General features: G+C 36.9%; 12 protein-coding genes and 1 long non-coding RNA gene across 16 annotated transcripts; 9 read left to right on the top strand and 4 right to left on the bottom strand.

Moving 5' to 3' along the window:
- Positions 1–8,553: 8,553 nt before the first annotated feature.
- LOC147519374 (uncharacterized) lies at positions 8,554–10,072 on the top strand. The gene has a single exon (XM_086590977.1). The coding sequence runs from the start codon at positions 9,089–9,091 to the stop codon at positions 9,863–9,865; it is 777 nt and encodes a 258-aa protein (XP_086447103.1). The 5' UTR covers positions 8,554–9,088; the 3' UTR covers positions 9,866–10,072.
- Positions 10,073–21,708: 11,636 nt separating this feature from the next.
- On the top strand, positions 21,709–22,872 carry LOC147519373 (agamous-like MADS-box protein AGL29). Its single transcript, XM_086594858.1, has one exon. It carries the CDS (start codon positions 21,972–21,974, stop codon positions 22,734–22,736), a length of 765 nt encoding a protein of 254 aa, XP_086450984.1. The 5' UTR covers positions 21,709–21,971; the 3' UTR covers positions 22,737–22,872.
- Positions 22,873–29,476: 6,604 nt separating this feature from the next.
- Positions 29,477–31,818, top strand: LOC147519372 (small ribosomal subunit protein uS17y-like). The gene is made up of 5 exons (XM_086590976.1): positions 29,477–29,617; positions 29,700–29,841; positions 31,106–31,250; positions 31,332–31,421; positions 31,511–31,818. Exons 1-5 carry the CDS (start codon positions 29,606–29,608, stop codon positions 31,602–31,604), a joined length of 483 nt encoding a protein of 160 aa, XP_086447102.1. The 5' UTR covers positions 29,477–29,605; the 3' UTR covers positions 31,605–31,818.
- A 13,843-nt stretch (positions 31,819–45,661) lies between these two features.
- Positions 45,662–47,698, top strand: LOC147519371 (formin-like protein (DUF1005)). The gene is made up of 2 exons (XM_086590975.1): positions 45,662–46,628; positions 46,712–47,698. Exons 1-2 carry the CDS (start codon positions 45,982–45,984, stop codon positions 47,442–47,444), a joined length of 1,380 nt encoding a protein of 459 aa, XP_086447101.1. The 5' UTR covers positions 45,662–45,981; the 3' UTR covers positions 47,445–47,698.
- A 2,345-nt stretch (positions 47,699–50,043) lies between these two features.
- Positions 50,044–52,242, top strand: ERG28 (ergosterol biosynthesis protein). The gene is made up of 3 exons (XM_086590972.1): positions 50,044–50,340; positions 50,682–50,888; positions 52,047–52,242. The coding sequence occupies exons 1-3, from the start codon at positions 50,226–50,228 to the stop codon at positions 52,115–52,117; spliced, it is 393 nt and encodes a 130-aa protein (XP_086447098.1). The 5' UTR covers positions 50,044–50,225; the 3' UTR covers positions 52,118–52,242.
- Positions 52,243–52,409: 167 nt separating this feature from the next.
- On the top strand, positions 52,410–53,521 carry LOC147519369 (cytochrome c oxidase-like protein). The gene is made up of 4 exons (XM_086590973.1): positions 52,410–52,570; positions 52,650–52,756; positions 52,828–52,870; positions 53,320–53,521. Exons 1-4 carry the CDS (start codon positions 52,453–52,455, stop codon positions 53,358–53,360), a joined length of 309 nt encoding a protein of 102 aa, XP_086447099.1. The 5' UTR covers positions 52,410–52,452; the 3' UTR covers positions 53,361–53,521.
- Positions 53,522–55,061: 1,540 nt separating this feature from the next.
- LOC147519368 (uncharacterized) lies at positions 55,062–58,482 on the bottom strand. 2 transcript variants are annotated; one of them, XM_086590970.1, is made up of 3 exons: positions 58,284–58,482; positions 55,594–57,681; positions 55,062–55,456 (listed from the first exon to the last, which is right to left on the bottom strand). In XM_086590970.1, the coding sequence occupies exon 2, from the start codon at positions 57,646–57,648 to the stop codon at positions 55,609–55,611; it is 2,040 nt and encodes a 679-aa protein (XP_086447096.1). In that variant the 5' UTR covers positions 57,649–57,681; positions 58,284–58,482; the 3' UTR covers positions 55,062–55,456; positions 55,594–55,608. The 2 variants fall into 2 exon arrangements, with proteins under 2 accessions (XP_086447096.1, XP_086447097.1); XM_086590971.1 differs by having other exon boundaries at positions 58,214–58,346.
- A 3,251-nt stretch (positions 58,483–61,733) lies between these two features.
- Positions 61,734–63,376, top strand: LOC147519367 (uncharacterized). Its single transcript, XR_015214219.1, has 3 exons — positions 61,734–62,091; positions 63,030–63,225; positions 63,295–63,376. It is a non-coding gene; the product is annotated as an uncharacterized LOC147519367 (long non-coding RNA).
- A 12,151-nt stretch (positions 63,377–75,527) lies between these two features.
- Positions 75,528–77,514, bottom strand: LOC147519366 (EPIDERMAL PATTERNING FACTOR-like protein). 2 transcript variants are annotated; one of them, XM_086594856.1, is made up of 4 exons: positions 77,224–77,514; positions 76,288–77,130; positions 76,148–76,191; positions 75,528–76,052 (listed from the first exon to the last, which is right to left on the bottom strand). In XM_086594856.1, exons 2-4 carry the CDS (start codon positions 76,394–76,396, stop codon positions 75,819–75,821), a joined length of 387 nt encoding a protein of 128 aa, XP_086450982.1. In that variant the 5' UTR covers positions 76,397–77,130; positions 77,224–77,514; the 3' UTR covers positions 75,528–75,818. The 2 variants fall into 2 exon arrangements, with proteins under 2 accessions (XP_086450982.1, XP_086450981.1); XM_086594855.1 differs by having other exon boundaries at positions 76,288–77,514.
- Positions 77,515–78,839: 1,325 nt separating this feature from the next.
- On the bottom strand, positions 78,840–90,493 carry LOC147519365 (alpha/beta-Hydrolases superfamily protein). The gene is made up of 10 exons (XM_086590969.1): positions 90,009–90,493; positions 89,869–89,936; positions 89,716–89,786; positions 89,398–89,643; positions 82,975–83,135; positions 82,823–82,878; positions 82,584–82,636; positions 82,385–82,514; positions 80,585–80,682; positions 78,840–79,112 (listed from the first exon to the last, which is right to left on the bottom strand). Exons 1-10 carry the CDS (start codon positions 90,221–90,223, stop codon positions 79,041–79,043), a joined length of 1,170 nt encoding a protein of 389 aa, XP_086447095.1. The 5' UTR covers positions 90,224–90,493; the 3' UTR covers positions 78,840–79,040.
- A 126-nt stretch (positions 90,494–90,619) lies between these two features.
- LOC147519364 (RNA polymerase I specific transcription initiation factor RRN3 protein) lies at positions 90,620–101,608 on the bottom strand. The gene is made up of 16 exons (XM_086590968.1): positions 101,472–101,608; positions 101,229–101,397; positions 101,060–101,143; positions 100,896–100,967; positions 100,743–100,814; positions 100,427–100,648; positions 99,055–99,165; positions 98,817–98,924; positions 98,553–98,663; positions 98,205–98,273; positions 97,913–98,016; positions 94,668–94,751; positions 93,757–93,853; positions 92,265–92,384; positions 91,800–91,984; positions 90,620–91,179 (listed from the first exon to the last, which is right to left on the bottom strand). The coding sequence occupies exons 2-16, from the start codon at positions 101,373–101,375 to the stop codon at positions 90,903–90,905; spliced, it is 1,863 nt and encodes a 620-aa protein (XP_086447094.1). The 5' UTR covers positions 101,376–101,397; positions 101,472–101,608; the 3' UTR covers positions 90,620–90,902.
- Positions 101,609–107,055: 5,447 nt separating this feature from the next.
- Positions 107,056–110,840, top strand: LOC147519363 (uncharacterized). Of its 2 annotated transcripts, none has more exons than XM_086590966.1 (5): positions 107,056–107,761; positions 107,840–108,102; positions 109,088–109,225; positions 109,949–110,197; positions 110,445–110,840. In XM_086590966.1, the coding sequence occupies exons 1-5, from the start codon at positions 107,176–107,178 to the stop codon at positions 110,556–110,558; spliced, it is 1,350 nt and encodes a 449-aa protein (XP_086447092.1). In that variant the 5' UTR covers positions 107,056–107,175; the 3' UTR covers positions 110,559–110,840. The 2 variants fall into 2 exon arrangements, with proteins under 2 accessions (XP_086447092.1, XP_086447093.1); XM_086590967.1 differs by having other exon boundaries at positions 107,068–107,761; positions 109,958–110,197.
- A 1,007-nt stretch (positions 110,841–111,847) lies between these two features.
- Positions 111,848–112,681, top strand: LOC147519362 (uncharacterized). Its single transcript, XM_086594122.1, has one exon. It carries the CDS (start codon positions 111,848–111,850, stop codon positions 112,679–112,681), a length of 834 nt encoding a protein of 277 aa, XP_086450248.1.
- The last annotated feature ends 25,978 nt before the right edge of the window (positions 112,682–138,659 follow it).

The following is a 138,659-nucleotide window of genomic DNA, read 5'->3' as shown; positions in this document are numbered from 1 at the left end:
CACCAGTGGGGGCATGGATACGAGCCTTTATCTTCAAATTTGAATGACCAATCCAAAAAACAACCCTCCAACGCAGCTCCTAAACAATCATCCAATTTTACCATCCTGAATATCTATCTTCATTTATACAAATGCTTTTAGAGGAGTCGGAGCCGCCCAAGCCCAAGCCTACTTGCCTGTGAATGGTAAAACAAATTGGAACATAAATAAAAAATTTGTTTGTTGAGATTCAAACTGGCAACCTGCCTAACTCCCATGTTTATACAAACCTAAACATTGTCACTAGTCTAATGTCAGTTTAATTTAGGAGTTGTTTGTTTTTTTTATTTTTAAGCAGTTAGCACTCGCTGAAAACTAGTTTTCAACATTCAGCGAAAAGTAAGTTGTTTGTTTTTATTAGAGTCTTCAACATTCAAAGGTACCAAACCAACTTCAGCATTCCGCGTTTCTTTTCTCACTGAATGCTAAAGAAAGAGTCGCTCAAGTGAGGTTTCCACCTGTACCTTTCCATAACTTGATAACTCCAACTCATCTTCTCCCACTTTTGGTTGTTGGCGTTATAATAACTAAGTACGAAAAAGTTGTGTTTTATTATTTTTTTTCAGCAAATTTTGATTTATCTACTATATTTATCTTTGATCCATTCTTAATATGTGTTGTGTGTCGTACCATTTATATATATGTTTGTTTTTGTGTTTTTGTTGTTATTTTGATTGGCAAAGATGTTTGAATGCGTTGGAAACAATTCCTTCATTGTAATATGCATGTATTGATTAATCAACATGTTTTGAATGATGCATATAGCTAGTATTGATTAATATGTGTTATTTATATAAGACTACCTAGTTAGTTAATCATAGATCATAAAGTACACAACTTTATGTACTAAATGGGCAAATTCTTGTATAAGACGACCTTCTGTTTTTGTTTATGGTTTAGAAGATGATCACATCCTGTTATTGCTTGGAGATACTAGGATGGTGGTCTTAAAAGTTCAGAGGCATTGTGTTTACAAGGCAATGGTAGGCACACGATGTTCTAGTCGAATATAGGATGTGGAGAATATCATTTTGTTATAGGTTAAGAACCTTTAGAAAGTAACCATGAACAAGAACTGTCAGATCACTTCCTTCATAGTGGCGACCCCTCCGGTGGAGCAATTGATTTCGCGAGTGTCTGACAAACGTTAAAGTGAGAGGTGTGTAGAGACCAGTGTTAGAGTGGGTACCCTTAGCTGTCTGACAAACATAGCAGCCACGAATAAAAGCATTAATCTCCTTACACATAGTAGGCCAATAGAAAAGTGAAGACATGGTTTTAGATATGCCAAATTGTCCACTCAATGCTCCCGAATGTACTTCTGAAATAATGGTCTGTCTCAAAGGAGAACATGGAACACACAAGTACACAACTGGGGCCCCATGGAATAAGAAACCATCCTAGAGAATGAACATACCCATTGCCCCCTGGTGAGAAGCGCAATCAGCATAAATAGAAGCAAAGTCTGGGCCATCGGCATATAAGGCATGAAAGGAATCAAAATCAGGCACATGAGAACGCAGCATGACCAAGGCATGAACACAATGACTAAAGGCATATGCAGCCTGATTGTCTTTACTAGGCTTGTGCTTAAGATGATAAACATAATCCTGTATAATGTTAGAAAATTGAGCCTGTCTATCTGAAACATTATGTTGGGTACCCAAAAACCTCAGAGCATCACGGTCAGAATTAATAATAAATTCACATTGGATGAGATAGTGTCGCCAATGAATAAGAGCACGAACATGCTCTTTTTGAATCTATGAATGACTTGTAACATTCATTATGGGTATCATTAGAAAAAGAAGCAACATTGAATATCAAATTATGCAAATCGCACCTATGTTGTTTTAAAAGACGTACACTTTATGGAATAATTGACATTCTTCTATCTGTGTAAATGCCTAGTGCACACAACTGATCGTACATTAAGCTGTGTACTCAAATTTACTTGGGATTATTCTCAAGATCTTGTATCTTGAGGTGAGAGAGTGCAAGTATACATGAATGGATGGGGTTTAAGCTATAATATAGGAAGGATGCACAACAAATTTCGATACCGTGGCAAACAAAAACTTCTTCCCCTTCCCCTCTCTCGTGATTACCACTTTTTGAGATGGCAGTCAGCAAATACTCAACAACTAGTTTAATAGCCACAAGTAGTACTAAAGAAGACAACCACCTTGTTGCTAGTGGCTAGGACGATGATGAGCTTGTTAGTGGTGGTATCTGTGATGAAGGTGGTGAGTGTACCTATCAATCACAAAGAAATAGAGCGTACATATACATATTCTAGAGGGGCAGTGGGCATAGACTCGTACGACAGAAAAATGACTCCAGCTGATTTGGCAACAATGAAAGTCATAGTTTATAACTGGGTGACTATATTAAAGTACTAGGCAAGCATCCATATGTACACAATATAACATTAATTTGCTTCCCGTCAATTTGTTTAACTTCAATTCGTTTTGTAAATTAGTTTGCTGAACAATAGTCACAGGTAACAAGGCTCTCTTCAGTCTATACGAAAGTTTTTAGGATACTTATTACAAGCTTCATGCATTGTCGGTTTAATATGAGGTTTTTTTAGCAGGGGTCCCATAAGTAGATCCAACATATCTTGATAGGATCCCCCATTCTGCTAGAACCCTAGATGAAGTCTTCACTTGCGGAGTTTTCCTGCAAGTAAACTGGATGAACAACCCATTGTAGAGAGTTCAACAATGTGAGATTAGAAATCTGTATCTGTTTAGAGTACAAAATTTCAATCAATGTCGGCGGGTGTATTTCAACTTTTCCTGGTGGTACTTGTCCCACCATGTTTGACCTTGGCCATCAATTGTTCCATTAGCACCTAAGAAACAGTGGCAGTCTCATTTAGTTTTGTTGCATTTTGAAGCAAAGTATTTTCCTATAGGAGTTATAGGCAAGTATTACTTAGATTCATAACCTATGGTGTATTTTGAAATGGTGCATGTTAGTATAACATCAGTGAGATTGTTCCCATGGATGAAACTACTGTATCTTAAATTGTCACCTTTATATGCAAACACTCGAGTGCGTAGTGTGTTTGAAACACGGATCATTCATGGTCAGAGATTGAGTCCATCCAAGTTATGCATCATCCATTTCTAACCATTGCATGAATTAGTCTTTTCTATGTCTTTTTTTTATTTTATTAGTGCATTACTTTAAATTCATTTAAATGGTTAATGAGTGACATTAGGCATGGGTCCTCAGAAGGAAAAATTAACTACAAGAGTTAAGAAAGAGAAAAAAGCAACTCAGGAAGTGGTTGAGAAATCTGCTCCAAATCTTAGGTTAAAGACTGGTGATACGTGGAAAAAATGTTTCATCGAAATGTGTTTGGACGAGGTTAATAATAAAGGCTTTAGTGGAACTTCATTAAAATCAGAGTCATGGACTAAGATTAATGAAAAAATGAACGAGAATTACAATGTCCAATACACACAAAGGCAACTCAATAACCAATATTGAGATTACCTTCGAAAGCAATATGCGGCATGGAGGTTACTATCAAAACGGACAGGACATGGAGTCGATTTTGTTTGAGGTGTCTTTGAATTCTCGAATGAAATTTGGGACGACTTAATTGAGGTAGAAACCCACATTTTTTTGTTCATACAAGTTATATAAGCGTATACATATTATTTTATTTGTTTAATTTGATTTTATTTTTACTATAAACAGAAATATCCGTTGACAGGTCAATTCAGGCATACTCCGTTGATGAATAGGGAGTTGTTAGAATCCTTGTTTGAGCCCACCCTAGCTTCTGGCGATGAAATGTTTAATCACAAGCATCCAATTCCAATAATGAATCCCCCCAATGATGATGTTTCAAAGGTTTAGAATATTGAAAGTGATGGAGATGAGGATAACCAGATTCATGGAGTTGATTACTTCCCTAATGTCACAATTTGTGGAAACTATGATCCTTACACATCACAGGATGTACCCATGGATGACACACAATATAATCTTTCTCATGGTATCCCATATGATAGTGAAGAATCTCCTACATATGTACAGAATACTCCATCAGATGGACCACCTTACCAAAGATAGGTTCTGACTATGTCACAAGCAAAGAGTGATGCAAGTAGCTCGCAGCAAAAACATAAGAGAGATTCAATTGAGCCAGCAGATCCTCTTGTTAAGAGTATTGGGGAGATTGTGGAGATGGTAAAGACTGAAACTTAACCATGGGAGACAAGAATCTTGTGGATGAAGGTGATGCGCAGGTGCAAGAGTTATATGTTTTGGGTTTGCTGGATGATTCTCTTTATCTTAACTCCTTGGAAGCTCTTTCCCTCCATGCTTCTCATAACAAGAAACTTCTGAATCTTCAAGAAAATAGGCTTAAGATCCAATTCCCGAAGAATATTACTTCTAGGATGTCATAATCTTTACAAATAATGTGCGTTAATTACTTGGATGACTATCGTATTTACATTTTGTTGACTTGGATTACTGTCATATTATGGTTATTATGACTCAACATTTATGAGTATTTTTGTTGACTTGATTGCTTATGGTTGCTTTAAACTTGTTACTTTGAGGTTAACATTTGATTTGATTTATTTATTAATGATACAATACAACATTTGATGACATAATATAACATTTGATGACAACCTGCTAACGTCAGGTTGTCATCGTTAGCAGAATTGGCATGATGTGTGCATTTGGTTTTCTTTCATAAAAATCTGTCACTCAAGTATTGGTGACAAAAACAAACTATATATTAGAAATCAATGATACAATACTATCATTGCAACTAATAACAAAATCTCATATAATTGCAATTATAGTTTGTAACCATTATCAAACAATTTCAAACAGTCGAAGTCAAGACTCTTGGGAAAGCAAATATCAAGTGATTGCTTAAGCATTATGGTATATCAATGTACATAGTCATATGCATGTGCTAGCTTCAAGTACTAACATGCCTAACACTATACATTCAAAGGTCCTTAAGCAAAGACAATGATGAGTAATAAAAATCTAAAATAATATCTTATGTCAAAATCATTAAAATCGGAAGTTCAAAATCATAGATCATCAAAGATTTACCAAAACAAAAGGGAACATACTGAATTTTATAGTTGTGCATATTGCTTGCCTACAATAATTTGAATTTGAGTAGATCGATTTATGCAAATACCAAAATCAGTAGGAACGAAGAAGAAAATTTTACTTGAAATACCAAAATAAGTAGGAAGAATAACATATAAGTGCCTAGCAATAATTCTCTAAAACATTTCTCTAGAAATGATACATATTAAGTAGATAAAAGATAGTGGTAATACTCATGATGACATGGTACTTGCCGAATTTGAAAGCTGACCTTTTGTTATTGTAGTTTTTGTTTGAGTTAAATGTTCGTGTTAGGCAGGCTAATACTTGGAGGAATATGTCACATTCACCTAGCTGATTTTTCAATATAGTATATATGGGACTTCTAGAAAACTAATCCAACCAATTCAATAATCAACAGATTTATTAGAAAAGTAAAATACTAATAAAATTATGTCAACTGTACCTCCAATTTGTTTTTTCGACTTTTGTAAAATTAAATATATAGAGACATAGAGTTATACTGTAACTAGACTGGCCATAAAGTTACATGATAAAATGGGTAGTAGAAATTTCAATGCATTCACTCTAGAACACTAATACAGATAAATTTAGATAATTGAACATAGTGTCACAACACTCTAGCTAAAATTGATATTCAACTATGTGCTCTTCTCAATTTCAGTGTGGCTGAGTTCCTTTCCTCTCTCAATCCTTACTCGCTTTTTAAAAAATAATAATAATGTTAGAATCTAGTATGCAACTGAGACAATTCCCAAAACAGTAAACTACAATTTTTTCAATTACACAGGATTAAACAAAGAGAATTGAAAAAAAAAAATATTTTGAAGATCAAAGAACCACAAAAAGAGTACCCGTTATCTCCACCATTTGAAGAAGGTTATTGAAGAAGTATTGAAATAGTTGATTTTGGAGTGTTTTTTTATGAGTGTTTTTTTTTTTGGCGTGAAGAAAAGGAAATATAGGATATATATTATTTTTTTTTGACCTTAAACTAATGATTGCATTTGAAGATCCTTGTGCTCGAACATGAGAAGGCGAGAAGAAGGAGTGTGCCACCAAGGTGCTAGCTTATTGGTTAGGAAGAAGAAAGGGTTGGCGAACTCGTGAGGAAGAGGAAAAAGTGAAAGAAATAAAGGGTTTTCCACTTTTCATTTTGGCAATTTTTTTCTTTTTTATTTACAATTTTTCTTTTGGGAATTTTTAATAAGTGGGACTCTAATTAAAAGTAAAGTGGTTCATGGCCGTAGGATCTCCCAAAACTATTTTCTCCCTGACCACTTGATATAAACACATAAAAAACCATGGGCGTAGGATCTCCCAAAACTATTTTCTTCCTGACCACTTGATATAAACACATAAAAAACCAAGCTGTTTTATTATATAGATGAGTCTTTTAGGAGTCAAAATGTTGAATAAACAAAAGAAATTCAGTCAAATCCATTTTTAACTATTTTGTTTTACAAGTAATCAAGTTAGTGTTCAAAATACACTGCAAGGGTAAAAATGTCTAAATGATTTATATTCAACATTCAGAGTCGGGTCATTCTGACAAAAAACAAACATGTTTTTTTGAGTTCAGCATTCAGAATTCAACATTCAGAAGGTGGGCCATTTAGCATTCAGAATTCAGAGGCTCAAAAAAACAAACGATCCCTTAGTCTCTCTGAATTTTAATCTTGCTTTTACACGTCGCGCTGTAGAACCTCTCATTTAGAGGTCTTTCTTATCATTTTTCTCCTTCAATCAAACCTTTAAACTACTAGTATGACCCTCTATTTTGAGGGCTTACATTTAGGGTTGGAAATGGTACGGGATACGAACCGGATCCAACCATATCCGAATCCATTTTAACGGATATGGTTTCTATGTTTGTGACTAGAATCTGACCTGAATATCCGAAAACCCGAATCATTTTAACAAGATTTATATTTTGATGCCTAAAAATTAAATTATATCTTACATTTATATATGAAAATAATTAAAATAATATATTTTTTGGTGTTTTTTAATAGATATGGATATCCGAAATTCGACCCGAATTCGGATGGATCTAAATATGATAAAGAATTTTGAGTGAAAATCCCCCGCTCAATTTCCAGCCCTACTTACATTGGCGATGCCCTAAAAATAGTAAATATTGACGCTAGTTCTCTTACTCTCCTAGATGATTCAAGGCTCATTTGTTTTGGGTTTTCGCTTGATCTGACTCATAGATGTTCCAAACCCAAGTAAAAATAACTCAAGCCAAAGCCCAATCAAAACTTAAGTTCGGCCTGGTATCCATTTCAATTTTTAGATTGCAATTTACCTTCGCTCAGAATCTGAAATCTTGTTGTCACTTGTCAGTAACTGTTTTTGGACAACCCACATGGAACTCTTTTAGTGCAATGGCGTTTACGTTTTGGCCAACTAGTCCATCTATCCTTCACGTCCACTACAAAGGGTTCAGCTTTTAACGCCTTAAGGAGAACCATGGAGCTATAAATACCAGAATAAAACATATCCAAATATGCTCACCCGCACATGCTGATTTTAAGCAAATGATATTGACTGGCCTTGGTGGCGTTATTTCGTGCGTGTTTCGTACTTGAAAATGAAAAATGTCATGTAGGCACTCGGAAAGTGCCAACCATCGACCATGGGTGGCCCAATTGACTTCAAGTCTTCTAGATTCTTGTCTGGACCCATGAAGGTATTAGCTCATTGTGACCGGCACCATGGTTCATGCGGACCAAACAACATGCATTTGGGTTGAAAATTATGCATTTGGGCATTTGAAGTCATTCCTGTCTTATTGAAAGCCCGTTTACTATCAAGGAAAGGATAAGATGCTTAGTGAAGAAACTGATTAAAAAGTTGCTCAATTAGTCAAAATTGCCATTTGGCCATCAATATCACAAACTAATGCACAAAAAACTTGTTGGGCAAAAATTAATGTGATATTCCGGCTTCCAGCACGGTTTGACATAGAAAGCGTCTCGCAATTGCTTTTGTTCGTTTTGTTTGCAAATAACGGACTATACCGACAGAGTCTTGCACGTAACAACCTTGGGTTAACTATAATTGATAGCTCCTAATTTTCCATCTAGTTAGAGAAAATTCTAATTGATTCATCTAGTGAGAGGATAATACTAGTTAACCCATTTTCACCCCAAGAACCTTTCAAACCAATTAACAAGGATTGAAGTTGATGCATGCATGCAGCACAATGCGGTCAACTTGCTCACAAAATCTCGCCTTAATTAGCGATTTTTATTTACATTAATATATTTCTAGATTCATTTTGATAGGCCTAAATATGGGAAAGTCCAAGATAAAACCTCCATTGAAATCCCCTAAAAATGGATTTTTCAGCAAACACCATACCAAAACCCCACGTGTAGGCCCAGCAAAGAAAATTTTCAAATCATTAAAAGAGAAGATTCTATGGACCCCACAACAAAATGCCATCTAAGAGACGGCAAAAGATAAATAAAAAAAATAATTGCGTACAAGGAAATAAAAAGCAAGCAACAAAAAAAAACTCTGGTTCTACCCGATAATACAATCCCGAGTTTTCATCAAAACAAACTTGTTCATTATTTAGCTCTTCTTCCAAACAAAAATGCTTCTTCTGCGTTAAACCAGTGAAACAAATCTCTATCTCTAATTATTTCCATCTTTTAATGGCTTCAACAACAAACAACAACAACAACAAAAAGCAATCTCTCCAAGAAAAGTATGTTTCTCCTTCGCAGCATATGCGAAAACCGTGATTGATCATTTGAAATCATGCAAAGTAGCAGTAGCAGAAGGATTAACAAACGAAGAATTCTCATCAATAGAATCCTCGTTTCACTTTACATTCCCACCAGACTTACGTTCAATTTTAACAGAAGGATTACCAGTTGGGCCCGGTTTTATAAACTGGCGATCGTCGTCCATGCAACAGCTTGAAATATTAGTCAATCTTCCGATATTAGGAATATCGAAAGACGTATCGAAGGGGAACTTCTGGTGTGAGTCTTGGGGTCATGAACCCGATGATCGTAACGAGGCGGTAATGTTAGCGAAACGTTTGTTAAGTAATGCGCCGGTTCTTGTTCCTATATATAAATATTGTTACATTTGTTCTGTTCCGAATTTAGCTGGCAATCCGGTTTTTTATATTCATAATGGTGATTTAAGATATTTGGGATTTGATGTTGCTGGATTTTTTCAACAAATCGAGTTTCGAGCGAAGAATGTTGTTATACGTCCTGTACGCGTTAAAAGTTCGGGGAATAGTTCGGTGAAAGCGCCAGCTTGGGCTGCGAAGACAGCGAGGAAGATTGAGTTTTGGTCGGATTTAGTAGAGAATCACACGTGTGGGAAGAGAGATGGTGCTCGTGGGAAATGGAGGTCAGTTTTGGGAGAATATTTTGATGAGATTAGTTGGAAATTAAAAGATGGAGGATGGAGTGATGAAGAAGTGAGGGAAATGACCGAAGAGACCAATGAGACCAAAAGGAGAGTGGTTTGTTTGAAGGACAAAGACAGTGTTGCTTGGCACGTGAAGTTTTTGTCATTGAGTTTGTTACGTGCTGGGTGGAGCAAGGAGGATGTTGTGTATTCGTTTGGGTTTGAAGATGGTGTTGTTCCTGATGTTAATTCTTCTTTAGATGTTCAAGATTCCAACAGCAACTCTTTGCAGGCTCATTTGATGCTCTTGCCACCATAACAAGGTTTTTTTTGGCCCATGATTAATTTTGCAAAACCAGTAGGGTGAACTAATTAGTTCAATTCAACAATTTTTTGCCACGGTCAATGATTTTTTTTTTTTTTTTTTTTGTAGTTGGTTCACTTGGTTGTTCATTATAGACTATTTTTGTTTTTACAATTGAATTTGTATACACCATTTTTTTTTATAACAAATGTCGATATTGATGAAGCCGTTTTGCGTGTGCGTTAGCTTAGCTATACTTATATACAGAGCATATATGTACGTTGAACATATCTCGTAATGTTTTTTGTTCTCATTGCTGAAGTGTGTAGAAACCATAGTACAAAATATCTCGATATATCGCAATATTTGGGAATATCCCAAATTTAAGAGAAAGATATATAAATATCGATATATCGCATATATTTGGGAATATTTGCTATTTTGAAATTTTTGTGTAATAACAATTTAATATTTACTATATAAAATAAATATAAATAATATATCATGATATATTGAGGATATTTATGATATTTTAGATATTTTAGATATATATCTACGAAATATGAAACAATGTCAAATATTTTGTCAATTTTTAAAGATATTTTGTTTATATAACCAATTTTATTTAATATTTACTTATTATATTTTAAATAAATATAAAAAAAATAAATTATTATTCATTATATATTCAACTAAATATCTATAATATTTATGATATTTATCGATATTTTAGATATATTCTACGATATTTGGTTTATGAAACAAAGAGAGAAGTTTTCGGATCAAATATCCCCATAACTATGTCAATTTCCATTATACAAGAGGCAGTAATCGTCAAAATTTATGTTTGGGACTTTACATGCAAATGCCATCCAATAAACTTTGGGCCTTGGCAAAACTTCAATGATTCTCATAAGCAGTCACTGGCATCTTTGTTTGTTGGCTCAGTCACTTATTGAGTTGTGCACAATTTACTCAGAGCACTCCGTGAGAGATTTGTAAGAATACCGAAGGTTGGCACGAAATTTTGTTTGTTAAGTCCACAAACTTGTAAATCATTCTTTCTAGAAACTAAATTAGGAAGAGGGGTTGAGGCTTTGAGCGAAGGATGGTGGTAGATTGGTAGGTATTTCGAGCACTGAAAATCCACATTGAGACCTTTTGTTACAACTGAAGACTGAACTGTAAACAAGCGCGGCTTAAGTGCAATTCGAGCATTTTGTCAAGGACTACCGATATTGATTCTAGTGAATCTCATTGACCTTTCGAACATAACAAATGTGTTGAACTGTTGACCAAAATGATATCATCCTTATGCAACTCAGCTTGTATGTTAATGTATGTCTTTCAGTGTTTGTTGAAAGAATGGCCGTCTAAACTATGAGACGGTTCCAACTATTTTCATTCCAAGATATTTTATTGGTTGGAACAAGAACTTGGAACAACCAAATGGAAAAATTAAGGTTCACGCTAAAATCCAAAAAATACATCATACTACTTGGAATAAACAAATTACAACAAGAGATTAAGGATAATGATGTTTTTAGAAATAACTGAAAATATGAATAAACATTGTTATTCTGCCTTCCAAACTCACTAGTGTCCTTATCTATTTCGACACATGTTACAGACACAAGTATAAAGTATCTAATTGTTTGGGGTTTGGACTGCTGTCTACGTATACCACCCAACGATTTATCTAACCCTTTATCTAATGGTAGTTTATGTGATGGTGTCCACATCACCACATGCCAGCCAATGATTGGGAAAACAAGTTGAGGGAAGCTCGATTGTTCTATTTGTTGGGGATTATACCAATACCAATCGATTCCCCCACTACACAGATAACTTGTATTTGAACACAATTCACTCCCGGACAAAATCTAAATATCAACTACAACCTATACTTAACATGCCCAACTCATTAAACAACTATTAACAATGATAATAATGTAAAAAAGAAAAGCAAACAACACAAAGATTTACCGTGGTTCGCCATGATGCCCTACTTCCACAAAGCCCGGTTCTTAATAAAGTGGGAAGGAAGATTACAATCTCTCCTTTCGATCTCTCACCTTACTAGATCACTTTTATCTCTTTACTGGGGTTGTATATCCGTAAAGGTTCTCTCTTTTGTTTTAGTGCGGATTCCAATCCTTGACTTATTAGGCTAGGTTTTTCCAAAACCTTGATTTTGGTTTTATCTCCAAAACCAAATTAGGGTAATCTTGTAGCAAAGGCCCACGAAATTAGACTGGAAATAAGGCCTTTTGAGCGCTGGCGGCCGATATCTTGGAGTTCGAGCGCAGTCGCCCCTCTATGGCCTGGTCGCCTCTATTCTATCGAACTCGAAAGCGAGTTAATATTCTATCCGTGGTAAAAATCCGGCCGAATTAAACTCGTTTCTCTCGGCTTTCAAATTTCTCTCTCCTCATGTGAGGGATAACTCCATCAATCCCCCCCTCCCCGAACGGTGGGGGGTTACCTCCATGCAATTGCCAAATCAATAGGAGGAGTGTCGCCATTCCCAATAGCACAACAACATCAAACTTACCTTTCGGTAAGACTTTGGTCATCATATCCCACCCGTTCTTTGTCGGTATGGATCTTCTCGATACACAAATGCTTGTCTTCGAAAGTACTTCTCTAATCCAATGATAACGCGACGTGTATGTGCTTGGATCTAGAATGAAAACTTCGGATTTTTGCTCGAAGTGGATGGCGCCTCGACCGTCACGTAGAACTACAAACCGCTTTACCTTTTAGCCCTAGTTCGTCGAAGAACCTCTTCATCCATAGCAAACTCTTTGCAACACTTCGGTAGAGCTGCAATGTACTTGGCTTCAGAAGTGGAGAGGGCAACACACTTTTGCAACTTAGATTGCCAAAAAACTCCCCCCCAAAAGTAACTGGATAACCCGAGTGGACTTCATCGAAGTCAACATCACCCGCCATGTTCCGTGATCGATTGTAGCCTTCAAGTAAGGGCTTACTTCCACCAAACCACAAACACGATTTTGAAGTGCCTTTGAGATATCTCAATATCCACTAACACCTTCCCAATGCTCTTTTACCCGGTTTGACAGAAATCGCTTTTACCACCCCAACGGCGAAAAGCAATATCCGGCCTAGTACACACCATGACATACATCAAATCAGCACCCATGGATGCATAAGGAATCTTTTCCATCGACTCTGCTCATGCTCACCCTTAGGACACATCTCTTTTGTCATCTTGGCCACCGCAAATTAACCGACCGGGTTTCGCGATCCATGTTGAATCTCTTCAACACCTTCTCAATGTAGCTTTCTTGAGAAAGCCACAACTTTCCACTCTTTCGTCACGAGTGATCCGGGTGATCCCAAGTATCCGCTTTGCTTGACCCAAATCCTTCATCTCAAAGGACTTACTTCAAGTCTTTCTTCAGGCTTGATATCTTGTTGATGTTTGGGCCAACTATCAACATATCATCCACATACAAAGAATAAAGACAATGAAATCCCTATCCGGAAATCTCAACAAACGCGACAATGATCTAAGCGGACTTCTTGTATCCTTGCTTTCGCCATAAAGGAGTCAAACTTTATGTACCAATCGTCTCGGTGCTTGCTTTCAACCCATACAAGCTCTTTATCAGCTTGCATACTAGGTGCTCCTTGCCTTTGACCTCAAACCCTCCGGGTGGTCCATGTAGACATCTTCTTCAAGGTCTCCATGAAGAAAAGCCGCTTTTAACATCTAGTCGCTCAACCTCTAGGTTCATACTTGCGGCCATACCCAATACCACCCGGATAGAAGTCATCTTCACTACAGGAGAGAAAATCTCATCAAAGTCAATTCCTTTCCTTTGACCGAATCCCTTCACAACAAGGCGAAGCTTTGTGCCTTGGGTGAGGATTGTTCTCCTCATGCTTGACTTTGTATATCCACTTATTCTTGAGAACTTTTCTCCCGTGGGTTTCAACTAACTTCATAAGTGTGATTCTTATGCAAAGAATCCATCTCGTCATGCATGGCCTTCAACCACTTTTCTTTGTATGTACGCTCAAGTGCCTCTTGATAGTATATAGGTTCTCCACCATCCGATAAGAAGACGCGTCGATGTGGTGGATACCGATTGACAAGCTAGTCTCTCTCACCGTCGGACCTCGCTTGCCTCTATCTGGCCGGTGCCTCGGGAGGATGCACTTCTGCTTGCTCGGTGGTGGTTCATGCATCTCATCTCGCATCTTCTATACCAATAGGTTCTATCCCATCATGAGCAATAGATTCTCATCATGAGCTTCAAACTCATGGTTCTCTGCATTCTCAATGCCTTCTGCACGTTCCACAGTAGGAACTTCTGGTTCTGAATCAACAAGATCATTGGTGAAAGTTTGTAGCTTCTCACCCTCCTCAAAGTCTGCTATGGTTTGGTCTTCTAAGAACACAACATCTAGACTTCGGATTACCTTCTTGTTAATCGGATCATAGATCGAGTTTGTAACCAAACTTTTCATCTCCATAACCCAGAAAAATGCACTGCTTGGCTTTGTCATCAAGCTTGGATCTCATCCTCCTTCTAATATGCACAAATGCCCTGCACCCAAATACCCTCAAGTATCCATAATCAACATCTCTCTGCCGACCATACTCTCTCGGATAATCACTATTCGGAGGCTTTGCGGCACGACGGGTTGATCACATGCACGCGGACGATTGCTTCTACCCAAGAGCTTCTAGGTAGCTTAGAGTGAGATAGCATGCATCTCATCCCTCTCAATGGTGGTGCGGTTCATTCTCTCCGCTATTCCATTCTTGCGGTGTCTTGGGAACGATGCGCTCATGACGAATCCCATGACTCGGCAATACTCTTCAAATGGCCCAATGTACTCACCCCCATTATCCGGCTTTAATACACTTCAACAACTTCCTTCCAGTCTCTCTTTCCACCATGCGTGGAATTTCTCAAACACGCCAAGTACTTCATCCTTGGTCTTCGACTATAGGCCCATATCTTTCTTGGACGATCATCAATGAATGTCAAGAAGTGAAAAGCTCCCCGGTGGGACTTTACTCATATAGACCACATAAGTCCGTATTGCACTAGTTCAAGGGACGTCCTTTCGTGGAGACGGAATCTTTGGAAAGACACCTCGTTGCTTTCCTACCAAACAATGAGTACATGTATTTAAATGTGTACCTTTAATGTCCGCGTACCTTTTGCTTAGCAAGAACTTCCATCCCTTTTATGCCCATGTGACCACGCCTCTTGTGCCACGCCGGATGAAAGCTTCTTCTTCGCGCAAGATTCGCGCTGCTTTTACACAAACTAGCCCGTTTTTGTAAAGAGAGCAAGTTTTCTTTCCTCCGTCGCTACAATGGAACCTCTTTCGGTTTCCATACCCCGCTACTAAAACGAAGTTTACAAAGCCATCGCCATCTAATTTCCCCAAAAATTAGGCTTAACCGTATGTCGGGGACATGTCTTACATCCTTGAGTGTCAAGGTGTAGCCGACATTGGTTTCTATATGAACATCTCCAATGCCTATAATCTTCGGGCGTACATCGTTACCCATCCTCACTTCACCATATTCACCACAAACCGTAGGTAGTGAAGAATCCCCAGGTGTGGCGTGATAGGATGCTTCACGTATCTATCACCCACTCAGTATCCCCGACATGAGGTACTAAGACAAAGACACACCAATCCGACCTGATTCCCCCACTAGGTCGCCGACTAGTCGCGTGAGTATCTCCGTCGTGTTTCCGTTCCTTCCTCGCACCATGTCTTCATGTACACGGTTATTCTTCTCATCCCTCTTCGCCGCGCACTCATATCCGGAAGTGGCCTTTTGTGGCACAATAGTAACATTGCCTCTGCGCCTTAGGAGTTCTAGCTTCACCCCCTAGATTTACTTACGCCATCACCTCAGAACGAGATGGTTTTCGTTTTGACCTCTCCCCATTTCTCTGCGTGAAGAGGATCTCCGAGTGAGAAGAGTCAACTTCTTTGCACTCCTTCTAGTCTCCTCATTCAACAAAGGCGTGGTAGCCATCTCCATGGTAACAATTCCATCCTTGGGCGCCCATGTAGAAAACCGCTAATGTCTCCCCAACTTTCGTTAGAGAGCCTAATAGAAACAAAGCCTCAACTTCGTCTCCCAAATTGATCTTCATCAAATGCATCGATTGATGATATTCTCGTACTTCATTAAGATGCTTCGGACATTGAAGAACCTTCTTGGTACTTCGTGGTTCGCAAACTTCTTAACGACTAGCACTTTGTTTCCACCGGACTTCCTCTCATAAAGGTCTTCGAAGTTTCTTCCATGACCGGGCGTCAGTCTCTTAGGCCACATGGTGAAAGACACCGCGTCAATCCACCGTCGAATGTATCCAATCGCTTTTTACGTCAAGCTTTTTCCACTCAAATTTCGTGATTTTTACGGTTTTACTCCTCATTCTCAATGGGAAGTGCCAAGTCCTTGCGGTATAGCAAGTCTTCCATCTTGGCTTTCCGGATAGTGTAGTTCTTCCTATTCGGACTCATCATACGAAGTGTTCACGGAATGGTCCATCTCTACAAGTTATTTAACCTCAAATCTTCTCTCGAATTTCACAAACACCTTCCGACCAAGATTCGGATAACACCCTGAAGCTATTCTAACCAAGGCTCGATACCACTTGTTGGGGATTATACCAATACCAATTGATTCCCCACTACACGATAACTTGTATTTGAACACAATTCAACTCCTGGGACAAAATCTAAATATCAACTACAACCTATACTAACATGCCCAACTCGCTAAACAACTATTAACAAATGATAATAATGTAAAGCGGCAAACCACAACACAAAGATTTACCGTGGGTTCGCCAATGATGCCTACTTCCACAAGAGCGCGCTTAATAAAGTGGGAAGGAAGATTACAATCTCTCCTTTCGGGTCTCTCACCTTACTAGATCACTCTTATCTCTTTACGGGGTTGTATATCCGTAAAAGGTTCTCTCTTTTGTTTTAGTGCGGATTCCAATCCTTTCCGACTTGTTAGGCTAGGTTTTTCCAAAACCTTGATTTTGGTTTTATCTCCAAAAACCAAATTCATGCGAATCTTGAGCAAAGGCCCACGAAATTAGACTGAAAGGCCGCTGCCTTTTTAGGCCACGGCCAATGTATCTTAGTTCGAGGTCGCCCCTCTATGAGCTGGTCGCCCCTATTCTATTTGGAACTTTGAGCGGGGCGCTCGACAAATCGGAAGCGAATTGGCTCCGTTTCTCTCATTCGGTTTTCTCTCCTCATGTGAGGGATAACTCCAACACTATTCGCAGCAGTGAGACTAACATTTTATCATCTAGGATGAAGACGTACATGTCATTTTGGAGCAAATATGAGATGTATCATTGGTGGAAGTTTTCTCCAGCCAACGACATCAGAGGTTCATCTCGTTATTAGATGAAGAGCTTTATTGATTCAGCTGAAATACGAAAAAATGTGGACCTTATACATTTTCTCGTTCCCAACTTCTTTTTCTCAACCCCCTTTTGGCATGGACAAGATATTGTTAAATTCAGTAAAATTCTGATAAAGTTTAAATGAAATTTGAGTTACATCTACCTTTCATTGACGACCAAGAATGCAAGGAGCTCTGTTCGGTTAAAAGGTGAAACATGGGGCTGAGTTAGGCTGTTCTGAGCACATTTTAAAAAAACTTTTTTTACTCCGGAAACGTATCATTTTTGTGCACTATAAAGTAAATTGCCAACAAGAGTCCAAGTATCTGTGGTTTGCTTGCCAGTAGACGGGTCCATGAAAAAAATATACACTGATCGGATATCGGGCTTCAGGGCTTGGCTAATGGAAAAGTTCGACAAATTATAACCTATGTGTTATGTGCTTTCTGGTTAGACACTAGTAATACAACTATACTAGCGACTTAGCGATCGAGTTTGAGATATTTGGAATTTGGATGAACTAAGAGGCATATGCCCATGCCCATCTATCTAATAAGATAGGGATTTTTTAAGCACTAAAAGACAAAACTATAATAAAGGACGGTCAGGATCATTTCTAGCAAAATCCCACGGCGTGGGTTCGAGCCCAAAAAAACATTAGTTTCGGTTTTTTTTACCAAAACACATCTTCTCACCATTTCTCTCGCTGGGGTTTTACTCACCAGTCCTCCAATTACCAGGTACGCCTTATTATTAACCACTGTTTTACTTATGTTTATATTTAGTTATTGCTGTTCTATGATTCACTTTAAATTACCAAATGTCATTTGGTTTAAACCAAGTGAATGATTTGATCTGTACATTTTACAGTCATGTATAGTATGGTTCACATAAAGTGAGGTAAATGTCGAATGAAAGAGATGTGTATTTCAACAACCACCACCTACTCCCACTCCTTTTTTCCCCTCTGAACTGTTCCAAACTTTTTTGGTATTTCAATTTTGATTACACGTTCCCACTGGGTTATCGAGCTAGGAGCTGTTCTCATGGTGACTCTGAGTTTGGTAATCAGTCATAGGTAATCAGTCATAGGTTGGTAATCAGTCATAGGTAAGCGTGCGGAGGAGTTGCAGCCACGAACTGCTACCTTCATGCTTCACACATGCAAGTGATACAACTGCGTAATTAAGTGCTTGAATATAGCATATATGAAACTTCTTGATTTCAGGTGTTATCATTTAACGGTCACCGAATATACATGTTTGCAGTACTCTTTCATAAGGTCCTATATTCTAGCATTGAGGTATGTTCTTCTTTTGGTCTTAATTGGTAAGACCTAGGGATGCGAGTATTACATTTTAATCTTATCACGTGACTATGATTGTGTGCATCATATCTAAAATACTTTAAAGATTACCCCTCTTATCTACAGTGGGGCAATAGTATTTTATTATTTTTTTAATGTATCTCTTGGTTACTTGGTCATTTGTTATTTGCCCATCTATTTTTTGATATTTACCTAATTTATCCTATTTAAAAGAGAGAGAGAACAGTTGTTAGACATAAAAGAGAGAAAGATATGGTTGGATGAAGAGAGGAAAAAAAAAACGTACATAGCACGTACACCATTCTAGTGTTTTTAAAAGATATATAGGACCTGGTTAGGGCACCTGACACTCTTTCAGATACATGCAACTTCCGTGCTGTTACTTTTGGAGTTCATCACTTTTCAATAAGCACTGTCTGGAGAAAATCACAGCAAAATCGTATTGTGAAGTTTTAGCCAAACAATATGTGCCGAAGTTTTAGCCAAACAATATGTGCTTCACAGAAATTATTTGTTATTGTTAATATTAAGAGGATATTGTCAGATAAATAATTCCCTCTAGCCCTCTAGGATGCATTATTTAGTTGGGTCTATCTAAATAGGATACGAATGATTGATATGAGTTTATGGTTATAGATATCTGAACTTTTCCAACTAAAAGAATTTTTAGGAGCAATTCTATCTTGAACACCTAAATATAGGGTTATAGCATAAATTATAAACTGGTGTGTGCAACCTCCTGGCCACCCTTCCTATTAATGTGCTCTGTTGAAAGTGTACTCTTATGATATTTGGTATTCACTATTTTAATTTGTTCACTTTCTCAAGCCATATTCGAGAGATTTGACAAAGACCGCAGTGGAAAAACAATATGTGCCGAAGTTTTAGCCAAACAATATGTGCTTCACAGAAATTATTTGTTATTGTTAATATTAAGAGGATATTGTTAATGAATTCATTTTTTGCTTTGATTCATTTAGATTGGTTCGAATCCCAAAGAATGCGTACAATTGCCGAATGGAATACGCAAGTGTACCAATATCCAAGAACTCATTTTCTCCCTATCCCCAAATGGATGTTATGGACACACACGCCTCCAAATTTCTTAACCGATCGCACTATTCTTGCTGCCTGTAATGATGATGTGAGTGCAATTAATGAGGTTGCACTGAATTTGTTTCCTGGTGAAGCGCTTGAGTATTTGGCTGCAGATAAAATTATTGAAGATGATATTGATAATCCAAGTGGGGCTCACTATCCCACCGAGTTTCTGAACTCCCTCGACCCTTCTAGCTTACCACCTTTCAATCTCAAGTTAAAACCCGGATGCCCTATAATGTTGCTTTCGTGAACATAGCACCTAAAGATGGGCTTTGCAATGGGACACGACTTATGGTGCTTCAATGTGCGAAAAGTAAAGTCCTTCAAGCCAAAATTTTGATCGGATAGAAAGTCGGAAATCCGGTACTCATCCCAAGAATATCTCCGCGGCTCCCTCAAATGCAGAGTTGCCTTTCAAACTATCAAGACGACAATTCCCCTGCTCGACTAGCTTATGCCATGACAATTAATAAGTCGCAAGGCCGATCGATGAAATATGTTGGCATTGATTTAAGGACACCGGTGGTTTTCAACATGGGCAACTCTATGTGGCCATGTCCGGATGTACTTCTTCAAAAGAATATCCGTTTTTCTTCCACCTAATGCAAGAAATTGTACTACAAATGTCGTATACCCATAAGTTCTTCTCTAAGGACATCGATACCAATGAGAAAAGGCAAGTGAGAAATTAAAGAATGTTACTTTTATTGATTTAGAAAATAAAGAATATATTGTATCCATATATATGCTATGTAAGTTTTTATAATAGTTTTTTTTTGTTGATGATAGCGTGGATACTTAAAAATAAGAATAGAGATTATTTTATTTTGAAAACCATCTCTTTTGTAAACAATATGCTAAATGTATCAAGTCTAAAAAATCATGTGTATGTGGTTTGTTTTTGTAGGTACCAAGTTAAATTGCCATAATTTTTCAAATGACATGATTGTAGTCTTTGCTCCATGGCGGATTTATCCATATGGTAGCAGAATGGTGTGAACAAAGATGCATAGAGAGGAGAATGAGAAATGAGGAACTTCGATAAGTGGGCGGAGTATTTATTTTATTTTATTTTTCCCTTTCGCTACTAGAATTAGCCCCAGTGAAAAATTATGCAAAGTCTTATTTAATGTTTAATGAGTTGTCTTTTAGTTTTAGAAGTAATTTGTGTTATGTATAAATATGAAGTTATATATTTTGGTATGGTTGATCTATGAGAATTGTATTGTTTGATTTTCGTTATATGACAGATTTAGGTTTTGAAATGTTGAAAATACAAAGGAGACTCTGCTGGATTTTTTTATTTAAAAAAAAAAAAAATGATGATGCTCTTAATTGAAGACTCTCTCCCTTTATTTTCATCATTCTCATTCTGATATGTATTAAATTAATGAACGTATAAGAGTATGTGTAATGAGTTGGTTTGTGAGAAATGAAATGCATAGAATTGCAATAATTAAACTCACTTGAGTATGCGTATGAAATGATTATGAAGTATAAAACTGTTGGAAATGGTTATATCATCGATACAATGCTACTATAGAGATGGTTTCTCTTGGGGTGTTGTTCAAAAGCAATGTGTCTAGAGTGCCGACTGGCACGGGCATTCACTAGTACCATACAAGGTAAGGTACTGATTTGATTATAGTCCAGTTTTAGGTGTCACAAGTGAATTCAACCTCATGGCCATGGTGCAAAACACCAAATGACAGACAGCTAATATTTCACACGATATTAATTAAGTACATCAACCAAATCGCCCAAGCTATACGTTGATTACGTTCGCGTCAGTCCCATTTCACCGTTGTTGTTCAAAAATATGAGGCAAATAACAAGCAAGTCTGTGTTCACGTGACTTTCAAAATAACAAGCAAGTCTGTGTTCAAAATAAAAGTCGAGAGGCGTGTGTGCACTAGAATTTTCGTTCAAACATCTACGATAAGTTACACATATATCAAAATTCGCCAAATTCCTATTACGGCTTACGAGTTACGAAAACCTAGTGCTTATCCGGTAAGGTATATCGATAGCTTAATGCGTGTTTATTATGCCAATCTAGCAAAAAAATATTTTCAAATTTCATGTACAACGAGGATATAATTTTACGACATTCCAAATAGGCAATTTAAGCATATATTAAGTAATAGGCAATTTAGCATGTATTAGGAAATAAAATATAATTAAGAACTACAAATTTTAATTTAGACAACCTTGACATAGTTGTTATGTCTAGGCCATTAGCCTTTAAATATCCATGTTTCTTCCCTTCTCAATCCAAACCAAAAATAACATAGTAATCCATTTATGTTCTCTTTGTGTTTTCTTTACGATTATGGTGAGGAAACCAAGTATGGGTCGTCAAAAGATCGAAATCAAGAGAATAGAGCAAGAAGACTCTCGACAGGTAACTTTCTCAAAACGTAGAGCTGGTCTTTTTAAAAAGGCTAGTGAGCTTTGCATCCTTTGTGGAGCCGAGACATCTATAATAGTGTTCTCACCTGCAGGGAAGGCCTTTTCTTTTGGTCATCCAAGTGTTGAAACTGTTATTGATCGTTTCCTTACAAGAAGTCCTCCTTCAGATGTTATTGGTGGTTCTGTTTCGCTTGTTGACGCTCATCGTGGTGTCAATGTGCGCGAACTCAATCGGCAATACACTGAAGCACTGAACCAATTCGAAGTCGAGAAAAAGAAAAGCGAAAAATTTCAACAACAAAAGAAAGCTAGTCAGAACCAAGCCTGGTGGGAAGGACCGATTGAGAATCTTGGCTTGCATGAGCTAGTACAATTGCAAGCCTCATTGGAAGACCTTAAGAAAAAAGTAGCAAACCGTGCTGATGAACTATTGGTCAATGCTTCTATGCCTTCAATTCCATCATTCTTGCCTCAAATGAATGCGTATAACCCGACGGGAATTAGTGATCATCACTTTGAAACTAAACCAATTCCAAATACAAGTAACGCTACCATGCTTCCTCATGGATATAGTTATGACTTTGGTTTTGGACGTGGTTTTTACTGAAGGCTTCTACAGTAAACTGTGTGCTGGTTTAGATCTACTATTTACATGATATAATTTTATTATTGTTTCTTATTTCCTTTCACTGGCAAATAATTAAGTCAATAACATTTTCTTATTGTTGCAACAATTAAGCACTTTTTACTGCAACTATCAGTATCTCCAGTTCTACACTCTTGATATGGTCATGCATGATGGTATTGATATTTGTTCTTTGCATTATCAAGAGGAAGTGCGGGTGCAACATGAATCCATGATTAGTGATGGCTGATGCTGAAACTGAAACTGAAACGAACTCTTTTAATCTCATCTAAACTGGTGATCAATGAACCATTGGCCTAACAGTACTAATGCTTTGAATACAACTGTGTTACGTTTGAAATAATATACATAAAAGTTCATTTCTGTTCAACTTATTTTAGGACAGTTTGAGGAAGCCAAATTTAGTATGATTAGTACAATAGATATGGTAAACTCAATTCAATTATAGAAGTATGGATCTCACATTTTCAGCATTGCAAGAATGATGCATATAGCCAGCTATATAGTGTTTAACATGCCAACGAAGATACAATTAATTAACACATTTACACCATAATAAAGGGTTTATAATTAAGCTTCCTAGAGTGGAAACATCATATATCTGAGTGAACGAAAATTATGAGCATTGAAACCAACGCACTGCACTATACTTGAGAAAAGATGTTGTCACATAAGCTCTGCTTTATGCAATTATGCTTATCCGATGAAGAAATAACAATAATGAAAAACTGGCTTAGTTGATGAATTATAGATCAGGGCTTCATTCTTTCCCCTATGCTGGAGGCGAATCCGACTCGATCCTCTAACGCCAAAAAGCGCACAATGATTATGATTATGGCTTTGATTTGATCATTTGTAGGTCGATCAAGTACTAAATACAATCCAAAAAAGAACATCTCAATGGATGTACAACTGTGTTTCCTTAAACCATTAAGATCCAATAATAATTTTGTTGAAGAAAATGATGCACGTGGATATAGAATGCTATTTATCAGAGAATTTTGAGATAGAAAAAATAAAATAAATGCATGTGTAGGACTGATCTGTTTCTGCTAATAAGGTAGTAAAATTATAAGCAGCAGAGAAAGTAAGAATTAAGAAACGCATTTTTTTATTAGCACAAACTTACTATATGAACTTTATAAGGAAAAAGAAATTAACAACAGGAGTTAACATGTATGGGTTGGATTTCAGCTGTATAAGGAAAAAGAAATTAACAACAGAAGTTAACATATATGGGTTGGATTTCAGCGGTATTTTACAATGTTCCACCTTTCCCCTCATATCTACTATCTATATACTAAAGCAGAGACCTCTAATTGAGTATTTTCTCTTTCCTATGTGGCACTCTAATATGAGAGAGTTAGTTTTTTCTCTCTCCTATGTGACACTCTAATATGAAAGATAGTCTTTTCTAATAAAATTACAATCTCACATACATAGAACCTCTTAGGAGAGTTTGAGTGTATTTCTAATTATTATATTTGGAGAGTTTGAGTGTATTTCCAATTCTTACATATTTGATCAAATAAAAAAAATTGCTAAAAAATAGGTGATTTGTAAAAAGTAATTTCCTATTATGAATCAAACACTTTTAGTGTTCCAATTCTTATATATTTGATCAAATAAAAAAAAATGTAATTTGTAGAATTCCTTATTACAAATCATACAATTTTAGTATCTATGATAAAACACCGACTTATTTCGAATATATTCTTAACACAGCCTCAAAACATAGTTAAAAACAATTATACAAAAAATAACATCACAAAATATATAATAGAAAATGAAAAAAAAAAAAATAACGGCAAAACAATAATGACAAATATTTTTAAAAATTGCTAAAAAATAGGTGATTTGTAAAAAGTAATTTTCTATTACGAATCAAACACTTTTAGTGTTCCAATTCTTATATATTTGATCAAATAAAAAAAATTGCTAAAAAATATGTAATTTGTATAAACTAATTCCTTACTACAAATCATACAATTTTAGTGTCTATGATAAAACACCGACTTATTTCGAATATATCCTTAACATGGCCTCAAAACATAGTTAAAAAACAATTATACAAAAAATAACATCACAAAATATATAATATAAAATTAAAAAAAAAAAAAAAAAAAAAAAAAAAAAAAGGCAAAGCAATAATGACAAATATTTTAAAATATATATAATATTGAATGAAACTAACGTAAAAAACAATTAATGGGAACCAAAACTGGATGCAAATGTATCGAACTAACTCAAATAATATTTAACGGAAAATCGTAAACCTGGATGCAAATGCAAACATTAAACTAATCTTAAAAGTAATTAATAGAAAATTAGAATATATATGGATACAACCGTATTAAACTAACCTCAAAAGAATAATTAACGGAAAATCAAAACTTGGATGCAAATACATTAAACTAACATAAAAAATAATTGTCGGCAAATCGAAACCGGATGCAAATGCATTGAAGCTAACCCTCAAAGATTAAATTAATAGAAAATCAAAACGGATGCAATTGCATTGAATTAACGCCAAAGAAAAAAATTAATTATTAATTGGAAACATGATGCAAAATGCGTGGAACTAATATTAAAAAATAATTAATGGAAATCGAAACCGGATGGAACCGCACCAACTAATCTCAAAAATAAACCTGATGCAAAATGCATTGAACTAACCTCAAGAAATAATTAATGGTAAATAGGAAACTGTATGCAAATTCATTGAACTAATCTCAAACAATAATTAATGAGAAATCGAAACTAGATGCAAATGTAACTTTATCAAATAATAAACGATAAATCGAAACTGGATGCAAATGCATTAAACTAATCTCACGAATAATTAATGGGAAATCGAACCTGATGCAAAATGTATTGAACCGACCTCAAAGAATAATTAATGGGAATTGGAAATTAGATGCAAATGTATTGAACTAATTAAAAGAATAATTAACGAAATCGAAACCGGATGCAAATCGCATTGAACCGATCTCAAAAAATAAATAACATGAATTGAAAATTGGATGCAATCAGTATTGAACTAACCTCAAAATATAAATAACGGAAAATCATAAACCGGATGCAAATACATTAAACTAACCTCAAAACATAGTTGGGTTATATGTTGTGGGAATGTCCTTGGTAAGTATAGTTTTGCATTTAAAATGATGTTTATCTTATCTCTTTCCGTATGATTGGGAACTCTTTGCTATTCAAGTAGCTACAATATATATGAACTTCACCTTATTAGGCAATCTCACAAAACTTCAATCAAACTTCTATTATTAAACAACAAAATGAAGTTGAAGGATTTTATTAAAGGTACATGAGTTATTTTTTTAATGGAGAATAAGGTTTTCACGTTATAAGAAATTTGGTTGAGTGATTAATATAATATTAATATATAAAAGTTTTGCATATTTACAAATATTTTCAAAATAATTAATATAACAACACCCGCTCAGTAGATAATCTTTGAAGATTCTACATAGTAAGTCATGCATAATTTAAAGAATAATTAATGGGAAATCGAACCGATAATCTTCAATGATCCCACATAATAAATCAAACATAATTTACTTTTTATGTCATGTTTGTAAGAACACTACGATGGATCGATTAGAAGTTGGTATTATACACCACATTGGATAATTAAAAGGAAATTGGAAATTGATTCAAATGCATAACCGAGCTCAAAGAATAATTAACGGAAAATTGGAAACTTTATGCAAATGCAATAAACTAAACTAAAAAGTAATTAACTAGAAATTGAAAACCGAGTGCAATTGCATTAAACTAATGTCGATAATAACTAAAGGGAAATTAGAAATTGTATACAAATCCTTGAAAAATATTTAATGGGAAATCGAAACGGTATGCAAATACATCAAACAAACCTCGATAATAATTAATAGGCCGAGAAATCGAAACCTGGATGCAAATACATTGAACTAAACTCAAAAAATAATTAACATAAAATAAAAAACCGAATACAACTGCATTAAACTAACCTCATAGAATAATTGGTGGGAAATCGGAAACTAAATTCAAATGCATTGAAATAATCTCAAAAAATAATTAACGGAAAATCAGAAACCAGATATAATTGCATCGAACTAACCTTAAAGCATAAATAATCAGAGACTAGATGCAGATGTATTGAACTAATCTTAAAGAGTTATTAACGGGAAATTGAAAACTAGATCCAAATGCAATGAACTAATCTCAAAGACTAATTAATGAAACATTGAAAAAATGGATGAAACTACACTGAACTAACCTAAATGAATAATTATCGGAAATTATAAATGTGATGTAACCGCATTGAACTAACCTCAAAAAAATAATTAACGGAAATCGAAAACTTGAGGCAAATACATTGAACTAACCTCAAAGAACAATTAACATAAATTCAAAATTGGATGCAACCGCATTGAACTAACCTCAAAAAATAATTAACAAAAATCCAAAAACTAGATGCAACCGCATTAAACTAAAATAAGATATTAACTAACAGAAATCGAAATTGGATGCAAATGCATTGAAATATCCTCAAAAAATAGTTAACTCAAAAATCGAAGTCGAATGTAATCGCATCGCGACCTCAAAAAGCATAAATGTCGGTTTTTTAGCCTTCACATGAGTAATTACGAGTAATTAGGAACCCAAAATGAAAGTGAGTTTAAAAAAAACAGACTCTTACATATATGCAAACCGTATAGAAATTGTAAACTATCGAACTAACCTAGAAAAACAATTAACAGAAATCAAATTGGATGCGGATGTATTGAACTAACCTCAAAGAGTAATTAACGAGATTAGAACCTGGATGCAAATTCAATAAACTAATCTCAAATACTAATTAACTAAACATAAAAACTGGATGCAACTGTCTCAATTAACCTTAATGAATAAGTAACGGGATATCATAAAATGGATGCAATTGCAACCAACTAACCTTAAATAATAATTGATGGAAATCGGAACTTGATGCAACCGCATTGAACTAACCTCAAAGAATAATTAATGAGAATTTGGAAACCTGGATGCAACGTCTTACATTAAAATAACCTCAAAGAATAATTAATGAAAAATTATAAACTTGATGCAAATGTATTCAACTAATAACCCTAAAATATATTTGTATTATATGTAGGGGGAATAAATGTCTCGACAAATATAGTTTTGCATTTTAAGTAATGTTTATCATACTTCTTTTATTGTGATTGGGAATGCCTTGCTATTCAAGTAGCTTCAATATTATCTTCACCAAATTGGACATTCTCAAAAAACTTCAATCAAACTTCTATTGTTAAAACTAACAATGAAAAGAAGTCGATGAGTTTTATCAAAGTTTGATGCTTCCTTTTTATAGAGAGTGGTGCAAGAAATTTAATTGAGTAATTAATATAATTTTCATATCTCATAGCTATGCATAGTTGCTAATATTTTTTAGAATAATTTAATATAATAGTACCCGTTCGTAGGACACGTTCATGTGATAAATCTTTTCAAGTGGGAGTAGTATATTCTTTGAGGATATGGAAACAATCAATCTATTTTAGTGATTTGTACACATTAGTACGTAAGCTGAGCGGTGATGATTTACCGTTAAATCACCATAAATCTAATAAAACTATTATATATACAAGCTAGATCGAGTTTAAGATAATTCTATTTGAAAATTACGGATTAATATCCTAAACCACAAAGTGAAGAGGCTATCTCAATTTGATCCCTTAGTTTCCAAGTACTTATACACCATAATCGTTGCTCGGCTATCTCAATTTGATCCCTTAGTTTCCAAGTACTTATGCACCATAATCGCTGCTCATTAACATATTTCGGTTTATTTTCAATAAAAATATTTTTTGATTCGAAAATTTGTTTGCTAAATCACCATAAATCTAAAAACTATTATACAAGCTAGATCGAGTTTAAGATAATTTTATTTGAAAATTATGGATTAATATCCTAAACCATAAAGTGAAGATACTATCTCAATTTGATCTCTTAATTTCTAAGTACTTATGCACTATAATCGCTGCTCATTAACATATTTCGATTTATTTTCAATAAAAATATATTCTGATTCGAAAATTTGTGTGAGACATTTTATAAAGCCTTTTCAGCACACAAGATATTTAATAGATCCCGGGCGTATGCCCGGGTCCAAAATCTAGTCTACACTATATGATAGTCGGGTCTTCCGAATACCCTTCCCAATATTGAATAGGCAATTTAAGATCTCTTTATTTACTTAATTTAGAAACACATCCCTCACTAAATTTCGAATGAGTCTCACTTTTATTAATATAATTTGAACAAGGTATTTTTTTTTATTAATAATTTATAAACACCTCTCTAATGTCACTTAAATTAAATAATTACTCCAATTTTCCACATTAAAATTAAAACAAGTTCTATTTTATTATTGATAATTTAAAAGAACTTCTTTAATATCACTTACATAACATAATTATATCTCATTTTGTTTAAAAAAATAAATAGATGAGTCTCTCCTATATAATTACAATTACCATTTACAATTAGAATCCAAATAAACCATACTAATTATGGACTTTAAAAAACCGATGCATAGCACGGTTTGCATTTAAGTATAAAATTATATAGTTGTGGGCCAAGCTCAGTTTTGTACAAAGTCCAACATGGGTCCATAGGCTTTGTAAGACAGGAAGCCCATGTCAATTGATACTCTGAGTATAAAATAGATCATTCTAAGAATTAGGGTTTACAAAGGCATTTGAGAGAGCAGCTGAGCGAGTAACAACACTCTTTTCAGTCATAACTTGTAAATCCAAAACACAACTATGGCTGAACAGGTCCGTTTCGATGAACTGTTTATACTATTTATTTTATTTTAAAGATTAAATATTAATTTGTTGTTTATTTTGTTGAGTTTAGACGGAGAAGGCGTTTTTGAAGCAGCCGAAGGTGTTTCTTTCTTCAAAGAAATCAGGGAAAGGAAAGAGGCCAGGGAAAGGTGGAAATAGATTCTATAAAAGCATTGGTTTGAATTTCAAGACTCCCAGAGAAGCTATTGAGGGTAAAATCTTAATTTCATTATTCAGTATTTATTTATGAAATGCATTTGCTAGATAATTGATAAGTAAGATTGTAGTACAAGATTCTAAGACTATCAGATGGTCTAAATAAATCATAAGGATAGGAAGAAAATCTATGTTTAGTTTTGTTTATACGTGATGGAGGGTTAGGAGAGGGAGAGAATAAGAGGAAGGAAAATATAGGACGGATGAATTGTTACTGGCATCCTGGCCTTAAATACACACGTTCACTCTTTTTTTTTTTTTTTTATTTATTTATTATTGGTAAGCCTGTTTTAAATGAGATCAGTAACTATTTGATGCTGGCGTGGTTCGAGCCCCAGACCTCTGGTATCATCACCCAAAGGTTTTACCGACTTTGGTTGCTAGTCGGCACCTGCACATTATACGTGTAAGTTGACATCTGTGTAAGTTGCACATTATACGTGTAGAACAGGTTAGCATTTGGAACAAGTGTTTCTACAAGTTATCCCAGTTGTCTAGATGTGTGTCATTAATGTATACATGTCTTATGTTTACTTAAGATCTATTATATATCCATTAATAGAGCACAAAAGAATTTAAATCATTGGCGGATGGGTATGGTGGCATGGGAGGGATTTAGTTTTTTATGCAACTTTATGCGTAAGGTTGCTCCGATTTTTTTTGTTTTGTTTTGTTTGTTATTTTGTTTTGCTTTTAATTTATGGGTGTTATGTGATCTAATATGTTTTATATAGCCAAAGAATATTGATGATGTAGGTACTAACTATTATTCGTCACTGTATGGGGGTTTTTCACGGAAGGGCTGAATTATATAAGAAATTTTCTACTGTATGGGGAAGGAATGAATTTATGAAAATTACTGTGCAGTTATTAATTGACTGTGGAGTTCTATACATGTATTACCTATTGAAGAGTATGTTGTCTTTGGAATTGCACTGTCATTTGAATTTGCCTAATCTTAGCTGGTTTAGAGAAATTTACGAACTAGTTGCGTTATCATTTAATTAAAATGTGCTGCATTTAGTGTAGTGGTTGTTCTTGTTTGAAGCACTATTTTTGTAATTAATTATTAGTGGGATTATCTCTGAAGTTTCTTTGGCTTAAATCTTTTTTAGTCTTGAAAGAATATCGTTTTAGTAATTTTAGGTTGTTACTTGATAAAATGATAAGCAATTATAGAGTTCAAGACATTCTTTGACTATGCTTTTGTTGATCACACTATTATAAAGCTTCATTTTTGTTATTATGTTATGTTTGCAGGAACATATATTGATAAAAAATGTCCCTTCGTTGGTGATGTTTCGATCAGGGGCCGCATCATCTCTGGCATCTGCCATAGTGCAAAGATGGTGAGAACAATCATTGTCCGCCGGGACTATCTTCATTTTGTCAAAAAATATCAGAGGTCGATTCCTAATTTTCTTAGTTTTTGCTTTCCACCATCACAAGGCCATTGTGGATTCTAAACAGTTGTTTATACTTTTAGGTATGAGAAAAGGCATTCCAATATCCCAGCTCATGTATCCCCATGCTTCCGTGTGAAAGAGGGTGACCGTGTGACTATTGGGCAATGCAGGTAAATCCCGTCTGACGGACTTTCTTATAGCTCTTCCAATTTCCTTTTAATTTTTCCTCCTTTCGATCTCTTAACTTTACTTTTTTCAGGCCTTTGTCAAAGACAGTCCGGTTCAATGTTTTGAAGGTTGTCCCTGCTGGGTCTTCTGGTGGTGGTGGGAAGAAGGCTTTCATCGCAGTCTAATGTCAAACCTGGTGACTTACTCCTTTACAGTGTCTGAAGGATGTTTGATCTTTAATTCTACTTATAGACGGTCAATTACCATTAGTTGTACTCGCACCATTATCATGGCTTTTTTGGTTTCGTTGCACATTTGGAAAATTCGCTTTATTGGGTTTAAATTGACTAGATGATATGGACTAGAAATTTTTGTTAAAGTTATATTCTCCTGCCTCAACTCTGGACCCCATGATGCTTAATCGTGTTTGCTGAAAAGCTTAAGCATGGTTGAAAATTTGATAATATCCCGAAAATATACTTTTAACACAGGCTTGTCAGGCTTGTTGGTAATTGGTCTACTTGATATTGATTGTTATATTAGGTGTCTGCAATTTGTACGAGGCTTGATGCTTTGACTGTGACTCTGCATGTGTAGTATTTGTCACACAGCGGTTGGAGTTGTTTATGTCGACCTTCTTGAGATATGACTGCAACCTTAAGTGCTAATTTATGTTAAAGCCATTATTTACTAATCTGTGAAATTATAGTGATTCTTGGTAATGCAGATTTTTAGATTCTGTTATTATCGGCTTGGAAAAAGCCAAGCCATTTGCCTGAGTGATAAGAGTTCTAGCCTTGCCTTTTAGGTATGCCACTGCTAATTTGCAGTTATGAGAATAGCTTCCCGTCAAAGTCATAACATAAACTCTTGAAGCATATCCTGATTTATTATTGCGTGTGTTGGCTTTTGGACTGCCTGATAGCCATTTTTATATTTGTGCCTGTAGAAGGCTAAGCATTGCGTCTTGTTTCGTTACGACTCTTGCTTGTGTACTATTTGCATAATTGCCAATTAGTAGAGTGGATGGACCTATCTTCGTGTCGACATTGAGATTTGATTGCATCCTAAAGCTTTATTTACATGATCAACGGTTGATATGCTGCAATGACATCTTCACTCATCAAACAATTACACAAATAAGCAGCTCCACAACCCCTCATTTGCAAGCTGGTCTTGAAGGGTAAGGAGTATATTTGTTTCATTGCAAATATTTCTGACGATGATGGGAAGAAAAATTGTCCTTTTCATGGTCAATTTATTCACATTTGGTGTTCCTTGGCCCCATAGTAGTTTCAGAAATCGAATGTGACGGTTGTTGTTTGCACCTGAAATAACCTCATAGCAGTAGCTTGGAGTTGGGACTAGGGCTGTCAATGGATCGGTTTGGGTCGGGTTTTGGAAAATCTAAACCCAAACTGATAAGAAAATTGGAAACCGAAACCAAACCGAACCGATAAAATATATTACAAACCGAATCCGAACTGATCCGAATTGAAAACTATCAAATCAATTAAATTTTAAATTAAGTTAATTAATTTTAACCACACAATTGATAGAGACATATATAAAATTAATCATAAATATTATTAAAATATTATCTTATCGGTTCGGATTCTTATCGATTCGGTGGAGTGCAAACCCAAATCAAACTAATATTTTATCGGTTCAGTTCGGTTTCGGATTAGTAGAGATCAAACTAAATTATCAAACCGAAACCGTTTTTTATTGATTTGGTTCAGATCGGTTATCTGGTTATCGAAACCCATTACCAGCATTAGTTGGGACACTTACGGACTTCAGGGTCTCATCAACAACTTTGCTAGTTCCCTATATGAAAGTATTTATATGCAAAAGCCTAAATTCATTTGCAACTGGTTATCACGAACTAATTATCAGCATCCTCATCATTGGACCTGCTCCAGTTTTTCGTTCTGTGTCTAATGAAATCATGCCAGGAATTTCTCTTTTCGAAATCTATTTGGTGTGGGAAGGCCTACAATTTATTTATTTGTTGGCCGTGTAAGTGCAATCAGAACAACTCTGATTATCTCAATTTTCAAAGATGCAAATAGCTAACAAGATGTCCGTTATACCATTGTAGGACTTGTTGAACGTTTACTTTTGGAGTTTTGGCGTCCAAGTTTCACTGAAAGGGGGAAAAATGACGTGAAGCGGTGCTTGTAAACTGGTCTTGCGATCAAAGTCATCAAACCGAATACGGCAACATTATTTTTCTTTCCTTTTTACTTTTTACGTAACGAAATAAAAGTTTTGCAATTGTTGTATAGGACGTATACATGACCTAGGAGGTTAGTGGTGATAAAGGGACGGATGCGGTATAGCGTTAGAAGACAGGGTGCATAGGATCGATCCAGCGGTATCCCAACCGCTCTGGAACCGCCGCTAAACGTGGAGAGTGGGAGAGCGGCACCGTGAACCCGCCAGGTAACCGGCTGATGCGTGGAAAGAAAGAGGATATAAGAGAGAGTGAGGAAGAAAAAGAGGAGAGAAAAAGAAAGATCGAGGTAGTAATCAAGGAGGTCGATCGTGTAAGATTGGAGGTTGTAATCACGGTCTATACATTTTGGCCCGTCCGTAGGGACCAAATAAATAAAATGGCCACCATAACAAAAAGGGGTAGGAAGACTGGAAAGAAGTTGTTCGAGAGGTAGTAGAGGAAGAAGTGGGGAAGAAAGAGAGGTGAGTAGAGAGGAAGACATATCCGATGTGGCGGCAGACGCCACCGGACTTATCAAAGAAGAAATAGTCGTTTAAGAAACGAGACGGCGAATTGAGAAAGGAAAGAGACACCGCGACAAGATGACATGGAAGATAGGGGATCGCGGGCGTGAGATGGAAGGGGAGAATGAGGTATACCGGGTCTAGGGAGGCAGATCACGGTAGGGGCATCACCGGAAGTGGTACGAGCCATGATCGAGAAAGATAGAGAAGCTAACCGTACGGTAGAAAAAATGAACCAAAGTGCCGCTCAAAAGGAGGTTGCTAACCTCAACAAGAATCCACTGGCGGATTCGGTCTGGAATTCAGAGGTACCTAAGAGATTCAGTCAGCCAAGGTTCGAAAGGTATGATGGGAAAGGTGACCCAACTGATCATTTGCATCATTTTAGACAACAGATGCCACTGTGGCAGGAAAATAAGTATGACGGGCTGCGCTGCATGATGTTCCCTGCAAGCCTTAAGGGGGGCGCTTCGGATTGGTATTACCGCCTATCTTCGCGGAGCATCAGTAGATTTGAAGAACTAGAGCGAGCTTTCGTGGACCATTTCATCCACCAGAAACGGAGAGTAGTGGATATCGGCGCTCTGTTTAACATCAAACAGAGGTCAGCGGAGTCGTTAAGGGAGTTTCTGTGCAGGTTCAAAGAAGAGACCCTGAGGGTAGAGAATCTGGAAGAGCATACCGCGGTCATTGCATTTCAGCACGGCTTGAAACAAGGGACTAGGGTGCACGAATCAGTGTCCAAAATCGAAATTACCACTCTGCATGCTCTGTACCCAAAGGTAGAAAAGTATATTCGGTCACGAAGATATAATGCAAAAGAAATCGCGAGGGAACGAAAAGATCGGGGAAAGCAAAGGCGGCGGTGGATAGAGACAGCGAAGGGATAGGGATAGGGAGAGAAGAGAGAAGGGGGATCTAACGAGGGGAGAGACGGGGACCGGCGGATCCGGAGATCAAAACAGGGGATATTCGTGAAAGAAAGCCGCACCGCGAGATAGAACAAACACCTCGAATAGGCCATTGAGGAAATCTTGCCCCTCATCAAGGGGCCGCAAAGATTATGAAGGACCGCTGAACACACCCGAGAGATTGAGGGGAAAACCATTTTGTGCCTATCATCAGATTAGGAACCACGCCACTAACGAATGTTATGCTTTGAAATGGTTGGTGGAAAGAATGATTGAGAAGGGGATGCTTAGAGAATATGTCGCGGAGGTTCGTCATGCCGAGAGAGGACAGGCTCCCGCTAGGATTTTAGGTACAATAAATGTCATTTACAGTGGAGAGACACTCGGGAGGAATGCCCACCGACAAGATGAGAAGGACAAATGAGCTTACAAAGAAAGTTAATGAAGTAACAAGCATGACGCGGCTAGTTTCGGGAACCGCGATTGCGATTGGGAAACATAACTTTCACTCAAAAAGATTTGGAATCGATGATTTCGCCAAGATGAAGATCGTTGGTGATTACCATAGCAATGGGTAATTACCTAGTGAAGCGAAAGTGTTGATAGGCTACATGGAAGTTCAAGACATGTTTGTTCATAGGGGCAATGGAAGAGATGAATATAGATAGGGATCGGTTGAGGGTTTCTCGGACTAATTTATACGGCTTCAATGGAAGTATGACAAAGCCTATAGGGGAAATAACGCTTGCCGTAACTGCAAGGCCGGCAGCGGTATTCACCGATTTATGGTGGTAGATCTGGGGGTCCCAAAGATAATGCCATTCTGGGAAGAAGATGGATTCACGAAATGAAAGCTATTCCGTCGACCTATTATCAGGTCATCCGCTTCCCCGCGAAAGGGGGGGTGTACGAAATAAAGGGGGACCAGGTCGCGGCTCAGAATATACATCAAGTAACGGTAAAAGGCATGGTCCGGTGGAATAGAAAGTGACAAGCGTAAGAATGACAAAGGGAGAAAGCGTAGCAATTACAGGAAGCCGTTCTCATCGAAGGATGCGAATCTCATCGAGGCCAAAACTCGGGCGAGATTGAGATCGCGTGAACACAGGGGGGGGAGGAAGAAAAATTTACTTCATTAAAATTCGGACTTGCGGAAGAGTGGAAATTCAAACCCACACAATTATTAGCAGAGAACGTTGACATATTTGCTTGGCGATTGAAGATATAACAGGAATAGATCCAGAGTTCGCTTGCCATCACTTGCACATGAAGGAGGGTGCGAAGCCTATAAGACAGAAAATGAGAAGCGTAAGACCCAAATACGCGGAAGGGATTCGTGAAGAAGTTATACGCATTAGGGATCGCGGGTATAATCGGGGCGTAGGATGTACAGAGTGGTCGCATCCAACGCGTGGTCGCTGGTTCCAAAAAGAACGGCAAGGTTCGAATGTGTGTGGACTTTACAGACGTAAATAAAGAGTGTCCTAAAGACTGTTATCCTATGCCGCGGGTGGATGAGTTAGTAGATAGAACAGCTGGTTTCAAGTTATTCTCTTTCATGGATGCTTCCATGGGATATAACCAGGTCGCGATGTTTGGCCCCGATCAAGAAAAGACTACCTTCGTGGTAGAAGGAGGTACGTATTGTTATACAAGAATGCCTTTTGGTTTGAAGAATGCGGGGGCTACATTTCAGCGGTTGGGGGAAAAAATGTTCGAGGACAAGATTCGAAAAGGTATGGAAATATACATTGATGATATGGTTGAGAAAAGCATGTCGGAAGAAGAGCATTTGAAGGGTCTCCAGGAAACTTTTCACATACTGCGGAAGCATAGTCCGTCGAACCCGGAGAAATGCACATTCGGTATCATCGGGGAAGTTCTTGGGTTATATAGTCACATATCGTGGAATTGAGGCCAATCCTGAGCAGATTAGATCCCTAGTGGAGATGCCGTCCCCTCAGAATGTAAAGGAAGTGCAACGGTTAGCAGGTAGAGTCGCGGCATTGAACAGATTTATATCCAAATCCTCGGACAAGTGCAGACCGTTGTATCGCTTGCTGAGAAAAAAGCCGGATTTTCGATGGACCACCGAGTGTGAGGAAGCCTTCCAAGAATTAAAGATTTATTTAGGGAAAGCCCCTTTACTATCACGGCCAGAGGAAGGAGAGATATTGTATCTATATTTGGGGGTATCAGAGTACGCGATAAGTTCAGTTCTGGTTCGTCTTGTAGACAAAACAGAGAAACCGGTTTATTTTCAGAGTAAAACCATGCTAGCCGCCGAGTCGCGATACAGTAGAATTGAGAAGTATGCTTTAGCGTTGATGTTCTCCGCATTGAAACTGAAACCCTATTTCGATGCACACTCAGTGGTAGTGATAACAAATTTGCCTCTCAAGCAAAGCGTTGAAAGCGAAAAGTCGGGGAGAATCTTTGAAATGGGCGGTGATGCTTAGTTGTTCTGAAATCAAATATCAAGTTAGAACAAATGAAAAAGCGCCAAAGCCATGGCGGAGTTCCTAAGCGGAATTTCCGGTAGAGGATCCCACTTAGAAGAAATGGTTATGGATCGGGAAGAAGAATCCGGTCGCGATCCCTTGGACCCATGGGATACACGCAATGGTTGGAGATTATTCGCGACGGATCAGCCTACGAATAATCGGAAATGGGATTGGCGTGGTGTTGGTGACTCCAGACAACACAAAGTTGGAGTTATCAATGAAACTAGGGTTTGCGGCTTCTAATAATGAGTCCGAATATGAAGCAGTGATAGCAGGTTTGAATATGGCACGGATCCGGGAGTAAGCGAGTTATCCGTGTTCTCGGACTCAATTTGGTTATTTGTCGATGAATGGGGATTTGTGGCCAGTTGTCCAAGGATGGCACGATATTTAGAGGTTCTCCGACAAAAAAGCCGCGAAGTTCAAAAGATTCAATTTGCTCATTTCAGTGGGTGAGAACGGACATCTTGACGCTTTAGCATTTGTGGGTCAGCGGTACTACCGAACGAGGGGTCGTTCTATTGAAATAAGAGTATTAAACAAACCAAGTACATCTGAAACTGAGAGTGGGTGTTTCACCGTTGAAAAAGAGGTAGGATGGATGACGCCCATTAAAACTTTTCTTATGGGGGCAGAGATAGAAAATGCGAAGGAAAGACGTCAGATGGAACAGGTTAGCCAAAGATATGTTTTGTTAGATGGGGAGTTGTACAAAAAGAGTTTCAGCGGCCCCCTACTGAGATGCATAGGGCCACCGCAGGTGCAAGAAGTTTTGGCCGAAGTACATGAAGGTGATTGCGGAAGTCACTCAGCGGGTCGAACCACGACCCATAGATTGATATCGCAGGGATATTTTTGGCCTCATATGAAAAAGGATGCGACAGAGTATGCAACAACTTGTGATAAATGCCAGAGATTTGCCCAACTAATCCATTCCCCGGCAGAGCCACTCCATAATGTGTTTAGTCCGTGGCCGTTCGCCATGTGGGCACTCGATATAGTGGGGCCGTTGCCCGCGGCCAGCGGCAAGAGAAGATTTATGTTGGCCGCCACTGATTATTTCACCAAGTGGGTAGAGGGAGTGGCGCTCCAGCAAGTCAAAGAGGAAAATGTGAAGAAGTTCCTCTGGGAGAACATTATATGCGGTCGGTTTTACCCCATACAATCATTGCAGATAATGGAACACAATTCTTGGGAGGAAAAGTACGTCAATTTCTACAGGCCTACAAGGTGAAACAGAAGTTCTCGACGCCATATAATCCGGAAGGGAACGGCCAAGCCGAGGCATCAAACAAAATCATCATGGACAATTTAAAGAGAAAATTGGAAGACCGAAAGGGAGCGTGGGCGGATGAATTGAATCATGTGTTATGGGCTTATCGTACTACACCGCGGACTTCGACAAAGGAATCACCATTCGCAATGGCATATGGCATAGAGGCTGTCATACCGGTGGAAATGATAGAGAAAACGACAAGAACCAGGGCCGTGGAAAGGGGTCTTAATGAAAATATATTGGCTACTGAGTTGGATATAATGGAGGAAAAAAGAGATACAGCTCGAATACGACTGGAGGAGTATCATAGAAGGTTACAGCGACAGTATGACAAACGAGTGAAGCCGCGAGAATTCACGGTTGGGGAAATGGTGCTGCGAAGGGTTACACCAGCCACAAAAAGGAGAATGACGGCAACCGGGGCCCAACCGGAAGGACCGTATGTCGTGGATGTGAGCCAAGGGAAATTCGGGTACTTACAAATTAGAGACCCCGGCAGGGGTAACTGTGGAAAAACAATGGAATATAAGAATGCTAAAAAAATTCCATGAGAGGAGCAGTGTGTAACTTTCATTGAAACAAGCATCTTTTCTGTAATGTATATATGTTATGTGAGGAATTCTAAGTCAAGGAAACAATTTGGATTCCTGGCTCAATAACTTGCATAGAAATTGATCAGATACAACGTAAATCGTGATCCCTTCGCGGACAACATTCGAATCCATCCGGGCACCGCCTTCGAAATGCCCCCGTTTAGCTCCACCACGTTCGCTTAAAGACAAATGGGGATGAGCCCCGTCATGGGACTACACCTCCGAACCTAATCGGGGCAACCGAGCCGCCTTATCGGGCTCCAAGGCATTGGAAGAGAGCGGGGGGGATGAGCCACTTCGCGACCGATGTGAGTCCGAATCAAACTGGGGGCAAAATGAGCTGCCCCTATCAGCTTCACAGCCGCTCAAAGACAAATGGGGACGAGCCTTCATGGACTGTGGAGTCCGAATCAAACCCCGGGGCAAACCGAAGCCGCCCCTATCAGGCTTCACATCCATTCAAAGATAGCGGGGGGGAGCCCTTCGTGGATGGAGTCCGAATCAAATCAAGGGGAGACTGAAGCCTTTATCAGCTTCTCCCATTCAAAGACAGCGGGGGACGAGGCCGCCGCTGGGTGTGAGTCCGAATCAAACCCCAGGGGCAAACCGAAGCCCCTATCAGCTTCACAGCCCATTCAAAGACAGCCGGGGACGAGCCGCCCTTCGGATCGGTGTGAGTCCGAATCGAATCCAACCGGGGGCAACCGAGCCGCCCTATCGGGCTCCACAGCCGTTGGATGAGAGCGGGAGGATAAGCCTGCTTGTGACCGTGAGTCCGAATCAAATCTGGGGCAACCACGCCCAACTTCACAAATGTCCCAAGCAACGCTGGGGCGACCCTTTAGCGGACTATGAGTCCGAATCAAACAAAGGGGCAACCCCGACCCGGCTTCCACAAATTGTCCAAAGCGAAAAGTCTGATGGGGGCAAACCTAACTTGGGAAAAAAAAATTATGCAAATGTTAAAGGCAGGAGGAAGAGAGCTCTTCACCTACAGTACATACGCCTGACAAAAGACCATCATATCTAATGTCCAGCTAACGGAGATTAGGAATCCAAACGAAAAAGGGTTGTCAATGGAATATATTGATCAATAGTTATATGCATAAAGAAGTTAATATACGTTGTAATCAAACACAACGAAAAGCGATTTACTTTGCAAAAGGAGCACAAAAGTACTAGTTACAAACAACTTGGTTCCTGACAAAGGCAACGATACTTGTTTAATTATTACAAAACCAAGGCCATCTACAAAGAAAGTAAGCCAGGTGGGCTACTACTGAGGCGCGGTAGTCGGTTCTCCAGGGGAAGCATTTTCATCTTCACTGATTGGGATGCTGACATCTTCATTCGCCGGTATTGGTGAAGGGACCGTGCTGGGGATTGGTGTGACGTCCGTGGCAGGCGTCTCCACGGCTTCAGATGGTTCTCCAAGAGATGATGTCCCTGCAACAAGAGGAGGAGGTGGGAGGCGGTCGGCAAATAGCTAAAGGCGATCAAGTTCTTTATTGCGATTAAAAGTCGCGATCTTTTTAAATGTGGCCTTCGAAATCGATCCAGCGGCCTCTTGGGCGACCTTTTATCCACAAAGAAGCTTTATGCGTAGCAACCTCTCCGCCTCTCGGAGGTCATCCATTTTTGAATTGACACCCGCTACATAATCGCGGTGTCCGGCCCTCGCCTACCGGAGCTCCTTATAAAGCTTGATCGCCTTGAGCGGTTTGCTTCCCCTCCTTTTCCAGCCTTAGCGTACCTTGCTTTCCGGCCGTCGGGCCGTGTATCTCGTGCTTCGCCAAGATCCGAGATTCTCCACAAGTCTTTGGTCGCCACGCAAAGACATAGCCGATGTCTAGACTTCGGTACGCAGAGACACAAGGGGTATAAGAGGGCACAAAGAATAGAGAAATAAAATTAACACCAGTAGACACAACCCACTAGCCCAAGACATACCTTTTCCCATCCGGTGTAAATGGAAGCCCCGTGGGAAGCAACGGTTCCAAAGATCTCCATAAAGCTTGATCCCGGCGGTGAGAGCTGAAAAATATAGAGGCGGCGGCCGGTTTTCCAAAGCCGAAGTCTCTTGTCGTCACATCGCGGTCCCTAGCCTTAAACTTGGGGTGCCACACCTCGGCAGGCCCAGAGGTTACCGGACCAGCTGAAGACGAATCCTGTCTAGGGCGGCGGGCAGATATAACAGACCTCGGAGGTTCAGTACGGCCTGTAGTTTGGGAAGGAACGGCGGCGGAAGTTTTAGCCCTTTTGGCGGGAGGGCTCTTATTTGACAAGTCAACAGGAGCGTCCCCATCAGAGTCGCTGTCCCAAAGCTTGTATTTGTTCACATCCATGGCGGGGGCAGCAAGGGGAGCGGTATTAGCAGCAAAATCGTCCTCCCACTCAGCCACACGAGAGTAGGAAGGAGGAAGGTTTTCTCTGATGCGGTAATCGCCTTGTTTTTAGTAGTCATGTCCGTTGAAATGCATGCTTCGTGAATGGGAGATTTTTGGTATAGTGGAAGGACTTGTAAGACTAACGTTGTCTTTTTGAGGTGGGGATGGTTTGGGCTTCCTTTCTTTGGGGCGGCAGCGATAGAGGGGCCTTGGTATTTGCCAATGTTTTTAGAGAAGCGGTCAAATGCAGCGAGGGTGGCTTTTTCCGGATCAATGCCAAGGACTTCACAATTTGGAACTACCGAAGTTCATGGAGGGATTGGAAAATTTCTCGAGTAAACACCGTTGTATATTTGGGATCGCTGAATCGGTCTCCAACCTACATCACCAAGAGCAAAACAAATTAGTGATAGGGGAGAGAGAAATACCGCGACTCCTAACGGCTTACTTACCACTTGTTAGGAAATGGAGATGCCTCAGAGAAACTTCCGGAGGGAGGTCCGCGGACAAAAATTTACCGCATTACATACAACGGTAATCGATGCCACACTTTGTCGAAGTGGTAATGTGAAGAAGGAAAGACTTCTTTTGAGGGCGGTGCAAAGGACTGGTATCCCACACCCCCTAGCTTAGTGCTTTTCTTTATGTAGAAGTGGGCAAGGATATCACGGAGTTGTATTTTGGGGGAGTGAGTCTCATTGTAGTGGTTGGCGGCATACATAACACGCCAGAAGTTACCTATGCCCTGACACGGAGGAATGTTGAAATGGTTACAGACCTCGACGTCAAGGGGAGTCAAAGGGAAACGTAGGCCGGCTGCTATCTGTCCTACAGTAGCTACTAAATAACCAGGGCGCGGCGATACTAAGTGAGGGAAGTGGGTGACGCCGCATTACATGTTCGAGATTAACGTCACCGAATGCCGTAAAGCGGCCTTAACGGCATCTAGATTGGGTCCTGCGGTAATGAGGGCCGGATGACAGAGAAAGGTGTCCCACCGAAGTAGGGAACAACGGGTGGGATCGGTAGAGTTTGAAGCCGGGGATTCAGATCTGTCCGCGGATTGATTGCTAGACCTAGGGGTCGAGGATTCAGATGGGCCTGAGGTGGTGGCGGAGGATTGGGTGGAGGAGATGACCTCACATTCCGATGAAGGCATAATGGAAACAGTGCAAGGAGGGAAATTAAGAAAAAGATGGATGCGCAATCTAGGAAAAGAAGATAATGAGGAAGCACTTCCAAAATAAACAGTGAATGCACAAATTACGAGAGGAAAGGAAATGAAGCTAAAAGACAAACCTGTAACAAGAGGGCCAAAGCAAGGGGAGTGTAACCAAGACGTGCCGGAGGTTGCGCGAAGAAAGTGACGACTGGAAAGGGGGAAGAGGTTGAAGAAGATGAAGTGAAGGTTGAAGAGAGAAATGGCGAGGGTTTACTGTTGAGGGTTTTTGAGATTTGTGAGAGGAGAGAGAGATTTAAGCGGGATTTGAGGGGGCAAGGGCAAAAGCGTAACTGACCGACAGGGAACCAAAGGAATAGGGACGCGTGTCACCTCGGTTTTCGGCGGGCAGACCCTCACGAGGCGTCGGCGCCAGATTTCCGCCGTATTTCCGGTTAGCAATCTGAGGAAAACCACGCGGAACACGTCTTTGGGAAAAAGAGAGATTATGTCGGGAAGTGGGAGGATCAAACAAGAAGAATTCAGCAGAGGTGTACCGGAAGAGAAAAAGGAGTTCTCGGCACCATTGCCGCCGCTGACCAACAATGGGACCGAGAGGGGCATCCAGTATAGGGCGATACATGACTGGGAGGTTAGTGGTGATAAAGGGACGGATGCGGTATAGCGTTAGAAGACAGGGTGCATAGGATCAGATCCGCGGTATCCCAACCGCTCTGGAACCGCTGCGAAACGTGGAGAGTGGGAGAGCGGCACCAGGAACTGCCAGGTAACCGCTGCGGTACGTGGAAAGAAAGAGGATATAAGAGAGAGTGAGGAAGAAAAAAGAGGAGAGAAAAAAAAGATCAGAGGTAGTAATCAAGGAGGTCGATACGTTTAAGATTGGAGGTTGTAATCACAGTCTATACAATTGTCATTATCATTATTTGTCTCAACATCAGGACGAAACAGTTTGGCAATCGTCGAATGCGTAAGCATAGAGCCATAAACAATCAAACGAAATGCATGTGCATCTTGTGTATGTGTGCGCAACGCAATTAGTTTTTCGAAAAATACCTAATCCGCTGGAGTGACTATTTATTCGCAACAATGACAAAAACTCAAAAAGGTGTCAATGGACAAATTAAAGGTTAGTTATTAACAAAAAGACCATTGTTGCAAGACCTAGAATGAATGAATATGGCCTCTTCCTTGTTATTGTTATGGTTTCAAGCTTCAACCATCACCTAAGTCTAAGCCCTAAGGAGCATATTGAATTAAATGAGACATTTTATTTCATACTACAAATGCTGCGATAAACTCATAAAAATGTAACACTAAACTCTAAAGTTAATTGAGAATTTAAAAAATTTCCAGAACGTTTTTTGATCATTAAAAACCAAGTGTTAAAAGAAAAAAAATCTAAAGAGATATCGATACCATCCGAAATTTCTATTGGTAAAAAAAACAAAACAAAACTTGTTTTATATTTCTGTGTGCGGCCAGATTTGAGAATCTAACCAACCATCAATCAAGCCCATAAGCTGTGGGTCAGATGCATTCGTGCACAAGCTGGCGGTTAGCCCACTGATTCATCGGTTAGGATCAAATTGAAACACAGTGAACACCCAAAATAATAATAAAAAAGGACCATGAGCTGATGAGCATATCCGTCTACACAAAACATGTATGGGCAATTCTGTCCAAATAAAGTAGAAACAGATAATATATCCACGTACGTGTGGAAGAGGATTCAGTTTTAGTTGTCAACTTGTTTTGTATTCCCAGTATACGGTATTTTTCACCAACTAATACAATATATAGCATCACAGCCATCACTGCTGGAAACAAACCATCTGAATATGACAGCCAATCAACATCACTTCACTTCCCTACATACATCTGTTGGAAAAGTTGGTTACACCAGATTTTTATTCCACAATTTGATGGCTGAGATATCCTGATAATTTGATAAATCTACAGTGGATTTTCGAGTGAAGTTGGGCCTAAAAAATCTAAAATTGGATAGTTTTCCAAACTAGGTAAATTTTTCAAAAAATGGATGAACATTCCTCCTTAATAAAGGGATCACAATTTTTCACACTCCACAAATTTAACAGAGTTACTCTTGCTCAATATTTTGTAACTTTTAAAACTGTCTAACTTGAAAGAAATGGTGCACATTCTCTCTTGATTCCTCCAAAATTGAATGTTTTTGCAATGAATTCCACAAGTATTTTGGAATGTCTTGGCGGATGCTACGAGTTATGTTGTTTTGGAATTTTTATAAATTGGATATACACTAAAATTTCACAATATTAGGGCGGGTGATCAAGTCGAGCTACTCAAGCTCGATTCAATCTCATCTCATAGACTCATACCAATAGGAGCTTAACCGATATATATATTCAGCCACTTTGTATGTAAGAATTTCATCAAAATTGAATATTTTTAGAAAGACCGAAATCTTTGGAAACATGGAGTAGGAAAAGTGGTAGTTAATAAGCTTATGTAACATGTTGGTGTAGGGTAGAGTATAAGACTATTCAGCCAGAGGACACATCACCAGCTTCAGATCTTGGAGTTGGACTGACGAAAGGCAGACAGCCTGTATACAGCTGTAGTCCAACAAGTGAACAATCAATGCCTGCTTCTCTTCCATCTCACGGAGAGAGAAAAACAAATATATATAAATAAAAAAGAGCATAATATCGCCTAACAAGATTACAAACCACAGACAGAGGAAAAAAAAAAAATCCGAGTACCGTACGTGCGCCATTGCACACACACCAGCTCATTCAACCCTTCTAGCTTCGCAGCACGCTTCCCAATGTTGCATTATTCTCTCTCTTCACTTGTCCAGCCTGGTTTCCCTTAGCACTCTCTTTCTTTCTTATTATATTACATCATCTCTCATTCTTTCACTTTCCACTCCTGCCTTGCTCTCATTCTTATTAATCTTCTTCTCCCCAAAAAGAAGATTAAGCAAAATGGATCCATGTCCATTTGTTAGAATACTAGTTGGAAACTTAGCACTAAAAATCCCAGTAGCATCAAAACCGGCACGTTCCGGTGTACACCCATCGAGTTCCCCATGCTTTTGCAAAATAAAACTCAAACACTTCCCACAACAAACTTCAATAATCCCATTAATACCACCGGAAACCCAAACCACCGAGGCCCAAACCTTGTCAGCTACTTTCCACTTGAGTAAAACCGATCTTGAAAAACTGGCAACCAAAAAAACATTATTTGGTAAAAAGCCATGTCTTAAAATTGCGATATATACCGGAAGAAGGGGGACTACTTGTGGGGTTAATTCGGGTAGATTGTTGGGGAGAGTTTCTGTAACGTTAGATCTAACGGGTACTGAAATTAAGTCTACTTTGTTTCATAATGGTTGGGTTTCTGTTGGGAAAGAAGATGTGAAAAAAGGTACTGGCTCTGGGTCTAGTACTCAGTTACATTTAAATGTACGAGCTGAACCTGACCCAAGATTTGTTTTCCAATTTGATGGGGAGCCTGAATGTAGTCCACAAGTTTTTCAGATTCAAGGAAATATTCGTCAGCCTGTTTTCACTTGCAAATTCAGTTTCAGAAGCTCTGGTTGTGCTGACCGAAACCATCAAAGATCAAGGTCAGTTTCTTTATATTTCAATTAGAAACACCATTAAAGTTTAATAGTGGCCTGATTATGCCTTTATATTATTATTACAACAGAACATCATCGCAAGAAGCAAGTTGTTCTAGAAGTTGGCTACATTCATTAGGGAGTGAAAGAGAAAGACCGGGGAAAGAGCGTAAAGGATGGTCAGTTACAGTTCATGATTTATCCGGTTCACCTGTTGCGGCTGCGTCAATGATTACACCATTTGTTGCGTCACCGGGTTCGGATCGTGTTAGTAGGTCTAACCCTGGGGCCTGGCTCATTTTACGACCCGGTGATGGAACATGGAAGCCCTGGGGACGGTTGGAAGCGTGGAGAGAAAGGGGGAGTAGTGATGGACTTGGGTATAAGTTTGAGCTTGTGCTAGATACTAATGGTGGTGGAATGAGTTCATCTGGAATTGTACTTGCTGAGTCTACTTTGAGTACTAATAAAGGCGGTAAATTCGTTATTGATCGGAGTGCAATTGGGAATAATGGAAATGGGAAAACCACTCCAATTAATGCGAACTCACCTGGTTGTAGTCCGAGGGGGAGTGGTGATTATGGGTATGGATTATGGCCACATTGTTTATACAGAGGGTTTGTGATGTCGTCAACGGTTGAAGGTGAAGGGAAATGCAGTAAACCTGGTGTGGAAGTTAGTGTTCAGCATGTAAGCTGCACCGAAGATGCAGCTGCTTTTGTGGCTCTTGCTGCTGCTATTGATCTAAGTATGGATGCATGCAGATTATTTTCCAATAAGCTTAGGAAGGAGCTTTGTCAACAGCAAGATATGTGTGGGTGATTTTGGAGATTAATTGTATTTGTTTCTTTTTTCCATTTGGTTTGTGAGTTGGTTTGGACAACGGGATTTGCTTTTTCAGTCTTGAGTTTGAGTTTGTTTCCGAGTTGTTCTAATTTGTGATGCTTTTAGCTACTAGTAACTAACCTGGTTTTTAGAGGGTTGTTTCTTTGTAATCTGTACAGTCAATGAATGAAAAATTAGTACGAAAGCCACACTTATTTTGTGTGTGACTCGAGTATATTTCTTTGATAATATATGTTGGTTCTGATTCTAAAGTTAAGCTTGTACATTGATGTTTTGATTATGTTATGAGTTTGTATAGCTGGAACGAAGTGCTGCTTCTTTTCCTGGTTACCTTAGGGCTGCAAGCAAGTCTTTTTGTGTGAAAAAGTAACAATTAACTAGTAGTGTGCAAGTAGGGATCGTAAGGAAAACTTTCGAACAAGACGAACACGCTTATTTTTTGTGGCTTGATTAGATTATGGTATCTTAATCTAGTTTCGATTCTAAACAGGAGCATCTTAATTCTGACTTATTCATTGTGCCCGAGTATTTTATGAGATCGTATTAGCTGGAATTATGTGTGGCTTGATTAGATTATGGTATCTTAATCTAGTTTCGATTCTAAACAGGAGCATCTTAATTCTGACTTATTCATTGTGCCCGAGTATTTTATGAGATCGTATTAGCTGGAACCTGGAATTATGGGATTGAATATATAGCAGGTGTATACATTGGTTGGTGACTTACTGACTTGGTGGAATGGATGGGATCCAGTAAACGTACTTTTTGTGTGTATGGCGTGAGTATTCAGTCAAATATTAAAATGTTCGTTGGGGTTTGGTATCTAGTGTGGATGCACGCATTGCTTGGTTAGATATAATTATCTTGTGGATTTGAATGTTATTAATGTTAATATTGCTTGATAGCTGTAAAGCTGTTTTCTTAATTTTTGGAACTCTACTAATTGGTCCCTATTTCACGTGTGGATGATTTGCCTCTTCTTGCGTATGAGTCTGATACTCTGATAGGTTGTTAACTTCTCGTACAATTATAACTAAGCATGATTTTAGGTGTAAGCAAGATCCGAAATCTGGCAATTTTTGGATTACCTGCAATTTTGGAAATTTCACCTAATCCTAATTAGTTTTGAGTATTGGTGTGTGTTGCTGATTTGCATCTTGAAATAATTATCCTAAGGCAAACGATCGAGAAACTCACCGGTCACTATACCTGAACAACTCAGAAGTCGGGGGTCCTTCTTCATAGACTCACTCAAACAGGATATACCGAAATACAACATATAGCTGTTGAATAAGAGGGGAATAGTCATATGAAATAGCAGTCATTGTCATTTTGATATCACGTTCTATGTTTTAAATTAATACCGTTGGTGAAAATTTCCAAATTCCAATCTGTGGTCATTGTACAGCATTGTTGTTGAATTGGACAATGCCCGCTAGCTACATAAACGATTTTGGAGTAATTTAATCCAAATTTTTAACAGATTGTGGTAAGCATGTGTTGGAAACTTGGAATATACGCTTTGTACCGTGCCAAATAATCTCAAAATTTGAATCAATATTGAATAATTGGATCATGGCAAAGTTGCAAGGTCGGGTGACAGCATGCGCAGGGAACAAAGGACCCACTAGGGTAATAGTCCTGCACGGCTGCACCTATTAACTGACCCACAAAACGACCTAAATTAAGTCACCTAATAGGCTAATACAGGGAGTGAAAGCTGAGAAGAGGGGTCCTATACCTAAGTCACGGGGTTCTTCACCTTTAGGGACCATTACCTACCAATAAAGAGATTAAGAGAAATAAAGGGACTCCTCAACGACCTTAGATTTTTTCTTGTATTTAAAAAAAAGGTTTTTTCTTTTTGGCAAAAGCAAAGACAAAAACTCAACAGTATAATATTTTGGGAATGGATGCTATGTTGAGTTGTTGACAAAGGCAACACAGACTTCAGATTCTTCTCTCACGGAGAAAACTACAGATCGCCCCCGTCTTTACTCTTTAATTAGTAAATGCATTTGGCATTGACATTGTGGACGGAATGAAGGACTACTTTGAAGAGGACATACACTCATATCACATTGCCACTTCAACTAACGTGGGAACTGGGAACAATGTACCTCCCTATTCCACAAAATGCCAGAGTCATCACTCATCACCTTGACGAATCTGGATGTCTTACACTCTTACATAGAGTTACATATCAACAGGGGCAGATAAAATTTTGGCGTGGAGCACTGAAGCTAGTGTTGTTTAGGGTGTTACTTTGTTTAATTTTATTTTTATTTGGTGAAACTATAGTTGTAATTACTAATTAGGCATCAGTTTTTAGGGTGAAGCATTTCCGTATTCGCCTAGGGAATCTGGTGATGACTACATAAGGTGGCCATGTGCAAGTCTGAAATTAAAGGAACACACATGCATATTCACGAGGACTATTTGTTAACTGTAGAGGATCCAATGTTGCATCTCTCTCTTATTTTATAGCTGACAAACAGTAAACGCAAATAGGTCAGATCATCAAGATCATTCCCATTCCCTGACCAGTTTGACTATTTGTAAAACAGTTAAACACTTGAACCTCTTCCAACTTCCAATGCCGCCTTTTGAGGAGAATCCTAGGTAGCCATTTCGGGTTGTGTCTGGACTTCTGAATCAACTAAAAGCCCAATCCCTACAGTTCTAACCCAAGCCCAATCCGGCTTGACTATGGAGTTGAATGCTCTGATCCCCTGAATTAGATAGAAGAGAAGGAGAATGAAAGCGTTAGGATGGTGGTTGATGTTAGTTGGTTCGCTTCGTCTGGCATCAGTTTGGTTCGGTTTCTTCCAAATGTGGGCTCTCAGACTTGCTGTCTTCTCTAACACCACCAGTAAGAAGACCTCTGTTAATTTCCAATCTGTAATTCATTTGTACAGAAGTAGCTCAATGAATTTACAAATTAATTCGATCACATCTGTCTTGATATGCCTGGAATATTAGGAGCTCCATCAAATACATAGAATTTTTCTTATATTGGAATAACTGCAGGACCTTTATATATGCTGTCGATCATTTTTTAATCCATTTACACATTTCATTCCACTGTCCAAGTCCCATTTCCTTAATTTTTCCCCAAGTGATCGTTTCCACCTCATTTCATCTTTGTTGTTGTTTTATATATTTCTGTTGATGACATTGATTCTCTTAAAAGGATATGCTTTTATATTGTAGTGACTGACGTTCATGGAAGAACATTTGGAGTGTGGACACTTCTGACTTGCACCCTTTGCTTTCTTTGCGCATTCAACCTTGAGAACAAGCCGCTGTATGCCGCGACCTTCCTATCATTCATCTACGCCTTGGGCCACTTCTTGAGTGAATTTCTAATCTATCATACGATGGCCATTGCTAATCTAACAACAGTTGGCTTCTTTGCAGGTATGAAAATTCCTACTATAACCTGAGGCCATTTTCTTATAACTTGGCTATTCGAATTATTTCTTTCTGCAATCTCTTCTGAAGACATATTTTTCATGATTTTGTCTAATGTTTCTCTCCACCAGTACCCTATTTATGTCATGCTGCACAACCTATTAGTTTGATTGTGGTTTTATGATATTGATATAGCATGCTGGGACAAAATTATGAGTTCTGAAGAGGCTATGTTGATTAACTTAATTTCGTATTTGATGCTGTACTAACTTTTAAAGTGTATGCTCCTTTGGCCTATACTTAATCTTGACATCACTCTTGTTGTAGAAGTGCTAAGGATTCAGGATTAAAGAGTGATTTTTTATGTTCAAAAGTTCTTTTTTGTTGATAGCATATCTTTAAAGCATATGATCTTAAGATTGCATTAGACAGCACTATTCAATCAGAAAGTGATAATAGAATGGGTAAATTGAAGCTTTTTGGTTGGCCAGATAGGCCATATAAAAGCTAAAATGAATGCTTTTATTCTCAATTGGATACTAATTCTAATTCTAGTTTGTTGAAGTTTCTTCTTTCAGTTATGCATACTGACATACTCCAGAAAGTAAGAGAGAAGTGTAGGCGTTATTATGTCATGTTTGTTAGACCTAATCCTCGTTGTTGTCATTTGTACACAATATTATATTCTAGCTGCATCAGGGTTAATAATATGTTTACTTTCAGGTTTATATGCCATTGATGCTTTTGTTCTTTCCTGATAACTTATTTTGGGTTTTTAAGTGTCCTTAAATCTGAGAACAAAACAAATCTCATGTGATGGAATTCCTCGCTTGAACGAATAATAAACCTTTTTGTTCACGAGTATTTATGTTTACTGACGCCTGATTATAGGAACCCTTCCTATCATGGCATGGATTGAAATTCTGGCAAATTGTAGTTTCAGCAAAAGTCGATATGTAGTTTTCGCACCTTTGTTTTTGTTGTTCAGTGGTAGTATTCTGTTGTTCATTAGTGACTCTCATTCCCATTGGATGACATCTTGGGATAATCTCATTTGTTTACCTCAGAGTCATGGCCATGGACCCATGGTTATTTGGTTTCGTGTTTGCTTGTTATTTCCTTATTTTCTGTAGCTCATAAACTTTTGTGTCTTGTTTTGAACAGGCACGTCGATAGTTTGGATGTTGTTACAATGGAATTCACATCAGCCTCAGGGTGCCTTGAAAGTGGAATGAATTGAGATTTTGTATTTATGTCCCTTTCGTCCTAATATTACCTCATTGTTCTTGTTGCTCAGAGTTTTACAATTGAGTTTCTAATTTTGTTGACTTATGTTTTAAGTAAGCTTTGCACGACACCATCTTCTGATCTGTCCATTTTCTCTCATTCATTCAACAGTTAACATGATAAAAACACGTTCAAGGCTAAAAAGGCCAATGTCAACTTTTATGTTGGGCTCAAATATCAGCCCAAAGCCCAGTCCGTCTTTTATTTTCCAAATTCCAACACTGCCCCTTGAGCCCAATAAAAACGAAGAGAAAAATTTGCTGACGCAGAAGAAAGAAAAGAAATGGCGATGGCAATGATGAGATCTGGTTTCCAAACTGCCATTCGACGAAGCGGACGTAACATCAACACTCCATCAAAAAGAGGCTTCTCTTCTTCTTCATCTCAACACGATGACGCATGTAAGCAATACATCATTCAGGGTTTATTTATTTTTTTCAATTGATTCAATTTAATTAATTGATTTAATGTATTAATTAGATGAGACTGCGAAATGGGAAAAGATTACATATTTAGGAATTGCAAGTTGCACTGCTTTAGCTGTTTACTGTTTATCCAAACCTCATCCTCACCATGAAGACCCTCCTGTAAGTTTCATTTCAATGATTGATTTAATCAGAGTGTTATTTGTCAAGTGTTTATGTTTCTTTATTTGCAGGCCTACCCGTATTTGCACATTCGCAATAAGGAATTCCCATGGGGTATGTCTTTTTTTTCTTAATCTGTAATCAATAGCTTTACTGAATGTGTTTGATTACTAGATATAGATTAAGACCCGAAACATATATAAGATGGGATAAAGAACTAATAGTTTTATTCTAGAGTCTATGTGGGATAAATTTCAGAGGATTAGGAGTTGCTTAGGTTGGCACCCGCCATTGGACACTTGGCAACTACTTACTGCGAAACACATTTTCACTAACATTATGACATGTATAATTCTTTGATGCTATTAAATTAATTTAGTAGGTGGTGTTTGATGTATTTATCCAAATTATTCCATGAAGTGAGTTTCATATATTTAGCACAAGAGGAACTTCCACTGAATCAGAACTTTGTTACTTGCTTGTCTTTCCGCAGTTACATTTGTTGAATAGTGTAGTGATGATTTGCCAATGATGCACTTATTTTTTATTGGATTTCTTTCCAGGTCCAGATGGTCTTTTCGAAGTGAAGCACACTGATCATTAAGTTCCAAATCGTAGAAGCTTTTTATGAGTGTTATGTTTTTTTTTGTCTACATCTCTTTGTGGCTGGCTGTGCTAGACATAATAACACCTTTGTGGCGAAGTAATTGTTTTTATCTTCGTATAACTCTGTTTGCAGCCAATAAAATTAAATGATTTTCTGAATGGTCCTTGAATTTTCATATTATCATACATTTGTGGGTTTTGCTGTATATATCATTAGTGCTTCATTGTCGTTCATTTTGTTGGAGGGCACTAACCCAATATGAGGTGTGAGCTGGTGACAGAATCGGTTGGAGTGATATTACCCTGTCTTACTGAATTTAAATGACTTCGGCCTTTATGTTTTCGAGGATACTGTAATGCATGCCCAAGGTTAATCGAATTCTGGTTCCCTTGCGGTGTCCAAAGTTTTCTAGATGTGTGTCATGGATACTAAATTTTTTGTCAGTGTTTATTTTTTCTCGCATCAGCTTGTTGTATGAAGCAGAAGCCTTCCACAGTTATATATTTGATGTCATCGTCATGACATCGTTGTAAGAATGAGCTGGTGTGATTCATATTTAATAGCGATAGTCATCAAATGTCATTAACGTCAGTGTCAATTCTTACCTTTGAGAGGTTTGTAATCTGCCGACCCAGTTGTGGATAAATTATGTCATTGGTTGGAAATTTATATCAAGATTTTGAACTAACCTGTTGCACTTATGCTTGCTTGGTTGACCTGAAAAGAGACTTATAGAAGTTAATTTGCGGCCTTTAGTTCCATGTCAATTAGAAGGGAAAAGCAATTGTTTTCGTATTAACCTCTATACGTGCTGCGCAGATGCCTTTAGGCTTGCTTATTATGTGCTAAGCAAAACTCTTAAACTTCGTTGTCAAATGTGTAACTGTTATAGTTATAGTTCTGAAGAAACTTAGATGCATGCCAAACGACAGAAATTAGTATAGATATATTAGTGTGTTTTGTGTTTTCTTATTGTAGAACTGGCCCTGGACTAAACATCTGAAATATCTTGGGCAATTGAATTTCTCAAGTATATATAGAAATGTAAAAAAGATTACGAGCTTGTTTTATGCTTCACCCAGCTTCAACGTTTGGCCCTGCGTATTATGAAAGAATAGTTGTGACCTGTGCCATCCTGCCATTGCTTGGGAAGAATTCATTTCTATTCGACTTTTCCACCAAGATCATGCCTTCGGCACGTTAGATGAAGTTTTTAGTAGATGGATTATGGATACCTGAAACCGATTCTCAGCACTATCAGCTAGTTATTTAGATTGTAGATTCTAAGTTAGGTTGTAAGCTCAAATTCTAACTTCATAACCACCAGAGTGAATTCTTGGTAAGTTGACGGTGATGCTCCATATGATATGGATCGTAGAATACGAATGCTTTAGGGCTTACGCATTGAGATGTAAGTATTATTTTACATTGTCTTTCGCTTCCTCCTTTCAGTTCAGGACGAACAAAATAACCTCCTGCTTTCTACGTTATTTACATACTTTCATGTACAGACAGCAACTACTGTGACAGAAAGGATACTTTATATTGTAATCAAGCGGGGTGGATATATCAATTGTTTCAGATGAATCTTTTAAAGTTGCAGAATCCCCCTGATGCCATCTCGAAAAAACATAAATCAAATAAAATATCCACCTATTGGAGCCAGGGTACATAACAGACTCAGTCGCCGCTTGCAACTTCGGAAGAATCCTATAGAATTAAATATAACTTCTTCAAATGTACCAACAAATTAACAAAATACAGTCGAACATGATTTGTCAAGACACTGCGCACAGCAAGCTACAAAAAACAAATGAAATTTTCCATCATGCACGTTTGTCTGCATTATTTCGTCGACAGATCTATTTTTACCATGACGCCTAACGAAGTTTGGGTTGTCCCACCTTTGGTTGATATATAATCATACAAGTAAAGGATTTATTCTGAAGAGAGACGGATGAGCTAAGCTAACGCTTTCTCTGTTTGAAAACTCTACAGAAAGGCCACCTTGGAGTGTTTTGTAACTAAGACCTGATGAAGTTTCAAGTCAAATTGAACTTAACTTCACCTTTTAGGACTTCGTCCATCCAGTCCTGTAACAAAGGTAGGAGGAACATCAGTTTCCTTCTATGACGATGTTAAGAGTGATTTCATAGAATATTAACAGGCAAGAACATGTTATGTAGAAGTCAGATGCTATCAGACCACTAAAACAAATTGGAAAGCTTACAATTTTCTTATTAGGTCATTCTGCTGCTATTTCTTCAATGCTCTTCCCATTAGATTCAGCCTCTGGCAAGGTCCCCAGATCAGTACGGGCCTCCTTCACTTCTTCAGGTAAAGAAGAATTATCAGATCCATTCTGAGTTGTGCCCGCATTCTCTTCTTTTCCGGTAGAAGAAGCTGGAGTCTCCTCTGCTTCATCTTTTTCAGTAGTTACATTAGACTCAGTGCTCTGAGCTGAATCCCCTCTGTCAGTTGTAACTGACGACACAGAGCTATCCTGTACTTCAGAAGTTGAAGTACTGGATTTCACAATCTGGTCTCCTGGTACAACAGCCTCAGTATTAGCTAAAGATTCTGCAGTACTAGTAGAGTTTAACTCTGAATGCTCCTCTGCAGTAGTACTGCTAGACTTCTCAGGCTGCTCCAGTGAAACAGCTTCTGGGTTTGACTCACCTCCTTTAGAAGTTTCCATCTCCACTGTTGTGTTAGAAGTTGTGGGAGAATTCTCCGTCTGCTCTGATACGACTATTTGTGATTCGGAGGATTCACTTCCGTTTGAGACTGAGTTACTATCCAATTCACTATGAAGAGACAAGTGACTATTTTCTGTGCTCATTGCCGATGAGTCCTTTATTTCTTGCTGCTTACCAGTCTCTGTCATTGCCCCAGAATCACTATTGGCCCCTTTCTCCGGTTCAGACAGAGGGTTCTCAGCACCATTTTGTTCTGCAGTTGTCACATTTGCCAATGGGTCCCTTTCAATGCTTTTAGTACCATCGCTCTTTGATCCAGTATCATTTTGACCAGTTGCGACGTCTTCGCCATTAGTTTTATTTTCCTGATTTAATTCTTCCTTTTGTGTTTTTTCAACTGGCTTTTCCTCACCTGCCTTTAGGCCAGAATCAATCTGATTACTAGTTACTTCCTTGTTGATTGAGTTTTCCGGCTGTAGCTCAGGGTTTTCTGTTCTTTCTCCAAGTTCTTCGCTACCTGTCTTTGGGCCGGAATCATTTTGATCACTTGTGGCTTCCTCCCCCACGTTATTGTTTTCCTGCTCTAGCTCATTCTTTGCAATTTTTTCCAACATTTCTTCCTTATCTATCTTTGGGTCGGAATCATTTTGATCCTTCTCGCCATTGGTTATGTTATCTTGCTCTAGCTCATCTGTTTGTGCTCTTTCCACCGCTTCGTCTTTACCTGTCTTTGGGTCAGAATCATTTAGAGCATTAGTGCCTTCCCCACCATCGAGCCTATTTTCCAGCTCTTCCTTATCTGTTCTCTCCACCGACTCTTCCTCATTTGTCTTAGGGCCAGAATCATTTGGATCATTGGTGACTTCCCCACCATTGACTTTGTTTTCCTGCTCCAGCTCATTCTTTTCTGTCCTTTCAGTCGGTTCTTCCTCACTTGAATTAACAGAAACTTCGTGTTCACCTTCATGGTTAACGATGTGGGTATCACGAACAACAGCACTGGAAGCATCATCCCCCTTGTAATGCTCCTCTCTTGCCTCTTGAATATCCTTGTTTCTTTCATCCTGATCTTGATCTTCAGAATGCATGTTGTTGACCTTCTCGTCCTGCTCTTCACTCTCCTTTCCATCATCCTCATTCTGCTTGCTCTCAGTGTCTCCAGTATCATTTTCACTTTCCTTTGCTCCATCAACAAAATCTTGTCTCCTCTCATCTTCCCCTTTTGTTTCCTCATTGTGTTCATCATCTCCGCCTCCCGTACTTTTGTCTTCACTTTCTTCAGGCTTTATTTCCTCCTCTTCATGCTTGTTTTCTTCTTCTTCCTCTTCAACATTTCCTTCTTTACCCTGTTCATTATTTGTTGTTTCCTCAACTCGGGGATGGAGTCCTTTCCTACCAAAACTTAAGCTCTCACTCTGTAGCTTATCTGACAAATTGACAGTTCTCTCATTCAACACCTTCTTATCATGGGAGTGCTTCACTTGGTAAAGCAACCAGATAGATACGGCAAGCAAAACACTTATCTGTAGAACATGCTTTACCTTGAACCCTTTGGATCTCTGATTCCTCGGTGAATGCCTAAACATGGTCCCTCTTCCTAATCACCAAGCAAAATGAATCTACAAACATCCAAGAAAGCATATTGTCAACCAAAGCTGGAAATGAAACATGCATAGAAAACTTAAATTTAGAACATGAAACAACAATCATTTGAAATAATGATCAGAAAAAAAAAAATATATATATATTAACCTAAATATCGACAAGCAAAGTTGGACCGTGCTTTGACTAAATGAAGTAGTAGTGTAGTACCACAGATTCATTCACACGGATACCCTTCTTAAATCTGAATAAGACTAATGCGTTCACCGATGCAGGAGTCAGCAAAGATGATACCAGAGGTCTGGGGCTCGAACATCAAAGAGTTACTGATCTCATTTAAAAACAGGCTTGCCAATCAAACAAAAAAATAATGCTTTCACCGATTGTTTTTAACAAAAGTATAATTGGTTGACAATATAAAAATGTTGCTTATTCCAAATTCCAGAATGTAGAATGCATACCATCTAACACTTGTTACATGAATATTATATCAACAATGGGCAAGCAGAAAGCATAGAAAAAGACAAAAATGTATATAGATCTCCTTACCCTCTTTCACAACAAGAAGCATAAAGATGGAGAGATCAAATGAGAAATCTAGTCAAGACAGAAAGCTTACTTGAGAGAAAGTGAAGGCCACTACGACTAGTGCACAGATCCTTATGACTCAAAGCTGACTTTTTTTTTAGTTTGCTATCAAAGGAAAGTGGTGTCGGTAATTAACAGCAACAACTACTACTACTTCTTGGATTCATAAATGTGGATCTGATTACGAGGCAAAGGAAAGTGGACTTGTTTCTTTTTTTAATTCCCCACGTTGCCCAAGATCTTTTACGTCCCATTCGGCCCACTTTATCCAGACCCATGTGTTTGCACAATGACTTTTCTGGGCCTCCAGCCCATGCATATACTTGCATTTAAGATCATATATTTAGATATATATTATAGCTATACCCTCTTGGCTCTATTTTTCAAGACTTCATAGAGTCTCTAACTTTTTGTAAACACTAATACTAATTACAAAAAAAATAGAAATTCCAAATCCTTAGATATATATCCCAGTTTTCCAGAGTCTCCAATTTTTCCTAAACAATATAGCTAATTACGAAAAAAAAAATAAAAAAATATAAACTAAATTGTAAAAAATAATATTTTCAACCAAAAACGATTTTCTTAAAACTCTTACGCTGCAAATAATAGCTTCCATACTAATTTCAGATGAAGTTTAATATAACAAAGTTTCTTTCTAGAAAATGATAATGAAATTATGAAAGAACAAATGAAAAAATGAATTGAGTTGCTTGAACATTTACTTTATGTATTTGTTAACCACACATGTGACTGGGAAAAAAAAAAAAAAATTAAACTAATCATAAAATAAAATAGTGTACACCAAAAACAAATAAAATTGTATTGTATGCAATATATATATGGGCCTAACAAATAAAGTTGGATCAATTTGAGGTGTCATCCACTGTAGGATTTATACATTTAGTGATAGTTAATTAAGGATTTCAAAAACCACATGTCACAATAATTATGACATATTCTAATTAAATTTATGAATTTGAGATTCAGTTAAAGCAGACGTTGGCTTAAATAAATTATATAACAATTGATTTAGTTAAAGTGGACGTTGGCCTTAAATTAATTATATACCAAACCAAAACAAAATTATATGTGAAAAATTAAATTATACAAAAAATAACATCACAAAATATATAATATCAAATTTAAAAAAAAAACAATAATAACAAATATTTTCAAATATATATATATATTGCATGAAACTAACGTCAAAGAACAATTAACGAGAAACATAAAACTAGATACAAATGCATCGAACTAATCTCAAATAATATTTAACGGAAAATCAGAAATTGGATGCACATGCAAACATTAAACTAATCTTAAAATTAATTAATAGACAATCAGAATATTGATACAACTGCATTAAACTAACCTTAAAGAATAATTAACGGGAAATCAAAACTTGGATACAAATACATTGAACTAACACCAAAAAATAATTATCGAAAAATCGGGAACTGGATGCAAATACATTGAACTAACTCTCAGAGATTAAAATAACGGGAAATCAGAAATTGGATGCAACTGTATTGAACTAACCTAAAAAAAAAACTATAAATTGGAAACAAGATGCAAATGCTTGAAACTAATATTTAAAAATAATCAACGGGAAATCGGAAACCAGATTCAACTACACTAAACTAATTTCAAAAAATAAATTGGATGCAAATGCATTAAACTAACCTCAAGGAATAATTAACGGAAAATCAGAAACTGGATGCAAATTTATTGAACTAACCTCAAATAATAATTAACGGAAAATCAGAAACTAGATGCAAATGCAACCTCATCGAATAATAAACGAGAAATCGGAAACTTGATGCAAATGCATTAAACTGAGCTTGAAGAATAATTAGTAGGAAATTGGAAATTAGATGCAAATGCATTAAACTAACTGCAAAGAATAATTAACAAGAAATCAGAAACTAGATGCAACTGTATTGAACTAACCTCAAAAAATAAATAACATAAAATTAGAAATTAGATGCAAATGCATTGAACTAACCTCAAAATATAATTATGTTATATGTTGTGGGAATGTCTCGATAAGTATAGTTTTGTATTTAAAACTGTGTTTATCTTATCTTTTTTTCGTATAATTGGGAACACCTTGCTATTCAAGTAACTTCAATATAAACTTCGTCTTATTAGACAATCTCACAAAATTTCAATCAAACTTCTATTATTAAACAACAAATGAAGTTGAAGGGTTTTTATTAATGGCGAGTTATTTTTTTTTAATAGAGAGTACATGGGGTTTTCATGTTATAAGAAATTTGGATGAGTGAGCAGTATATAATATTTGTATATAATAGTTATGCATATATTTTTTAGAATAATTAATATGACAGGACCCGTTTGTAGATAATTTTTGAAGATCCCACATAGTGAGTCAGGTATATAATCAAAGACCATTAATAATAAGTAGTTGAGAATGCTCCCAGTGACCCACATCAGCCCCTTTTTTTTCTCTCAGACTGACACATCATATTTTACCTAAAAAAATGAATTCTATGCCTTTTTTTTGGGATTTCAATTATTTGTAGCCCAAAATACATAAAAACCCAAAATGGATAAGTAGATAAAAACCTCATTCTTAAATCTTATTTCCATTCTTAAACACACGAAGTAAAGTGCCCAAATATGGGCTTCTTCTTCACCTCTCTCAATTGCTTCTACTTGGTACCTTCAAAATTCCGGAACAGTAACTGTACCAAATAATTTCGATAAGGCAAGTTTAAGTTTTTTTTTTTTTGAATTTCGGTTAAGTCATTTTTCTATTGATATATAAGAGAAAATAGTTGTATTAGCGACTTTTGCTGATTTACCTGGACCTCAATTAGAATGGGAGAAGATGGCATCGGCACTGTCTGCAGCGTCTTGATGGGGCAGCTATACAGATTGATAATCTTTGATTTGTGTTTGCTGGATATGGTACCATTGATTATGTGAGATTCTTTTATCAGAATTTTATTTGTTATGTTTTTAATGTTTGAATGTTTGAATGTGCTATTGCTTATATATATTGTTGGTGGACACTATGGTGGTCAGAGGTGCCTGGTTTGGTAAGGTAGACGTGAGTGAGCAAATATCTTATAAGGGCAGGTGAGTTCCATTGTTTTACTTATACCCACCCACTAACCATGTGTTGCTATAGGTTGCGCCAAGTAATGTTCATGTGATGTGATACGAAATGTGGGTATGTAGTCTTTGATATATATTTAGTAATGAAAATAAGCTTGGTTAGTATACAGTCCCAAAGCAATTGATCTAATGCAATGTGTTTAATCACTATGTTTAGTTTGACATGTATTTCGTACATCTAATCTAAAGGTGATCGAGGATATTAACATTTTATTTTTAGCAGGAGAACACCTCATAGCTCTTATGAAAAAGTTAGTTATGCGGATATGTTTGAAAGTCAATAGACTGAAGAAGGCTAATTGAATTTATGTTAGTAACTAAATCATTTGATCTGTGTTGTAGATGAACGATGTCGCAACTCGCAACTGAGGCTGATCAAGATAAAATTTGTAGTTTATAGGCTCATTTTTATATGTTTTCAGAATATAGGATTTTATGCAAGGACGTTTGAAGAATGATCTAAGTGGAGAATAATCTAATAAAGTGGATGGTGGTCTAATTCAAAAGGGCGAACACCACTAAGTGTGATAGTAAACTTTTCTTTTTGCCTATTTTTTGATGCGTAGACCAATTAGATTAAAATTTTAATATTTTTTATCATTACTATACAAATTTTGGAGAGCAATGATTTTCCAATTAAGAGCCGGAGAGGAAAACTGAACATAAACTGAACATGCAAGCCCAATAGAAAGGTTTTTTTTTTAAGTTTTTATTTGGAATCAACAGTTAATATCAACCTCAAAACAAATTGGAAACTAGAGGAAATTTGGGGAATGGTAGTTTGGTCAAAAAGTTTGATTATTTCACTAAACCAACCTTCTAATTCAATTAAGGCTGTTTATGTTTACCTGGATATCTTTCCATGTAAACTTGAACTATAACAGAGGATGTTTAAGTTGTTGATTGGTGGTTCCCCCACTAAAACACAACAAAAAACTCTTATTGCCACTTCGCAACGGATGATGCGACACTTCTACTGCTATTTGCTTCTTTTGGGAGGGATATGCCTACCAATTCCTTGGCAAAATCCCTATTCCAGTTAAACATCATCCCCTATTATAGCTAAATTTAGCTGGAAATACTTACAAACAAACAAGCACATTCTAAACCTGTTCTTTAGGGCACACCATAAGCTGATGACTTCAGTTAGCATAACTTATCATTGCTATGCCAATATTTCTTTATATAATAATAAATTAATAATACTACAAACCACATTCACAATTAATTAAAATCATCAAGCACCTACGAAGGAGTTCTAATAGCGATTTTGCTATGTTCACATTAAAAAGAAACATTTGCAAAAATTGATATTCTAATATATTTGAACCAAGATAACTGAAACTAGGGTAAACTTTGATTACTTAGTGAGCCTAAATTTTCAGCCATCTATCACTTTAGTTATGTTCTCTTATTGAACGTGATTTACTACAATTGCGTTCAATTTGCACATAGGAAGCATGTCAAACTTATCCTCCAAATGAGGATGAACCATAGTTTATCATCTGGTAAGAAATGTAGTTCAAAAACTAAGAAACTATATTTTCAATTAAGTTGAGGCACACTACTGCAAATATTTCACCCTAGGGCTGAATTTTATTCTCCAGTTATGACTTTTAATCTTTTGCAGGAATCACTTTGTGCTAAGCAATATAGCCCCAAAGACATAAGTTTTCCAGACTGAATTACGATTCCCTTGTGGTAGCGTACCATCAAATGAGAGGACCAAAGAAACAGGAGAAGGGCCTTATTTCAATTATTTGTTCAAAGGTGGGATGTGAAAATTCAGTGGGTATGTTGGTCAGACTGAGAAGGAACAAAAAAAGGTTAGACCAAATTACTAAGATTATTGGTTTGGTTTCTAACTCGATTCTAAGCAATGATGTTGAGTGAAGGTGTGGCTATACAAACCAGACATTGAAATGTTAAGTATTGGAGGGAACCGCTTTAATATTAAGAGACGGTGTGTTGTAAACAGTACACGTGGCAAGTCCATGCGAAAGATGTTTTTTTCTTTCAAGTTTCTAATTAGAATAGTGTTCTTTGACATAGAATAGTCTCATTGCTATTCGGCTCTTATTGACCTTCGTTGCCATGGCAGCCCTAGGGAAGAAGGATGCTTTGCGCCATATTTAACCTTTTAATCTATCGGGGAACAAAGTAAGAGCCGCCGAGTCGGAATTATTGTGCCATTGATGAGGCCCGCTTTTACGATGCTTCTTTGGTGGAATGGTAGATGAGGCACTTGCAATACTCGCAATCCTTGCAAGCCATCAAGAAGGTAGGGTGGCAATTGGTCAAGCCGAGCCCACCCCGCTTTTGTGGAGATAATGAGGATCGGATCACCACACAACCGCGAGAGAACGCTATTGCGGCGTGTTGTGTGGTCACCGTGTATAGTTGATGGGAAGCATCTTAAGACTTCAAAAGAATGTGGGGTGGAAGAAGCTCAAAGGATTTGTCATAGAATGGCACCGACCGTGCTAAGAGGAAAGCCGCAAAATCTTCGAGCTCCTACATCGGACGGTGGAAGAGGTTGTTAGCCCCTAAATTGATCTTTGGTACTAATATTCCCAAAGAGAAAATACAGGTGGTCTTTGTTGCTTTGATGTAGGATAAGAAAAAATCAATCTGTTGTTTTTATGAGATCCGTTGGTGTATAAAGTGATAAGACGAGTTGGTCTTTATTTACGTTCAAAATGGATAGTGTGATTGGAGTTCTGTTTCTCATAAAGTTAACTACCGTGAGTTCTATAGCATGAGAATCTTTTGATTAATTTAGTTTCTAATATGGGTGGATAATTTGGTAGAGAAGGCAGCTGAAAACGCCATGCATGACTAGGGATTCATATCCGCTTGCTAAAAGAAATAGTTTGGTTGCAGAAGGCTTTGTTTTAGGATACAGTGTCATTTAGTGTTGTTGGAAACAGTAAAAGGGAAGGTGAAAAAAAAATTCTACTTGGGCATGCTCGGCATGAGCCGACTCTAGCGTGAAGCACCCCATAAGTAGTCTTCACGCCAGCTCCTAATTCCTAACCTTGCCTCCCTCTATTACCTTGCGAGTGACCTCCTCGAATTGGTTGCAAGCTACTGGGATGATGCCCCCGCATGCCCCTTCAAAAAGAAGTTTTTTAGTTTGGGCAAATGCCATCCTGACTTCAGTTTAGATTAAACCATTTATTTGAACTTCCTAAGAAACAGAGAACAATGTAGTACAAAACATTATATATAAAGCAAGATGATTGTCACATGCATGGCCATCATTCGTAATTTTTCTCGGATTTACTGACAAGGCCAGCTGTCACTAGAAACTCCATTGCAAGTTTATACATGAACAAAAAGTTATTAATAAATAATACTCTGACCAAACATGACTATGGGCCAAAGTTTGGGTTTTTGTAAAATACATACCTAATTAGAAGACTTTGGCCTTTTAACATTCTTTGTTCTTTAGCATGCAATTTCCTTATTTCTTGACCACACAAGCAATACAAATGTCACTGAAACGCATGCTTTTGGAGTGTGTGAACAAAAACGAGGGTGATATTCATTACCTGATCTCCACTTATCACTATGGCTTATGCAGTGATCTCGGTGTGTTGAGCAATTGGAGTGCGATCCTCCAAACAGAGGTGAATCTATTGGAGGGTGTACGTAAAGAAACCGAAAAACTCGATAATACACTATCTCTTTGATGCTGACGATGTATTGGACGAATGGAAAACCGAAATTCTCTGCTCACAGATCCAACAACTTGATGACAATGATGCTCATGTCAGTGACAAGGTTTGGTCCTACTGAGCATCTAGCATCAACTATGACATTTTTATGGGCTTACCCTTGCAAAGATGCAATCATATTTTTTCTTCATACTTTACAACTTCAATTTGATACACCTAATTAGAAAACTTTGGGCTTTTAACGTTCTTTCTACATTTTTTTAACTGGATACACCGTTCATTTTCACTATAAACTACACATGCGTTGATAAATAGTAGTAGATAAATAATAGTTCAATTAATACCAAATTTTTCGTTCTAATTCGTTGATTCTTCTTCCATCACAATTTAACGTTTCAGTATGTAAGTACAAATTTACACACGAACTAAAAGTTCTTAATGGCTTTCATAAAATACTTACATATTTATAAAATTTATTCAACCATATATTGGACTATCAAGGTAGCAGGCCCGATCATAGGTCGGGCTTAATGGCTAGTTTAAAGAATAATTAATGAGAAATTAGGAATTGGATAATCTTTGATGATCCCATATAGTAAATCAAGCATAATTTATTTTTATGTCATGCTTGCAAGGACACTACAGATGAATAAGTATAAAGTTGGTATTACACACCACATTGGATAATTAAAAGAAAATCGAAAAGTGGATTCAAATACATTGAACTGAGCTCAAAGAGTAATAAACGGGAAATCGGAAACTTCATGCAAATGCAATAAACTAAACTCAAGAAGTAATTAACTAGAAATCGGAAACTGGATGCAATTGCATTAAACTAACGCCATAAAATAACTAAAGGAAAATTAGAAATTGGATGCAAATCCTTGAAAAATATTTAACGAGAAATTGAAAACGGTATGCAAAAATGCTACAAATAAACCTCAAATAATAATTAACGGTGAATCAGAAACTGGATACAAGTTAAGTACAAGAACAAGACTCCTATTCTCTGTAAGTGGAAACTGCCACCCTCGGGGTTCATTAAACTCAATACGGATGGATCGGTAGAGAACAACTATGGTGGCTTAACGATTGATCAAGAAGGAAATGTGATTTTCACATACTGGGGGAGGATATCGAAAAATAGAGGTTGGTCTCACCATGTGTAAGGAAATGGACCTAAATAAAATACAAGTCCGCCAGATTCCCTACGTGCAATTAATGGCAAAGAGAGCCCCATGGTAATGAACATTGTAAAAGCTTGTATCACAAGGTCAAATTTTTGTCATGTCTATAGGGAAGTGAAAACTAAGCTAGCCTATCTTCTTCCACTAATGAGCAATGTACATGTAATATCCCCTCTAGATTCTACACTAGCAGAGATTGTTGACAATCGATGTAAGAGGAAAGGTTTATCTCAGATTCTAATGCAGGTCCAAGGGTCAGCCGAACCCGATTAATTCTTCAAAAAAAAGAAACTGGATACAAATAATGCATTGAACTAACCTTAAAATATAATTAACATAAAATAAAAAACCAAATGCAACTGCATTAAACTAACCTCATAGAATAATTGACGGGAAATCAGAAACTGGATGCAAATGCATTGAAATATAAATAACCTCAAAGAATAGTTAACGGGAAATCAGATACCGGATGAAATTGCATCAAACTAACCTCAAAGCATAAATAATCAAAAATCATAAACTAGATGCAGATGTATTGAACTAACATCAAAGAGTTATTAATGAGAAATCAGAAACTGGATGCAAATGCAATAAATTAATTTAAAGACTAATTAACGAATATATAAATATCAAAAAATGGATGCAAATGCACTGAACTAACCTCAATGAATAATTAACGGGAAATCATAAATTTGATGCAACTGCATTGAACAAACCTCAAAAAATAATTAACGGGAAATCAAAAACTTGCTGCAAATGCATTAAACTCACCTCAAAAAATAATTAACGGAAATCGGAAATTGGATGCAACTGTATTGAACTAACCTCAAAGAATAATTAACGAAAAATCGAAAACTGGATGCAACTACATTAAACTAAAATCATATATTAACTAACATGATGGAAAATCAGAAATTGGATGTAATATCCTTGATGAATATTTAACGGAAAATCATAAACTAGATGCAAATGCATTGAAATAACCTCAAAGAATAATTAACTGGAAATCGGAAACCGGATGTAATTACATCGAACTACCCTCAAAGCATAAATAACCAGAAATTGGAAGCTAGATGCGAACTAACTTTGAAAAATAATTAACGGAAAATCAGAAACTGAATGCAGATGTATTAAACTAACCTCAAAGAGCAATTAACGAGAAATTATAACATTGATGCAAATGCAATTAACTAATCTCAAAGAGTAATTAATGAAACATTGAAAACTATATGGAACTGCACTGAATTAACCTTAATTAATGAATAACTAACGGGAAATCGTAAACTTGGTGCAACTGCACTGAACTAACCTCAAAGAATAATTAACGGAAAATCAGAAACTTGATACAACTACATTGAATTAACCTCAAAGAATAATTAATAAAAAATCGGAAACTAAATCCAACTACATTGAACTAGCCTCAAAGAATAATTAACGTAAAATCGGAAACTTAATGCAAATACATTGAACTAACCTCGAAACATAGTTATATTATATATAGGGAGAATATAATATCTGAACAACTATAGTTTTGCATTTTAAGTAATGTTTAATATAATTATTTTATTATAATTGTGAATGACTTGTTATTTAAGTAGCTTCAATATCATCTTCGCCACATTGGACATTCTCACAAAATTTCAATCAAACTTCTATTATTAAACATAACAACAAAAATAAATCGATGGATTTTACTAAAGTTTGGTGCTGAGTGGTGTAAGAAATTTGAACAAGTGATTAATATAATTTACATATCTTATAGCTATAAATAGTTGCTAATATTTTTTAGAATAATTTAATATAACGACACCCGTTTGTAGAACGGGTTCGAAAGCTAGTATGTCTAATTTATGTATGCAACTGTGATGTATTTGCTATTGTCCTAATTCGTATGCGGTTTATTTTTTTTTTCTTAATTAGAGGTGACGACTTTGAAGATTTTATGTTAGGCGGTGTTAGAAGATCGAAATAATGTCAGGCGCACCTCTTAGCATCTGTCTACCTGTAATATTGCATTTTAGTATGCAATGTCAATGTTTGGTCATTGGTGGGTCTTTCTTAAAAAGTTGCATTGGAAGATTGAATGTGAAAATACTCAAATCTCAACTGTTTTGTTTCGCAAATTTACTCTGAGCTTAATTGACTCCAGTTTCCGGAGTTAAGTTTTGGGACCATTTGATAAGAAGAATTTGACTAAGGATATCAAGACAAAATCATAGATTAATTGTTGACTTCTGTTTAGAAAAATTATCCAATTTAGAAGACATCTGCTTGGTAGCTATATTTAGATTTTAGTCTGAAAAATATATAATTAGCTTACTTCACATAAGGTGTTGCAGTCTGGGAGATCGAAGGTGTAGCACTCACACATGAGCAACACAAGAAGTTGCTCGTTTATGGACTATGGACTATGGTGTGGTAGTAATGTAGTATGGTCCAGGGGCCCTTTTATCTGAATACTAGAGCAACATTGTCTATTCTCCGAAGAAGCATTAATGACTTGGCCTTCAACTCCAGCCAACAGCACCCCTCAACTTCCTTCCCACGATGAGCCTCAGAAAGTTTTATTTGTTTGAATTCATGCGAATAGCGGAACAGGACATTCGGTGCTGAGGGAGCAAATATTTCATTGACTGATTTTATGGCAGAAAACCAATTGCCCAAGGGTTTTAGCGGTCAAATTAATTCATACATAAACAGTTAGTAAAGAATGGCATTCCTTACATTTGCAAACCATTGGAAATTGGAGGGTAAATCATTGGGAAACCAACAATCAATTTGAAATATTCTGCCACCTTTTGAAGACAAACATTCTCGTTAATAGATTGCAACCATTTATCTAAGACTAGCATTCAGATTACTATACAAAGCCCAACTGATTCTCGAGGACACCAATGTGCTAAGAAAGTATGAATAAGAAGTAATATAACCTCTCAATTGAAATGACTGGGCTTAATTTTTAATTTTGTCCAGTCCAGTTTTGGTACCAAGCCAGCGCTGCAATCCAAACGAACACCTTACCGTCCAGTGTACCAAACCTGTCTTGTCTGATCAGATCAGAGATCTGCAGATATAATTACAAAAAGGACATTGATAGGTCCACCAAAGTTTCTTTCCGTACACGAATCGTTACTAAGGATGCTTCATTCATTCAAGAAGATCATAGTATGATCCTGTGTGATGTGTTTGATTGATTGATTAATTGCCTATGCGGCTACGCCCATATCATTTCATATATTCACATCAGAGAATATCATATGTTCACCAACTTAGCTATGAACAAGAGATCCTTTCGTTTACACAGTTGTAACCTGACTTTACACACTTGACTTTCATATATTCACATTGTTGTACACTGTGTAGCACAAGATACTTAAATATGTATATCTCTAGTCTCTACTATCTTAAAAATCCCGGCCCAATCTACAGTTTTATAACAGTATTTTAATATTAATTTATTGGTAATCAGGTTTTGTGTTTAATTTCTCAAGTTTATGAATAGACTACATAAAAATCCCCTCATTACCGACTAATCTATAAAAACCCTTTCTTTTTCTAAAACATCCGAAACTGACTAAAATACCCCCACACATAATTTATCCGTTAAACATAAATCTCAAATTTCTCTTTTCTCTCTTTCTTCTCGCCGTCCCCTTTCTTCCAAGATAAAACCTACTAACTCTACTAAGGTGTTCCGTTCTACTGCTTTGCCTATGTTATTATTTTTGCAAGAGTCCAAAAGAATAATTAGAGATGTTCATATCGCCAAGACGAAAAAAAACTCTTTTTTGACATATTTTTTATGGTTTTTGTTGAAGAATGTTTGAGAGACTTAGTTGAATGGAGATGAATAGGACAATAGAGTGTGAAAGCCTAATTCAATGTACAATTTAAAAAAAATGAAGAAGATACATAAAACATATGATATCTATGTGGTGGGAAAGCCTAATTCGATGTACAACATTCTAAAGAATTGAAAGAAGATCATGAAATGATGTGTTGTGTTTTATTGGTGGTATGGTGGATCACTTTGGAATACTAATTTTGTTTGAATTATTGACGTAAAATCTTTGATATTTTATGTAATGTTGAGCCTGATGCGCTTGTCAATTTGTCAGATTTCTATAGCCATGTCAGAAAAAAGTTCATGAGAATTCATATTTGCATATGTAAATTCTGATTTGCATAGACTGTGTCACCTATTAGATGACAAAAAAAAAAAAAACGTTTGTGAAAATTCATGTTAATCTTGAACAAAAAGAACTTCTAGATCTTATTCGGGTTAAAGTTTTCATAGGTTAATCTTTTGTGTAATTAAGATTTTTATAGTATACGTCCGATATTAGAATTGTTTTATTTTAGTAATCTACTACGAAAATCTAAATTTTCATTTGTAAATACAAATTTTCATAAGTTAAACAACTATGAAAATATAAAGTTTATGTACATTTTTTCACTAGGTTTGTTTTGTTTCACAAATCTACTATGTAAACTAAAAACTTAAATTTTCATATGTAAAATCCAATTTGCTTATATCAAATTACTCCCTCTATAAACTTAAAATTTCATATGTAAATTCAAATTTGCATATGTCCAATTTGTAATTGCATGTAAATTAATTAAATAAACTATGTGAATATCTATTTGCATATGTGAATTTACATTTACATATGTCAAGTTACTATGTAAATATATATTTACAAATATTTTGTTAAGGCATCAGACAATTTCAACTCTCTAATTTTGTCTCTACATTTGCTTTGGTTTCTCCTTACCTATTACTTCTGACTTTTGAGTAGATTAAATCGATCGTTCTCTCTCATGCAAGATCTCCTACTTCACTAACCTCTTCAGATCAAATAAACACCAACTTATTTCATACAAACATTTTATCAAATATATTCCACTCAATCTACTGATCTCTCACCAATAATAGAGTGCTAATAACGCCCTGGTTCAAAGTCCTTAAAATGTCTCATTGGCTTATAAATATAATTATGAAGATGTATGTGGTAAAAAGTATTTTCACATAAGAATCAAATACCAATGACTCTCTTCAATAGCGAAAGAAACAAAATTAAAATCAATGTTTTCGTTGGCTTTTTCGTTAAAGCGAACTAAAAAAAAAATATATATATATACCGTGGTTATTTATTGAGAATGGCAAAAAAAGAAACAGATAAGTGTGGAGATAAAAATTATACCGAGATTTACGTCCATTATAGAAAGTAGAGAGATTAATTGGTTGGACTTGAATAATAAGGAAGTTTTATGGGTACGTCCGTAAGCAGGGGATTTACATGTAACTGAACCGAAATGAAGGGGTTGAGGCCCATTTCTTGTAATTTATTGTGTGATGTGTGATTCTTGGTCAATTTTTCTTGACAATTTTACCCCTGCTATTTTATCATTTGGATTTACCCTTCTCATTCTTTCTACCATTTTATTAGGTGGTTTCACATCACCTAAAGGTTATAGGCTGTCTTTTTCCTCTTTATTTGAAACAAAATTGTGTTTTGGGATATTTTTTGGTTCTTTGTTTGTATAATTTTGATTTGTAAGTATTAATGCAATTGAAACATTGTAATTGTGAGTTTTATTTTGTGTTTCGTTCAATCTCCCCGATTTTTTTGAATCACCGATATAAATGCAAAAGATGTAACATTGTAATCTATTAGTCCTGAGTTTTGTTTTGTGTTTTGTGACAGATTGACAATTTATTTAGCAATTTTCCACCAACGCAATTTTTTGATTTTAAGAATTGAATCATTGGTGAAGAATATAGAAATGGTGTGCACGGGACAACTTGAAGAGAGTGGGAACTACTTTAGCCGTCCGACATTTTTTGTTTTTGTTAATAAAAATAAAACTTTTGAATTTTGTATGTTTTAGGGTCCAAGATGTTGGACGGGATAAGTTTAAACCGTCTAGAAATTTTTTGATTTTTTTAATAAAAATTAAAATTGACAAATTAAAATGAAATTATATTTTTTTGGGCCCAACATATTAGACGGACAACTATTCCCCGTCCAAAAAGACTAAGATCCTTAAAAAGTTCGACGTGTCAAAAACAACGCGTTGATGATGCTCTAAGAATACTTTCCTATTTTGACTTTTTTTGTGGGCATTGAACCCAACAATAATTATCCACGTGCGTTGCACGTGCACTAGACTAGTCCTTAAAATAAAAAAAAAAAAGGAGGCAAAGAGATTTTGCAGTTACAACATGACAACATAAAAAAGGCAAGCAAATCCATACCTAAACCGGTATTCCATTAATATTACCTACTCAATGTATTTCCCAGCCTCCGCACAGTTTGTGGTTGTGCCTTCGAGGACTACCCCAGTTCCCAGTACGTTACCTTTTAGCTTACCCATGTGATTCTATCTAACATATTTTCGCATCTAAATCTTATCATCAATTTTTATTTTTTTATATTTTTTTTGATAAAAAATCTTATCATCAATCAATTTAACAAAAGTTGTAAAATTCCACCCTCGATTTTGTAAGGAAACTCATTTTGTGATGTAAATGTTTTCAGCAATCCATAATGTTGATGGGGCTGCCCATATGTGATCACAAATTAATAGATTCAGATGGCCATATATGGGAAATTCGATATAACTAAAAGTATAGTAGGACTGGAAAGTGAGCCAAGCTGCTCCTGTTTTGCTTGACTTGTAGCTCTCTCACGCTCGTCTGAGTAAGGGTGGAATTTGAGCCCAGCAGTTCAAACTCAGTTCTGTTAAACTCGATTCGAGCTAGCTCGTTTAACTATGTGAGCCGAGTTCGAGCTCAGTTAAAATTAAAACTCGTGTAATAAATGATTTTGATGAAGCTCGGCTCATTTAGCTGGGTCGAACTCAGTTCTGTTAAACTCGAGCTCGAGCTAGTTTGTTTAACTATATGAGCCGAGCTCGAGCTCAAGCTCAAATTAAAACTCGTGTAACAAATGAGTTTGATGATGAAGCTCGGCTCATTTAGCTCAAATATTATATTTGTAGTGTAAAATAACTGAGCTATTCAAACTCAGCTCGAGCTCGCTCATTTAACTATATGAACCGAATTCGAGCTCAATTTAAAACTCATGTAATAAACAAGCTGAACTTGAGCATAGTAAAGCTCGGCTCGTTTAATTAGCTCAAATTCCACCCTTATGTTTGAGCTACCAAGTTAGTCTAAAACTCATTTGTAATTAAACCAACTAAAACTTGGTTGCATTGGCTTGAAACACAATCGTTTTCTTTTGCAACTCGATCAGCTCAATTTCGTTCACATAAGATTTTTGCTTTAAACCTAAGTCCACACTGAGGGAACTGAATTCGGCTCAGTAATATTTTCATTAATTTTTATTTTATTTTATTTTTTGGGGATAGAGTCGGTGCCACCCCAGAGATAGTCCACACAGGTGGCTGATTGGGGCCCTCAAGCTTATGGACCAAAATAGAGCCCCCAATCTGGCAGGGATTGGGTTGGGTTCGGGTCGGATATGGGTATATTCGAATCCGAATCCGAATCCAATTATATTCGAACTCGACTAACCCGATCGGATAACACTAAAAAATTGAAAAAAAAAACCCATAAAATATATCCGACCCCGAATCCAACCTGAATAAATAAACGGATATAAAAATTAACCCAAACCTAAACTATTCGGATTTGGGTCATCCCTGCCGTAGCCCCTAGTAGCCAGTCTTTGCCCAAATCTAACTATTGCCTATAACTCTATATCCCATTCAAACCTGTTACCATTTTACTCAATGTTTTTAGCCCAAAACATTAACTCTCTTAACTCATTAACTCTGTTGTCTCTATCTCTAGGTGTTGGTTCATTATTCCAAACGGAATATCAAAATTCCGCTCAATATTTTGATTTTTCAAAAAATAGGAAAAACAATATAAAGTTGAAAAATTGATAATTTTAAAATTTATTGAAATATTATAAATTTTGGTTTTAAATTTGTTGAAATTCTAAAAATTCCAAACTATAGTTGCTACATGCCATAACCAAGTTGAACTATAAGAGTAACTTACCCACAATACTTTTGTTCAAATTTCTAACTTTAAATTAAGTTTTATTTTGTTTAACAGTGCAAAATAGACAACTATATCAATTTCTCTTTCAAATTGAGTCGTTCTTTTTTACATAACCCCACCCCCTCCCCCTCCCCCTCAAAACTCAGGGCCGCCCCTGTCATTTCATTCACTAAACTCTCTGTTTTTTGGCACCAATGTACACATACAGACATACTACCATGTATTTTTATTTTCTGTATCCAACTGTATTTATTTGCGTACACAGTTACACACTTATTGAAGATCTTGTTACAGTCACGTATCATCAATGAGACATTACCTTTCAAAAGATGGGACATAATCATACCCATGAAAGATCCCATCGAAGAAGTTTTGTTTTTCACGAGAAAGAACAGAAGAGATCCTTGGTGTGAAGGTGTGATCATTTCTCTCTATTTATGGACCCCCTATTTATTACCTACTAGTGTCATAAACAGTCATTTAATGTTCTTCTACAACTTTGCTCTGACAGACCTCGCCTCAAACCTGGATAATCATTAATCTAACAGACCTCGCCTCAAACCTGAAAAGACCATAACTAGTCCTTCTCTAAACAACCCCACCTACTTACTTGGAGACCACTTCAAAGGGCAGTTGTGGGAGATGACCGAGTCCAATTTCTGATGGAAATTTGAGAATTAAAGATTAAAGGCAGAGATATATTTTGCATATTACATTGAAAAGACAGTTCATAAGAAGAGTAGAAGATGGCGTGCGCAAACGCCAAATAAATGTGGGCAGTGCCCTGTACCCCGTGACCAATACTCTTCGCAGTCTTTAAATCTTAAGCCCCACGTTTGATACAACAGATCATGGACAATACTAGATACCTAGCTAATTGTCTACCTGCCCTCTCTTTCCTAATTCTAAATTTCTAATGCAAATTCCATGTTTTTTAACACACATTTCCCACTTTTCTTAAGATATGAAAAAAAGCAAGCAAAAGCAAAAACCATTCTTGGCTAGCAAATAATTCATAACTCTATTTAGAGTAAAGAATGTAGAATTCATAAGAACGACCAGTTTCCCATATTTATTGAATCTCAGAATAACAAGACATTAACTTGTAAAGTAGCCATCATATTCATCACCTACTTACTCGTCTTCTAACTCATTGTATGGACGTTATTAAGCTACGTACGAAGGCAAGTTCAAACTTCAAACATATAGGTACTAAAAGCAAATTAGGAGGAGAAGACAATTTCATTGAATTAAACTCTGATACTATATATTGTGATAAACAAGCCAAAAGGATCAAGATTACATGATAAACTACATAGAATGATAGAAGACAGAATTCTACAAAAAACAAAACATATATATTCCAAATTTTCAACTAGTGGATAGTGAGAGATGAGAGAAAGCAAACAAAATATAGAGAAAGAATATTCATTTGGAAGTATCATTGCTATCCACAATTCAAATGAGATTTTTTTTTTCTTTAGTATCTTATCTTAAAATTACTTATTCTTCAATTAAGGATTGAAGATCATGTCTCCACATTTGCACTTCCAACTCATAGGTTTGTAGTTAGAACCTGCATCTTCACCTCTCATTGAAACAGTAGTGTGTCTACTCTTGCTTTTCGCTTGTGGAACTGCAGGTACTTGAACTGCTTCACAATGCCCACATGTACTGCACCTTCTATCACACCTTGGTGGTCTTGATCCTATCTGACCTCTCATAACTGCTTTCACTTCACCTCCAACCTATAATTCTCAAAAAACAATTAAGTAAGACTTAAAAGTTAACTCACTTTTAACCAAAAAAAGTTGAAATCTTTTAATTTGTTAAGAATGCTTACTTGTGAAGTAGCCTGATCATCCAAGAGTTTGGGAACTGTTCTACCTGCATGATCAAAGTGAACAGAAGAGAAGTGAGCTTAGGTTCAAAACTCACATTGTGATGAGATTTCTTTCTAAAGTTAAACAAAGAGTAACTTACCTTCAACCATGTATCTAACTTGGGCCATGCTTGAAATCAACAGAAACAGCATTGAAATGATAAGATGGCGATGTCTTTGGATAGTTTTGCAATTGTGACTACAACCCATTCTGAGATCTGACTAAGTGAATGAATGAAAGGAATTTGAGGTGCTTTAAAGAGGTTTATATATACTACAAACCAAGTAGAGAGAGAGGATGGGCGGTGCAGTTGCTTAAGAGAAAGGAGAAGTGAAAAGAAGAGTCAGTAAATTAATGTGCACCATAACGCACTTGTATAAGAACTGAATTTTTTATTAGCTGAGCTAGCTAGCTAGATAGATAACCTTTTTACTATAATGATATTAATGATGGAACGTCCGAGGACAAAGAGTGTTGCAGGAAATAAGAAAAGCACCCGAAAACGGAATAAGGAACTCAGCCTCGATTAATGAGCCAACCAAACAACCAAGATTGTTTCCTTAATCTTGAATGACTTCACAATAGGGTGAGTGATGGTTATAGATTTATTATGAAAAGAAATGAGGAAAAAAATAGCAACTCTTCAAAGACAGCAAAACCACACAAAACACAAAAGAGTGAGAGAAAGAGGAGTTATGCACATAGAGACATGAAAAGTTTGAAAACACAGATGTGGATTTGGCTTTCTTTGGGGTGGGTTTGTATAGTAAAATACTGAAAACTGAGCTGTGTGTGTAGTTTTCTATGTTTTTTGTGGTGGTTAAGTGTAAGTCTGAACAGTTCAACTTAAACACGGCAGACCTTCTCCATATCTCGCTCTCACAACTGTATTTGCAAAAAGAAGAGAGAATATATACGCTTGGCAGTAAGCAGTAGATGGTACCTGTATCTCTCTCGATTCTTTAAAATCAAATATAATTCCCACAGAAAGGATACATAATGAAAGATTTATCACTTTTCAACCATATGTTCGTACCTTTACATATTGTATCATTCACTGTTCTGACTTTGGATTATTGTTTGTTACTCTCTCTCTCTCTGGCCCACAAATTTCGACATCTGGCACTATTCTGTTGGGCTGCAATCAACTGTAGTATGCAGGAAGCCAGGAAGTGGAGAAAAATGGACTACACTCAACAGTGTGAGGCAAATCTGGAAGTTTTCAACATTAAAAAGAGTAATGGGAAGATGGCATTGAAAACACATAGCTTAGGAAGGTAAAAAAAGATTTTACCAGAAACATTTTACTTTCTGAGCTTGAAGATTGTAACAGACTAACAGTTCGATGATGAAGATCATAAGAATTAGATGATGCTTATTAGACTTAGTAATTAGGCTAATTTAAACTCAAAATGATGGGAGACACGGACACAGTGAATGGCCCAAAAAAATGCATATATTCATTGTATGAGAATTACTTTGACAACTAAACCAATATATCATAATCCTTAGACGACCTGAAATTTCACATTGTTCTGAGTTTTAGGCACCACGATCCTATGACCTTAAACACTGAAAAGTGTTCTCTCTATAATGCAATGGTTTAGAAGATTTGTATTTTATCTTATGGACCACAGGTAGCTAAGCTTAAATATGTGTTTTGTTTGTTTGGTTAATGAACTTTTGGACCATGTTCCATAGCTTTGGTGAAAAAGGAATCAATGAGAATGGAATTGGTGAGAGCATTCAATTCTTCTGTTGTTGTTTTACCAAAAAAAAATCTTCTGTCGTTGTGATCAGATACTGGTATGAAATTTTAGGAGTCCTTAAATTTGATTTCTATGATTCTATGCGGGTATAAATGATATACTAATCTGTAGTTATATTATTTGTTTCCTAAGTTCATCAATATATATATATATATATATATATATATATATATATATATATATATATATATATATATATATATATATATATATATATATATGTGTGTGTGTGTGTGTCTGAAAATTTCTTTTCCGTCTTTAGGAAAAAAAACTAATGACTTGAGTTCTCAGATTGTACATTGGCTTTTACCTTGCAGTCGAATTTAATTTGTAACATAGAAGTAGAAGTTGGGCTTTCCAGTTTCTTCACTTTAAGAGGACTATTTTTGCACCTTTCTTTCTTATCCCTTTATTTTTTGTGTAAAAGTACTCTTGCACTAACGAAAAAAGTGTGCAATCTCTATTCTCCCTCTCTCTCTCATACTGAACATTCTAAAAATGGAGTAAAGAGTAGGGAAAGCAGAACAACATCCCTCTAACACGTTTTCACTCATTTTAGGCCTGGGGGGTCTCTGGGAGTCTCTCAAAATCACAGGTGATAACCTCCCCTCTATGCTCTGTCATTCTCTCTAGTATCTACTACTGATATCACAAGCACAATGCACGATGGAACCTGTGAATCAGAGATGATGTAAGATGATTACCGTTAAAAATTTCATAGTCTCTATTAACTGTCAAGCTAAGGGCATATAGGCTTTTTGTGCGGGTACGTTGTTTGCAATTAGAAACAGCACTTTAAAAGTTAAAGTCATCCATATGTTAGTTATCCTTTTGAGGAATAATTTTTTTCATTAATTAATTTAATAAAAAGAAGTCACTGATCTTCCTCGGAACTTACAAAATAATTGCTTTAGTTAATACTTTAATACAGCTTAATGCCTATTTAAATTTTTTGAGAAACTTTTATCTCATATTCTCATCAGGAATTTCTATACTTAATTTAACAAGAATTACAATTTCTATATCTACACTCATACATACTCCAATTCAACAAATGATCAATTGACAATTGATTTAATAAACATTACAGGAGAAAATTGTCGATCATGTGGCAAATCACGTCGGCACCATCAGAATGCATAGGGTAAGTTTTTACCTGAGTACAGATGGAGAATATTATGAGTTGTCTTACACACGTTATCTAAACATTTCTTAAGGGCCAAAAACTTTTAAGAGGAAAAAAAAATAAAAACAGGTGCAACATTTTTAAACACAGGACAAATGAGCTGCAAATAGACGAGAAATGCAAATAAAGGAGCTAAATCAGTGGAGTCTAGAAGCGTAATTAGCCTTTGCTCTATTGGCAAAGAAACCAAGACCCGAATTCAGTGTGAAACTATTTAGATTACTTTCTATGCAATAAATGTTAAAGGACTAGAGTTTGTCTTAAACTATAAAGGAATAAGAGGATGCGCCCACATGATAAGACATGAAATAACGTCACAGGCTTGAAGGCTCACGCTCATCCCAACTTTTATCAAGTTTGGCACAAAGGCACTGCACATCTCCAAACCATCACTCTACTGTGATTTGAATGAGCAAACGACCGCTAAGATCAAGAACCACACGTAGCTCAAAGAAAGCAACTTATTCTAAGAAGAGTCACACTTGATTGAAATCAAGTTCTACTAGATCAAACCACATATATATACAAGATCAAGTAAGCCAGCAACAAAGCTCCTAAACAAGATCAACCATTAACATCTTCTAATCATAAGTAAATTGCATGTTCCAACCAATAATAATTGCATATTCGTTCGAAGGGAGCAAAGGAGCAATCACTACTGACGCACAAGGGTTCTCTACTTTATCAACATACTGGATATTAGATTTTCCTAAATCTTATTAACAGAGGACAGTACTTGTACAAGCCTCTTGACAAAGTAACCAACTAAATATGGAGGCTTTCATAAAACTCGTACAAGCTTCTTACTGTTTTGGGACATTATGTTAGGCATCTGTACAACCGTATGGAAATATGAGACAAAGTAACAACACTTGTATATGCATCGAAAAACGATTAAAAAGGGTATCAAACTTTATAAATTTTGACAATATGAGGACTAAACTTTTTTTTTCAGTCAAATTGGGGACCGAACTTTTTAATTTTTACAATGTGGAGACTAGTTACACATGTAGTCTAAATTTCTCACACGGTGTTTCATAATTAACAAATTACATACATTGTTATACACTTATCAAAATATATCTATGCTACAATCTCATGACCATAGAAATTAATTCGAATTGTGAAACACCGTGTGAGAAATTTAGATGTCATGTTACACATGTTTCCACATTGCAAAAATTAAAAAGTTTCGAAATAAAAAATTTTAGTCCCCATATTATCAAAATTTGTAAGGTTCGATACCATTTTTAGTCGTTTTTCGTATATGCATTAATACAATTGTATTCCCGTTGATTTATCAGAGACGGATATGTCTTTTGACTGAAATGAGCCATAGGAATGTGATCAAGCTTATATCGTAACTTAACAGCCAAATCATTCCTATTGAGTTCAGGAAAGACATAATAATATACAGGAAGTTTAAGAAAGTAAAAACCTACTTGGATGGTGCTATGTGCAAAAAATCTTTGCTTACTTCTCCTGAAGCTAACATCAACCCTTTCCCAACCCACTCTTGTCAGGCCTTGGATCATGAACTCTGCACTTGTTTAACAAACAAAAAATATATACATTAGGATGAGAGAACCAAAAAGATAAGAGTATGTTGTAAACAAGAGTTCAGTTATATGTATACATAAAGCTCCTCATCAGGAACAAATAACAATGTAACAGACCACTAACAAAGGAAAACATCTACTAATTTTATCATTTACAATGCAAATAGCATGTTTCCTCCCCGAAGTTATTATGCCCTAACAACTTAAAGCACGGCTAAAGACTTTGCCCAGAGATACAACATCTTGATACTAATACTTCGTAACAGAAACATCATCACCTCTGTGCAGTTAAATCGCTACTCGTTTGAAGAGCGAGTAGGTGTAATCAGTCGGGATTAATTGGCATTAATCGGGCGATTTTTCATAACACTATATTTCTTTACAAATACTTGTTAAATATATTTAACATTGAAATACCAACATAATAGAGTCAATTAAGTACCAAATCAATCAAAACACTAAATCAACTAAAAACGAATATTACCCCACGCTAGACGAGCCAATTAGGATTCCCTCCCACTAGATGGGAAATTAAGGTCTCCCCCCCTCCTCCCCCCAAATACACACAAAAAAAACATGGTTAACCCAAGTTGACTTTTTTTTTTTTGTGTACTTAGGGGGGAGACCCTAATTTCCCCATCTAGTAAGGGGGGAATCCTGATTGGCTCATCTAGTAGGGGGGTAATACTAGTTAACCCAAATAAATATTGATTAAAGTAGAACTTTAAAGAACCGAGGGTTGATCGAATCGGCGAAATGTCAATGTTTAACAGTGAAATAGTGAACACAATTACTCGGCTAATCGGCTGTGTACTCGGAGAGTTTTTGAGCCCAATTGTGATCGGGGATTAAATTGTTAGTCGGGTTGGCTAAGCAGCGAGTAGGGAGTACTCACCAGTTACTCGGCGAGTGCTCAACGATTTAACTGCCCTATCATCATCTTACCTAGCATCAACACTCGATTATTAAATTCAACATTCAGAACCATTTCAATATTTCATCAATTCTGTACTTTTTCTCTACTATATTCTCGATCTTCTTTGTTTGTTTCTGCGAACCAGACGAGATTGAAGGATCTCTATACCCTTGTTATTAATTGTAATTTAATGTGTTGACACTATAAAACTCTTGAACTTTAACTATAGCATGAAAGACTCTAATCTTGGACGATCAACAAGTGTTCCGTTTCTTCAGGGGGATTGACCATGCTTGCCCTATAAGATCATAAACTTTCTCATCATTGAGAACCATTAAAATGTATCACGATCCCTAAAGCACCTAAGTTAACCAACAACACCGTCAATGAATTCATATTAAATATACACCTAATAATGCCAAGAATTTATGTACATGACTCCCAACCATGGACTTTAAGTAGGTCACACAAACTATGAAACTACGGCAGTAGCTTCATATTGATGTGGTGGAAGTATCATTTTGATCCCCAGGAATATGCCATACTTACTCAAAGACAACAGAGACATCCCTGTCCAGTGTACCCTGTCTGTCCATCTCATCAAAGAAGTAACTCATAGTCTTAACACAGTTAGTGGCGACCACCGTTTGTTTTGCAGGAGGAATATCTTAGAGTTCAAGGTGTGGAAAATGAATTTTGAATCCATGAGAAAGTTAAGGAAAGAATTCAAAGAATATTTGAAGCAAATTGGTGATCTGGACACAAACCTTCCATGTCACTTGTTTTGAGTTCCTTCACTTTGTCTTTCAAGTGGACCTCCTCTTCTACAATAGCAGTTCTTGGGGGCTCAACATTCACAATATGTGGGTAGCGGTCATTTTTTGAGGTGCGCTGAAGCTGAAAAGAAAGATAGAGTTAAATCTCAAATTGGTAAAATTGGAACTTCTCTAGAAATTATAACATTACCTTTGGAAGCTCATGTTTACGACGTATGGATGATGTCCTCCACCCAACAATAACTATCGGAAGAGTTAAGTACTTCAGAGCTAACACCTATAACTTTAACAGTATCAGAAGTTTAAAGTAAATCCAGATAGTAAGATTCGTAGACTAAATCATGATGAGCCATGAAGGTTGATTGATTATCCGCCTTCATATATAGTACAAAATAACTATTTAGATAACAGCACTTTGAGTAAGGATACAATCAAAGCGGGCATTAGAATAGGTGACACGACGCTGGAAGGAATGCAAGGCAGACCTACATAGAAAGAGAATCAATGGTGAGATGATACGTAAGTAGATTCATAGGTTTCAAAAAAATTAGAGATTAAGCTTATAGTTTAGAAGAACTTGCATGAATTTAAGATCTCCACAGTCATTGACCATCTGAACAAGAAGAGGAGGTTTCCCATTCTCATTATCATTTAGGATAAGATGCTCTCCTGTTTTTCTGAGTATCCATGATGTACGACGTGCTACTTGTTCCACAACTCGTAGGCTACAAAATAACGGGACCTGCGGCGTATGAGATGTTAGAATAGTTGTATGAACACAGCAACTAAAGTAGAACAGAAGGAACAGTAGCAATAAAGAAACAAGGACAGCAGTAACTGGGAATAACCAAGGAGCGGATTAGGCTGTCCTTAAGGAAAGATTCCGCCCCTTCCAATGGTGCAGAAAGGCAACAAGTGGCGTCTTCCTCCTCAGGATTCAATGGTTAACAAGCAGCCTGACTTTGCACTAGAACGGACTACCCTCTAGAACAAAGCAATATAACTCTCTCTCGGGCGGCCGACAGAAGAAGAGAAGAAGAAAAGGACCGGTTTTAGTTTTCTGTTTCTCTCGAGTTGAGTTCGATCAAGTCTGTTTTTTCTCTATGGACTCACATCCTATTTATAGAGGTTAGGAGAAAGAGAGACCAACTCTTAATAGAACATCTTTTAAAGTATTGGTCAAACCACTACCCACAACATGAAAGCCCAAGCCCGGGCCCGAACCCTACCCGATGTGGTGGATAACCAATGTGGGACTATCTACTATGCACTAAAGTGGCGAGAACACCATTTGTTCATCTCCTCCACTTTGCACACACACACACACTAGTATTTAGAAATACGCCAGAGATTCCAACAATCCCCCACTATTTCAAAATACTAATAGTCCCCCACTATTTTGGAATAGGATATTACAAAAAGAAATGGGTTAACGAAATGCCGGAGAGAATCGAAAAACAATGCATAAGATAATCGGGTGCTTTACGGGCTTGAACCCGGTCCATAGGGTAACATATCTTATAATACGTGAAAGTGGTGGATTAAAAATCTTTGAACCAACATTCCTTGTAGTAAAATAGAGGACATGCACCCACATTGCTCTTTCATTATATGCCCGTTCAAGGTTGTTTATTTTGGCCCTTACTTGTTTGTTATGTGAATGCTCTCAGTACTTTGCTACTCATAAGAACCCTTCTACATTCACGTAGGTGGATATCCATCAAGTGTACATAGCGCTTAAAATACACTATCTCATAAAAATAATGGACTATGGATTCCATTAAGAGTAAAATAACTCATCCTTTTCTCATTGCTATTCAAGTTATACAAAGTATACAATAATGCTATCTAGTCATAGGGACGGGCGTCAAAGAAAGACAATAGCATACCGGAGCGGCGAGGTGACTTGTTTTTCCTTTGAACCTACTTCGTGGGATCTCCAATCACATGGAATGGGGTTCCGTCGTTTAATAAATATCTTTATCTTCCCATCCCCTCGGGGATTGAACCACTTGCCTCCAAAGAAGTGGTGCGGTTAGACATGTGGCCAAACCGAGTCCAACCTAACATAATCTCTAGCGGTACTTGATTAAGTTATATCTCAACTTACATGTATTCTTTTCCCATTGACATAAGTTAACATGTCTTAGCTATTGCAATGAGACGGTTCTGAAAGCATATACACATCATCCCAAGTTTAGAGCCAATGGGAAGATTTGCCAAGAGGTTGCTAACCCACTATCATCGCATGCCTTTTCTAAAACTTGGATGATATCCAAGACACTCAATTTCCACCAAAGGTAAACACATAAACATTACCCAGGTTTATAACATATTACCCTTCTAACAATGATGGAAATCTACTAAATATCACCCATAATCAATGGCTCTGCTATAAGACTTGGATAATCGACAATATACATCAAAGTTCCTTATAAGGACACAATGGGTTATCACCGATGCCATTAATGTAGTAATGTCATGTCTCACATACATTATCCATCAAGTACAATTGGCTACCAATGATATTGACTTATTTAGTATGAGAAAACACAATGAGATTATTTTTCATAAGTTGGATATTTGCCACAAAAAGGTGTTAACACATGCTTACTATCATAATATCCATACTTTTCAATGAAAAATATTTCTACTAAGTGCTATAACAATATAATGAGACCAACATGAGTTTTAATTCCTATATTCACCACCATTCAATTATGTAGTGCCCGGAATTCCCTATACCATCCTAGCCGGTCTGGTTTAAGGTATGTTTGGCGCTTCAACCATATTCAAACGTCAATATCTTGACAACCTAATATAGCGCTTATAGAAATGAGTTTAACAACATAATAAACTATCATTTTCAATGGCCGGTTTATGGCGTGTTTCAAATAGAATTTCTCATCTCATACACATTCTCAATGCTAGCACTCATGATATTAAATCATCTAAACAAAGAGATTAACACATATGTCTTGCTTTGCTCTAAAGAAAGTACACATTTTTTTTTTTATCAACAACGGTACTTTGACATCCATATGACACTAATATGTTGTTGAATTGCTCATGCCATTTATAGGCTTGAATCAACTCATACAAAGATTTAACTAAATTGTATACCTTTAGCTCATCACCTGGTACTACTTGGTATTGTAGTTCCGCACAACTACTCAACTAGAGTCTTTAGAATTCTGTAGAAGAAATTCTAGTTACATGAGCAAGGTTTCAAAATAGTATAAATTTTGTCTCCATTGAAACCCCTTGACTATTATTATTAACATTGTATTTTGCAATACAACTATCACGTTTTAGTTTTCTCTTGAAGATCCAATTCAACCTATAGATTCCCCAATAAATCAAGAGTCCAGTTTAGAGGAGTTGTATCCTTCAAAAAAGACATTTCATGCATGGACAACTTCCTTATAGGTTAATGAATCTTCCTTAAGAAACATATAAACATCATCACCAAGTTAATGGTGGAAATACTCATTGATAGTCTTCCAAATTTCTTGTGCGAAATAATGGGATTATCTTATGTAGTTCATTATGAACATTCAACCACTCTATGCGATTTCTCGTCGAAAAGCACAACCTCAAATAAAATTAGCATATAAGACGTTCAATAATAAATACAGTATCTACAAAATTGTTATCACTCATGACAACCGAAAACAAACATCACTATTATGAAGTTTCACCAATGAACATCTACTAGATAATTCTAGGTCTCAAAAGACTTCTTTTAGATTCATTCACAATAGCCTCGGCAAGACACCCCCACATTTTGAAGCATTTTTGGATAGGCCCAAGACCTTTCCATACTTTGTAGTTCAATGTCTTTCCAATTATCTTGTGAGATAAACTATGGTAAAACAAAGATTATTATGCATATGGGTCACCACCCCCACAGTTCAATAGTTACTCAACCTAATCAAACTTACATGCAAAACCACATTATACCGCTACAAACACTAAAAAGAAACAACAACAATAAAATGCACTCTTATGACAAGAATATATTTTACTCAAGTCTATGATTCTCGATCATATAAACATAGTCATATTATGTTCATGTTATCTATATGAAAGGAAATCTACAAAAAGATTCTAATGAATCTTAAAGAATAGAAGAATCGGATGAAAAGGGTTTTACCCGAGATAATATCATTATCATCCTTCTTTTCATCATTCAACATTCCAACTATCATAGGAGACAATCCACGACTTGTACATCACCTTAGCTATTTATCCATAGTCATAGGAGGATAATGCCTAATAAGACAATCCATGGCGTTACATCTCTCTCATTAAAATAGTCATCGGAGGATATTGTCAAAGAAGACAATCCATAACCTTACATCTCCTTGACTAAATTAGGTTTAGGAGGATATGATTGTTTCCATATTGTTTCCTCTCGTGAAACGATACTCATTACTTAATAATATATGACATGGTTAAATTTCATGTCAATGTTAAATAATGCATTCATGCCAAACATGGTAAATATCATATCATAGGTTCAGGAAAAGTAAACTTTAACTGTACCCCTCACAACAAAAAGTATACGATATTTAAGCAAATCTAGCCACCGAATATGCAAAACAACCACCCACTTCACCTCCTCTTTTTACATGAGCTCAAGCAAGATAGGATACCCTATTAACAAGACCTCAAGTACTACCACAACATCTAATGGCTCAACCCATTAATGTCTTCAACTAGAAAAAATTACTAATAAACTATCATCAAGTTCAAAGCAAACCCACGATGATTAATATCCAAAACTAGCATGCTACACAACTTTAACATATGCTATATTAGATATAAGCTACAAGTTACTTCATCTAACATGTATTTTCACAACAGTACAAATATAACCATCGTCTAACAACACGTTCACTCAATAAAGGTAAGCAATTATGCATTGAATACATTATAATTATTATCCAAGATTTAAGTGTGGTTGATATTAACTATCTTAAGGTCTCTCTTGACCATCTACATACATCTACATATGTACAAAGAAAATTAATATCAAACTACTTCTAGTCAACCCAATTAATTCCTCGATTGATAAACACGTATAATTTGTTGACTAGGTTATTAAATTTAAGCCTTAGGGATTTCCTCCTAAGAAAACTAGCATGCAACTCAAGGCAAGAATATCACTATATAATCAAACCAAAAGAATTGCAAATAGTGAAAAATACGATACCTAACCGATTGAAAAACCGGATTACCATATTTTCTTCCTTCCGGAAAAATAGTTCAAAAGAATCAGAACTCTCAACCCATTTCGGACGAATTGGGTATCAAGCCTTATACCACTGGAAAGCTCTTTTGAATCAGCTATCCAACACAAGAAGCGGATTGCAAAACCGAGCTCGAAAATGAAAGTTATAGCAGTTTCCGTAACGAGTGACGCAAAATTGTCAAAAAGACGAACTTTGGCGTGTTTCTTGATAGAAATCTCATATTTGACTCCCACAAACGTAGGAGAAAAGTCTACAACCATATAGGGTTTGATAAACCACAAAAGATCAATAAATATTCAATCTTTAATTGGTTTCCTATCAAAAACGAAATTATTAGAAAATTTCTAAAGTCATAACCCAATAACACAAACAATAACTCAAAGTAAAAGACTTATCTTTTGATTGTCGATTAAAGCACTTCTTTTGTTCTACTACAAAACTCTTTCCTTAAGATTGTTAGAATAGTTGTATGAACACGAAGAAAAAAGTAGAACGTATGAACAAGAGCAATAAAGAAACAAGGACAGCGAAGAATCGGAATAACCAAGGAGCCGGATTAGCCGTCCTTAAGGAAAGATTCCGCCTTTCCAATGGTGCGAAAGGCAACAAAGCATGCCTTCCTCACAGATTCAATGGTTAACAAAGACTGACTTTGCACTAGAAACGGACTACCCTCTAGAACGAAGAATATAACTCTCTCTACGGGCCGGATTGGTTTTAGTTTTACTTTTTCTGCGAGTTGAGTTCGATCAAGTCCTTTTTTCTCTATGGACTCACATGTCCCATTTATAGAGGTTAGGAGAAAGAGAGACCAACTCTTAATAGAACACCTAAACTTCTTTGCTTTCGAAAAAGGCAAAACAAGTTTAGGCTATTGGTCAAACCACTACCCACAACAGTAAGCCCAAGCCCAGGCCTGAACCCTACCCGATGTGGTGGATAACCAATGTGGGACTATCTACTATGCACTAAAGTGGCGAGAACACCATTTGTTCATCTCCTCCACTTTGCACACACACACACACTAGTATTTAGAAATACGCAAGAGATTCCAACATGAGATTGACCTTTATTTTGGAAATAAAAGATATGTACACTGAAGAACTACAGATGCGCTGAACGGATCATAGAGAAGTGCAAGTGTGTGCACAGAATTAGCTGTGTAGTTCAGATGTTCAGTCAAGGAAAGACTTTCACCAGCTTTTATCTACCCTAGTTTCAGTTACATGTCCTTCAACATAGCTAGAGAAGGTGGAATCGTCTTTAAGTTGGCCTGTTCTATTCTTGAGTCTGTAGCTAGTATTGGTGCGCTGGTGGACTTCAGAGAAGATTATATGACAATGAGCTGTTCATGTTGTTGCATAATTCTTAAGACTCGAGTACGTGCATCAATCTTCCACCCCATGTACTCTAGTGCAACCAATCTCCGAAATGATGAGAAATACACAGTAGCTGCGAACTCTTCAGAGGCTGGCATCTAACAACTCTAATTTTCTAACAGGCATAGTAAGTTAATACAAACGAGCATATCATTATTTTATTTTGTTACTGGTAAAGAAAACAGAGCCAGTAGATGCCATAATCAAGGGGTGGAAAGTTTTGATTACCCAAGAAGAATCTGAAGTCAGACATATTTCAGGAAACAAACAAACAATTGTTAAAAAAAAGTACAAAATTTAAATTTTCCACTCAAGACAGATGCATAGGAAACAGTCAAACAGATATACTCCATGTAAATGACATTACCTGTTTATGCCCTCTCGTACCTAGGTGTGGTGTAGCAAAAGTAATGAAATTCATGGGTTCCAATCCAGCGATTTTTCCTTTTGACTTGTCACCCACAAACGAAACTCCATTTCCTTCATCACTTTCCCTCAAGATGTCTTGTTTATATAGCCTACCAATAGCGTACCTTGCTACTAAACCACCCAATGAGTGAGCCACAAAGGATATCTTTTGAAGCTTTGGCCTTCGGTTTACGACTGTCATTACCTGCAAAATATACATAAATTTTGAGGTTTATCATATTGCTGCTATGATAACATGACCAGGGGAAATGTATACCTCTTGGGCCAATCTTTCCGCCATTACATCAACACCATCAAAAGTCAACGTCCCCGAATTACACTCACTGCCTGCATTGCATATAAATTACAGTTGTAGAGTGGCACTAGATTTAGTAAAGATTACTAGAAAAAGAAAGGAAGTGCAACTCACAGTGCACTACAACATCGTGGGGGTATCTTTGTAAAAACTGGCTCGCAGCGAACTTCCAATTGTCCGCACTGCATGGGCGTCAAGAAATAAAGCATCTACAAATACACAAATGAACCTTGAATAAGTCAAAGTCAACGAACCTGCCAATAATACCGTGGACCATAATAACAAGGTGAGTCGGAACTACACGATCACCGTTACTACTATTACACTCCGTCACAACCTCCAAACTAACACCTTCTGTTTCATTTTCTTCTATCCTCAAACAACCCATTCTCGGCAAGTATCTTTTCTTTATTTTCTTCATCTGAGTTGGAGTTGGAATTGGTTCCTTCTCAGTTATCTTTGATTCCATATTCTCAAAGCCAAATAAATAGGTTTTGTGATTAGTCGAAACTTTAATCAAAGCTGGGATGATTAAGGATTTTAATTCCGGAAGTTTTGGAATGAATTTGCTAGGCGTGAAGAGGAAGAGAAATATAAAAAGTCTTCTAGTCCAATCATATTGACTAATGTCTGAAAAGTCTTCGCATAAAATAATTCAGTTCACGTCTGAAAAGTCTACTTTTCAACTATTCAACAACAAACAGCCACTATTTTAGGTTGCTCAACAAACAGATTGGTCATCCTCGACTATCACTTTCTCCCTGTTTATACTGTCTTTTCTATGTAATATTCTGGTGCGTGTCGATACCATTTGGTGTAATTAAGTAATTAATAAATTAGTTTGGTTAACAAAAAATAAATCCAGTTCTCAATAATTTTCTCACATATATATATTTACCATTAATATCACGTTTAGCAATATTGAGTTCAGAATTGTACAACAAAGTTTGATCCGGTAAGAAGAATAATGTATGTCTTCCGTTTGTGGAAGCAATCAAGTATAGTGTAAACCAGATGTCGACTAAGATACAATGAAGAATTCAAGAACTAACTAAAAAATACAGCTGAGACCAAAATATTCTTCATACACAACTGCTGCCATATATTCTGATTTTCTCCACACTGCCGGGAAAGATGATATCTATTCATCACAGCGACTCCGGACTTGTAGATGGTCTTAATCTTGCAGGCATATTGTGCATCACTGATATGTTGGGAGTTATAGACATTTGTCTTATTGAATTCTCAAATGCGTCAAGCTCATGCTCGTGCCCATCATAGCTCATGCCCATGCCACTCTCACGAACATCTTCTTCACTGCTGCAATTGTCGTCATCATCATCACTGCCGCCATCCTCGTCATTTTCGCCATGTTCTCGAGTAAAATTAGCCAACGACCAGTATATAAAGTTTGGACGGATGAACCTTCGGAAGGAAACAAAAATTTGTCAGTGTGACCTTTTTCATAAGAAAATATAGAAAGTCAAGTATATAAAGTACGGACAGGATGAACCATCTAAAGAAAATGAAAATGTCGAACAAGAGTCTAAAAGAAACGAAACACACAAGGATTCATGGGGCATAAATGCCCGTCCAATCACAGCAGTGTAACACTAATGATGGATGCAAGAAAAAATTCTGAATCACAGGTAGGGAAGGGAACAAGGGTACAGGTCGGGTTCTGGGCGGATATGGCTATATCTGAATTCGACCCGAAAAAACTTAATAGTAACCGAATCCAAAAATTGGTCTGCTACAGAAAATCTACTTTTTAAATTTTGTTTGGATTGAAGGGCTGATATTGTAACTTTTTGATCTTGTTTAAATGATGGATCTTGTTTAATGAAATGGCCTAAAAATCTTGGAATTATTTGAGGATTCATATTTATCTCATAGTTATTTGGATTTAATCGGATAATTTGTTATTTTTCCCCTATCCGAACCCGACTGGGTGAAACCCGTACCCGGCCTGAATAATTGAATCGGATATGTTTCATGGCCCGAACCTGACCCGATTTCTTGCCATAATCATAAGAGAGACTTACCGGTCACAATTCTTTAATAGGCAAGGATCAAATGGAAAGAACATGTCAAGTCTTTCCATCCCTCCATAAGTCCTGGATAACTCGGATTCCAGCAAATTCTCAAAGACCAACCTCTCTGCCACAGCAAATAACCGAGCTGCTTTTGCCTGTAGGCGGAATTCATTCACAATGGAAGGCAGACAGACCTATAAGAAGCAAAGAAACAGAAGATTGAAATAATGAGCTGATAGAATCCAAAAGGTTATAAAAATAACGATGCATATAAACGTCAAGGGCAGTGCATGCAGTAAACATCTCTTTTTCTTCTTTTTCTTTGGATAATAATACGGTGAGGAGATATAATTTTAGGTGCAAGCACTGGCTTATAAAGCACACCTAATATAATGAGAAAATTCCAGATTTAAACACACAAAAGAAATAAAAAGACTGTGACTTGAGCAAGCAACAATTTTCATTGTCAGGGACCTTCAATGGATTCAATGGGTTCCACAGGATGTCCTCCAGAGGCATACACAGAAGCTGTGATTTGAGATGAGGGAGATCCATTATCGACCGCATACGGAAGCAGAGGACATACATCACAGCCTGCAAGACATCAAAAGTGAAAAAAATGTGAAATTACGTGTCTTGAAATCTTTCAAACTAATATGATCATCATGTGGTCAAGACTAGAGAGTAGCAGTTATAGTCGACTAGTTGAATTGTTACTGTTTTGTTACGTTAAATAAAATAATTTCTTAGCTAGGATTCAACCCTTGATCACAATATAACTAGCAGGTGATGTAATATAAACGGAGAGGGAGAGGGGCAAGGGAGAAGGTGAAATTTCAGTCTCGCATCCCAAACGGTCTGCTATCGCACAACTTGTAGATTTAATATATCCAGAAATCATGTCCACTGATTAGTTATAACCAACGACATCAGCGAGCCATTGGGATGACAAATAACGTATTATGTTGAACACATAAATGTTACTCATTTCAAGATCAGGGGTGGGTATCTGAAAGGTGTCCTTTTAACTAGTTCTCTTCCTATTTGGTAGACCCAAATCCACTTACCAAAAAATCTTAAATTATACAACTGATGCTGCATTCTTAACAAAAAGGCGTTCAACATTTCAAAGTTTCCTGATATGAAAGTAAACATAAATGAGCTTTGTACCTTTCCACAGTTGTGCACATGGGTACACATAAGCCAGTGGCTCAAACGGTTGTGCACCTCTCTACCCACATGCAGGAGGTTGCGGGGTCAAAGCTCACTCGTGTCACCTAGGGAACTTTCACTCATGTAATTACCTGTCCCTAGACGGAGGTGACTATAGACTTCGGGGGGTTCCGTCTACCGTCAATTTGACTTTCAAAGCTGATGATTAATAAGCCTTCGGGAAAGGCAAATGTGGGAAGCATTTCTCTGTAGGTGGACCAGAATGAAAGCAAGTCTCCATAGAGGAGGTAGCCCTTGTGCGACATGGAAGCAATGTAGGTACTAAGGTAGCAACTGAACTGTCATGTTTCATTGTTAAACACCTTGTTGCTGGAACTCTAAGCAACACTCTCCAAAAATTTAGAGATTTTACTAGTAATATGGATTTTAGACTCCAAGAATGTAACTGCTCTGGTGACCTTACTGCTCCAATATCACCATTTAGTCATTTACAATTCTTTTTTCCAACTTCAATGACCGTAATGGCGTAATATCATATGATGAGAATTCTACGCTCTCTACAACATGCATTGCCAATTTCCCTTCCAAGTATCCCCCTCCCTTGCCTTTCTTTTTCTTACTAATGAGGTGGGGAAGAGAGGATGCACGTTCAGTTTTGGGAACTATCAACTCCAGAAATGTGAATTAAAGCATGGATACTCAATTGTTATATCTGAAAATTTTCACCATAGGGTAGTAGCAAATAACCTATTAAACCCAATAAAAGTATAGCACCATAATTTTGTTCAAATACCTGGCATCCCGAGTAAAATACTTTATGAAGTTCAGGGTTCATACTTTTCTCCTGAATGGCCTGAGATTTGCAATATTTGGAGCACCAATCAGCCAGACTGAAATCACATCAAGAAAAGAGGAAGAAATCAGACCAATACTCAGTTTTCTAAAAATATTGTATTGCATGGATGCGGCCGGCCAAGATAACTTCAAAATTGGGGTTCCAGAGTTGAAAAAAAAAAAACTAGCAATAGACTAATAATATACATTCATTTTCAAACAGCTAAAGACTGAGGACCAATTTCTACAATATTGAATTCTGGATTAACCTAGATAAACAATATTGAATAAGCTAGTATAAACACATACCCAGCCCAGCCCAAACATCTGTTTAATGAAGGTTATAAAGTTATGGCCCTCGTTTCCGCACCCATAATTATTGAATAGGTTAAGCCTTGAAGCATTGGCCTGTTGGACCATGTCTATAAAGGAAAACATATAAAAAGAGTTTTATATATTTGAGGTTAGCAAAAGTAAGTATGAGAAGGTCGATTGTGTGCAACAGTCTATCTTTATAACCAGATGGGTGAACAGGCTTATAGCTGCTCTCTTCGTCTTTCGGTTGAAAGTTTCTTCTGTTATAGAGCTCTAGAAGAATAAGAGAAACTATCACAGATAACAAGAAGACAAAAATTATTATTCCACAACTCTCTCTCGGTCGAGTAAACCAAGGGTACATGGTCTAGTTCCTCACCCACCATAAATAGACAAGTCTACGCCGCAGAGTCCGAATCTGAGTCCACAGTCCACACGCGGCTCACACAACTCACTCAAACCACATACCCAAGTAACAGAGTTGAAAACATGTCAAATAGGATGTGTGTTTAATTAATATTCACCTCTACCCTAGATGTAAACTTGCACAGTTACCTTTCCAAAGTGCTAACAACCAAGTCAGACGGTAAAAATCTCCCACGGGCCAAATAACTAGCAAGATAAGCAACAGCACTCATTCTGCAAAGAGCCAAAGAAAGGAATGATGAACAAACAGAAGTATGTACAAAGCTGCCCACGAAAATAATAGTGCCCAAGTAGGTATTGGAAATAATTAACACTTTAAAAAGTTGCACAGTTCACACATAAGTATCTATAAAATGCTACTTGCATAGCACGACAAAAATGTCTTTCCATACCATAGATCGAAATACCAATATTTTCGAACTTTGAGCAGCTGAAAATCAGAGAACAAAATAATTCATACCATTTAGTCATTTACACCCGTTATCATTATTCTGGAATCTAAAAAACTTCCAACAAAATTTTGAACAGTATCTTCCACTCAATAAGCAATGTGTTCTTGCTCAGAACACTACCAACATAAAAGGTCAAGTATCTCAAATATTCTTCCAAAATTTCATTACAAGTATAAACTCAACAAGTCAATAGCAATCCCAAAAAGTTTTTCGTTTTTCATCCAAAAATGTTCCCAAAATGAATGCAAATTCCTTTTCTCTTATTGAATATAGCCACATTATGTGGTCTAAGTATTTCATTTCGTTTCAGTTTTCAATAATATCCTTTGCTATGTTATTTCTTTTGCTATGTTCGGCGATGCTTTTGTATTGATGAGTAAATCAAGTAAATGAATCAGAGCCTCGAACTTCCATCACATGGACCAAACGTAGCAACTCTGAAGAACAGATTTCTTCAATCCCTACTGACCGAGTTGGAAAGAGTACAAGAGTAGAAAATCTTATTGCATGAAAAACCTTCACGAGTAACTACTACCAAAAAGAGTGGCATAATTCTTTGAAGTTGGAAAAGAGATGAATAAAAAGCATCACCTCTCCCACTCCCAGACGAATTAACAGCTTTTCGCATACTTATTTTCAAAATTCCCCTTTCACATGCTTTACATACAATTTATGCCACTATCAAATGAATTCCAAATCCCGACTTATTAAGGTGCACCAGTCACTAAATCTCAGCACCTAAAAATCCCAATTTTTTCTCTTCATCCGAGGCTGTGGCTTAGAGAAATTCTAGCTGAAGTTGGCTGCTAAGAACAATTGAATATAAAGGCTACTTAATGTTCACTATTTTTGGCTATTTAGTAACCACAGAAATACAAAACACGGATCCAAGTTTTTTCCAACAAATACCTGTCTTAGAGAGCTGGGAAATTTCCTTTTGGTCATTTGAAACTTCATAAACAGTTTAATCTTATAACTATGGATAGATAGTCATCAAGGTAGTTCCAAGCACAACCTGGATTAAAAGGAAGAAAGGAATCTCTGACATCCTGACCTGCTAGATTCAAGAGAGAAAATCCTCCACCACTATGATCTTAAACCCATTCAGAAGTGATTTTTCTATTCTTATCTTTCAGCAATCAGCATTGACACAAATCTGAAAAGAAACGATCAAGGAGCACAAGATAGGATCTGGATGATATAAATAACATGGAGATCAAATTAAAAGAATATTCTTAAGAATGAACAGACAAAAAGTTGTTTTTCTACTAGAAGAAAAGAAACTATATTTGGGCCATTGAAACATTGCCTTTACATGGAAACAAGGGAGAAAAAAAGAGGCTTGAAATAGAAATGGGAAGGATTTCGTCTCAGAAATTTGATAAGAGCTTATTGTATTAACTGATTGTCAGATACAAAGAATAAGGTAGAGAGATATTAGAAGCTACAAAAATTGTATGAATTTCCTCCAGGATGTAAACTGATTTGTTTGGCAAGAGTGACTCCCAGCTCTATTCTTCAATGAAATGGCACAAAGATATTATAGGTGAGAAACATCGACCTATATTGAATATGCTTGTACCATTTAATTTTTAAAGTAACAAATAATATCTAATGTCTACCTAGGCAAACAGCTTCTGCAACTACACAAACTAAAGATATTTTCAAAACAGCTTATAACTTTTCGTCAACACCATTTGGCTATAAAAATATGGTATACAACATCTTTTTGTGTTCTACTTTAACAAAGTTGAGAGTTGCCAGCCACCACAACACTCCCTTCAAATTCACCCATACAATCACTGTAGCTTTGTACCTATTGCAGTTCCTCTAGCATTTTTCATTTCTGATGGTGTTCTTGGTATTTTTTTTTATTGTTCTGCTATTGCTATGATATCCTATCCCACTTTCCGATAAAATAACCACACCATTTACCTATCAAAAATTAAATAAATAAAACAAAAAATAGCCATAAAAACAAACAGCGTATAAAAGTGTGTCAATATCACACACTTATGAGCTCCCAACAGATGTTAGTTTCTCTCTAACATGCCTCACACCTTCAGTGCACCTTGTGATGCACATGCCCAAGACACTTTTGAAAATAAACCTCATTTAAAAGATCACAGGGGAAGATATCTCGATTATAAAGTATATCAAAAGCGATTTCCAGGTCGCCAGTTATCAGTTTTTCAATTATAGATTAAAATGTCAAGAAGTTTCCTGAAATACTTCGTATCTGCAGGTTGTGCAATTAAAAGACAATGCTTATCTTTAAATAACCTAAAAAAAAATCAAAAATTTAAGCCATAAAAAAAAAGGCAGGGAAAAAACAAGTAGATCCAATATGCAATATGAAATTTCCAAAAGATTTATACATATAGACTAGCGGTGATCCATGGCTACCAATCAAAATATTGCGAGAACAGCATGCCTACCCAATTCTTCACCACTCATGACATAATGTACAACTTATGCAACCCTTGCTGCACCTCTTGTGCCCTCCATGAGGGCAATATGGTATGTCCTGTTGTCCAGAGTGATCCAAGAATATGATTTTGTCAAAAAACCAACCTACAGAATAAAATCTAAGGCATTTTGATTTTTTGACTTGCAAAAACACCAGAAAGTCTCTATGCCGTGTGTGCACCTTAAATTTCTACGTTCCTACACATAATCTACTTAAAATTTTCGCCTCTTTATCCTTTGCCCTTTCACTTGCTATCTATTCATAACTTGTGCACTCGTGGCATTGAATCTTAATTCTATACAAAACTTCTGATTCGAAAAACCAACCTACTTTAACCCTCAAAGTACAGGTATGAATGTATAATTAGCACAATCAAGAATCCTATGTGTGATGAAAGAGACCAAAGGAAGCTCTGTAAAATGCAAACACCTATAGTGTTTATTACAAATTACCTGATAAGCGGAGTTGCTCCATAAACAAATGACTTATAAAGCTTTTTTGCAAATATTTCACCGCAGACTTCAGGATCCAGTGAACAGGCATAGAAGATCACAAACTGCAAGGAGACGTCAATCAAGACCCCGACAAATGTAACCAATAAATCAAATCACCACATTTTGAAGCTTAGCGAACTCAAGAATTACAAACCAATCATAAACATAGTGTAAACATAACAGGCAACATAAAAATTGAAAAAACAAAGCACGACAAAATATACAAAAGCAGAAAGTTGGAATAACTTACCTGGGCAAACTTTGATTTGTGTGCAGGTAGAATTGCCGTCTCAAACGACGTCAGAAGTGTTTCGAATACCTAATAATAGAAAATAAAGAACAATCATTAATATATGTGTATACAGTATACAAACTATGTTGAGTGAAAGTAAGTTGACTATTGTTTGTGCTCTAAGCTCAAGGAATAAAAATAACCTATGTAACATGGACACGCCATATTTCAAAAAAAATCCGTGTCAGGTACCTCAAATTTTTATATTTCGCCATGTCAGACACTTCGTATCCGTGTCGGATACAGACACACCTATCCGTGTCAATGTAATGCCAAAAAGGTAATGCCAACACTAGCAAGTAATACCTCAATTAAGCGACCATCATCAGCGCATGATTTAATGTGCTCACACATAAGTACCATCAAGCGATCTAGCTTCTCTGCACAAACATCGGGCTGCAACTTCCATTGTCTACCCTGTAATATCCATTCAAGCATTCATATTGGTAATTAACATTTTGTCTTGAAGGCCCAAAAAACTCGGAGTCTTCCCAATTATATTTTGATCAGCGGACGTAATTGATGTACTGAAGAACAAGCATGTCATTGATCCTGGAAGAAAAAATTTACCTCATTGCCATCAGCATACTCTGCATCTTCGTCAATATCTTCTAGTTCCATATTGAAAATATCTCTACCGGGGTCATCCAGCAATATATACTCCCATTCTATCTCCACCTACGCATATCGAAAATGGAAAATGAATCAAATCAAAAATATTATAGTAACTAGTGTTTTTTTTCGCAAACAGTACCTGATCAATATAAATGTAGAAGAAAGAATTTACAGGAAAATCTATCATACTCACATCTAATTCTACAAGCCTATATATCACTGCACGTAGAATCTCCTTCCCTAAATATGTTCCAAACACGCCACTTTCCAGCCTCAACATATTCTCCACATATACCTCGTTCTCCTGAAAGATATCTTCAAATAAACTTTAACTTGACATCAATCTAATTAATCAAATCTATAAATAAAGATAAATATTAACAATAAAGAAAAACAATATATATTACAATTGAATTACCATTCCACCTTTTTGGCAAGATATGGTCAGGTTTAGGAGTTGCTATTCCCACATTCAAAATCGAATGTGGATATCGACACATCCAATTAGAACATAAAGACCTTTTCAAAGGAACAGCTAAATGTTACCTATGGCATCAATCAACTTTAACATCAAGATTTTCTTTGAACACCCAAGACTAAATAACGGAAACAAATAAGTCAACATGTGATTTGTCCGCCTCCAGAACCTCGGTTCAAAATCTCGCCAAAAATTGCTGCATTTCTCAGTTTTCAACTTTGTGAGACAATATTATGGAGGTATCGTGATTTGATTCTCCATTGGTCGCAGTATTGCGGGTTTTTGAGTTGCTAATTTGCATTAAAATAATAATGCAGTGAGTAGTATTAGTTTCTAAGTTTCTAATTCCCTGTGTCACAGATTTGGAGGGAGGATCTCCCTCGCCTCAATATGTTGTTACCCCTCTATCACCTCTATGTAACTCTCTTGTTTTCTATCCATAAAGTCTACTAATAAAAAAAAATGTGGATGTATAGTGACCAGTAATTACAATTAATAAAACTCAATTTCTCGGTGGGGCCTTGAGAGACCTTCCGAAATCTTGAAATCCTACAATCTCGAATTATTCTCAACTACTGAATCTGAGTTTTCACTGAAGCTTGGGGAAGGCATATGGTTCGATTCAAATTCCATTTCAAAAGAAATTGCAGAGATGTATGATGAACAAAGTGCCATAATGAAGAGGAAAGCAAGAGAAAGTGCATCTATTTACGAAGAGCACATTGATGGCTTGGAAGCTAGGGAAGGGGAGAGAGAGCCTCTTAAGGGAGTTCATTGTTACCCATCTTCTGCAACTTCTTCCAAGAGGTTTCTTTGTTACGTCATCTTTCAAGGAGTGATGAACTACTCCAAGGTTCATGAAATTAATGAAAACTGTACACTAATACTACGGAGGGCATTGAGATCTCGCAACTCTCTAGATTTGGTCTATGTTCAAACCAACTTCCTATTGATTATAATGTTGTACACTATTATGTATTCACCCATAACAGGTTACAAAATGTTAAGTATACTTTTTCCAGTGCCATGTTAAATTAGAAAGCCAGTAAAAGAAACAAAAAATCGAAAAATTCAATTTAAGACTGACATTTGTAATGTGTGGCATCAGCTCCAGAACCCGAAATTGAAGTGTCGTGGGAGCTAGAGGCACCAGATCAGCAATTTCTTTTAAAGCTGAATGCACCCGGTCAAGAACTTCTTTTTTCTTAGCAATACCGCGAGGCTGACTCAGCAAAGGTAGGAAACTCTTCGGAGGCGTAAAACTTTTAACAAGCATGTGAAGACATTGCACAACATAACCTGAAGCAGACTGAGTACAAAAAAAGAAAAACAACCCATCATAAGAATACAATAAAATCCCCTCGATAATAACTTGAATCATTTTAATATAAAAAGATACACACCAAAGATACGATTAGTTCCATCAATGCATCCATCACATCTGTCCCGTAATCCCACATTTTAATATCGAATATCTGAAACACAACCACCAACACAATGTTAGTCATAAACTTAAAAACACAAAACAAGTAAAATATGACTTATTATAAACTTACAGAATCTAGTAGACTCCCATGGTGATAACTATCAATATAAGAAGTCACCCTCGACAACGCCCTTAAACTTGTCTACAAACCAAACATTAAAAAACACATCAATTCATAATTACCACGCAATTCAACTCCAAAGTTAAAAAAAAAAAGTAAATAAAAAAACTTACCACAAGTGAAGCCACCTGATCGGGATTATATCGCTTAGTACTGTTCAATACTCCTATTAGCTGACTATAATGGTCCGTGTAATTCTAACACCATCAAACACAACAATCGGCACCACAACTACAAAAATAACAATATAAATACCAAACTACTCAAATGAAGAAAGTGTACCTCGTCATCAGTATTTGTAACGGACTTAAGTGCGTCACGGACAAATAAAACTATTTCAGAATCAGTGTATTCCTCCTCCTCTTCTTCTTCTTCCATCTTATTATCTTCCGTAATGTTACTATAATTACTGTTTAACTCCATTCCCATTATACCCTTCTATCTGTTTTCCCTGCATATGCATATGTAGTTAAGATAATTATTATAAGTGTTTTAGTATAAATAGTAGAAAAAAGTAATTAATACCTTGACAGCGGAAGGTGCGACAGAGAGAGAGGGGAGGAGAGAGAGAGAGAGAGGAGAAAGAGTGTGTGTTTAGGGTTTTATTGAAAAGGGTTTCCACCAAATTCATGGGTGTGTTTGGAAATAATGTAAAATTGTATATCACGTAGGGGTGTTCATGGGTCGGTTCTTCCCGGTTTCGGTTCTGAGTCTATTTTTAGCGGTTACTATCTGGTTCGGTTATTTCGGATTTTTTCCTATATTTTGAAAACCCGGACCCATAACCATTAAATAAGTTGGTTCCGGTTTCGGTTTTGGTTCCTTATCGGGTTATATATTTTTATTGCTAAAATTATTTTTTTTAGTTATATAACCGATATAAAAGTTGGTTTACGGGGACTATAACACTTGTCATTGATATTTTTGTCCTCTCTTAAGAAGTAATGGTCCTAAATTCAATAATAATATTTGAAAGTTATCTAAAAATTTTAAATATATTCTCATACATTATATGTATGTGTATATTTTAAATCGAACATATGTATATTATAATATACGTAATGCGTCATATATAGAATAAATATCACATATACCACAATTGTTAGTTAGCATTGCACGTATTCGTTATCTAATATATATACATGTAATATATCAAGCACGCATTAACGCTCATGTATTAGTTAATATAGGCGGTGCATAAGTTAATTCATAGTATCTGATTATAATGATAGAGCGTAGACACGTAAATATTATTATTAATATTTATAATACACATATTTAATGTAATATTATAAAAGATGCATTTAATAACACACATTCACTATTATGCTAAATGTTATATATATTTAGTATAATTTTACACCTAACAAATATAGACTATATATAATACTATATATAATAATAATGTTTGGGTTTGTTTTTATTTAGTGTAATATAATACTAAATTCTATATATCAAAATCAAACTAATCGGTTCCGGTTTCGGTTCGGGTACCCATTAGTTTTTTACTATTCGGTTCTAATGGGTTCGGTTCTTTATCGGGTCGGTTCTTAAAGACCCACTTTAAATGGGTATAACATTTTAGGACCCAGACTCGCTATAAATGGTTCCGGTTCCGGTTCGGGTAATTGGGTACCCATGCACACCCCTAATATCACGTCAACTGCACGTGAACTTCCATCTCATATAATGTACCCGATCCATGAGGGCAGCAGAGTGCAATTTGTTTGGATATTTTTAGTTTTTGACTCAAGACAAGTGGAGTCTCCCGCGATGCTCACACGACCGATTTGTCCAAGCAAGCTTATTGATATTTGAGTTCCTTAATGAGCATAATGTACAACATATTATGCACTTTTTTGTAGTTTAGTTATTGTAATTTATTTTTTTGTACTTCAATACAACGTACAATTAGGTTTTTTTGTACTTGGAACTATGATTCAATTTCAACCCGTCGATGCTGATGTGACCACCGGAGGACACAACGTATCTTTCATTTCATTAGGTGGTGGTACTAATAATATAAGTGATAAAAATGTGATGATGTTGGGGTTTTTTCTTCATGCGAGAAGCTTATAGACTATATTATGGGGGTAGGGGGGGGGGAGAATTTTATCAAATACTTTGACTGTGAAATTAAAAAAAAAAAAAAAAAAAATACTAATTGTTCGTTATCTTTCTGAATTTCACACATCTTGACTTTCGCCATTTTTCATTTTTACTATGTTTTTTTTATATTAAACTATGCATTTTTTTAGGGGGCCGTGGGGAAACCTATCTCATGTCTTGGTTTTTATAGTTGGTTTACCTAATAAATACATCCATCTAAGTATATGTGTTTATGAATCATCAACACGAGTTCAAATTTTCAAATAAATCCAATTTACAAGGCTCATAGTCATTAAATGAGAGCAAAATCAAAGCACAATATAGTGAAATACGTGCACAAAAAAAAATGTAGTGTATTCCTCTTCTTCTTCTTCTTCTTCATCTTATTATCTTCCGTAATGTTACTATAATTACTGTTTAACTCCATTCCTATTATACCCTTCTATCTGTTTTCCCTGCCTGCATATGTAGTTAAACTAATTATTATTATAAGTGTTTTAAGTATAAGTGGTAGAAAAAAGTAATTAATACCTTGACAACGGAAGATGCGAGAGAGAGAGAGAGAGAGAGAGAGAGAGAGAGAGGGGGGAGGAGAGAGAAAGGAGAAAGAGTGTGTGTTTAGGGTTTTATTGAAAAGGGTTTCCACCGAGTAAAGGGTGTGTTCGGAAAGAATGTCAAATTGTATATCACGTGATCTGCACGTGAACTCCATCAGGGCAGCAGAGTGTGCAATTTGTTTGGATATATTTTGAATTTTTGACTCAAGACAAGTGGAGTCTCCCGCGATGCTCACACGTGTTTCACACAATGTGTATTTGTAGTTAATTGTGGGTGAGAAAATACGGAGAAGCATGTCCAATTTGTCCAAGCAAGCTTATTGATATTTGAGCTCCACTTAATGAGCATAATGTACAACATATTATGCACTTTTTTGCAGTTTAGTTATTGTAATTTAATTTATTTATTTTTGTGTACTTCAATACAATGTACAATTACAATACAATGTACAATTAGGTTTTTTGTACTGGGGGTTATGATTCAATTTTAGCCAGTCGATGCTGATATGGGCACCGGAGGACACAATGTATCCTTCATTTCATTAGGTGGTGGTACTAATAATATAAGTGAGAAAAACATGATGTTGTTGGGGTTTTTCTTCATGCGAGAAGCGTACACACTATATTGGGGGGCACTTGAATTTGACATTACCATCAAATACTTTGACTGTGAAATGACACACACTTTGAAATTAAAAAAATAACAAACCTAATTATTTGTTATCTCTTTGAATTTCACACATCTTGACTTTCGTCATTTTTCATTTTTACTATGTTTTTTTTTATTAAACTATGTATTTTTTAGAGGGGGGGGGGGGGGGAACCTATCTCATGTCTAGGTATTTATAGCTAGTTGACCTAATAAATGCATCCAAATATATATGTTTATGAATCCTCAACACGAGTTCAAATTTCCAAATAAATCCAATTTACAAGGCTCATAGTCCTCGTTAAATGAGAGAAAAATCAAAGCACAATGTAGTGAAGTACGTGCACACACAAAAAGTACACTATCTAAATTGCAAAAAAAAAAAAAGTGTATTTTTTACATTACCATCAAATACTTTGACTGTGAATTGAATGTGAAATGACATACACTTGACTGTGAAATTAAAAAAATAACAAACCTAATTGTTCGTTGTCTCCCTCAATTTCACACATCTTGACTTTCGCAATTTTTCATTTTTACTACGTTTTTTTTTTATTAAACTATGTATTTTTTAAGGGGGGTGGGGGAAACCTATCTCATGTCTAGGTTTTTATAGTTGGTTTACCCAATAAATACATAAATCTAAGTATATATGTTTATGAGTCCTCAACACGAGTTCAAATTTTCAAATAAATCCAATTTACAAGCCTCATAGTCGTTAAACAAGAGAAAAATCAAAGCACAATGTAGTGAAGTACGTGCACAAAAAAAAGTACATTACCAAAATTGCAAAAAAAAAAAAAAAAAAAAAAGTGATAATACATTATACATTTAATTCTTGTTGATAATGGAGGTCATAGTTGGGGATTTCAAGTCATAAAATTACATCAATAAATTGGTTTGTTTATGTCTCACTTGATTATCACTTAGACTTGAGACACAAAAAAAGCAAAAAAAAATATATAATCGTCGTGTATCATATATATAGATTCAAATGCTCATTGTGGTAGATTTTCAATTTATTTACTACAAATAAATTCATAACCGAACATTAACAAATTGAAGCTAGCTATATATTCATTCATATTTATTTGATATATATTTCATAAATTGGAAGATATTCTTCTTTGTTTTTTTCCTTATTTCTTTTTGGTTAATGATAAGTAAAAGCAGGTGAAAAGAATGTCTAATATATGGAAGCGGGAATAAAATATGTATGATTCGAACACATACACGAGTGGTTTTGGGTTCCATAATAAATGTTAGTAATAACATTATTATTATTATTATTATTATTTTATTTTATTTTGGAAAAGCGATCATTTTTTAACATATTTTTTTGCGATTGATGTGAATAGTTACCTTATTTTTAAAATCATATCTTCAAAAAGTATGTTATACAAACCTACAAGAACAGTTACTACAAATAAATTCATAACCAAACATTAACAAATTGAAGATAGCTATATATTCATTCATATTTATTTGATATATATTTCATAAATTGGAAGATATTCTTCTTCTTTTTTTTTTTTATTTCTTTTTGGTTAATGACAAGTAAAGGCAGGTGAAAAGAATGTTATATATATTTTTTTCAATGTGTAAATTCTCAGTAACCTAATATATGGAAGCGGGAAAAAAATATGTATGATTCGAACACATATGAGTGGTTTTGGGTTCCATAATAAATGTTAGTAATAACACTATTATTATTATTATTTTATTATGGAAAAGTGATTAATTTTTAACATATTTTTTTGCGAGTGATGTAAACAGTTATCTTATTTTTAAAATCGTATCTTCAAAAAGTATGTTATACAGACCTACAAGAACAACTTAGCAAGTGTTGTTAATCTACTAACGTGATTTTACCATTCTAATTCATCTGTCGGTTGTTGGGTTACCTTTAAGTGATGTTCAAATTAGTTCTTTGGAAAACATTCCAATTAATAATGTGTTTCTAGTTACGTCTTAAAATAAAACTTTCAAATAACTATATATATGCAATAATTAAGAATATTATATATATTTTTCGTTGTGTAAATTCTCAATAACATGATATATGGAAGCGGGGAAAAAAATGTATGATTCGAACACATGTATGAGTGGTTTTGGGTTCCACAATAAATATTAGTAATAACACTATTATTATTATTATTTTATGGAAAAGTGATTATTTTTAATATTTTTTTTTTTTAAGTGATGTGAACAATTATATATATTTTTTAAATTGTATCTTCAAAAAGTATGTTATACAGATTTACGAGAACAACTCAACAAGTGTTCTCTTAAATATGGATTTTTTTTTTGTTATAAATAAGTGGTAACTAACTGAACTCTTTATTATAAAGTTTATTGTTTTGTGTCTATAATAGTGGTTCCTGTTTTTTGTTTTGGTTTTGGTGGCCCAAAACAACGGATTGGGTTGCTTTGCTTCAGGGCCAACACTGGCCCACACCAATTCTTGTAAGGTTAAAATGATAATTTGTCGATATTATTTTTCAAATCTATGTTAAGCTGCCTGCATCAAGAATGAGGAAAATCCAAACTACACATTTGACGTTGATCATTTGAGTTGATTTGTCACTGTTTTGCAAATATGGTGTAGAGAATAAATAGGATTGAGGTAGTTCACAATATGGGGATATATAACTAAATAATGAAATATAACATATGTGCTTACAATTATATTGGGTGTGGTAATATTATTATTAAATAATGAAATATGAAGGAGGTGTTTAGAATTATACGGAGAGGTATAATAACTAAATAATGAAAATAATTAAAAAAAATTACGTACTCTGAAGTGTAAATTCCCTTTAATTACGTCACACCCTCCAGTATCGAGGCTTCACCTCGACAAGTTCTCTCCAACTGAAACAAAACAAACACACTCCAACTAAAAACACACTCAATGGAAAAGCTGTACAAACCCAAAAACTCAATCTACTCACTCATCCAACTCATCTCACTCACCCTTGTTTTGTCAACACCCCAGTCATCAGAAATAATATCAAGATTCCAACACTACTTACAAATAAACACAGCACAACCAAACCCTGACTACACTTCGGCAACAAATTTCATACTCTCACAATCCAAAGCCTTAAACTTAGAATCCCAAACAATAGAGTTTGTCAAGGGTAAACCAGTCATTCTACTCAAATGGATAGGAAAATACCCTAAACTCCCTTCCATTCTTTTAAACTCACATACTGATGTTGTGCCTGTTGAGCAACATAAATGGACCCATCCTCCTTTTAATGCTCATATAGATGAAGTTGGCCATATTTACGCGAGGGGTTCGCAGGATATGAAGTGTGTTGGGTTACAGTATCTTGAAGCCATTCGCGCATTGAAGGATAGAGGGTTTGAGCCTGTTAGGACTGTTTACGTGTCTTTTGTTCCTGATGAGGAGATTGGTGGTCATGATGGGGCTGAAAAGTTTGCCCAGTCGGAGGTTTTTGAGAAGATGAATGTTGGCATTGTTCTTGATGAAGGTAGTATTTGTTTTACGCCAAAAAAAAAAAATGATATGTGTTTAAATGTTATTAAATAACTGCTGTTGTCTGCTATAGGTTTGGCTTCGCCGAATGAGAATTATAGGGTGTTCTATGGGGAGAGGTGTCCGTGGTGGCTTGTAATTAAGGCTAGTGGAGCTCCTGGACACGGGGCGAAGCTTTTTGACAATAGTGCAATGGAGAATTTGTTGAAGAGCATCGAGAGTGTAAGGAGGTTTAGAGCGTCGCAGTTTGATTTGGTGAAGGCGGGTTTGAAAGCTGAGGGGGAAGTTGTTTCGGTCAATATGGTCTTTTTGAAAGCGGGGACGCCATCTCCAACTGTAAGTTACTGTTGTTGTTTCGTGATGTTTGTTCAAGTTGATAGAAACATAGGGTATTTGTTTTGAATAGTTTAAGATAAGTTTATGTATAGTTTAGGTTTCAATTGAATGGCTAGAGTTGTAGACAGTTTACATTTTTCAAACCGGCTGAAGTTGTAGAACTTTAGTTGAAGTGTTTCTTTGTGAGGAACAAGAATTAAAAAAAAAAACAAATGCGTCCAGAGTTTTCGAAGTAATGACAATAAACTTGGAATGAACTTTATATACAAAGATGACAATATGACATTATGGAATTTAAGTTGGACCAGTAAGGTATAGTAAGGTTGTAATATTTTTAACCAAAACAAATCAGCAATAATATCATTGTTACAAAGTGGCATAAATATCATCTGCACAGTTAGGGTAACACAGATGTATATACTCTTTAGAACATTAAAAAAAAGGGTATTTGCTGCTCGAAATGCAGTCGCTCGTTGTAAGAAATTTGTGTTCCATCAGAACTAAAAGGAACCAAAAATAACACAATAACGTTATACCCCATGGGCAGAGCCTTCTTTGCCACCATTGGTGGATTGAAATTTCTCCAATTGTCATCCTTAGCTTTTAACTCTTTCTTGCAACCTTACCATGCGGTGTTAGATTAAGTTATAGTGCATTAGATTCTGCCAGGTAGGAAAAGTTTCCATAAGCTTCACCATTATTTTGGTCTTTCAGTGTAACTCCCAATTAACAATATCACTTCTATCACCATTATCGTAATCTCATGCCAACAGGTTAATCAGAATATTATAGGATGTATAGATAGATTTTCTTCCAACAGCCATAGAGGCTCCTACGATTTGGTAAAAGAAGAGAAGTTCTTCATTTCCCAATAGGATTTGGAAAGTGTATTACCGCAAAGATGTCCGGCGTTTTTGTTTGTGTTTTTTTTTTCTCACAGGTAATGCTTCTTACTAATACTTTTTTGGGCCTCTGTTTCCATCAGGGGTTTGTCATGAATCTGCAGCCATCTGAAGCCGAGGCAGGTTTTGATATCCGGGTTCCACCAACAGCCGATCCAGAATCATTGGAGAAAAGGATTGCTGAAGAATGGGCACCTTCTTCACGCAATATGACATTTCAGGTATGAAAGCAAGTAAAATTTGTTGACATATATCCAGTTATAAATTCGAAGTACTAGCTATTATTACTATTATTATTATTACGGTAGTGTTCGCTGGTCACTAATTTTTTAAACAAAATATTAGAATTGTTGGCCAAAAGAGTACAAACAAACATGAAATTACAAAATGGGAACTACTTGTTTCTGTTTTAAATTGTAGTATCTCATGAACTTTTTTTTTTTTGGTTTTGATACATAAATTCTATTCCCTGAATGGGTGCATCTCATTTCTCATGTAACAAATACTTGGTATTCTTAGAAAAATAAGAAGTAAGATACCAAATACTTAGTTGCTATAAAGGTTGGCATCGATAATACTCTTTGTCTGTTACTTTTCGAAGTTTCTGCTCCTATACAAAGAAAGCATATATATTTGCAAAAAGAGGAAACTTAAACAGCATAGTACAAGTCATGGAAATTCTGTCACTGGAAGTCTTGAACTGCATTGTCAATGGTAAAAGATTGATATAAATTTACAGAAGGATGTTATATCCAGAGTGGATCTCAAGTCTGCAGTTTTATGGCATAGATTGATATAAATTTCCTTGTCTGCTTAATTTTGAACAACCATGTGGACATGTATGACTATTATTCTGTGGGGGTATGCACCAAAAACTGGCTTCAGTTATGCTTTTAGTGGTTCTTCATTTGCTAAGTAATATAAGCATCTAACAATGGTTGTAGCTTGGGCAGTTCAAGCAGAAAGGTTCTGTACATGATAAGTCTGAGAAACCAGCTCTCACTGCTGCTGATATGTCCAACCCATGGTGGGTATTGTTAGAGGAGGCTGTAAAGAAAGCAAACAGAAAACTTGATAAGCCAGAGGTTTTTCCAGCTTCAACTGATGCTCGCTATTTCAGAGAACGTGGATTACCAGCAATTGGCTTCTCTCCAATGGCAAACACCCCCGTTCTGCTCCATGACCACAATGAGGTAAATTTTCAACTAGACTACTTTCCTCCCTTTCTGTTCATCCAAATTCCAATGAGTTTATGATAGTGTCTCATTTAGGAGTTCCACAGTGGTTGGGCTGTAGTTATATGGCAACACTTGTGGAATACTAATCTCTTTTGTAACTGTTCGCTGTATTCCACATAATAAATATTGCTCCTGTGTTGAAAGAAAGCACATAGAAGGTTCCAAACTTCTAATCCAATTACAACTTTTCATTGTATTGCAGTTTCTTAATAAAGCTGAGTACTTGAAAGGAGTTGAGATATACGAGTCGATAATTAAAGATTATGCTTCTTATATTGAGAAGCCAAGTGGCGATGCGTCCAAGGAAGAGTTGTAAGAGTAGCATTGCCCTTGCTCATGTCCAAGATATTGTGTTCAGCTTCAGCATTGTCTGTGTTGTGTTATAAGAAGGACAATAAATACGTTCTGGAAATAACAGACAGCCAAATTAAGGTGTTTTCTTTACAATGGTTTCCTCACGTCCAAAGCTTCTATGCTTTTGCTGAATTTTTATATCTCTCTCGATAAAGTTTAAATTTGGATATATGTATCAAGCTTTTGAAATAGCCATAACATGTTATGCGATTAAAGCGTATTTCAGGATTATTGATTCACAGAATCCAGTTTTGCAGCAAATGGGCTAACATAGGTTGTATATTAATTCGAATATACATAGAGAATAAAGACGAGAAGCATAAGTTAAGGTCTTACCGTCTTACCATCAAAAAATTTCAGAAGTTACTTTCTAAGCTTAACGGGTGTATGATTTAGCATAAGTAAAAGAAATTTCCATTAAAAGACGTCAACATTTAACACAAAATCAAAACAAGTAAACAACTAACTGATCATACTGCCTAAAGGTTAAAGGTTCTCAACTAGTCAACTTTGTGATTACATCTCAATTTCGTGATTACATAAAACTCAAATATTAACAAGCTTACTTCGACAAATTGGACATGTTCTTCCACAAGAATTTCTCACCCAACTACAAATACATTGCTTATGAAATTTGTGTTGGCATTCTGGAAGAGTCCACTTCTCTTCTGTCAAAATATCCAAACAAATTGCACACTCGGCTGATGGATCAGGTACTGTGTTGGAAAGAGAACCACTTAATTGAGAATTTTGTAATAACTCTATTACTAACTCGGATCGATTGATTCTGGCTTGCCGATCCTGACGACGAGTAAAGTTACTCCATCTGGAAATCGGTAAAGTTCTCGGGGTCCACATTCCTGTAACCGTATCTGGATTATTTATTCTCCAACGTCTATAGCGTATATATTTTATAGACAACACAATGGCATAGAAGACAAAAGCTACGACTATAACAAGTATGACTAACGTCTTTTCCACACGTTGATCACTGGAAACTGATTGTTCGAGTGCTGGGGAGTTATAAGGCTTTATCGTCCTCGAGGGCATTGCGCAATAAGATGGAGAGAGTACTAAAGAAAATTCAGAAGGCTTGCGATGCTGAGTAAATAAAGTTCGTTAAGGGCTAGCTAGTTTGGGAGCACTAACTTTGTTCTTGCTTGTACTGGTAATAACCAATAACCAACTCATAGTACAAGTTGGTTTGATCATCAATCTATATATAGACTAGCAAAGGGGACAATATTACAAATGTTTGAAGGATTCGGAAAGTACAAAACAAAGTATAATTCTAGTTCTAGTACAATAAGATCGTCCAGTATACTTGTAGATCTTACCACCTTCACTCCTTGTTTCCAGTTCTCAACATGTTTGCAGTTACTATCATTGAACCCGATGTTTCTCCAGCCTAATCTACCTTGGGTAGTGTTAGGGGATTTCAATGTTGTCTTACATAATGATGAGAAAAAGGGGGGTCTGCCTCCTAGAAGGTCTTCGATGCTAGAGTTTTTAAATTGGTACAATAACTGTGATTTGCAGCTTAGTGATCGTGTGGGTCTCAAGTATACATGGTGTAATAACCAGCATGGCTCAGGGAGGATTCTTGCTAGGCTTGATAGAGTATTCTATAATCAGGCGTGGATTCAAAAATTTGGTGGTTGGAGGTATAAGGTGGGTTCTAGAGAGGGGTCTGACCATGCCCCATTACTGGGGGCAGTGGCTCACATTCCTGGACCGCACAATGTACCATTCAGATTCAACCAAGCATGGACTAGTCATAAAGAGTTCAAAGATTTCATTAAGTGTTCCTGGCCGCCTTATGTCGAGGGCTCCCCCATTTTCCGTATGAATAAGAAGCTTCGAATGTTAAAGGAGTCACTCAAAACCTGGAACTTATCTGTTTTTGGTAACATTGAGCAAGTTGTGAATAAAGCCCAAGCAGTTTTTGCATTGGCACAAGCTGAGGCCGACAATGACCCTACAAATGACCGATGCAAAACTGAAATGGAAGAAAAGGAAGAGGCTCTGCTGCTGGCCAGAAAGAATAGAAGTACTTTTTGGAAGATGATGAGCAAAGATTCTTAGACTTATTTTCACAGAATATGTCAAATAAGTCTCTAATACTGGAATTGCAAACTGAAGATAATGTCCTACTACATAGTCAAGCCGATATCTCCCATTACATTGTCCAATATTATACCGACAAGTTCTTGTATAAGGAGGTGAATATGGATGAAGAGCTACTGAATTTGATCCCACACAAAGTAGCAGATGCAGGCAATATGATGTTGTGTGCAATTCCCACAGAGTGTGAAATTTGGACAACAGTGAATGACATGAAGGCTACCAGCTCTCCAGGCCCCAATGGATACAATGGCCACTTCTATGTTCATTGCTGGGATTTGATCAAGTATGATGTTTGTAATGCGGTCATTTTTTTTTCCAGGGAAGGTATCATACCCAATGGTGGCAATGCGAGTTTCATTACTTTGGTTCCAAAAGATAGGTGTGCTTCTAAGTTATCTTAGTACATACCTATATGTATGAGTAACTTTCTGATCAAGATCTTCTCCAAAATTATGCAACAAAGGCTCAATACTATCATCGATGACCTGGTTTCGAAAGAACAAAGTGGATTTATCAAAGGCAGAAACTCTCAATCTAGTATTGGTTTTGCATCGGAAATGATAAATGAGCTGGATTAGAAGAGATATGGTGGGAGTATAGCCATCAAGGTGGACATAACTCAGGCTTATGACACGTTGAGTTGGGATTTCTTGTTTGAGGTTTTGAAAAGATTTGGTTTTTCAGAAAAATGGAATAGGCTAATTCTGGCTCTCCTTAGCACAGCTAGGTTGTCTATTTTGTTGAATGGAGGTCCTATTGGGTTCATAACACCAAAAAGAGGTTTAAGGCAGGGGGATCTTCTTTTCCCGCTGTTGTTTGAGCTAGTAGAGGACTCTTTGAGCAGGGGTCTCAACACATTGAGGGCGACATGCTTATCTAAACCTCTTACAGTGGTTAAAGGGACTGCTAGCCCTACTCACCTTCTATATGCAGATGATGTCATTATGTTTAGCAAAGGGGATTCTAGAAGTGTGTCCAACATAGCTGATCTTATGGAGAGATATCAAGTTTCATCAGGTCAAATGATGAACAAGAATAATAGGATGTTTGTTGGGGGTATGAATATGGAAAGAAGGCATCACTTGCAACGCAATAGATTTTGAATATTCAAGTGGGAGCTTTACCCGAGAAATACTTGGGAGTGTCGTTGATAAAAGGTAAGGTTATTAGAGTTGTGTTAACTCCCCTGCTAGACAAGATCAAAAAGAGGATTACGGGTTGAATTGGAGAGGAAAATTACTATCCTTTCAAGGGAGGAGTGTTCTCATAAAGTCGGTCCTGTCTAGTATTCCGTTGTACAACATAAGAGTCTACAAGTGGCCTGTAAGCATTATAAAAGAAGAAGAACTGTTAAGGAATTTTCTTTGGATGGGCAATCCAAATCTGAAAAAAAGACTAGTGACAACCTCGTGGGGAAAAAGTTTGCAAACCTCAGAAAGAGGGTGGTCTCGGTATCAGAAGATTGAAGGAGTTAAATCTAGCTTTGTTAATGAAATTAGCTTGGCATATAAGGTTTAATGATGATGATTATTCTGTTTTCATGAGAAAGAAGTTCTTTACTAGAGACGGGGAGTTGATAAACTACTATGCAAAGTCTACTATATGGCCAGGAATTAAGTGGGCTTTGCCTGAAGTTTCTTGCAGGACTCAATGGATTTTGGGTTCAGGTGAGAAGGTAGATCTATGGAGAGTGTCACACCCTGAATTTCGACAGAATTCGGAAAAAACATTATTTGTTCCCGACTCTTCGATCTTCGCGGTGTGACGCATTCTCAACTCCCAAAAACCCATAAACAGTTTAAATATGCGGATAATTAAAAACCAATACAAATTTCAATTAAACAAAAGTCCTATTCATTACAAAAATTCACAAATAAGATTAGGTTACAACTCTCCTTTCCATAACTCTTTAATTAAAATTACAAATGAAAATACGTAAAACATTGTCTAGACTGAAAATCTATATCACCTCAAGGGAAAACAAAACCTATCTTGAAATGCGACGCTAACGCAAACCACAAGCAGCAGCAAACCTTTTTCAACACTAAACCTGTCAAGACTTATCAACTATGTTCATTTAATGAACACACCCGATAAGCAAACATGCAAATCGGGTCAGCATTATAAAAATGCTGGTGTGAGTAGCCCTAAAATACAACATATAATTATACATATATATACACAATCCATAAGGCCGTTAGTTCCTCCACCGAGGCGCCTTAACTTCTAACAACTAATACAACATCCTTAAGTACAATAATTAAGGCAGGTAGTTTCTCCACTGAGGCGCCTTAACTTCTCACTAACCACATAACAAACTATACTCATAATAAATAAGGCATGTAGTTCCTCTATCGAGGCGCCTTAGGTTCGAACTAAACAAATAACCAACCAAGCATATTATATACGTACCGCATTTTATGTTCAATTACGGAGTGTCGTCTCTGCACGAGTAATTAGTTTGACCCACCCTTCTGCAAAACCATATACAATCATCTATCTAAAGATATATCATTAACCAACATATTACCATAATTATATTAATTAAGGCTTTCTTTGCGTGTCCCTAAAATCACGTCGTATCTATGTCTTACCTAGTTTCCCTGGCTACTACAATCGCTTCCCAACGCCGAACATGTACATCCACATGCCTCCCCTTACATAATGAACCACTTCGTGCGTAACTACCCTGAGTGGGATGCCGCACACCAGGTAACCCTCACACGAAAGTCATTATGTAAGTACTGCCATTATTCGGCATAAAATATCGCGCATCTCGTTCTAATTTTGCGAACGGAATAATCAAGCCACCATTCGGCTACGCCAGAAGGGCCATTCAGATTTACTGAAACGCCAGAAAGGCCAATCAAATAACTTTCGCCCAAAGGGCCATTCAGATTCACTGAAACGCCAGAAGGGCCAAATCACATGAGTTGTGGTAGCTAGGTTCTAGGATTTTCGTTACGTAATTTATTCAAGTGTCATACATTTATGACTCATAATAATTCCACCATATCACGTGCAGGTCAAATACCTTATTGCACTAAGCCACAATATTTAGAAATATCTCAATTATATCTCATAACCACTTTCATTCTTTCACGTGCCAATATATTATTGCACTACGCCACACTCCCGTAGGAAATATCTACAAATACTCTACTACCTCCTAGTAGCATCTCACAGATAAAATAATGGAGTGTTTATACATTTATTTCTCCAAAACTATTGCATTTAATATATATATCCTAACATATTATATAATGTCACAATTGCTTTAAACGTATCGCATAACATTTTTATAGTGTTTTAAGAATATTATATCTCCTAAAGTTTCTATCTCGTCACGTGTCAAAATATACACAATATCAACATCAAATCTTTCTTAGATAATGACAACCAAATTTATACAAGCTTCCACAACATTTTAACATTTGATTTGTCCATACAATTTACAACATAAAATGTAGCACAAGTAAACAGTCCACAGTCCGCAATCAAATCCCAAAAATCTAAAGTCCATGAATCTAAGTCCGTATGTAGTTTAATACTCATAAAAACATATATATCTAATTCTTATTATCAGAATTCTCTTCTTGTTACGTACCAATATTTATATGCTTTACACACTACTTACGTCAAATCTTAATTAGATAATGACAAACAAGGTTATACAATTTTCGATAATATTTTATTATTACAATTGTCCATAAAATCAAATATGTGAAAAACTAGAAAAAAAAGTCAACATTCCACAGTCAACGGTCAAAGTCAACGGTCAACGGTCATTGTCAAAGTCAAACACATCATTGTCAAAGTCAAACACATCATTGTCAAAGTCAAACTGTCGTTTCCATGTTCAACAAGTTCAGGGTCGTAGCCATGGTTCATGGCTAAGGTCAATGTGCATGGCTCATGGGCTCATGACTAAGGTAATGGTTCAGACCCAACTGGCCAAGCCTAAACCTTAGAACCCGAAAGTCTAAACATTTAAAGACCCAATTAGATCTATTTTAAAGTTATATGGACCGCCCCAAAACTAACTTGAAACCGGTCCAAAGAAAAACAATTAGTTTTAGCCCAAACAACTTAACCTAAACTGGGCCCAAACTAAACCAAAACTGGTCCACAACTTAAACTGGAACTAGCCCAACACACTACTAGATTTCAGCCCAAAACAAAACAAAGAGAACCTGCTCAAAACTTAACTTGGTTCGGCCCAAAGAAAACCAATTAGTTTTAGCCCAAACAACTTAACCTAAACTGGGCCCAAACTAAACCAAATAAACCGGCCCATCTAATAAAACTAAAGGCTTTGGCCCAAAGGCCAAGCCCAGCCGGTCAACAGTTCTTCTTCCTCACCAAAAATACAAAAGACCTCCTCCACCACCACCCACCAATCGTGTGCGACCACCAACTCTCCTCTTCATCAAGTCGGTTTTGACCCAAATAAAACCCAATAACTTTAACAAAAGCAAAAACCACCCATCATTCAATATATTTTTTTTCAAAACTAAATCTCGAATTCACGCCACCATTAATGCTCTGTCCGAAGCTTTGATGCCTTACCCTCATTCGACAGCCCCACACACTACAATCAACTATAAACTAGTCTAGGTAAAGGCCCCACACTCCAATTAAACCCAAAAACAGCCCAACCACCGGCGCCATTAACACAATTATTCAAAGCTTCCATCCGCCCGGTAAACCAACAAGCCCAAATCGATATCCCAACCACCGTATTCCATCCAACAACCACTATTATATCCAACTAACACCATATATTTAGCCCAATACAAGTTTAAAAAGGTAACAGAAACGATCTCTCTCAGCTTGTGCGCCATTAACGCCCTCCTCGAAGCCCAATACCAACTACCAATCCAAAATTTACTAACTCAACAACACGATTATGACATCTTTAAACCATGTACACAACCAATGTTTGTTTGGGCTCACTACATTAATCTGCCCAAATCAAGCTTTCGACAGTTCAACATCAAATTTCCAGAGTTTCAACCGAGTTTCAAGAGGCAGTTTAACGAATTTTAACAACGACAGGACGAATGATAATAACAGAAAAATGAACGAAAACTTTGAACAGTAAAATTATACTTGAAATAAAAAAACTAATATACTCACATTAATCCCAAGCTTCACGAATCCTCCTAGTCCGAATCGTCACGCTCCACCCTCCAGCAAACGAGTTTCTATCTCTGCCTCCATTTTTATTATCTTTTATTCTCTAAAAACCCTATTATCTAGAACAATGTGTGTTTCGGCAGTAAACTGCTTCAACACAACGAGAGCAATGGTGACGAACACACTAAGAAACAGAGAAATTTGATGTTGGGGGAGATGAAACTGAACCAAATAATGGCTGCCTGCGTACCCAAGATCTATTCTCTAGGGATCAAGTTTCAACGTAGTTCCTTATGAAAAATAGTTTGGTATTTATATAGGTAGAGTAGAGTCCTTGTAGCTCAAGTAATCTTGTTGCTTGAGTAATTGTGATAGAATATAACTGTCGGTGATAATTATATCTTTGATAAGAAATGAATCACGACATAAATCAATGTACATTAGTGGCAAGCCATGTGGCTAAGGTTCACCTTAGACACATGAGTTAATGGGCCCATACATTGATCCATGATATTGCGAATGGGCTTTAGCCCCGTTGATTAAATGAATAAAATAGAGACCCTACTAATGGACGGTAACGCGTATTTTTAAATAATGTATTTTTTCTATTTATTAATTAATTATTTATTTATTTTCAAAATTCGCTCGGATTGGACTCCTGGATACGTGGGCCGATTTTTGGGCCCGAAATCGATGTTGGGCTTGGGTTTTTAGGACCCAAGTATATAAACACATTTTTCTAGAAAATAGGGTTCATAAAAAATAAAATATATTAAAAATGGAGGCGAGCTTGAAGCTCGTTAGGCCGGAGCGTTGGAGCGACGGCTTGGACTAGGAGGGATTTGTCGGGTTTTAATACTGGTGAGTAGATTAGTTTCTATCTCACGAAATATGTTAATTATTCCGTATTAATATTCGATCCGTCGCTGGTAAAACTATCGTTATTAAAACCGCTTTTAAAATCTGTTGAACTCCTAATATTTGAGATTGAATCTATCGAAGGTTGATTTGGGCTGTTAATGGAGCCGAGCCCTCGCTACCAATAATAAAACAATGGTCCTCATATAAAACAATGGTTACGTACCGATTTATAACCGTTTGTATTTTATTTTTTTTGGTTATACACTTGGTGTCGATTGTATTAAACGGTTGAGGCTTGTTGTGGATTGGTTGATTGAATGAGGTTAGGTGGCTGTGGTGGAGTGTTGGATATGAGGTATTGACGCTGGTAAGGTGCTGTCGAAGCTTGGAATCCGGCATCAATGGCGGTCGGATCCAAGGGTCGATCTTTATTATCTATATCAGGGGCGTTTTGTAGTTTGAACTATTATTTGGTATTGTGAGTTGGGGGTTTGATGTATGGTGGTAGTGGGCTATCGAGTGAGGGCTGTAAGAGCTTGAAACAAGCATTAATGGCGGCGACCAGTAACGCCCAGTTTTCCTTTAAAACTTTGTGGTTGTTTAGTTGGTTTTGATTGCGTTTTTGTATGGTGGGTTTGGTTGTTGATGTATGATGGAAGGTCGAATTTGGGTGGGCTGTCAAAGCTCGAAGGGAAGCCATTAATGGTGGTGGGAATTTCTTCCGCATCTAGTTTTGGTGATGTTGGGATTGGACGATTTGGGTTTTTGTTTCATTAATCTTTGTTGGGTTTGTTATGGGGAGTCAAATCGATATGATAAAGAGAGGAGAGTGGTGGCCGATTTTTTGGGTGGCGGTTTTGGTGGAGGAGGAGGAACTCCGATGGAGAAGATGACGACTTGGGCACTGGTTTGGGCCCAGGTCGGTTTCTCTTGAGGGCTTGGGCTTGAGGCTTGGGCCTTAGCTTGTTTAGTTGTTGGGCGGTTTGGTTTTAAGTCTTTGGGCGGAACTTAGATTGTTTTGTGGACCCGGTTTAATTTAAAGATTTTTCGGGCCGAACTTCGGTGGAGTTTTGGCGATTCGATCTAAAGTTTTTGGGGCCCGTTTCTAATATTGCTTTATCCGATCCATAGGACTTAAAATAGATCTACATGGGTCTTTCAACTTTTAGACTTTCGGGTTCTAAGGTTTGGGCTCTCGGCTAGTTGGTCCCGAACCGTTTCAAAGAATCGTGAGCCTTATGAGCCATGCACATTGACCTTAGCCATGAACCATGGCTATGACTTTAAACTTGTCGAACATGGAAATGCCAGTTTGACTTTGACCATGCCAGTTTGACTTTGACCATGACGTGTAGACTTTGACTTTGACTTTGGAATGTTGACTTTTTCCCGTTTTTCACATATTTAAGAATATGGACAAATATAATAATAAAATATTGTCGAACATCATATAACGTTGTTTGTCATTATCGAATTAAGATTTGACGTGAGTAGTGTGTAAAGCTTATATATATTGGGCTTTGATTGTGGACCATTGTGGATCCATTTTAATTGTCTTTGCATTATATGTTGTAAATTGTATGGACAAATCAAATGCTAAAATGCTGTGGAAGCTTGTATAAATTTGGTGGTCATTATCTAATTAAGAATTGACGTTGATATTGTGACATTATATAATATGTTGGGATATATATATATATATATATATAATGCAATATGTTTGGGAGAAATAAATGTATAAACACTCCATTATTATATATGTGAGATGCTACTATGAGGTAGTATATGATTGGTGAATATTTGCCTCTACGGATTGTGGCTTAGTGCAATAATATATTGTACGTGAAAGAATGAAAATGGTTATGAGATATATTCGAGACATTTCTAAATATTGTGGCTTAGTGCAATAATGTATTTGACATGCACGTGATATAGTGAAACGTTTATGAGTCATAAATGTATGACACCTGAATAAATTACGAACGAAAATCCTAGAACCCTCGACTACCACAACTCATGTGATCCGCCCCCGGGTATTTGATATATAAGATGTTGTATATATATGAGATGTTGATTGACCCATGTGTTTGGGCATCGTGGCGAATAGTGGCTTGATATATAAGATGTTGATATATAAGATGTTGTATATATATGAGATGTTGATTGACCCATGTGTTGGGCAATCGTAGCCGAATAGTGGCTTGATTATTCCGTTCGCAAAATAGAACGAGACGCGCGATATTTTATGCCGAATAGTGGCATTACTTACATAATTGCTTCCGTGTGAGGATTTTACCTGGTGTGCGGCATCCTGCTCAGGGTGGTTACGCATGGAGTGGTTTATTATGTAAGGGGAGGCATGTGGATGTACATGTTCGGCATTGGGTAGCGATTGTGGTAGCCAGGGAAACTAGGTAAGACATAGATACGACGTGATTTTAGGGAGACACAAAGAAAGCCTTAATAATCTAATTATGGTAATATGTTGGTTATTTGTTTAGTTAGAACCTAAGACGCCTCGATGGAGGAACTACATGCCTTATTCATTAGGCGTATAGTTTGTTGTGTGGTTAGTGGGAAGTTAAGGCGCCTCGGTAGAGGAACTACCTGCCTTAGTTATTGTACTTAAGGATGTTTTATTAGTCGTTAAAAGTTAAAGCTTCGGTGGAGGAACTAACCTGCCGTAGGGATTGTGTATATATATATGTATAATTATATGTTGTATTTTAGGGCTACCCACACCAAAGATTGTTTATAATCTCAATCCGATTTGCATGTTTGCTTATCGGTGTGTTCATTCAATGAACATAGTTGATAAGTTTTGACAGGTTTAGTGTTGAAGAAGAGTGGTTGCTTTGCTTGTGGTTTTGCGTTACAGATCTCTCGGGATTTGTTTTGTTTTCCTTGAGGCGATATAAATTTCAGTCTAGACAATGTTTTTGTATTTTCATTTGTAAATTTTATTAAAGAGTTATTGAAAGGAGAGTTGTAACCTAATCTTATTTGTGAATCTTTGTCATGAAGAAGACTTTTGTTTAAGTTAAAAATTTTATTGGTTTTATTATCCGCATATTTAAACCGTTTATGGGTTTTGGGAGTTGAGAGTCGTCACACCCGGAGATCGAAGAGTCGGGAACAAATAATGTTTTTCCGATTCTCGCCGAAATTGAGGTGTGACCGACAGGCGCTTGCCACGTAGGTGGGGGTCGAACACCGCCCTCTTTGTCATCTCTTAACAAAGTTCACATGGCAAAGAAGAGAAGAAAAATCAAGGAAAACTTGAAATAATAAAAGAGTAAGCGGAATGTATAACAAAGTGTCGATGCGAAAAGAAATAATTGGAAAATTGATTTGTCGAAAAAAATCGCTAATTATCGGGGACGAAATAATGTCAAACTAACGATATCACGGACGAATGTGTAGTTAAATAAAAGATGGCCGAAAATGCACGAAAAAAATAAAATATGCACATAAAGAAAATTGCAAAAAATTGATTAGGCGAAAACAGATCTTGAGCCGTCGAAGAATACGAAAATTTGAATTGACGATCGTGCTAACGGAATAGCGATTCTTGGATTATACCGTTGAAAATTAAACGTAGGGCAGTCTAATAATAATAGTAATCAAAGGAAGTTAGCTACTAATCGGACTCAAAGTGTTCGGATGAGATAAGAATTGAGAGTAGAGATGAAGTTGGAGTTGGAGAAGAATCCCACCCGATGCCAAGTCGGTTTGGATAATAGAATTAGATAACACATATACCACTGAGTCTCCCACCGTACCTTAAATTGTTATGGATGAGTACTGTGCTTGTCTATTTATACGGTTTTAAAACTGATAGTCACCCACTTCGTCTCTGTATAATTTTTCATCGTATATTGAAGATTGCGTGAAAATTGCCTCTGTTTGAATTTGAGACCAAACTTCAAAAGTCTCGCACAACGAATGAGATAAGATAATAAGTCCTGTATCTCGTCTCGATCTTCGTATATAGGAAGTTGAAACACATATGTTGAGTTATGATTTGGAGTACATGCGACACTATACAACAATTTCATGAGACAGAATAAAATCCACTTGCAACATCAGGTTCGATCATCCTCTTAACCTTATCATAATGAGGAGGAACTCCTTCATAAGCCTTCAATCTCGTTGTCCCATCAAATATCTTTTTGCCACTGTTCTTGCTACCGCAATATTTGATAGTTGCTGTTGATAGACCTTGGTTGGTAAATGTCGAACATAGGTGGCGACGAAAAATATTCACTTTGGTTTTTCTTATTTTGAGTGAACCCCCTCAAGACCTGCTGGAGAAGATGGTGAGGGCGATACTGATGGTGCCAGTATATACAAAAACATGTTACAACCAAACAAGATACGGTGCAGCGCCAGGAAGGAAGGGGCACCGTACCGGTGTTGCCTTGATCTGACCCGGTTCACCCTTGTGGAGTTAGTAAACCCGGTTTTTGAGCTATCTGACCCGATTTTTTAACGACCGTACTATACGGGCGAAATATAATCGAGAAAAAGAAGATGCGTTGACGATCGTAGACTTGGTGAGGTGGAAAGAAGGTGACAGATATAACGAATACACGAGGCCACGACATAATCTAGCTTAGGATCGAGCATCTTCAAATTGGATCGGCTAGGATATTAAGCTTAAATTATTGAGTTTCGATAAAACTTAAATTTGGCCTGTCGAAGAAGACGAAGAAAACGGAGAAAAGTGCGGAGAATATGACAAAGCGGTGTCGGAAACAGATATGATAGTATATATATATTTTTTTTATCAGTTATCGTAAAATTTTGGTTAAGTCTGAAAAACTGACGAAAAGATTTGTATTTTTGTCGCAGGTTAAAACGAAGGAATTACGAGCAAAAGATATTGACGAAAAATTTCGAGTGAAAGATCTTAATACCTTAGAAAAATAAAGAAGTTTGAAGAAAGGTTTTGCTCAAGGTGATCACGCCACGCGTCAGTAGAATAAATAAAGAAGTCGGAGAAAATTTTTTCACACCCCAATTTCGGCCGAGCATCGGAAAAACATTATTTGTCCCCTACTCTTCGGGATCTCCGGTGTGTGACGACTCTCAACTTCAAAAACCCATAAACAGTTTTAAAATATCGCGGATAATTAAAACCAATAAAAATTTTAACTTAAATAACAGTCATCTTCATTACCAAAAACAATTTACAAATGAAAAAGCAAATAATCTTATCTCAACTGAAAATCTATATCACCTCAAGGGAAAACAAAACTTATCCTGAGATGCAACGCTAACGCAAACCACAAGCAGCAACCGATCTTCTTCAACACTAAACCTGTCAAGACTTATCAACTATGTTCATTTAATGAACACACCGATCTTCTTCAACACTAAACCTGTCAAGACTTATCAACTATGTTCATTTAATGAACACACCCGATAAGCAAACATGCAAATCGAGATTGACATTATAAACAATCTTTGGTGTGAGTAGTCCTAAAATACAACATATAATATACATATATATACACAATCCATACGGCAGTTAGTTCCTCCACCGAGGCGCCTTAACTTTCAACGACTAATACAACATTCTTAAGTACATTAATCTAGGCAGGTAGTTCCTCCACTGAGGCGCCTTAACTTCCCACTAACCACACAACAAACTATACTCATAATAAATAAGGCATGTAGTTCCTCCATCGAGGCGCCTTAGGTTCTAACTAAACTATAACCAGCCAACCATATACAAATCATCTATCTAGAGATATATCATTTACCAACATATTACCATAATTATATTAGTTTAGGCTTTCTTTGTGTGTCCCTAAAATCACGTCGTATCTATGTCTTACCTAGTTTCCCTGGCTACCACAATCGCAACCCAACGCCGAACATGTACATCCACATGCCTCCCTTACATAATGAGCCACTCCGTGGCGAACCACCCTTAGCGGGATGCCGCGACACCGTAAATCCTCACACGGAAGCCAAATCTATGTAAGACCGCCACTATTCGGCATAAAATATTGCATCATCGTTCTATTTTCTTGACGAAATATATCAAGCCACTATTAAACTACGATTGCCCAACACATGGGTCAATCAACATCTTATATATACACCCAACACATGGGTCAATCATATCACATAAGCCCACACAAGGCAAATCACATGAGTTGTGGTAGTCAGGTTCTAGGATTTTCGTTACGTAATTTATTCAGTGTCATCGTTTATGACTCATAAGCATTTCTACTATACCACGTCGCGGTCAATTACCTTATTGCACTAAGCCACAATACATAGAAATATCTCGGTTACCTCATAACCATTTTCATTCTTTCACGTGCCAATATATTTATTGCACTACACCACACTCCCGTGGCAAATATTCACCAATACTATATTAGCATCTCACATATAAAATAATGGAGTGTATATACATTTTTCCATGGTATTGCAAGAATATAACTATCTCAACATATTATATTATGTCACAATGCTTCAACGTGTCGCATACATTTTATAATAACGTTATTAGGAATATAATATCTCATAACATCTCAATATCGCCACGTGTCAAAAATACACAACATCAAGGTCAAATCTTTCTTAGATAATGACCACCAAATTATACCACCATTTTCCCCAACATTTTATTACTATATATGTGTCATTATAATATACACATAAAGCGTAGCACAAATAAAATGTCCCACACGACAATCAAAAGCCCAATATATATATATGCTTTACCCACTACTCACGCCAAATCTAAATTAGATAATGACAAACCCAAATTATATAATATTCGACAACGTTTTATTATTACATTTATCAATATAGTCAAATATGTGAAAAACTGGAAAAATCGGGCCGAATGGTCAAAGCCAAAGTCAACACATCATGGTCAAAGTCAAAGTCAACACATCATGGTCAAAGTCAACACATCATGGTTAAAATCAAAGTCAACCCATCATGGTCAAAGCCAAAGTCAACACATCATGGTCAAAGCCAAAGTCCAATGTCAACGGTCAAAGTCAACCCATCATGGTCAAAATCAAAGTCAACCCATCATAGTCAAAGTCAACACATCATGGTCAAAATCAAAGTCAACCCATCATGGTCAAAGTCAACACATCATGGTCAACGTCAAAATCAACACGTCATGGTGTCGGTCAAACCGCATTGTCAAAGTCCAACCGCCGTTTTTCGGTGTTCGATAGGTTGTGTCATAAATATGGTTCGTACGGTTAAGGTCGAAGGTCATGGCTCGTGGGCTCATGACCCGTGCGTAATGGTTCGGACCAACAAAGTGAGCCCAAACCTTAGAACCCTAAGTCTAAACAAAGGAAAGACCCATGTAGATCTATTTTAAGTCCAATGGACCGGTTCATGCAATATTAGATCACGCCCAAAACGATATCTTGAATCGCCCAAAACACAACCGAAGTTGGCCCAAAACAAACAAAGAAAAACGTCCCCAAAACTTAACTTAAACTGGGCCCAAACTAGACTTAATTAAACCGGGTCCAAAGATACTTAAAATCGGGCCCAACCAAATAAATAGAACCGCCCACATAAAATTAGAGCTTTTGGCCCAACCCAACAACTAAGGCCGAATAAACCAACCCGGTGCCCAAGCCCAAATCGGCTTGGTAATCGCTTCATCATCTTCTTCCCTAACCACCACCACCAAAGACCACCAAAACCGGCCGGGCCACCATTCCCCTTCCATCAAACCGAAAATGAAGAGAAGGAAAACCAAAACCACTTTTACTAAACACAAAAACTTCAAATGTTTAAATTTCGATTTCACCAAAACTAGATTTGAGATAAAATCGCCACCATTAAAGCTTGGTTCAAGCTTAAATCAACAAAGACTACTATCAAGCCCCCACTCACCCAAACACCCACAACTAACAATAGACCAACCCACCATCACTCAACCAAGAGAAACCAAACGAAAATCAGCCCAACACTGGTTCGCCACCGCCATTAACGCCCGGATTCGAGGCTCCATTCCGCCTCAACCGCCAAGCCCCCACTCAACAGCCCCACACACACAACCAATACACCACAACAACGAAGTTCAACCCGCCACCAACCAAAACCCAAACAACAACCACACAAACATATAAAACCTTCAAGAGCCCAAGAATGGCGTGGCGTTTACCGCCATTGACGCTGCTTCAAGGCTTCACCGCCCACCAATCGACTAAAAATGGTTCCAACTCACAACCACTAGTCCAGTTCACAAAAACAATATAAACATAACGATTTATTGATTTCACTTAAGCCGCCATTAACGCCTCCGAAGCTTTCGGCGGTTTAATACAAAACGAATTTAACAAAATTTAGTAAAACCAATGGCACAAAGTCCAACACAATAGGAAAAATGAGCGATGAAAACGAAATAGTATAATGCCGATATATGTAAACTACAAATCCGTGAAATAGCAAAATAGCTACTCACCCGCAATTGGCGAATCCCTACTTAATTCCTCCGAAGTCCGAAATTGCCGCATCCCACCCTCCGTGAATTCAAATTTCATCTCTCCTCCATTTTTAATATTTTTTATTATCTTCCAACCCTATTTTCTAGAAAAGTGTTTATATACTTGGGTCCTAAACCCAAGCCCAACACTGAACTTCGCCCAAAACCAGGCCCACGATCTCGAGTCCCATTCCAACGAATTTTGAAAATAAATAATTAAATTAATTAATAAATATAAAAATCGTGATTTAAAAATATGGGCGCATAAACTATACATCAAAAGAATCTCGGTCCCGAGATTCGAAGTAAAGCTATACGAACAAAAACGTTGGTTATTAACTTAGAACCTATACAAGAATGCACGTTGATTAAACTTAAGCAAAATAACATTGGTATTAATTATTTTTTTTTAAATAATTTCCAGAATATATGTCCTCATGCCATTACAAAACCTATTACAGTTTAACTGTCTATATTAAAATACATTATTACTGTCACTTAAACGCAAGATAAACATATCATTTCTTTTTAGCATGCAGTTTCTTGACACGTAGTAAACTCTACGAAAATTAATATTCTACGTAACTAATCAATAATATAGGGTAAGTTCATCCCTGCATAAAACATTATGGAGTCTTTCATTATCATGCATAAAAGAAAATTAGTGTCCTGATACATTATAAAACGCTCTTTAGGCACGTTTATTGGTTTTCGCCATTTATTTCTTAAGTCCGAGGTCCACAAATCAAAGTCCGAGGTCCACAAATCAAGTCCAAAGTCCAAAGTCCAACGTCCGTATAGTCGTCACGTTTTAGTCAAGTTACCTTTACTCACGCTGGATTGGTAGGATAGGTCGAGTAAGGGATCGTCCAAACCTTAGGAGTACGGATAGGTTCACAACCGGAATTACAACTTTAGGTGAGTAGGATTTTTAGGTTTCTTTTTAGTTGGTTTTAATTAAAATAACGGTAATGCAAATAATATAAATTACTACTCACGATTATATGTAGGTAAATAAAAGTAGAGAAACAGGGAGAGAGTTAATCATGCTCATGCAAGAATCATTTTTTCAACAGTTTTATTACTAAATCACTACATCTCTAGTTCGCCCTGCTTTCGAGACGACGCGTCGAGTATTGATCCCCAGTGCATGCCCACATCTCTAGGTCGCATTTCACTAGCATAAGGAGTTTCGATAATACCTCATCTCTCGGTATATTATTTCGCTCGCCCCGCACACAGTTCACATCACCGGACGAATGGAGAGTCAGTTCGACACCAGAGAGTCGCCAGACATTTTCGTCGCTTACAGATCGATCTGGAGCATCGCCAGATCAACTTTGTAATAGATCTCGCCATTTTGGGACCGGATGTTAATTCTATGTCTAATTCCTAAGTAGTGATTCTAGAATATTAACGAAGTCAATCCGATTTTTACACGAAAGCAAAGATAACCCTCCCCCAGAGGGGAATTAGCTCATCATCATAGGAGGAATAATAAAACTTGTTTAACGATACATTAAGTAAATAAATGCGGAGATGTAAATTAAACAAGGAAAGAAATCAACGTTATTAAGGGTAAAACACTTTACCGTATTAAGTCAAAACAAAATAGCGAAAGGTAAAATCAAGAAAAATTAAACGTATTTAAAAGCATTAATATCTTTGAAGGGTTCTAATGAAGGCGCTGCCCTCATATATATAAAGGATGTCCCTTCATCGTGAATTCCTAACCTTTAAATCAGGTTTGTTTGTTTCTTTATTTGAACGTTCAAAACTTTGAGAATCAAAGTTTTGTTTCAACTGTATTTAAATTTTTTTGTCCTTTAGTCGCTTTAAGATTTTGTTTAAGTAGCTTATTTCAATTCAAACCACCTGGTTGAATTGATCGATATCTTCTCTCTTGCCAGGTGGTATCAATTTGAAACCATCATTTGCCACCGCCTACTATCTTGACTCATCATGTCTTAAACGATAATGTGTCCACTTAGTGTGTCCATTAATTCGCCAAAATTAAGCGTTTTCGACTTTTTTGTCCTCCTTCTTGAAGTTCGTCGCCGTCTATAGCTATGGCAACTTTTACTTACTAGCCCACGCTCGGCTTTAGATTTATCCGATTTGATCCGGAAGTTTCCTTGCCTCTTTATATATGTGGGCCGCTCCGCGACCGGTTCTCGTTTCGTTTGGAAACTTCATTCTAGTCAGGGCTTTGTTTGGGCTTTACTTGGGATTGAGCTGAAATTCCAATATTCCCGTATTCTTGTATTGGCAACTTCACTAGCCAACGCGTCGGCACCTAGATTTATCGATTTGAGCATCGGAAGTTTCTTGCTTCTTCATATGTGCCCCGACCTGGTTACGTTTTTTTTGGAAACTTCGGCTTTATGGGGTCGAGGGAAACTCCAAATATTCCCAGATTCCTCGTACTTTGATGCATGTTTTATCGCTATCTTCATTTTAATTGCGGAAACCCCATCTAAAAGTAAAAAATATAATTATTACATGATTATTAAACACATAATTGACCAAAATGCTATGTCTCTCGGGTTTAATATTACAGTTTTGGGTGCTTATCAATACACTTAAAACAAAAATCACTCATGTCATTGATACTACAATAAACTTTATATTACTTTAGTCATGCTCTCGAAATATTAAATTTAAAACAACCCTTGAATCCTAATTCATGCTTGAATCGATCAAATATAGCACGTATTCAAAAAATAATTTTTCATGTTCCTCTATCAAAATCATATAGACTGAAACAAAACAATTAAGAGTAAATACTCGAATATGCCAAAATCATGTGAAACTAATTTAACGATATTAATCAATCATGTCATAATTTATAGGCACGACACACTTATAAGACAAAATAAAAATATGTTTGTTGTTGAAATACGATCATCATTATATTAAGACATCCTCTACATAAATTCCAAATATATTTTAAAAATAACAATTATCACCCTTATATTAATTAATCATTAATAACGTGACCTTATGAAAACAATTGTACACATGTCATGTTGGCAGAATAATATTATCATCATATATACACGGTAATAGTTCACCTATATACAATAATATAAAAACGTGTATACGCAAGTATACACATCTCAAAAAGAATACACGTGTATACGCAAGTATACACTTCTCAAAAATAATACACGTATATATCTGGTATACACATCTCAAAAAAGAATACACGTTAGGGTTTTTTATTATATTCAATCTATTTCTAACTAATCACCTCTAACAGATTAATCTCTTATACTTCAAAATACTATTCATCCATTACAATGTACAAGTGAGGCGAGATAGTTCCTCCAACACCGAGGCAATTAGTTCCTTACTTAGTACGTCACAAAGCCATCAGTTAATGCAGCTCATTCATCAGTTAATGCAGCTCATTCAATATAGATTAAAATATCTTATTATTTCTTGAATAATAATATAACACTCAAATACAAAGTTTACAGACAGGTTGTCATACTTAATCCATACTCCATGTGAAAATGATCACCAACAACAAAACCACACTATAGCAACACACATCATTTTGATCAAATCCGTTAATAATTAACATATCATAAATGTAATTACTCCTCATATGGTAAGGAAAAATAAAAGCATTCTATATGCACTCCACAAAAGTAACTAATATAAATATACACATCACACGTACAAACAAATCAAGAAATATATTAACTCTCTTTATTTTTATATCTCTTTTCATTTTCTTTGTAAAAACAAAACAACTAGCGGAAATAGTTTTGAAAATAAAACTTCTTAAACACTACCCATAAACCACGATCCGAGAATCACCTAGACTCACCTAAGCCTAAGCTAACCAAATGCTCGATATTAACTGCATACACCCCAATTTCGATGAGACCGAAAAAATTATTTGTCCCCTACTCTTCGATCTCCGAGGGTGTGACGACTCTCAACTTCCAAAACCCATAAACAGTTTTAAATATGCGGATAATTAAAACCAATAAAAATTTTAACTTAAATAATACCATCTTCATTACCAAAAAAACAATTTACAAATGAAAAAGCAAATAATCTTATCTCAACTCAAAAAATCTATATCACCTCGAGGGAAAACAAAACTTATCCTCGAGATGAACGCTTAACGAAACCACAAGCGGCCGATCTTCTTCTTCAACACTAAACCTCATCAAGACTTATCAACTATGTTCATTTAATGAACACACCCGATAAGCAAACATGCAATCGGGTCAAGATTATAAACAATCTTTGGTGTGAGTAGTCCTAAAATACAACATATAATATACATATATATACACAATCCATACTACGGCTTAGTTCCTCCACCGAGGCCTTTAACTTTCAACGACTAATACAACATTCTTAAGTACATTAATCTAGGCGTAGTTCCTCGACCGAGGCGCTTTTAACTTCCCACTAACCACACAACAAACTATACTCATAATAAATAAGGCATGTAGTTCCTCCATCGTATTTTAGGTTCTAACTAAACTATAACCGACCAACCATATACAAATCATCTATCTAGAGATATATCATTTACCAACATATTACCATAATTATATTAGTTTAGGCTTTCTTTGTGTGTCCCTAAAATCACGTCAGATCTATGTCTTACCTAGTTTCCTACTACCCAATCGCAACCCAACGCTAACATGTACATCCACATGCCTCCCTTTACATAATGAGCCACTCCGCGCGTAACCACCACGGAAAGCGGATGCCGCACACCGTAAATCCTCACACCGAAGCCAAATCTATGTAAGACCGCCACTATTATTCGATAAAATATATTGCGATCATCGCTCTATTTTACGAACGGAATATATCAAGCCACTATTCGCTACGATTGCCCAACACATACATGTCAATCAACATCTTATATATACACCCAACACATGGGTCAATCATATCACATAAGCCCACACAAGGCAAATCACACGAGTTGTGGTAGTCGTTCTAGGATTTTCGTTCGTAATTTATTCAGGTCATACGCTTATGACTCATAAGCATTTCTACTATACCACGCAGGTCAATTACCTTATTGCACTAAGCCACAATACATAGAAATATCTCGGTTACCTCATAACCATTTTCATTCTTTCACGCGCGATATATTATTAGACTACACCACACTCCCGTGGCAAATATTCACCAATACTATATTAGCATCTCACATATAAAATAATGGAGTGTATATACATTTTTCCATGGTATTGCAAAGAATATAACTATCTCAACATATTATATTATGTCACAATGCTTCAACGATCGCATACATTTTATAATAACGATTAGGAATATAATATCTCATAACATCTCAATATCGTCCGTGTCAAAAATACACAACATCAAGGTCAAATCTTTCTTAGATAATGACCACCAAATTATACCAAATTTTTCCTAACATTTTATTACTATATGTGTCCATATAATATACACATAAAACGTGTACAAATAAACAAATCCACGGTCAGCGACAATCAAAGCCCAATATATATATGCTTTTACCCACTACTCACGCCAAATCTAAATTAGATAATGACAAACCCAAATTATATAATATTATTTAACGTTTTTATTATTACATTTATCAATATAGTCAAATATGTGAAAAACTGAAAAATCAACGGCCAAAGTCAACGGTCAAACGGATCAAAGCCAAAGTCAACACATCATGGTCAAAGTCAAAGTCAACACATCATGGTCAAAGTCAACACATCATGGTCAAAATCAAAGTCAACCCATCATGGTCAAAGTCAACACATCATGGTCAAAGCCAAAAGTCAACACATCATGGTCAAAGCCAAAGTCCAATGTCAACGGTCAAAGTCAACCCATCATGGTCAAAATCAAAGTCAACCCATCATAGTCAAAGTCAACACATCATGGTCAAAATCAAAGTCAACCCATCATGGTCAAAGTCAACACATCATGGTCAACGCCAAAATCAACACGCCATGGTCGGGTTCAAACCGTCATTGTCAAAGTCCAACCGTTTTAGCTTTTGTTCGATAGGTTCAGGTCATAGCCATGGTTCATGGCTAAGTCAAAGGTGCATGGCTCATGGGCTCACGACCAAGGTAATGGTTCGGACCCAACAAAGTGAGCCCAAACCTTAGAACCCTAGTCTAAACAAAGAAAGACCCATGTAGATCTATTTTAAGTCCAATGGATCGTTCATGCAATATTAGATACGGCCCAAAAACGATAATCTTGAATCGCCCAAAACACAACCGAAGTTCGCCCGAAAACAAACAAAGAAAAACTGTCCCAAAACTTAACTTAAACCGGGCCCAAACTAGACTTAATTAAACCGGTCCAAAGATACTTAAAATCGGGCCCAACCAAATAAATAGAACCGCCCACATAAAATTAGAGCTTTTGGCCCAACCCAACAAATTTAAGGCCCGAATAAACCAACCCGTGCCCAAGCCCAAATCGGCTTGGTATCGTTTCATCATCTTCTTCCCTAACCACCACCACCACCAGCCACCAAAACCGCCGGCCCACCATTCCCCTTCCATCAAACCGAAAATGAAGAGAAGGAAAAACCAAACCACTTTACTAAACACAAAAACTTCAAATGTTTAAATTTCGATTTCACCAAAACTAGATCCGAGATAAAATCGCCACCATTAAAGCTTGGTTCAAGCTTAAATCGACAAAGACTACTATCAAGCCCCCACTCACCCAAACACCCACAACTAACAATAGACCAACCCACCATCACTCAACCAAGAGAAACCAACCGAAAATCAGCCTAACACCGGTTCGCCACCGCCATTAACGCCGGATTCGAGGCTCCATTCCGCATCATCGGCCAAGCCCCCCACTCAACAGCCCCACACACACAACCAATACACCACAACAACGAAGTTCAACCCGCCACCAACCAAAACCCAAACAACAACCACAAACATATAAAACCTTCAAGAGCCCAAGATGTGGCGCTCGTTTATACCATCGACGCTCAAGGCTTCATCTTCACCCCCCACCAATCGACTAAAAAACGGTTCCAACTCACAACCACTAGTCCAGTTCACAAAAAAATAATATAAACATAACGATTTATTGATTTCACTTAAGCCGCCATTAACGCCTCTGGCACGAGCTTTCGACGGTTTAATACAAATCCGAATTTAACAAAGTTTAGTAAAACCAATGGCACAAAGTCCAACACAATAGGAAAAATGAGCAAGATGAAAACGAAATAGTATCGCCGATATATGTAAACTACAAATCCGTGAAATAGCAAAATAGCTACTCAATGTCGAACGAGCTCCTACTTAATTCCTCCGAAGTCCGAGCCGCCGTCATACTCCACCTCCGAGAATTCAAATTTCATCTCGCCTCCATTTTTAATATTTTATTATCTTCAACCCTATTTTCTAGAAAAGTGTTTATATACTTGGGTCCAAACCCAAGCCCAACACGCACTTCGGGCCAAAAACAGGCCCACGATCCCGAAGTCCGTCCAACGAATTTTGAAAATAAATAATTAAATTAATTAATAAATATAAAAATACGATTTAAAAATACGGGCGCTTACATTTTTGCTCGGAAAAATCGGAAATTAAAAAGTGTCTCTCGTAAATATCGCCCAATGCCTTAGAAAAATAATGAAGTTTCGATTTAAAAGTTTCGTTGAGAAAGAGCGGCGCAATGCCTTAGAAAAAATAATGAATGCGGAAGATAGTTAACCGAAAGTGCTAAGCGAAACGAATGCAGATTGCGAAGAAGAAAACGAAGATTTACTCGAGTGACCGTAAGATAATTGACAGAGACAATTGATTAGGTAATTGTGTGAATGTAATATCATAGAGCTAAAACTTCTTTTGATGAAAAATAAATAAAAATGGGTTTGCTATTGAATATTGTTGTTATGTCAGATAACATACCTGCGGAATACTGACAATGTTATAGATTTATGTAATTGAAATAAAATAGAACGAGATGCCCCCATGTAGAGAAAAACTCCCCCAATGCGTACTTAACTTTGCAAAAGTAGGCTAAGCGAGCATAAAAGCGCTCAAACTTAAAATTCGACGGCTAAACGTGATAACCTCGTCGATTTTGTCTAACGATAGTAATGGACTAAAAGCGGCGTAAAAGCGTTCAAACTTAGACCGACAAAGTTAAATGCAATAACCGTCGGTTATTTTGTCGTAATGATATTAACGAGCAAGCGAAGCGTAAAACGCGCTCAAACTTAGACTAGCCGGGTTAAACGTAGTAACTTTGTCGATTTTTGTCGTAGCGATAGTAATGAGTAAGCGGCGTAAAAGCGTTCAAACTTAGACCCACAAAGCTAAATGTGGTAACTTCACGATTTTTTTAGAATGATAGTAATGAGTAAGTTTGAAATTTAAAAGCGTTCAAACTTAAACCGACAAAGCTAAATGTGGTAACTTCACGATTTTTTTCAGAATGATAGTAATGAACTAAGCGAACGTAAAAACGTTCAAACTTAGACTGACAAAGCTAAATGTGGTAACTTTGTCAGATTTTTTTCGTAATGATAGTAATGAACTAAGCGAATGTAAAAGCGTTCAAACTTAGGATCGATTTAAAAAATGATCGCAAAAATGATGTGTCAAGCCCTTCGCTTCTAACGGCGGCGGAGAGATAAGCCAATGAATCTGCATGACGTAAGCCATTTCGGGGTCTTTGAGTGATAGAGATGCTATCAAATTGTCGAACAAGACTATGTATCAAACTAAGATAAGCCGCCATACGCCATCTCTTTGTTTCAAAAGACCCACCAAACCGATTTGCAAACAAGGCGAGAATCCGGGTATAACCGAGCTTTCGCTTCCCGAGGTCAAAGTTGTTCTCAAGGCACAAATGACATCCTCATACTTTCGGCTTCGTTATTTGAAGCGCTCCAAGTCGCCTGAATTTCCCATCTTTTCTCCACGGGTTTAACAAAACACATCCAATTCCCCGACCAGATTTACTATGGGAGCCATCTGAGTAAACAATACATAGGTCAATGGGTTTAGGAATTGTGTTTTCAAGTTGGTCTTCATCGCCTCCAGTTATTGGCGGCAGAATGTCTTCCATAGATTCTTCCTGGCACAAAAAATCGTCAATAAGAGAATCATCAATCGGAAAATCAGCTACCAAAGAAGCCAGAGCATGTCCTTTTTCAGTAGTACGACTTTCAAAGACAATGCTATATGCATTAAGATAACTTTCCCATTCGGCTAATCTACTTGATTCTAATAAAAAAAGACGGGTCTACCATCATCAATGAAAAGAACATCACTAACAACTTGAGTTGTAGCTGCCAGGTATATGCCACTAGGTTGACCCGTTGAAGGACTTGTCAATATAGGAGGACTGGCCAAGTATTTCTTCAGTTGTTGCAATGCCATCTTACAATCAATGTTCCAAGTTGCCGCCTCTCTTTAAAGTCTCAAGATCCTTCGAGTTAACGACTATATCATCGATATAAGCCTCCATTATTTTTCCCAAAATCGACGAAAAAAATTGTATTGAAGAGTGAAATCCATTTCACCCAGAAGATTTAAACAAACAGACGCCCCCGGTCGAGCCTATGTGGAAGATGACACCTGCCATTACCTCTTACAAGAGTTAGAGATTTTAGGCGGTACACACTTTCGGTCCGACCGAGATTATATTTTTTTCTTTATGCGTGTAACCAACCTATCTAGGAGGTCGGTAGTTTGTCCGGGATTGTGGTCTTCCCTCTAGTTATTTCGGTGACACCTTCATCCCTCGCTGGCCCGGACTCGCCTAGGATGGCGCTTTTCTCAAATCTGCGAGGTCGACCTTCCCCGCCGTCGGTCCAGTCTAGGATGAAGGTTTTATTATACTTTCTTCCGTGACGCCTTTTTCCCCTCGCGGATGGACTGCTCTAGGATGGCGATTTTCCGCAAATCTGCGAGGTCGACCTTCCCCTGTCGCCTCGATTACGTCCGGGATGAAGTTTTTCCTTATACTTTCTTCCGCGGACGCCTTTTTCCCCGCATGCGACGGACGGACTGTCTAGGATGGTGATTTTCCGCGAATCTGCGAGGTTGGCCTTCCCTCGTCGGTCCAACTGGGATGAAGTTTTTCCTTATACTTTCTTCCGCGACGCCTTCTTTCGGAGGCGTTTGTACCGCCGTTTGCGATAGCGGCGGCGGCGGTGCTGCTGCTTTCCGGAACCTAGTAACAAAAGTACGTAACTTTTCGTCACGTTGTTGCTTGATGTTCAAAAGTGAGTCGACATCCTTTAGCGTCTTGCAATTGTGGCGAAAACGATTAACAAACTGATTTTCTAGTTCATTGTATTGGTGAATTGATCTTGAAGGCAACTCACTAAACCAGCGTAATGCTTCTCCCTTTAGAGTTGATGGAAAGAGCTTACATATGAGCGGATCATCTCCACCCCATAACACCAACTTATTTTTGAACGATAGAACATGCAAGCCAAGATCTCTCCTTCCACTCATCATAAAGTTCAAAATCGGGTTGTTTGAAGTCGGGATGGTGGTAAGCTTCCGAATGTCGGCGAAAACTTATCAAGTACACCATCATTGATATCAAGTTTTTCATTCTTACATCCCTTGACTCTCTATCGTTAAGTTCTTTTGCAATCAACTCTTTCAACCGTTGTTACGTTAGAGTTAAAGTATTGGCTCAAACAACTGGGCCTCGGTCGCGCCCATGTGGAGAAGGATACCTTCCATTATCTCTTATTGGAGTTAGAGATCTTTGGCGATGCCGCCGCGATCGACTCCGACCGGTGATTGTCTTTGTCTATCCACAGAAACCCCGTCTGTCTAGGGTCGATAGTCACCCTTGGTAGGGTGGTCGGTATAATTATACCACTTCTCCATGTTTTGTTGCTCTTATGCGGGATGCCCGCCTTCCCATCATGTCGGACATATCTCGGATGGCGGTCTTCCTGAAATTGCTTCTCGAGGTAAATCTTCCATTTGAGATCGGACATGTCTAGGGTAGTAGTTATCCCCGCCAATCCGATTCTCCCCATAAGTACGGGGTAATAGGGTCATTACTCTTAGAGTGTGCACCTTTGTTGATTGTGTTTGAGAAATAACACGCTTGTTGAGGGCGATGAAGTGGATCTTCAAGATGGTCCCATACACTGGAATGGCCTACGTCCCTTCGTGGTCGCCTGATGTTGTTGAATTTGCAGCCTCGTCCACCGGCCTTTGCCTCTTTGCTAGCTTCCTTCTCAAGTTCCTATTTTAAAATTTTGACTTGTCGTAACTCACGCTCAACCGTATTAGGAGTGGCGGTAGTGGAGGCGGTGGTGGTGGTGGTGGCGGTGCTGCTGCTACGGTTGGATGTTGAGAATTGATTTTACCACTAGGAGCAACTTGATTGTTCAACGGTTCTTGCATTGGCCGATTTGAATTTCGAGGGTTGCGATTCCTATTGGCAGGAGGAATATGTTGA

The sequence above is a fragment of the Coptis chinensis genome, chromosome 2 (assembly GCF_015680905.1).
Source record: "Coptis chinensis isolate HL-2020 chromosome 2, ASM1568090v1, whole genome shotgun sequence".
NCBI lineage: Eukaryota > Viridiplantae > Streptophyta > Magnoliopsida > Ranunculales > Ranunculaceae > Coptis > Coptis chinensis.
This window is presented reverse-complemented; position numbering and strand designations above follow the sequence as displayed.

Excerpts from the sequence above, each read along its gene's own strand:
- LOC147519374 (XM_086590977.1), top strand. The coding sequence starts at position 9,089 with ATGCAACAGCTTGAAATATTAGTCAATCTTCCGATATTAGGAATATCG.
- LOC147519373 (XM_086594858.1), top strand. The coding sequence starts at position 21,972 with ATGTTTCTTCCCTTCTCAATCCAAACCAAAAATAACATAGTAATCCAT.
- LOC147519372 (XM_086590976.1), top strand. Across the intron at positions 31,251-31,331 it reads TTTGTCAAAAAATATCAGAG|GTATGAGAAAAGGCATTCCA; the intron begins GTCGATTCCTAA and ends TTATACTTTTAG. Across the intron at positions 31,422-31,510 it reads GTGACTATTGGGCAATGCAG|GCCTTTGTCAAAGACAGTCC; the intron begins GTAAATCCCGTC and ends TACTTTTTTCAG.
- LOC147519371 (XM_086590975.1), top strand. The coding sequence starts at position 45,982 with ATGGATCCATGTCCATTTGTTAGAATACTAGTTGGAAACTTAGCACTA. Across the intron at positions 46,629-46,711 it reads CGAAACCATCAAAGATCAAG|AACATCATCGCAAGAAGCAA; the intron begins GTCAGTTTCTTT and ends TTATTACAACAG.
- ERG28 (XM_086590972.1), top strand. The coding sequence starts at position 50,226 with ATGAAAGCGTTAGGATGGTGGTTGATGTTAGTTGGTTCGCTTCGTCTG. Across the intron at positions 50,341-50,681 it reads TGTCTTCTCTAACACCACCA|TGACTGACGTTCATGGAAGA; the intron begins GTAAGAAGACCT and ends TTTATATTGTAG. Across the intron at positions 50,889-52,046 it reads AACAGTTGGCTTCTTTGCAG|GCACGTCGATAGTTTGGATG; the intron begins GTATGAAAATTC and ends TGTTTTGAACAG.
- LOC147519369 (XM_086590973.1), top strand. The coding sequence starts at position 52,453 with ATGGCGATGGCAATGATGAGATCTGGTTTCCAAACTGCCATTCGACGA. Across the intron at positions 52,757-52,827 it reads CTCACCATGAAGACCCTCCT|GCCTACCCGTATTTGCACAT; the intron begins GTAAGTTTCATT and ends CTTTATTTGCAG. Across the intron at positions 52,871-53,319 it reads CAATAAGGAATTCCCATGGG|GTCCAGATGGTCTTTTCGAA; the intron begins GTATGTCTTTTT and ends ATTTCTTTCCAG.
- LOC147519368 (XM_086590970.1), bottom strand. The coding sequence starts at position 57,648 with ATGTTTAGGCATTCACCGAGGAATCAGAGATCCAAAGGGTTCAAGGTA.
- LOC147519366 (XM_086594855.1), bottom strand. The coding sequence starts at position 76,396 with ATGGGTTGTAGTCACAATTGCAAAACTATCCAAAGACATCGCCATCTT. Across the intron at positions 76,192-76,287 it reads AGTTAGATACATGGTTGAAG|GTAGAACAGTTCCCAAACTC; the intron begins GTAAGTTACTCT and ends TTGATCATGCAG. Across the intron at positions 76,053-76,147 it reads ATGATCAGGCTACTTCACAA|GTTGGAGGTGAAGTGAAAGC; the intron begins GTAAGCATTCTT and ends TGAGAATTATAG.
- LOC147519365 (XM_086590969.1), bottom strand. The coding sequence starts at position 90,223 with ATGGAATCAAAGATAACTGAGAAGGAACCAATTCCAACTCCAACTCAG. Across the intron at positions 89,644-89,715 it reads CGGAAAGATTGGCCCAAGAG|GTAATGACAGTCGTAAACCG; the intron begins GTATACATTTCC and ends TATATTTTGCAG. Across the intron at positions 82,637-82,822 it reads TTCTAATGCCCGCTTTGATT|TTATTGTTGGGTGGAGGACA; the intron begins GTATCCTTACTC and ends CTCTTCCGATAG.
- LOC147519364 (XM_086590968.1), bottom strand. The coding sequence starts at position 101,375 with ATGGGAATGGAGTTAAACAGTAATTATAGTAACATTACGGAAGATAAT. Across the intron at positions 93,854-94,667 it reads GTTGTTAGCACTTTGGAAAG|TCTGGCTGATTGGTGCTCCA; the intron begins GTAACTGTGCAA and ends ATGTGATTTCAG. Across the intron at positions 91,985-92,264 it reads ACCCATTGAATCCATTGAAG|GTCTGTCTGCCTTCCATTGT; the intron begins GTCCCTGACAAT and ends TGCTTCTTATAG.
- LOC147519363 (XM_086590966.1), top strand. The coding sequence starts at position 107,176 with ATGGAAAAGCTGTACAAACCCAAAAACTCAATCTACTCACTCATCCAA. Across the intron at positions 109,226-109,948 it reads CACGCAATATGACATTTCAG|CTTGGGCAGTTCAAGCAGAA; the intron begins GTATGAAAGCAA and ends CAATGGTTGTAG. Across the intron at positions 110,198-110,444 it reads TGCTCCATGACCACAATGAG|TTTCTTAATAAAGCTGAGTA; the intron begins GTAAATTTTCAA and ends ATTGTATTGCAG.
- LOC147519362 (XM_086594122.1), top strand. The coding sequence starts at position 111,848 with ATGTTTGAAGGATTCGGAAAGTACAAAACAAAGTATAATTCTAGTTCT.